Source organism: Podarcis tiliguerta (genome assembly GCF_965153285.1).
Source record: "Podarcis tiliguerta genome assembly, chromosome: Z".
Lineage (NCBI taxonomy): Eukaryota > Metazoa > Chordata > Lepidosauria > Squamata > Lacertidae > Podarcis > Podarcis tiliguerta.
The window spans coordinates 14589570-14710515 of record NC_139553.1 but is presented as its reverse complement, the minus strand read 5'-3'; the positions used below and the strand labels follow the sequence as shown (position 1 = coordinate 14710515).

The following is a 120946-nucleotide window of genomic DNA, read 5'->3' as shown; positions in this document are numbered from 1 at the left end:
CCACCAAAGAAGACGCCTGGTGTCACGAAAGGGGCACAACTGGAGTCCATCAGCCATCTGCTATGAGATGCACAGACCCTTCCCCCAAATATGTCTGGCTCTGAGACAGGATTATGGCCCCGTTGTTTGTTTCCATTATTATTTATCATTTCCTTTATAAAAGGCCTTTATGTTCTGTTTTCCTCCTTCCCCCAACATTTCAATGGCACCTTTTAATTTTTTTCTTCCAGCGCAAGTCGGCCAACATCACACAATAAGGAGGCTGGAACGTAAGTTCAGAGAGCTTTTAATAGTCTGTTCTACAATCTTCTGACCCATGAACACATCAGGCAAAATTTGGGAGGAATTAGATTTAAAGCTTGCCTTGAACAATCATCCATATAGGAAAGGACAGGATGGGGTGGGGGAGAGGTTTTTCTTCTGTCGCTGAACCATGGGAATTAGCAGGACACAAAAATCCAAAAAAAGAAAAGAGAAAAATCCTGTTTGGTTGATAATCAAGAATGTTACCACCCCTTTAATTTCTCTTGGGAAAACAAAACATCAAATTTACAGGAGGAGGTGGGGGTTTCTAGTCCAACTGGATGCTCTCAGGTCTAACTCTCAACATATGGATACTAGCAGTCTGCTGCTGCCTATTTTAGGTCAGGTCTGAGGAACCTGCAGCATTCCAGATGTTACACACCCAACTCCAACAACATCTGGAGGGTCACACGTCCCCCATTCCTGATCTAAGGAGCAGCATTCCCTAGTGCATGCAGAGAGGGGAAGAATGTCTCTGTTTAGAAGAGGCATTCCATGTGAGAGACAATGCCTCTTCTTAGATCAAAGTGGGACTCCTAACTCCTATCAGCCTCCTATCAGACTCCCAACTCCTATCAGCCTCAGCCAGCAGGGCAATGGTTGGGATGGAGAGCTACAGGTTCCCCACCCTCTTGTAAGAAGCAGGGCTGTTTGCAGCAACACTTAAATCTAGATCAGGAAGGTGCCTTATCTCTAGCCCTGAGATTGGTGACCTGAGTAGGTGGAGCCAAAAGACCCTGCTCCACTGATTAGCCAAAGGCAGGAGGAAGCACTCACAGTTCTGCTATATATACCAGGCCCAGGGGATCCTAAAAGTTTATGATACCCAAGTCAGTGGTGAGGAAACTGGCCCTCCAGATATTGTTTGACTCCAACTCCCATCAGCCCCACACCAGCAGCCTGACCAATCTGGAGGGCCCCAAGTTCCCCGCTCTTATTATAAGGAATCCATTGAGGGCTTTGTAGGCTTGTGTTTCCTGGCCCCGTTGAGCGTCTGCAACCTCCTGGGTGGAGGGGGTGGAGTAGCTTAAAGCAAAGGTTAGTGCAGGATTGATGTAAAACATGTAATTAAAATTTTGAAATAAGGAACAGTTAAGGATGGTAATTATATATATATAATGCATGGGAGATATATATATATATATATATATATATATATATATATATATCCCTTTTGTGGAGATATATATGCAGGGTGTGGGTGGGTGTAAAATGCAGGGGATATGCGCGCGCGCACACACACACACACACGGATATATATATATATATATATATATATGGATCCACAAAAGGGGATAGATAGATAGATAGATAGATAGATAGATATAGATAGATAGATAGATATAGATATAAAGATAGATAGATATTTCCCCCCTGCATCTTCTTGGATATATATATGGATCCACAAAAGGGAGGAGGGAAGTCCAATGGGATATGTGTACTGTTTTGTTTTTCTTTTTAATTGTTGTTTGCAAAATTTGAAAATAATTTTAAAAATAATTTTAAAAAAGTAAAGGAAAACAACATAAAACAAAGCCAAGCCAAGCACTCGCCTAATCATTTTCAAGAAGACACTTCAAGCCATTTGTAGTGGGAAGCCTAGGGTGGTGGGTCGGGGATTGACAATGTAGCTTTCGATGTACTCAAATACTGTCTGAGGGTCTTGGTCGCCATTGATGAAAATGGCATCTTCGAATACAGTCTCCAAGCCTTCGGCGATCCTCAAGTAAGCGTCCACTTTGAGTTTCACAGCCTCTTCCAAGTCCCTCGGATGTATCAGGAGGCGTTCACTGGCTTCCTTGGAGGCTGCCGGTTGGTACAGTGTGTGGTACCTGGAAATGGGGCAGAACAGTAAAAAGCTCAGAGACTAAGCTCTAGCCTACCTTTTTAAGAGTGTCCTGGTGACAGCAGGAATGGGGAACCTGTGGCCTTCCAGCCCCTGTAGCCACAGCAGCCAATGGTCCAGGGATGAAGGGAGTTGAAGTACAACAACATCTGGAAGGCCACGGAGCCCATCACACCTGTTTTAATAAACAGCATTCCCTACTGCATGTAATACATGGAAGGGTGCTTCTCTTTAGAAGAGCAGTCTCTCGTTTGAGAGAGGGGAGCGCCTCTTCTTCGATCAGCAACTGTGTAGCCCTCCATATATTGTGGGACTCCCACCAGCTCCAGCCAGCATGGCCAATGGTCCGGGGATGCTGGGAGTTGGAGTCCAGCAACATCTGGAGAGCCACAGGTCCCCCAATGCTGACATAACAATATATAGCCATAATTCAGAAAAAATTGACATCTTTCCGCAGGGCCTGTAAGACAGAGCTGTTCCACCAGGCCTTTGGTCAGGGCGCAGCCTGACCCCCTCCTCTGGCAATCTGCACAGGGTCCTGCTTGCTGGTTGCCATCAATTTGTTTCTGATTGATTTTATGGTGAAAAGTTTTTAGAATGTTGGATTGTTTTTACTGTTGTTAGCCGCCCTGAGCCCGGCTTTGGCTGGGGAGGGCGGGGTATAAATAAAATTTATTATTATTATTATTATTATTATTATTAAAATACTCTTTAAAAACACAGGAAAATTGTTGGCAAAAGTGCTCACAATTAAACCAACCAAAGCTGGGGAGGCTTGGCCTACAGTTTTCTGGCCCCTGAACAAAGATTTTTTTGTTTTTAAATGGCAAGTCTTGGATTCAAATTTACAGTCTAACCCCAAAGGTAAATTCCCTTTCTCTTGCTTGTCTGGATAGAGGACAGAGCAGTGTGTGTGAGTGTGTGATGAAACTAGCTTACTGTGTAAATGTGAAAACTGACACTGGTTGATCTGCCCACATTTGCCTCTGGCTCCTCCCATCACTGGCATGCAGCCCTTGCAAGGTTGTCTAGAAGGGAAGGCAGATTTTCAGCTTAAGAAGGGTGACCCACCCCTGGAGTAAATGCAAATGCAGACACGGTTACTGTCATTCCAATGGAAATTCATCTCGCCCTAGTGGCGAAGGCTGTGACTAGGTGCATATGCCTGCTCAGTCTGCTGTCCAGGTGAGGCTGTCTGTTGAGAAGGGTAACTCAGGGCTGTCTTTGAATTGCATTTGGACCAGACATCCCTTCAAAAAGCGAACTGTATTCTGCAAAACAAAAACAAAAAACACGCCGCCCCCCTAGATTTGGATAAATTTTCCAAAGCAGGGAAACTATCCCCAGCACACTTGCATTGGTGCTACTAACCTTTCTCCAGTGACTGGGTCAAGCATACGGTAACACAGGCGCTCCAGAATGGACTCAGGTGTGATGTGCAGGAAAAACACCCTATGAAGAGAATGGAGAGGGGGAAATGTTCAGTTCATGCCACTAGCAATAGCACACTGACTTTTGAGAACAGCTGAATTCTTCCTATATGGTAGGCCCACAACTTATTCCAGGGATCAAGCCTAATGCCAAAATCATGTATAGTCAAAACACATTGGGTTCTGTGGCAGGTGGGACTGCCAAAGTCATTTGCACCCGTTTCTGCCCCCTTTTTGATTTTTAATAGGGTTTTTGTTGTTGTTGTTTGCCATGCACACAAATTAAATGCACCCAAGTTGCGGGCTTGCTGTATCCTAAATAATAATGATCTTTGATTAACAATACAAGAAGCTGCCTCGGTCCAAGGCCAGGGTCTGTTCCCGTCACCTGCCTGTACTTGGTCCTCTAACCTGCAGAAGCCTTTTGGATGCTGCGGTCCCTCTCAATCAGCCTCCAAGTTAAGAGAGAGGATTTCTCTTCCATCAAAGGGACCCTTGTGGTGCTATCTGGCTGGAATGTTCCCAGCAGCACCAAAGTTCTGTGTCTAGGTGCCATTTTAATTTCCCACATTGCCCTCATTGGAGCATCATTAAAATGGTGGCCTTCAAGGCAAACTGGAGTGTTACAGCTTTGAAAAAGGTGAATTCCATGCTAAGGATCACTAGGAAAGGAACTGAAACTAAGAGTTAAACTGGGGAACTTGCTCCCATAGGAGGCAGTTATGGCCACCAACTTGGACGGCTTTAAAAGAGGATCAGGCAGGTTCATTGAGGAAAGGGCTATCAATGTCTACTAGCCACAATGGCTGGGTGCTACCTCCACTCTCAGAGGCAGTGATGTCTCTGAATGCCAGCTGCTGGAGATCACAAGTGCTTGCTTGTGCTTCCCATTCGGGCATCTGTTCAGCCCCTGTGAGAACAGGACGATGGACTAGATGGGATCATTGGCCTGATGCAAAAGGCCTGTTCTTATGTTGGGCTATTATCCTTCTTTAGGCATTACCAGTAAGCCCTCATGGAGCCTAGGAAGCTCAGTCCATTTGAACCTGGGGTTCAACAGAGGATGTTGCAGAGTTCCTTCCTGTGCTGGCTCCTTCCCTAGATTTTGTTTCTGAGCATGCCTTAAAGTCTAATCTACACAGAGGGATGAGCTGGAAGAAATCTGGCCTGTATCATTGCCAGTTGAGGGAGATACGGTACACATTTTTAAATGCACCCCAATATTAAAAATGTCCTGCCACACATAAATATTGTTTATTTATTTAAAATGAGCACAACGATTGAACAATGATTGAACTTTTGTCCTTGATCTCCTGGTTTTCTCTTTGCATGGTGTGTAAGCGAAAGAACTGAGAGGAGCATTTGAATCTGGAACTGCCCCACCCGCAGGCTGAAGAGGGGCAATCTGTTCCACCACTCATTCATCATGTACATCATTTTGACCCTTGGGAGAAAAGCACCAAGACTTACACTCCTGGGCTATCCCAACTGACTCTGTGTGCTCCTATTTTCAGATGCTCCCCTGAGCCCAAAGCCCCCGGTGTGTAGCAGGCCAGCACTTGAGGGAGATGACTATGTTAACCCTCTCTCACTTCTTTAGGGGAATTTTTTATGCTCATTCATTACTACAGCCACCACTTTCCAACCCTGAAGTATGAAGTGCATCCCAGGATTTCTCATGCCTCAAACTTCATAATGCAGGAAATATCTTTACCGAAAGGATATTGGAAGAGGTAACTTGGAAGAGGGGGAAATCTCCTGTTTATTATTTAGCTCTCTGTCTTTCTCCTGTTCCCTAATCCACTCCAAATTCTTTGTAGAAATGAACTTTTATTTTATTCTGGGCGGTGGGGAATAGGATATTTTGCCGGCTTTCCTCAGAATGCAATTTCTCCCTGCGGCTGGCTTCAAGGCTATACTGCTTAGTTTTTATATTTCATTTCAATTCATTTGGGGGGGGGGTGCATGCACATGCCTCTCAGACCGGTTAGTGTAAGCTTTAGACATTCACCAAAGGGAACATTTTATCCTTACTGGGGAGAATCAGATCAGATGAAAGCCGGAGGGTTCTATCACCGTGGCATGCACGTAGCAAGATTATTTGGCTCCTTTGTAGAACTTAAAGTTATGAAAATCATCTCGCTGGCTCTTCAAATGTTTACAGATAATGACTTCCACTTGCATTGAGTTAAAAAACACACACACAAAAAAACACACACACCTCAGCCCAGCATTAAAAATAAAAAAGCAGAAGATCTCAATGATTCCAAAGACAGGAGGAGAATATAACAGTTTTCAACAGTCTTTTATCCTTTACACTCCAAACATTTTGTTTCTGCTTTGTTTCTGTTGCCCAACAACCGTCTAGAATTGTGATTGTCACAACGGGTAACTAGTGATAAAGTGTATTGAGATGAATATTCTAGCAGAAGGCAGGGAAAGGCGCACGCGAGGGGGGGGGGCAACAATGTCTGCTTATACAGTCCTGATAATTGATACGGCTCCCCCTATTATTTTCCAAAATAAACAAAACAAAACAAAAAAAGAAGGAAAGGATTATAACCTGCCATATCAAGGAGCCTTGTCGCTACTCATAGTCACTAAGTTGAGAAAAAGAGAAATGTAGCAGGAAACTGAGAAGGAAAAGCCAAAGACCCACCCCTCGTAAGAAGCTGCCAGGAAGATGAACAGTGGAAGAGCCTTGTCGGAAATACACATTTTGTGTGTGGAGAAAGCGTGTCTTATTATTCAGTCTGGTGTCAGCAATAAAGACAAGCAGAGGGAAGGGGGGGGGGGATGTTGTAGGGAGTCAGGTGGGTAATTCCTGACTCAGACGTGTTCATTGCCTAAATCAGCCATAGGGGAATGTTTGGCCTTCCGGGTTTTGCTGAACAACAGCTTCCATCAGCCCCAGGAAGCATGGCCAATGGCCTGAGATCATGGGCGCTGTAGTCTAGTAACACCTGGAGGGTCAATGGGACAAGCAAGGGACAAGCCATCACCAAGCCCCTACTACACGCTTCCTCAAACTTGGCCCTCCAGATGCTTTGAGACTACAATTCCCATCATCCCTGACCACTGATCCTGCTAGCTAGGGATCATAGGAGTTGTAGGCCAAAAAGATCTGGAGGGCTGAGGTTGAGGAAGCCTGCCCTACCATATCCTGACATCACCCAGCAGTTGAAGAAGGGGGCTATTTAAATGTGTCTGTGGGAGAGGGGTTATTGGTTTGTTCATTTTGTTTTCGTTTTATTACAGTGGTGCCCTGCAAGACGAATGCCTCGCAAGACGGAAAACCCGCAAGACGAAAGGGTTTTCCGTTTTGGAGGTGCTTCGCAAGACGAATTTCCCTATGGGCTTGCTTCGCAAGACGAAAATTGACGAAAAATTTTGAGGGGGTTTTTCACTCCAAAACACCTTTTTCTTAAGCGCTAAGCTGCTAAAAGCATTTTAGCAGCAAAACCGCTAATCCCTTAAGCCTTAAAAAGCCGTTTTTAGCCCTTAAACTGCCAATAGCGCTAATCCGCTAATGGGCTTGGTTCGCAAGACGAAAAAACCGCAAGATGAAAAGACTCGCGGAACGGATTCTTTTCATCTTGCGAGGCACCACTGTATATGTTTCGGGTTTTCATTTTGTGTTTTTATGTTGCGAACTACCCTGTGATCTTTGGATGAAGCGCAGTATACAAATTTAATAAACAAACAAACAACCACATTCTGAAGAGGATTACAAGGCATCTTTCCATGCTGCCAGAACTGCACAGCCCATCCTATTTATTGGTCTCCAGTTTGGTTTCCTGAGCAGAAGATTCGGAGCTGGAGAACAGAGGACAGCTCCAACCCCACTATTAGGAAGAGCAGCAGGTGCTTGCGGGGGGGGGGGGGGAGCATACGGATGTAAGCAGGCAGCAATTTCCATCCAGTCCTCCGTTCTTCACAATCAGCACTGTTTCCATTCTGCTAGGGTTCAGCTTCCACTAAACCTACATTATTACTCCCACTGTCTGCTAAAAATTAATTACAAAGAGTTGGATCCAACTAAGTTTTGCTCTACCACTGAACTACAGCCCTTCCCCAATTGTTTTAGATTTTATAGATTACATTAGTATTTTTACTGTTTAAAATTTTTGAACCAGCCCCAGCGGGCATGGTTAATAAGTGTCCCTATAAATGCCCTCCCTCCAAAAAATGTATAGTGTTCTTTCTACGTGTGTAGAGCAGGTATCCGCATAGATATCAGGAGTGGATGCAATCCGGCTGGGATGCTTAATGTTGATTTGGGCCCTGGGGTGGACAATGGAAATCTGTTGGATGTGGACCAGATGGAACGGGAACATTCTTGTGGGCACAAGTTGGGACTCCTGGGTGCTAAACTATGGAACTCACTTCAACAGGAAGTGAGTTGGTGACGGCCACCAACTTGGATGGCTTTAGAAGAGGACTGGACAAATTCATGGAGGAAGATAATGGCTACGAGTCATTCTGGCTAAGCTGCTTCCAGTTGGAGGCAGTAATGCTTCTGAATACTAGGAGGGGAGAGAGCTGTTATTCTTGGGTCCTGGGAGAACAGGATGTTGGACTAGATGGGCCATTGGCCTCATCCAGCAAGGCTCTTCTCATGTTTTTAGTGGTGGTTGTTGCCCATTGGACCTTGTAGGGCAGAAGGCAGTGACCCTGCCAGTAGACAGAGACAAAGCCAATGACAGGTGAGGCTGGAAGTAATCAGAGGTGGGGCCAACTCATTCTAGTTCTGTCCCCATCCTCTTCCCTGATGAGTTCTACAAGTGCAGCACTGAAACCATGGAGGAAGAAGCTGGCTGGCAGAGCCAACCCCTAAAGAGAAAAAGCAGGCAGGTGGGGTAGAGGGGCACAGGCAGGCTGTGGTTGGTGGGGCAGTGCCCCTATATGCCCTAATGGAACGGCCTCCTCTGGTTAAAAGCTACTTTTAAACTTCTGCTTTTATTGTGAGACAGCAACTTTCAAAAATAGAAGGCCATTCATCTTGTTCTCAATTTGCTAAAATAGCCTATACATCTTCCCCTTGGTAAGCAGGGACCAGCTGCCTGCTTTCCATTCTGCATGCTCTGCACTCGGCGGGGGGTGGGGGCATGGGGGGCACTGGCTGATCCTTGCTTAAAATGGGAGCATAACTGATAATGCCACAACTTCTCCCAGCTGTGCCTAAACCTGAGAGGGAGAGAGAGAGATTACTGCTGTTAACTATTCAATTGCCAAATGATCCAGGCCTGCCTTGCCATGGCCCCAAAACAATATATATCCACAGAGAGGAAAGAGGCGGTGAAATCCAGTCTTCCTTCTTAGCCATGTAAGGCTGTCATCTAGGGCAGGTGCAGGGAATCTTTGGTGTTCCAGATGTTGCTAGACTACAATTCCCATCAGCCCTAGCCAGGAAGGCCTGGGATGATGACAACAGTTCAGGAATATCTGGAGGGCCAAGGGCTCCCTCCCCCTTGATCTACATTGACACTGCAGAGTGAATAGCTTAAGGGGTTCCCACAGACACACTTCCTGCTCTGCCTTGCCCCTTCTGCTTCTAATTAGGAAGGAAGGATTTGATGCAGTTCACGTTCAAATCCACACTTTGTGATACAATACATAAACTGTAACACAGCCCTCCTTCAAAATTCACACTTCTCCAAATTTTGCAATGCAGTCCTCTCTAGCCAAGTGATGTATACAAAAATGCAAGGAGAATCTGCTTCAGCTTTTAAACTAACCACAGTTCTCAGTGGGAACTTGGTAACTGTGGTTACAGCCAAACTACAGTTTAGTGTTACAAGGCTCTCCTCTTTGCTGAGTCTGATGACTGGCAAACTGAAGAAGGGGGAAAGAGCCTATTCAGGACATCACAGTCTGCCCAACTGATTCACAGCTTTTTGTACTTCAAAGCGGAAAAACTGACATGGCCTTCATGCAGGAGAAGTCTCTCTTTCATCTTACCAAATCCTGAACATATACAACTTTGTTCTGATAATATTATATAGGGGATCAATCAGCTTCAGGGCAAACATGTCCAGTCTAATCCTCCCCCCCACCCCGTTCCGGTCACTAAATCTGCTAGGAATCAGGAATATCTGGTTGTAGCCAATGAGCAAACCCACTGAAATTACCAGATCTAAGTTAACCATACCCACTAATTTGATAAGTATGCTCTGCATAAAGCACTGAATACAACCCATCATCCACTGAGGGGGTGTTATATAAGCATATGGGGGAGGGGAAGCACAGGCAATGCAAACATTTTAAAGGCTTTTCAAGATGTCCATAAAGTTTCTTTAGAGAAATTGCTCATAATGCCCCACTTTTTTTAAAAAGAAAGAGGCTAGGAACTGGTGGTATCAGCAAATGCTCCTGAAATGACATCACATCCCTTCATGCAAACACCCAAACACACACACACACCACCTCTCTCATTTTTATTCTCTGCCTCCTCCTTCCTCTCGTTTGTTATTCCATCATTGTCAGATTCCCCCCAGAGTTTGCTCCAATGGCACTTCACAGATCAGGAATAAAGATGGCAGCAGCAGGGAGCTCCTTCGGTGGACAACTGAGCTGGCCCCATTTCCCCTAATTGTGAGCTTAATCGCAGCTCGTCTCGGCAAGGAGGGAGCTTCTGTGGCTTGGAAGGGAGCAGAGAAGACAGAGCCTTTTGCTGTTGGAGCCACAGGCATAATATGGATCCCATACAATGCCGGGAAAGAACTTTTGTGATGCTGCAAATGATCCTGAACACATACAGGGAAGGGATGTACCTCATCTCAATATCTCCAGGTAGGGCTGGGAGACTCCTTGCCTAAAACCCTGGAGAGCTGCTTCCAGTAAGTGTAGACAGCACTGAGATAGAAGGACCAAAACTCTGGCTCACTATGGCAGCTTCTTATGTTCCCCTTGGGCTGCCCAACAGACTTTCTACCCTGCAGTTGGGGCTGCTACTGACTTGTCAGCTAGCTTGCTTGCTTCCCTACCTGCCTGGCTCTCGGATGGCAGCCCCAACAGACGCCTTCCAAGCCTACCATGCTGTCTGAAGAGGCCTGAGTGCTTAAGTTTGGTCAAGGACAAATATGATGACATCACACAAGGGCCAGTAGACAACCTCTCATTGCTACAGCCATAAGGTGAGGGAAAAGCAGGTCAAGACAACCGAACAGCATCAGAACACAGATGTTTGTTTTGGCTACATCACCTGTGCCAATTTTCTACATTAACATCAAAATAAGATGATAATTGGCACAGCTGAAATGCAAGCCGAGAAGTCCCAGGTTCAGGTGTCATCTCGGCCACAACCTCATCCACTGGCCTTGGTAAGCCACTGCTTTGGCCCATCACTTTCCTGGGCCATCAGCCACGCTTAGTGAGAGCTGATGTGAGTTGTAATTCAGCAGCATTCAGATAGCAACGCCCCCCCTCCCTGCTTTAAATACCTGAAAAATGCTATTTAAATTGCCAAGTATTAGTATAAAGAAATAGCGTGTTTTAACACTGTCTGTGTCCACAAAGCAAAGTTAATCCCTTTGGCCAAACGATAGTGGCAGAAACTTTTCCAGGGGCAAGATCTATGCCCTTGAATAGTCTTAATTTTTTGAAGAAGAAAAGGAAACACATTGCAAATGCAAAAGAGGGAGGGGGGGGGAGGAAAAGAGCCGATGATGTGTCACTTTACACACGTGTCAAGAGTAACCAATTTCCTAATAGGGAATAAATTTCCCCCATTTAAATACTGTCAAACAGAACCTCTCCAGCCTAATAGGGTTCGCTTCTGGGGAAAACGCAAAATAAATCGGATTAAATATTTATATTTCATAGTATTAATTAAGAGGCAGGAGGGAGGGAAAGAGTGGGGAGGAAAGCAGTCCATCAAGAGAACCCCAATATGTTCAGCGCGTCCCCAGGAAGCCAGAGAAAAGGAAATTTCACAATCAAGTGTGTAAGTGTTCCAAAAAAGGGTGCTGAATATTTTATGAATATTTGTCATAAGACAGAAATAATAACCACCGTGCAGAGCTATTAGAATTAATATTTATGCTGCCCACCATGAAATATTCATGGGGACAGAGAAACGGGGTGGGGGGGGGAGACGGGCGCCCGTTAAGACAAGAAATAATTTACATTGGGTTCGGTTTACCCGCCGGCTTGATGTTTAAAGACGGGTTGACAAGGCTCCGTATGAATCCGTCAGTCACTTCCAGCCAGTGGGTGGGGTGAAGAAGGGAGGGATGGCAGAAGCAAAAGTGGGGAGTGGTGCCAGGGGGAGAAAGGGTCCAGGCTGCTGACAGCTCACAGATTGAGTTTCTGACAGCCCTTTAAAAAAAAAGGGAAAAAAGACCCTAAACGGCCCCCCCTTCTTCCATTGCCGGAGGCGCTCGGTATTTTGCCACACCGTACATCCGGCGCTCTCCCCTTCCATCTGCTGAAATTAACGAATTAATGAGTGCGATCCATTTTACAGTGGGGCCCCAGGAATGTTTACTGGTGATTAAATTATAATGCAGGAGGAGCTGTATAATTCATGAACCAATTAAAGGAAGTGTTAGTTGATTTGATGGGAAGCGCAAATACAAAAAGCATTTAACTAATAGGGAACCGCGGGCCGCCCACCCGCCTCAGCTCTCTCGGATTACGCGGCTAATTGCTCTGCTTTATAGGGCTGTCACAGATAGCCATGCATATTTCATTGTTCTCAAAGACTTCAATTGTTTGCATGCGTGTCTCTACTGTAAGATGCAGAAGCCCGGCCAAATTTCGGTGTAGTTAAGGCACTCCCCTGCTTCAAAGGCCAAAGTGGAGGATGTGGGGGTGCACCAGGTAGAGAGGAGCGGGTGCCCGATGCTTGGGGAGGGGGGAGAGAGAAACTTAAGGCCACCGAATTGAATGTCACTCAGCAATTACGTGATTAAAAAAGTGTGGCGTACACACACAGCCATCTTTTCCGTTGTGGCCTTTTCTAGATGCTTGTTTGCAAGGCTCTCTCTCCAAATTTATTACTGTGTTTGCTAAATGCTCCCATTTCCTCCACCCCTTTTTAAAAAAAACAAACAAACAGAGATTGGGTGGTGATGGGCACGGGGAAAGGTATGAAAAACTGGGGATTCAAATCACTCCAGAAAGCACAGCCTTCTGTGGCTTACACTGATGGCCACCAACTTAGATGGGTTTGAAAGGTAAAGGTAAAGGTAAAGGTACCCCTGCCCATACGGGCCAGTCTTGACAGACTCTAGGGTTGTGCGCCCATCTCACTCAAAGAGGCCTGGGGCCAGCGCTGTCCGAAGACACTTCCGGGTCACGTGGCCAGCGTGACATCGCTGCTCTGGCGAGCCAGAGCCGCACACGGAAACGCCATTTACCTTCCCGCCAGTAAGCGGTCCCTATTTATCTACTTGCACCCGAGAGTGCTTTCGAACTGCTAGGTTGACAGGCGCTGGGACCGAACAACGGGAGCGCACCCCGCCGCGGGGATTCGAACCGCCGACCTTTCGATTGGCAAGCCCTAGGCACTGAGGCTTTAACCCACAGCGCCACCCGCGTCCCCGGGTTTGAAAGAGGATTAGCCAAATACATGGAGGAGGAGAGGGCTATCAGGGGCTATTAGTCACAATGGCTGTGCTCTGCCACTGCAGTTGGGGGCAGCATTTCTTCTGAATACCTATTGTTGCAAACAACAGAAGGGGAGACTGTTCTTGTGCTTGAATCCTGCTTGTGGGTTTCCCACAGGTATCTGGTTGGCCACTGTGAGAACAGGATACTGGACTAGATGGTCCACTGGCCTGAACCAGCAGTCTTTTCTTAGGTTCTTTGGGCTCCTGGCCAAAATGACCAGCCAGATTGGGTGGTGAGAACTAGCTGCCCATTGAGGCAGAGGCCTAATGCTCCACTTGTACTGGCCTTGAAACCTGGAAAGCGTTGGAAATTAGGTAAATAAATATTAAATACATTATCCCCTGGCATCTTAGATTGGGAGAAACAATACAATGTGATAATCATTTGATATTTTAAATTAACAGCATTCTTTGGGGGTTTAAGACTGAGACTAGGAAGAGGGTAAGGCTATTGATGGCTACTGCTCATTCTAGCTATACACTGCCTCTGGTCCTGCTTGGCTGCTATGAGAACAGGCTACTGGAGTAGGTGGCCTGATCCAGCAGGCCCTTCTTATCTTTTCATGTCTGATGCCTTGGGCCAATGCTTGAGCTAATAGCTCTGCAAAGTGGACATGCAGTGGACTGGCAAAGGAATTGCTATATTGGCTGGTTTAGGAGGCATGTTTCTCACTCGCCCCTCTTTGTACTGACAGGGCACTTGGCAAAACGAGTCTGCCATCTTGGCTCAAGCTGACCAGCCACAGCCCCTAGAAGCTTAAGAGAAAACGGGTTCTTAACGAGAATGAAAAGAATGTCGCTTTTCACACAAAATGTTGTGGTGTGAAAAACAGCCAAGAAGATTTGAGCTGAATGATAAAATGATGAGTGGAATTTTAGTACTGCTCTCCTGAGAGGCAATGACGAGATGCATCAGGAGTTTATGCTCTCGGAAGAAACCTATGCATTTCTTCTATAACTTCTGGATTTTGCTCTCCTCTAATAGAGCTGGCCCCAATGCCTGCTGGTTTGAATTTAAAGCAAAAACTACTTGATATTTCTGTGGGGGTAGGAATTTCTCTGGGGGCAGGGGCAATAGGTTGTGCAAAGAGTCCTTCTTTTGATGACACTGGAAAGTACCACCATTTTCTCCTGACATGATATTTAGTGATCCTCCAATTTCAGTGGGGGGGGGGGAGGTACAGTTGGAGGGTCTGACTTCCATCTGGGATGCAGACCTAGATGTTTAGTCTCTGCTCCTTGTTCTAGCCTTCTCACTCCTCTAGAAGGTACTGTTAGCATATCCACTGAGCAATCTGGTTTGGTGCTGCTGTTGCTAAATGCCAGATCAATCCATAATAAGACCATGCTCATCCATAACTTGATCATGGATGAACAGGCTGATTTAGTCTGCATTAGTGTGACTTAGATAAGTGAGCTGGGTTGTCTTGCTTTATGCAGCTGTGTCCACCTGGGTACTCAGTGACTTCAATATCCATGTGGAGGCTACCACTGGGTAAGCTCGGGACTTCAAGCACTCCATGACAACCAGGGGTCTCTCTCAAATGGTTCAGCACATCAGGCACGGCACACTCTTGATATAGTCTTTGCCCCTGTACAAAGGGGTATAGGATGTTAGTCAGCCAAAGGCCTGGTTGAAAAGGAATGTTTGCACCTGACACCTAAAGGTATATTATGAAGGCTCTATCTGATTCTCCCTGGGGAGAGCAATCCACAAATGGAAAACCACTGCAGAAAAGGCCCGTTCTCGTGTTGCCACTCTCTGGATTTCTCTTGGAGGAAGCACACCAAGAAGGGCTTCAGATGATGAACACAGGGCCCAAGTTGCTTCATGTGGGGAGAGGTGGTTCTTGTGGTCCTGAACCATTTAAGGCTTTATAGGTCAAAACCAGCACTTTGAATTGGGGATGGAAACTAATCAACCACTGCAGTCAGACCTATAAGTTACCAGAGCATAGGCAACACTAGTTAGGCTACTCCTGTCCAGATAGGGGGAAGCTGGGCCACCAGATGACATATTGAGGATGCAATGGAGGCAGCAAAGTATGCCTCTTTTACTGCCTTCATTGCCACTAGGTAGGCTCGATGATGAGCCCTCACCAGTGTTCACTTGCATTTGATCAGATCTTTCCTCCATTCGCATTCGAGCCATCTCCCAATTTGTTTCCTCACTCTAAGCTCTGGAGGATACCAGGGAGCTAAGCAGGCTCCACAAGGTGGGAGAGGGAGGTTAGGGGCGATTGTGTCAACAGTCTGATCCATTTGGATGATCCATTCAGATGTTCCAGAGGTCAGCCAGGGCTTTGACAGGAGTGTCAGTCATATCAGCCAGAAAATCTCCCAAAGCGATCTGGAAATCCATTGGATCCATCAGCCTCCAAGGACGGGCCATCCCTTCTGCAGAGAGGGAAAGGTGCTGAAAGCCTAAATGTCAACAGGAAGTGATCTGACCATGACAAGCTGAGAAAACAAGGTCCAGAGTGTGGCCTGCCACAGTGTTGGGCCACTGACATGTTGGGAAAGTCCCATGCTTATCTTGGCAGCCATGAAGTCCTGAGGCACCCTAGAGCCAGTCACTTCAGTATGGATGTTGACAATCACCCAGAACCAACAGTCTGGGAGGCCTCAACACCACCTCTGAGACCAGCTCTGTCAGCTCAGACAGGGAGACAGCTGAGCAGCAATGCAGGTGGTAAAGCAGCAGAATCCCTAATCTGTCCATGTTTCCCAGTACCAGGAACATACACTCTAGTTCCCTCTAACTGGACAGAGATCCTGGAAAGAGAGATGGAATCAGCAAGTCCCCCTTCCCACCCTTCAAATCTGCTCTGCTGCTGTACTGAGTGCCAGGTGGTGGGCACAGGTGGCTCCACCCTGCTCACCCACCCAGGCCTCAGTGATGCAGAACAGATTGGCCTCCTCATCCACAATCAGATCATGGATGAGGGAGGTCTTACTCCAAGCCCACCTGACATTCAACAACAGCCGCCACAGAGCCAAGTGCTGGCTGATAAGATAAACCCAATTCCCCAGATTGGAGGAGGGGGTAGAACATGGCAAAGTCACTGGCTGCCTGTGCTGTATGCCCCTTACCCAGCCTGCTCAAACCCCCGTCCCATATTATACCTCCCCCTACCCTGAAACACAGTGACTGGGACGGAGGAGCTGCTCTCCCCAGCTCCTCTCTTCCCATGCACTGTGCAATATAGAACAGCACAATGAAACAGGAGGCATCTCCCCCCATTCCACATTTGTAAGAAATCAATATTTTAGTGTGACAGAGCCTACACTTTGGAACTCCTGCCTTTTGTGTCTCTGCTGTACCTTTTTTAGCACCTGCTAAAAACATTTATGTTTAGACAAGTCTACCCAGGTTTGTTTGTTTTTTTACAAATCAAGTGGTATATACATTTCATTAAGTAAAATAAAATACATATCCCTACTCCCACCCCTCTTCGTATATCAAATGAACCATCCCATCCCATCAGGGTGCAGGATGCAACCTAATATGTGGCATGAATATGTCACTGGACATCAGTTAAAGCTTCCTGCTATCAATTGGATTCAACTTTGTGATGACATAACTGAGAGCATGTGAGAGCCCCTGACAGCGGCAATTTAAACAGCTGCAAGCGTGCGTGCATGTGTGCATTTATCCAAGGAGAGCCAAAAAAAAGATATATAACATTGCAAGAGAACAAATAAATAAATAAGACACTGTTCTAGAGATTGCACTCTTCGTAAATACTCAAAACTCTCTGCAAATGCTGAAAACCATGCACATGTATTATCTCTGTAGTTCTTCAAAGACCTTTCATATAAAATATCTCCTATTTGCTTGTAATATTTCCATTTCCCTCTGGACTGTGGACATACCAAGCATCTGCAGCATGTGACTTCCTCCAAAGAATCCTGGGATCTGTAGTCTGTTAAGAGTACTGGGAACTGTAGCTCTATGTGTGAGGTAAACTACAGTTCCCAGGATTCATTGGGAGACGTGGTGTTCTTTTAAATGTACTTTACATGTATGGCATGTATACAGCTAAAACATTTCTGAATGGCCGTGTTTTCAAATGAGCTCATTCGGCATTCAAATGACAAAACTGGACCAAGTTGTCTCTCTTTGCCCATTGAACAGGGGCATTATCAAGAGACCCTCCAAGAGGTTACTAGAGGTTTATTCCCCCCCCCCCCCTTTTGAGATGAATTTTTCATCTTGAAAGGTCAAACTTCCAGCTCCTTTGATTCCAGCTAGCTGCATTTCTCTGCTCTCAGCTTCATGGTTCCCAAGACACAATCAAGATGGGGAGGAAGCAAGGCATTTTGGCGACCAGGTCAGAAAATCCAAATGGCACTTAAATAATTTACAGAATTATCAGGGGGCACCACCAAACGGCTGGAACGAACATCACTGAAATGACCAGGGGCTTCTTTCAAAAGAATTGCAGTGCTCCTGAACAGGTCTCATTCACTTTGGTGGATGTGTGTGTGTGTGCAGAAGATGGTACCCACTGGGTTTTCCACTGGATGGTATCAAGGGGTGTAAGAAAGCATTGGTTTCTATTCTTCCTTGTATTCGTCACCTGCAGCCCTGTTTTCATTCTGATGCAGAAAGCCACATAAACTGTCTGTCTGCTCTGGTGAGATTACATAATTTATGCTATTAATTGTGTAAACTTCACTGCTATTACTTTATCTCACCCTATTCATTTAAATGCAAAAGAAACACAATGAAAATGGGGTGTGTAATTAACATTGATATCCCACCTTTCCCCCAAGGATCTCAAGGTGGAGTACACAGTTCTTCCCCTCCTTTTTTCCTCAAAATAACCCTGTGAGATTAGCCTAAGAGACTGTAACTGGCCCAAGATCACCTTGTGCACCTTGTGTGTTGAGCTGGGGATTTGAACACTGGTCTCCCAGGTTCTAGCCCAATGCTCTAACCACTGAACCACACTGGCTCTCATTGTAGCTAGCAGCCACTGATAGTGAATTTGTCTGATCCCCTTTTGAAGCCGCCTAAATTGGTGGCCATCGACACCTCTTGCAGGTGCAAATTTTGTCATTTAGTTGTGTGAAGAAGTGCTTATGGTGGAAGAGAGAAGGAGAAGGAGAAGGAGAGAGCAAGAGGGGGAGAAAACACTGATTTTCCCACTGGTCCATTAGCCTACTTTACTGTTCTGGTTTGGCAGCATCTGTTCTATTGCATCTCTCTAGCCGCTGTCTCTCACCGGACCCTCCCACACAGTCAACCTCACTGGCTGCTTGCCGAGGATGGACTGTGAGGAGTGTTATTTCCACCCAAACACATCCAATATGTCTCATTTCTGAACTGAAACCCTTTTGTCTTTTCATCACCATCTTTCAGGACGCTCCTCTAGTGCCAGAGGGTTGCACTAGATTGCTTGTGTATCGTGCAGGCTTGGACACTCAGGAGAAAAAGGGGCTCGTCATCCTGGTGCAGTCTCTAGTGAAGATGTGAAGATGTGAAGCTAGGAGGCTTTGATGGAACTTGAGGTTTGCCAACTGTCCTTGGTTTGGGGAAGAAAGCCAGAAAAACTGTCCAAGAAGAAGCTTTTTTGGTGCCAGGGACGTGTCTTGCAATCTTTATATGGCTGAGTGAAGACTGAAACCTGTTTGCTGGGTCAGCACTTGGGGGTGGGGCAGATCTCCATCCCAATTTGGGCAGGGATCTGGGTCATCATCATCAGCCCCTCATAGGGATAGGAGCCTTAGAATGGGAGTGAGGAACTTCTTTCAGTCCTAGGGCTGCATTCTGTTGTGGGGGACCTTTCGCAGGTTACGTGCCAGTGGTGGGTAAAAGTGAGTAGAGCAATTCATGTGAATTTTACCTTTTTACAGAAAGCTACATTCCAAGCATGAAAACATCCAAGCTTCTCCTTCTTCATCTTTCATCCAGGAAAGTGAGAGGTATTGCTCACATGCTGTGTGGCCTGGGGAGATTTGCAGGGACTCCTAGAGGGCTGTATTTAGTTCCCAGGCCTGAGGTTCCTTATGCCAAGAATATTTCAGCCCCTCTCTACCCCCCACCAGGACTGCATGCCCAGAAGCCTTTAATACAGTGCTGGGGGAGGAATGTCTGAGAATTGAGTCAGGAACAGAAATGGGAGTGAAAATTCCTACAATTTGCACATTCATACAAGGTCAGGAACTGAAATCAGGCAAGTGAGTACGAGTGGTATTGGCTATTTTTTTTAGTCTGCAAATGATAGGTAGACAATCATGCCGCTTACTGTATTGTTTTTGATGTTTCCTTTCCATTGAAATACATGGAAGTTCATTATGTAACTTGTTAAGTTACAACCACAGCGTGTATTGGGGACAAATAACATCAGTTAAAGTGGAGGCTAAAGTGCAGCAGAACAAAAACAGCACTGGTTGGTGCAAAGTCAAGATAGGATGGTAAATGCTGTCTCCTTACATCGCTATGTACATATGCATGATGGCCAATTCACGCTCCTCATAGTTGTACATGCCTAATTACACCTCTAGATAAAAAGGCCCTCAGTGGAGATGTATACACCATACATTTAAAGTAGACCCTCTCTACTCAAGAATCCCAGGAAGTGTAGTTTACTTCCCATGGAGCTACAATTCCCAACACTCTTAGCAAACTACAGTTCCCAGAAGTAGGGGGTGCTTTAAGTGTAAAGCGTGTTTGCAGCCTTTATTTTGCAAAACATCATCAACAATGATGATGATTCAAGTCTGGCCAGATTTTAATTTTCATGGGTCATTGAACTGCCCAGATCAAAAATCAAGAGCAAAAGTTATCTGAAAGCCAACATCCCTCCATTTTGATGGGTCCAAACACAGGCAGTACAGCGGCATTAGGAAAAAGCTCTGCAACTCATTGCCTTGGTTGTATATATATTAAAAAACAAACAACCTTTTTCTCAATCCTCCTATCACTACAGCAACATATATATAACCCATCAAGATTAGTACCCTGAGACTCCCACTCATCTGATTTCCTCTGATCTGCTTATTACTCAACAACTAAATGTTTCACAAAGCCATTTCCCAGAGAAATATTTATGGCTCCCCAATGTTTATTGAACCCTCCATCATGATCAAGGTTTTATGAGCACTCTGTACACAACTCTGAATTAAAAAACATAATTCTTGCTCCATCAAATCTCAGCTTGATGTGGCATTTCTCTCCCTTTATACGAGTCAGCTTCAGAACCCCTTACAGGAGAATTTGTTTGTAGACAAGGAATATTTCTCAGCCAGAGATGGTGGCTGTGAGGCGCTCTGGTTGCATAAACACAATGCGATACAGCGAGAGCCAAGCCTGGAATTGATTTTCTTGGAGGATAAGGCTATTGATGGCTACTGTGCTCTGCCTCCACAGCTGGAGGGAGGAATGCTTCTGAGAACCAGCTACCCAAAACTCCAGGAGGGGGAAAAGCTCTTCTGCTCAGGTCCTGCTTGAGGGTTTCCCACAGGCGTCTGGTTGGACACTGTGAGAATAGGATACTGTTTGACAGTCTGATCTAGAAGGGCTCTTCTTATCTTATGTTTTTTTCTGCTTCTGTTACAGAGGTTAATGCAGCCTTCATCAACATGGAGCCCTCCAGATGTTTTGACTAGAACTCTCATCAGCCCCAGCTAAATGGTTGGCTACGGCCCAACTATTATTATTATAGCCTTGTAACTGGAATATAAAAGTTGGGTTCTGGTAGTTGGTCACCCCTCCTCCTCTTTGCTATGTCCTCCAAGGGGCAACACTGAGACTAAGGAGAAGGAGGAAGCTGCTGGGCAGTGCCACCCCCTGGGCTGGTTGTAAGAAGGCAAGCAAGTGGGGTCCAACTGAGTGCAGACTGAGGTTAGTGGGGCAGTGCCCCCCACACTCCAATGTGCAAGCCTCCACTGCTGGAGCTGGACTGCAAAATAATGTTGGTGATGGTGTGTGTGTACTGTAGTGTGTGTATATCTTCCTATATACATAAAAGTGTAAGGCTGTTGTCATTATGTGGTTTGCATGGCCATGAACAACAGGCAGGCAGGTGAGGAAACAGCATGGGTGGCAGGTGGTCCAAGCAAGCTGTTTAACCAAAGAATGAAGAAGATTCAGAGAGAGACCTGGCAGACCCCTCTTTTAAGTGTTCCCCCATTAAACTGTCTGAAGTGCCTCCCCCACCCTTTGAAAGGGGTTGGGACAAATTGTGAGGGAGTAGGGGAAGTGTAAAGGGAGGGGGTTGGTAAGGTGTAAAGGGAGGAGGGGTTGGGAAGAGGTGGAGGGAGTGGGGAAAAGGTCGGAAGGTAAGCGGGGTTGGAAGTGAACAGAGGTGGCAGCCCCATGGGCAGGGGAGAGAAGTGGGGGAGAAGGAGAGAACGTGTGGGTAAAACGTTGCTCTTTCCTGGCTCATTCTTAGGGATTTCAGAGATCCCTGTATCCAAGTCCTATTGCTCTTGCAACATCTGTGATGACTATATTGCTTGTGGCACAGTGTCTCGTTCTCCCCCCTCCCCCCCTCTATCTGACCCCCACTATAGATCTCAACGGTTGTTTTACCTTGTCAATGTTTTGTCTATATTTGCTTTAACCCAGATGCCCCCGCTTTGCTGGCAGCTGTGGGACTTGGTCCCCTCTCTCCTATCAACAATAATTAGGCCTTGTAAGACTAATGGAAGAAATCGTGTCTAATTACCTTGCTGAAGACCCAATTATACTATTAACATTCACAGGCTAGAAGCTAATGATGAGGAGAGCCTTTCATTTGCATAGCATTAAGTTAATTGAGCTGGAAGCTATAGGGCAAAGAGTAGTGGGGGGGCAGGGAGTGATGCTGGCAAGGTAGAATTACAGAATGGATAAGGATGTCCAGACCGGGACAATTAATCTGACAGTTTTATTAATTAACGGCTATCTGACTACCTAGAAGGAATAGCATTTGGCAGCCTTTGTGTGTGTGGGCGGGGGGGACAGCTCACCTCCTTCTTCCTACCCAATGTTAAGAGCCTGCCCTACTGCTGATTATGTATTATGGTGCAATTTGTGGATAGTAACAAATTGAAAAAGGCTAGTCTGCAAACTTTGAAGCATACAGGGAACAGCCATGGAGGCAGAAGCTCCCAGGTTCACTCCTCAGCATCTCCTATTCAGAATCATGAGAACTGAAGTCTTATTTTATTTTCAGATTAAAGATTCAAAGATATAGCACATGTTCTGAATGCAGAAGGTCACAGCTTCAATCCCCAGCTGACCTGCTGTCAGCAAGTGTATTGAGTTTGACAGCGCAAGGGCCTAACTCTGCATAAGACAGCTTCCTATGTTCCTAATTTTACAACACTTGCATACAGCCAGAGATAGGATTCCCAGTTCACAACTCGAGTAGCTGCCTTATCCAGGCAAAGTCCCATCTGTTCTAAAAGAACTTCCCCGAGTTAAGGTTCCCACTTAGCCAACAGAATCTGGCTTTCTGCTTTTATTCCCAAAGTTCCTGGGAGCTGGCCAGGTTCAAAGGTAATTTACATTTTTGAGGTAGCTGCTTCAAAAGTTAATTGCCCCACAGCTCTCAAAAGGCAGATAGCAAACCTAGTAACAGACTTCCTTAAACTAAGTTTTAACCCTTCAAGAAGCAAGAACGACCTTTCCACATTTACTCAGAATAATAATATTCATCAGTTCCCCTCCCCGCCCTCCAGCACAAGCACAAACAGTGGAAATAAATAGTCAAATGTCAACAGCTTGGAAATAACAGGACAGCTTCATTTCCCTCTCATATATTTCTTTTTCCTCTCTCATTTACAATGTGCCGCTGTCCTACAACGTGCGAAAAAGACCCTGACCTTCCCAGTCTGAGTCTTAGACCCCCAAAGGATGCTGTTAATTTAAAATATGAAATTATTATCACATTATATTGTTGCTCTCAATCTAAGGTGCCAGGGAATAATATATTTAATATTTATTTACCCAATTTCCAACGCTTTCCAGGTTTCAGTTTCCACATCCTGCAAGGCCGGTACAAGTGTTGTACAAGTGGGGCATTAGGCCTCTGTCTCAATGGGCAGCTGGCCCTCACCACCCAATCTGGCTGATCATTTTGGCTGGCAGCCCAGAGGACATAAGAAGAGACTGCTAGATCAGGTCATTGGTCCTTCTAGTTTAGCATCCTGTTCTCACAGCAGCCAACCAGATGCCTTTGGGAAACGCACAAGCAGGATTGGAGCACAAGAGCACTCTCCCCTCCTGTGGATTCCAACAACAGGTACTCAGAAGCAATGCTGCCTCAAACTGCAGCAGCAGAGCAGAGCCATCATGGCTAATAGCCCTTGATAGCCCTCCTCTTCTCCTCCTCTTCCTCCTCCATGAACTTGTCTAATCCTATTTTAAAGCAATCTAGGTTGTTGGCCATCACTGCCTCCTGCAGGAGGGAGTTCCACAGTTTGCACTGCATGAATAAGTCCCTCCTTTTATCTGCCCTGAACATTCAACTTCAATGGATATCCACAAGTTCTAGTGTTACGACGGAAAGAAAAACTGTTATCCACCTACTTTCTCCAGGCCATGCTGGTTATAAAATTCTATTGTGTCACTTCTTACGTTTTATCTAAACTAAAAACTCATAAACACTGCAACTTTCACAGGGGGTCACTTGATCCTCTTGATCATTTTCATTGTCCTTTTCTGAACCGCAATATTGGATAATGCTCTGACCTTCAGAAGCAGCTTTCTTGGGCCTCAAGGGGTGTAATGGGAAGCCCCCTGCCCCCCCCATAAACACTCAGTGCCTGTCCAGGAGGAACACTACAAATAGTCCTTTGGATCTTAGCCTTTCACATTATCGCTAAAGATGAAAACAGAGTTGTAAATTGCAAGGCAACCACAGGGTCCACATCCCAGTCACTGAATTGTCCTGGGCTTGCTTGATGATTACTGTAGCAGTGGCAGCAGGAACACCTGTTGGAGAAGGAGAGGACTCTTCTACCTCCTGCCAGAACCTCCCTATGCTGCTACTGACTTGGTGGGCAGAAAACATCAGCTCTCAGGCATGATGAGCAAAAAGATCCAACTGAGAATAATCCTGGCAGCCAATTTTGGAGAGCGTCTAGTCCCCCACTGTCACTCCAGCAAGACCAGGGGAGATGATTTGATCCACTGTGCCCTCCCGCCCCCAAGAAAACCACCATTTCCCCCGAGAGTTTGAAAAACTGGGCATCTTTTGACTTCTGGGGAGAAGGAATGGCAGATGACTGTCTCTCTGTTAGCTCTCTGCCGACAGAAGATAATTATGTGGTGGTTGATGACAGTCAGACAGATGGTCTGACTATTATAAACCACTCTAGAGATAAGAGTGATCCAGGTAGATAGAACCTCAAATGCTTTGATCAAGGTCATTTTTTGGAGTCTGCACCTGGGAGCTTGGATGGGGCCTAGAACGAGCTGGCAAGCTGAGGAGTCGACATCATGCCCAAATGCCACGTAACAACCCTTTGTGGGTATGAAGACCCATATCCTCTCTTTCTTAAATAAAAGAAAAATTGTAAAGTGGAGAGATTTCTTTGATACTGGTGAAAAATTACAATCAGGAAACATTTCTTCTTTTTTTCGTTTCTTTTTTCTTCAGTAGTAGACAAGAGAGGGAGCCCTTTCTGTGGCTTCTCCCTTATTGTGGGATTCTCTCCCAAAAGAGGTCAGTCAGACTGGCTCCCTCTTTGCTTTCCTTCTGCTGGCCGGCAAAGACCTTCCTGTTGAGACCAGCCTTTGGAAACTAAGGTGCAGGTGATGCTGATCACTGGATTTAAATGATTGGCTCTAAATGTATTCACATGTATTTTAACTATTGTTATTAACTACGGTAGTTTCTTTTTATTACTTTGTATTTTATAAGGTTGTTTTTTAAATATTGGATGCTGCCTTGAATCCCGTCTCAAGAGAAAGGCAGGATATTACTATTACTACTACTGCTAATAATAATAATAATAATAATAAATGAATAATAATAATAATAATAATAATAATAATAATAATAATAATAATAATAGTGGAAGATTCCCTAATGAGGTGTGCATGTGTCCATTATTAGTAACTTTTCAGGAAGAATGTGAAAACATTCCCATTTAGCTAGGGATTGAGTGGCTGAAGAATACTGATCCTGGAAACCACGAGGTCATAGGATGGAAGAATGTTTTTAACTGAAATTGCTTTTACAATGTTTTTTAAAAAAAACTCTAACTGCTTTTAGATGCATTTGATTGCAACTGTTTTTAGAATGTTTAAATCTGTTTTATAATTTATTTCATTTTCGTATTTAAAAATTGTATCTCTATTAACTGCTCTACAATCCTTGAGGAGGAAGGTCAGGTTACAAACTCGGTAAATTATAAAATTAATGATTTCTCATCTTCTTTTCTTCATTGATCTTTGTGTGGTGCCATTTTGCAAAGCAAGCGTACAGCATGGGATAAGAGCCCAGTGTTTTAAATTTATTCAAGTGTTGATTAATCCAGCCATCAAAAATAATCTCTCTCTCTCTTTCTCTTTCTCTTTCACATACACACGAGCACTTTTGACTCTGGACTCCAAAAACTTCCCTCATTAACTTGTTGGGATCTTAATTAAGTCACGTACCTTCATCTCTCCACTTTTTTTTTTATTATTTCGATTGGCCACGGAAAGCAGCAGGTAAATGTTAAGAGGAGGAAAGAACAGAAGATTTGAAGTTAGGTGATCTTTAACCAAAATCTTTCTTCCAACTGAAACGGGAGCATCCGCAGAATACATATTCAGCTATAAGTATTCCTGCCCACGTCTGGCAAACTCACGGATAATGGCACCATGTGAAGGTCACTGGGGTTCTATTAGCTCAATTAATAGAGGAGTAAGATAGGGCTAATACCTAGCTCTTCAAACGGCTAAAGAATAGAGCTGGTAGTAATAGAGTTATTAACCTCTCTCAGCCATTGAATTTTGCTGCTGGTTCAAACTCCATCTCCTAGTTCAGGCCTCCATTAATAGGCTGTTTATTATCCCTAATCCAACCTGAAAATCAGATGCTGGAAGATGAAGGCCTAAATAATGACCAAAAGAAAAAATGCAGGGAGAATCATCTGAATTCCCACTCTTCCCTTACCACTTAAAATTTGTTCTTAAAATTTAAAACATTCATCCTATATCTGGTTTTGGGAAAGTGGAACATATTACCAACAAAGCAGAAATGCTGGGGGTTAGGGGAGTGATCCAATTAGAGAGACCCACCAGAGCCTTTTAATATTGGCTCAATCTGTGAAATATTAAGAGAGAAGTATAGACAAATTACATTTTATTGGAATTGGGCCTGGAGCCTTTTGCCAGCCCATTTGGGCACTTGCTGAGTGCCCCCAAGAGCTTGGAAGAGTCCCTCACTGGCTGCACTGCCATTCTCCACTGGCCCCTCTGATGCTTTTTAGTGGCAGTGCCGCTTTTCTATATGAGCCAAACTCATTTCCTATCCAAGCATAGGTGCCATCGGCCCCCTCAATATTTGTAGCAGGGGATGAAGCCCCCGCAATGTTGAGGGGATGGACAAGGCCTCCTTCCAACGATGTGCGCCTCATCCTGACAATGCGTGTGCCACGTGGCATGCCCTGTCGCCATCACCCCCTACCTACGAATGTGGCTCAGACTGCCTCGAACTGATGCCACCACCTGCCCACCTAGCCACCCAGCACCTTCCCTCTGCTGGTGCTCTGCCACCATCACAGCAACTAGACCAAGGTCTCCACTGCCACTTCGAAGCATCCACTGAAGCCAGATTCGGCTGCAGACGTACTTCCAAAAACCAGGTCACACTTTCAGAAGTATGTCTGCAGCTGCACATATTACTTGGCCAGAGTACTGCACTTTGGAAATTTTGAGAAGTGTGAATCCTGAAGGATAGCTCTGTATCAGTTCAAGTTTCATTTTGGGAAGTGAGAATTTGGTAAGACCGCCTTTAAATGCAAACTGAATCATATTCCTCCTCCAGTCCCATTCAGTGGAATAGTACTTCCTTATAGGGATGCTCCATTTTGTTGTTACGCTTGATAGACTGATCCTCTAGGTGTCTATATAATCGTTGTTATAAGCCCTTGGGACAGGTGGTCATCACCATGTATTGCAGTGAATTCCATAATTTAAAATTACATTGCTATGTGAAGAAGTACTTCCCTGATTGTCTGTCAGTACAGCCAACTCCTGTTTTGTGCATGTTCAAAAACGGGTGACAATATATGCGCGAGCTGTTTCAGACCAGAAGGAGGATGTGACAGGGGCATAACAGGGCATAACGGGGGCAAGGGAGGGCTTATGCATGGTCCACCGAGGTGCACGATGACCTGGAATGTAACCCCCGTGCAAAATGTGGGTTGCCTGCATGTCCTTTGTGAGCCTGCCGCTGTTCATCTTGCTTTGGGGGCCAACGCTGATTTAAACAAAATTTAATACCTTCTCTGTTGGCAGTGTGAAATACATTATTTCCTTCTTTGCTTTAAGGGCAGATCTCTGGGTGCTGTTCCTGAGGTTGCAAGAGATCTCTCTTTTTTATTATTACATATTAAGGAACTTTATAGTCCAATTTGCTCCTTGTAGTTTGGGGGGTGGGGGTGTTCCTCCCCACCCTCTCAAATAACTTGATTTTTCATTCTTCCCTGCCATCAATTACTGAGTTTCTTTCCTCTACTCTTCCATAAGACGGGAGAGCCAAGAGACTGATACTGCTCAAAGGTATATAATTCAGTATTATTTGCACCAGGTTTATGAGATGGAAGTCAGATAAAACATCGTAGTTGAACACTAAACCATTTATTACTTCTAAGAAACAGACTCACAAGTTTATGTCCCGACAATAATTCTGCCTTTTGATCAACCAGAGAGGTCTACTCGGAGTTCCCAGCACAGAGTAACGGACCTTTCCGCCAATAACTTTGTTTACTGATGTGACGGGGTTTTAATAATAAAACTTGATATATATGTAAATTTATTTTAATCTAATTTCATCAACCTGAGCCCACCTAAAAATGAGGAGGCAGAAGGGGAGATGCAATTGGTTCAGGCTGTGATTTATACCTTTCCACTTCCATTCCCAGATTGATTTCCAAGCACTAATTCTATCTGGGTTTCCCGCAGCCCCTCCCCCGCTGAAATCACACTCCATTGCAGACAATGTGTTTTATAACCTGTGCCAGAAGCAACTGATTTACAGCCCAGCTTCCACCAGACCGCTAGCTGTGCTTCCACCGATTGTTTCTCTCTCACCCAGTGCTTGTCAACAGCTTTGCGTGCGTATGTGGAAGGCATCAGTCTCAGAATCAAATCAGTTTCTCCGTCCCCTAATAAAACACATACACCCCTCCCATCATACTCAGTTAGGAATTTCCACACTCATGCAGGAGTGTAGTGGCAAATTCAGAAGTGCAGGAACCTTTTGTGGGAGTTGTAGCCACGCCCCCTTCTAAGATTATACAACCTTCTGAGATGATGCAATAATCTTATAACTGCACAACAGTAATTACAGATGCATTGCGACAACAAATGCAGGTTTCCATGTGCTGCTTTTCAGCCAGATCTGCTATTTTCTGCGAACGTACATAGCCAAATGATTTGGTGTGCTCAGATTATTTTCTTCTAGAGTGGCTTAAGATCTGTTTCCCTTGAAGTTCTAGTCTATGTAACAGAACTTGCACTCCATTCTCTGGAAACTTAAGCACTTTGTATTTTCAGAACTCTTAAATGCTTAGTTTTGGAGCTTACAGTGGCTAATGGTGTGGCTCTAGGATGCTAGAGGCAGGGATCATGCTCTGGAAATAGTAACAGGCCTTTGAAATCCCTGCCCCCACTGACCCCGCAGCATTACACCACTGCATTCACATCAATAATCCCTACCTGTGGCAAAAGGTGCCCCCTACACCTAGAGGCACATCCAGACTGCTCTAATTTAATGGTCTGGATGTCCCATTTCTGCACATGCAAGGCTTATTCTCCTGAGGCTTCACAGGTCTATACAGGAATGACAGCTTGGAGAATGGTCTGGGTGCCTTTTTCAGTCTACATTCCTTCATGGGCAAGCTCCCAGGAGCCACATGCCATTGGTTGGTGGGGCCACAGGTGAAAGCAGACAGATCAACAGTTGCCACTCATACATTCTGTACCATGGTTGAATTTCCAGCCAATCAAAATCCAGAGGCTTCATCCCACCAGCACCACCCCACATCTCCATCCTCCACACAGGTAAGCGAGAGCCATGGTCACAGTTCAGAGACACAGCAATGCTGGGGAGGAGTGTGGCCATGGCTTATGGAGGGTTGTCGTGGGCAGGATAGAAGTGCAGGGATAACAGAGGGTATTCACACAGGGATTTGGGGGCAGGGCAGGAGGGAAGATTCAGGCCAAGACGTAGTGATGGTCAACAACCAAGTTGTATTTAGAAGAGGACTGGACCATGGAGGAGACGGCTAATGATGGCTACACACTGCCTCCACCGTCAGAGACATTATGTCTCTGAATACCAGCTGCTGGAAACCACAGGACAGGTTGCATTTGTGCTCAGGTCCTGCTTACAGGTTTCCTACAGGCATCTGGTTGGCCACTGTAAGAAGCAAGATGGTGGACTGGATGGGTCACTGGCCTGAACCAGCAGACTCTTCTTATGTTCTTATGGGAGCACAAATACCCACCACTACCTCAGGGCAGGCTGTGAAGGAATGATCACTGCTCTGCCTCTGAGTTACTCACACACAGAAGGTCCCTGAATAAAAGTTTCTTTGTTACCTGTTTGGATTAATATTTGCACGCTGCATCAGCTTTGCCTGGTCCTCATCCCGAGGGAATCCATGGAGCACCCAGCCTCGGATGTGGCAGTCCAGCCTGCTCAAACGCTCTGACAGCATCTTTACAACAATGTTGTCTGCAACTGGATGGAAAGATTTGGGGAGAACATGCTGGACATTGACATCATGGAAATGAAAGCACAAGAGAGTTAATTAAGGGTCCTAGCTAAGCAACCTACGTTGATAAAAGTGAAGGTGAATTAGGTGGGATCGTTGGACATGGCTAATGTTATGCCGAGCCAGTAGTCAAGATAGAGGGGGTGGGGTGGAGAGATGGTCTGCGAGATCTTTTCATACTTGGGATGTTCACCAGACTGATGAAAGCAAAGAAAAGCCCAATGTTCTAACCAAAGCTCTTGCTTTGGAGTTACTAGAATTGCTGGAGCCTTACCTGGCTAGATATCAGAGGAAGTGATGAATTTATACACAGGCTAAGTGAGCTACAGTTTAGGGCCTTGGATTGTGCAAAGCCTATGCACACACATAAATGACTAAATATCAAGTTTTATATAGCTGGTTAAAAAATAAAGGGAATGGGAAAACAGACCCTAAAGCAGTCATTAGCATTTTGATATGACAAAAATATTCTTAGTGGTTATATACTTGTCATACTGTGTTTATAAACCTGTTCAGAAATACCTGTACCAAATTTTCATCAGGCCAGGTGTCCATAATGTGTCAAACCACACTAGTGCCAGGTGAGGGCTGGGTCAGTCCTCAACATATCTTAATCTGTCCCTGATCAGAGCCTAGAAACAGCTTGCTATTTCGGAATCATCATCATCATCAGTGGAGCAAACTACCAAGGGGTTCAATTGCATTATAACAAATTTGCATTAGTAATCCTTACAATAGCCTTCTGAGGTAGGCTAGCATTTATTTTTTATCCCCACACTGTACAAGGGGACAAGGAACTGAACCCAGAAGACTAGGCTTGCGTTGGTGACTGGAATGAGATCTGAACCCAGGACTTCCTGGGGTGAGAGTCAAACCCGGGGATACAACTCACACTCTTGGACACAATGCTTCACCAGCACTCAGGATCATGTGATAAAATGGCAGGTGGCTAGACCCTTTTTTAGTGATCGTCTCCTTACTTGTGGAAACAAGGTCTCCTTTTAGCATTAAGGTCCTGCTTGAAGGCTTCCCATCAGGCAACAGAATTCATTTTCTTATGTTAGTTTCACTAATATACGTATTTGTTCATGCACACATTTCCCAAATATATTCATTTTTGTGCACATTACTTGGTTAGAGAATTGTAAAAATTCAGAGAAGTGTACGTTTTGAAGAACTGTCGTGTTTTGGAAAGTGCAGATTCATAGGTGCAACTTTAAATGTGAACCAAATAAAATTTCTTCTTCTTCCCTCCCACTCTCCCCCTTGCCCTGCCGTCCACAAAATAAATAAATACTAGCCTACCTTAAAAGGCTGTTGTAAGGGTTGCTAAAGAAATGAGATAGTACCCCAAATAAAACAGAAACATAAAAACCCTAGAATCCACTTTCAGAGGGGAACAAATCTTTTGAGAATTTGGAGAACTGCACTACTTAGAACAGCTGCATTAAAGAAAACATCTTAGCAGGTTTTCAAACGGCCAGGATGAAGAAGAGATGAAATCTACATCACTTCTATTTCCCTGTGATTAAAACAAATGAGGAGGCAGTAATGTATGGTAGATCTTCTCACATGGGGCTTCCTTGAGGTTGTCGGGAAAATTGGCTAGTCTCTGTAATTGCCATTAGGGTAAGACTAAAAAGCTAGCCCTAGATCTCTCAGCCTCAAGTGTACCACTAGCTAGCAAAGTTGAGTTCACAATCCTTCTGATGAAGTCATCAATCTGCCTGCTTTAAGGGGATTATGATGCATGAGAATTTCAAACCATCAGTTCTCTTTCATCCTAAATGTGTGCGAGTCTTCAGCCTCTGTCTTGGAGCTAGAGGGGTTGTGTGTGTAAGGGAATCTCTACAGACAGAGGCTTTTGGTCTTTGGAGAAGTCCAAAGGTAGATTTCTAGTGGAAAGGGCCCAGTGGCTGGCAATGTTTGGTTAAAAAAATAAAAAAAAGAGTATTCATCAGGGGTGATCTTAAAGGAGTGTGTGCACAGGAGATGAGCCAAACTGAAGAATAGAATCCTGGCTTGTAGGAATCCCCAAAATGCTTGATTCTTACCATGCAAAGAAGCTGCCCAATCAGCTCACTTGTGGTGAAAGCAAGCCAATTGGGATTGGCTGCAGCTCCCAGGGAGCATGAAGCTAGCACCTGTAGTGCAGCCAATCCCAGCAGGCTTGCTCTCCCCACCAATCAGCTGATTGGCAGTGACTGTAAACCTTCCGACTAGATGCCATGTCTCCACCTGCCCCTCACCTGATGCCACATATGATGTCACGTGTGGGACAGGTGGGCCTGGGTTTTGGGGAAATGGCATTGGCCAAACTGGGACCTCTGCAAGTCCTAATGAAGCTTGCAGTCTGGAGATTCCCTACTCCTGGGTTATTGGACTAGGACCCAGAAGACCAGGGTTCAAATTCCCCACTCAGCTATGAAGTCACTTCCTCTAACCTACCCAACAGGGTTGTTGTGCAGATAAAATAGGGAGGGAACAGAAGCATATATGCCATACCTTGAGCTCCCTGAAGGAAAGGTGGAATATAAATAAATGTAGTAACAACGATAATTTCTGAAGAATACCACTTAAGCTCTTGCCAAATTCTCTTTACTCTATAAGCCAGCTACCTCGATCTATTATCCTATATGCTCCTTCTATTAATTAATTAATCAATTCCTTTCTCTTTTTCTTCCTCAGACAGAGCACTGAGTGGCTAATACTAAGGATGAAATAGGACGCTAAAAAAGAAAGTTAAAACAGAACCCACTGTAAAGAAGAAGAAGCATAAAATACTCGGATAAACAAATAGGGCTACCTGTCAAGTTGCAAATGCCCTGCAGAAATGGGAGGGACCTCAGCTGTGTTATCTGAACAAATATAAAGTGGCAACAAAATTGGCCAGGAAAAAACCAACCTCCCAGAGCAGCTTGTGTTGTCCTGGTGCCCTCCAGATGTTCAAGACTATGTAAGATCAGAAAGAAGAGCCGGGCTGCTGGATCAGGTCCCACAGGCCCACGTAGTCCAGCATTCATTTCTCACAGTGGCCAAGCAGGTGCCCATTATGGGAAGTCAAAAGGCAGAACCTGAGCACAACAGTGCTCTCCCTGCTTGGGATTGCCAGCATCTGGCATTGAGAGGCATACTGCCTCCAGCAATTGAGGGAGAACATACTAGTCATTGTAGCCAGTACCCACTGGCAGCTTAATCCTCCATTAATTTGTCTAATCCACTTAAAAAGTCATCCACGTTGGTGGTCATCACTACATCTTGAAAATGGATTTTTTTTTGGGGGGGGGGTATTAATCCCCACAATAACCCTGTGAGGTAGGTTAGACTGAGAGGTAGTAACTGGCCCAAGGTCAGCCAATGGGTTTCATGGCTGAGTGGAATATTTGAACCCTAGTCTCTTCTGGGTCCCTGTCTGTTGCTTTAACCATTACACCCCACTGGCTTTACCCTAATATATTTTCCTGCAAAAGAAGGAGAAAGCAAAGAAGCAACCTGACACTTCTTGACCTACACTCTAAACCCATAAATCCTTGATAATCCAAGAACCATACAACAATGTTCTTGGGATGCAAAACTTCTAAAATTCATATGCATTCACATGTGAAGCTTTCCTAACCCAATATCTTTGCCTCCTTTAGAAAAAAAAAGGAAAAGGTTTCTGACATATATTGACCTACACTCTAAACCTATAAATCCTTAATATCCAAGAGACACATAACTACATTCTTGGGGTGGAGGTCCAGGGAGCTCTCCATTCTAACCAGGTGAAAGTTAGAAGCTTCTTTGATAGTGCTGTCCACTTACCCTTTTCCCTCCTCTTAGATATTTTCTCCCTCCTTCCCCCATTAGGTCTAAAGCCTTCCAACATTAATTCAGATGCCTGAGGGTTGATCTCAGGGTTTGACAGTTAACATCTTGCCCTGAATACCAGCTACCGCCAACGGCTACTTTCCCTGGATCGGCCTGTCATCCCTAAATTCAGCAAAGTGTGAGAGCAGAATACCTTATTATTCCACAAAGGTCAAATTGGTTTAATATTATTTGAGTCCTCCAGGGAAATCCCCAGTTTTCCTGCTGACCATGAAGTTCGCAGGAGTTATTTCTTTTTGTTAACAAATGGTTTCAGGAAGGGATAGTCTATTGGTTACAGTATGTGGCCAGCCAAGAGCGACAAAACTAGACAAGACCTGGGTTCTGACCTTTGCTGGAGCAACACCTGTTACCCCTGGGAGCTATCTTAGGTCCTGAATAACCTGGTTCTGACCTGTTGCATAGAAATCTTTCTGCTACCAGGTAAGCATGATGGCTATGTTGTAAGTTCCTAAATACCAGTTGCTGGAAACCTCAGGAAGGGAGAGTGCTTTTGCACTTGGGTCCTGCTTGGGGGCTTCCCCTTGGGGCATTTGGTTGGTCACTGTGAGAACAGGATGCTGGACTAGATGGGCCATTGGCCTGATACAGAAAGCTATTCATAGGTTTTTAGATAACTACTGCTGTCTTCCAAGTCTAACACCCTCAGACTTTACCCAGCACCCTGGAAACACTTGGCCTAATCTAAAGTAGGCACAGCATGGGAGCAGACAACTGGATACCTCTCCATTGCTGCACCACATGAGATTCAGCTTTTGGAATAATGACACAAATGCTCACTAAGCAAAACTTATTAACAGCCTGAATATCACATTTGGCAGAAGCTATTAATGGCTAGTTGTCCACAAACTGGTGAGTGTGCAATTTCCCATTGGCTCTCATGACCCAGACTCTGGTGGCCATTCAGGAGTGTGCTCATTCTAAGGCTCTCTGCTAGAGGAACCATAAGCCCAACCCTCTTGGATCAGTCCAAGTATACCTGATTAGGACTGGGAGAGAGACCCCTGTCTGAAACCCAGGACAGCTACTGCCAGTCAGGATAGACAATATTGAGCATATGGATCCATAGCTTGACTCAGTGTAAGGCAGCTTCCAACGTTCCCAGTGAGCTTCCTAAGCTCAGGTCTCCATTTCAACCATTCAATCCATTTCAACACAATGGGCATCCTCAGAGAAAAGGCTTATAGTGTCTTCTTAGGGAGGCCAGCCTCATACTTGCAGAAGCCTTGAGGCAGACCACTGGTCTTCCTAATTTTATAATCCTAATGTGCAACAGAAGACTCAGTTACTCTTTCTGTCTATCTTTCTCTCCTTTCTCTCTTCCTCCATTGCCCTCCACTTAAAAATAAATAAATAAACATTATATATATAAACACACCAGTGGTGATGTTGCTTGTGCAATCCAGGGCTCATTTATGGGCCCTGACACACCAGTGGAATATCAAATGGCCAAACTCTGTTCTTGTTATGAGTCTTTGGGCTGGAACATTCCATGGAAAGAAGCCCAAAGATCTGGGAAGATTGGCTCAGGAGGGTATGTAGTGTCACGCCCCAACAGCTTCTTGCAGCAGAGCCAGAATCAGACAAGGCCTCCTCAGAGAAGGAAGATCCCTTTGCTGGTTCTTAGCACATAAGGGGCTCAAGAGGAGTCAGTAGAAACTGAAAACCCCTCTGAACTTACTATCCAGGAAGGTGCCCCACTCAGGGATGTGACAAATGCAGGGAATCCAACATGCTGATTGGTGTGTCCCCTTCCAGCTGTAGAAACTGTAACGTCACTGCCAGGAGCAAAAATGGTGGCACAGTGCCAATTTAATGGTAGCATGAGGCCATCCTTCTAGTCCTGCTTCAGAGGAAGCCAGAATGAAACCTACTCTTGAGTACAGCCGTTGTGATGCACCAGGAAAGAATGAGGCACCAGGGGCAGCTATAAAGCCTCCTAGTTGGTGCCTAGCCATTGCAACACATCAATTAGCTTAGCTGCCTATCGTTGGACAGTTGGGCCAATCTCCATTCTTGTGGTTAAGAGGAAAATCTAAGTCAGGAGAGGTCAACATGGCATAGACTACTACTCCCATATAGTCCCTGACCATTAGCCATGCTGGTTGGAGCCAACAGGAGTTGAGGTCCATGTGGGCACCACAATTTAAGCCACACAGCTGTGGTGGTGGGAACAGGGCAGTTATAGTCAGTTTGGGAGCTAGGGCTGAAAAATAGTTGAGTTGCATGGCACATCTGTTCCACAGATAGATGAACAGGGGTCCTCTTGGCTTTCCAGAATGTGTATGAGATTGCCATGGAAGTGTGTGTGTGTGTGTGTGTGTGTGTGTGTGAGTGAGAGAGAGAGAGAGAGATGGAAAATTTACTAGGCCTTGACTTCCAGGAGAGTTATTAGGCCTTTACTTCCAGGGGAGGAACATGGTGGACTAAACTTCTTCTGTCAGCAGACTGCAAAGGAGACAACTCCTAGGGGCCGGTGGGGCATTCCCATTCAAATGGTGTATGGACTGTGTCACGTGATCAATTATGTGGGAAGGAGCTTACCTGGGGCCCAACAATATTTTGTTCATGTTGGCACGCCTGGCAGGTTGCCAACGGAAATAATTACATGGTGATTGATGATACGCATGGCATAAATCTTGGCTATCAAATTCACTCTGCAGAAAAGTGTGAACAGGGAAATAACCTCTGACACTCTGAGAAAGCCATTTTCTAAACTGAGAGACTGAAAAGCTGTTAGCTCCTGGGAACCCAGATGGGGGTGAGCGACTTAAAGCGCAGGAATAAACGTTGTGCCCAAAAGCCATGTAACAGCCCTGAAGGGCATAGGGCTACAAAAGCCTCCATTTCTCTAATTATCTTTGAGAAGTTTATAATTTTCAACTGAGGACTCAGCTACATTCATAAAGTGCTTTATATGTGTTATAACACTGTGACACCACATGGTGCTGTGGAGTCCCATCTTTCGCCAACAAGATTTCCCTGCATGAAGTTTACAACAAGTTTAACTGAATCGCCTTTTTGATGTGTCTAGATCCTGCTTGAGAGAGGTTTCTCTGTCTACCAGTTGAAATTTACAACTGTTGTATGAGCTACTTTCTGGCTTTAAGAAAAGTTTATCATTAAAGGGCTGAAGCCAGAACAAAAAGCATGCTCCGTTTGAACCAAGTAAGGTTTAAACAATCAAGGGAGTTTTGAATGCTAATAATTTTTATTTTCTTTAAATCTGTTTTCTCAGTGAAAGTGTTACCTTGAAATCAAAACTAATGTTGCTACTTCTTATTTCCTTTGTGGGAACCTGGTTTGATAGCAGATAATGTTACAAAGATCTTAAGGTCATGACAGGGGGTTGAAGATAGGAGACTGTGAAGATCTTAAAGGGGAGACTGAATTGTTACTATCAAGAACATTCAGTATGGCAGATAAATTGCTGGACACTCCATTGGCTCTTGGTGTCCTTCAGCAATTGTCTGATGAGTAAATAAAAGTGATTAGAGGTGAGATTGATGAAATGGTGAATGAAAGCAGACCAGAGAAGGATGAAATGGAAAGTGGCATTAAAGAAGACACAGGGACTTCAGAGAAAAATATGGATGAAGGATTGTCAGAACAGGAGGGTGAAATGGATGCAACAGATGGTGAAATGGAGAAGTCCTCCATACAGGTATTTGAAACAGCCAAATGGTTGAGTTGAGATGTTGGAGGAGTGGAATGAAGCCATGGATGGATAGATGAAAAGACATCCTGAGCTGGGTGAGATAGAGTTGAGAGAGAGAAAGGACTCTGTTTACAACTTGGAGAGAATTCAGAGGAAAGAGCTATCCAACCTTTAGTGTTTTCCTTGGGAAAAGAATGGAAGAAGCATAAATGGAAAAGGAATTAAAAAAAAAAATCAGGATGGAACACCACAGCAAATACAACAGGAAATGGGAACGGAAGATATGGAACTAGGTGCAAATTAAGAAACGCATGATAAGTAAAAAACTATTGAATAGTTAATATACTGTATAATCACAGCAGAAAGAATCTTGTGTGGACTAAGACAGAAAGACTTATTATTGTTTAATATGTTGTTTAATATGTTAATATGTTGAAGTTACTGGAGATGTTGATATGTTTGATTAGAGAAAAATGATTGCTGACATTTATTATTATTAAAAATTAGAGAACCCCTTTTGAACTCTTTGTGGAAAAAAACAAAATGAATTAATCTATTTGGATTGGAAGATTGGGAAAATATTGTCTAACAGAAAGTAGATCAGTTGGGTGTCATTCTAGAGTGAATATTTTGAATAATTTATTTTTATGTAACTGATGGAAAATCAGAAGTCCTTTTTATTTTTGTTCTTCTCTTTTTTCCTCTTTTTAAGTTTTCCTTTGGTGTTTTCTTTTCTCTTTTTGTTTTTATTTAGATTAGCTTCTTTTATCCTACTGTATTATGAAAAAGCTTTAACTGGCCTAACTGCAGATTGGAATGGGCCCTTCTTCCTTTAGGCCAATTGATTAAAGTTGTGTCAAATTGAGACCATACTATTTCAAAAGACCAAGGGGACAACCACCTATGTGATGGATGAACAATCTAAAACTATGTTGATGCAAGAAGCAAACAACAGAAAGAACTTGGAGGCATATATCTAAAGATGGATGTGAGACACTTCAAAAGAAAGAAGAAAAGTATGTGTGAAACTAATGCCATTGCATCTCTTCCTTACAAGGGAAATTGTGAGCAATTTTTAAAAAGTTGAACCTTATTTTAAACCAGGCTATTGAGAAGCCTGCAATAGAATTGCTTTGGGGATGGAGGGCAGTTGTGATCCAGCGATCCATCATCGCCATTTCCATTCCAAGAGACCATCTGGTCAGGAAAGGTCTGTTTTTGCATTCAGGCAAGAGCAGCTCACAGACCCAAGTCTGGATCATCCTTGCGCCTGCAGTAATCTCTTGGTGAAGCATTCCTTTCCTCTTCCTCCTCAGCTTTTTCAGATTTTATCTTGCATGAATAAAGATGATAAACTTGAACCTCTTTTAGTCTGCAAGGTTTTTCTTCTTCCTCCCCCCCCCCCACTTCCTGCCCCCGTGTCCAGCTGCCTTTTATTCTCCACTTTCTGTCTCTTCACGTGTGGGTGTTTCTTTTTTCTTGTCTGAAGATTTTTCTAGATTCCCACTTTGAAGATGACATCTAAGGCTGCATCTGGTCTAAAGTCTGCATTATGAGAATTCATGTAAACTCCAGTTTCCATTAGAAATTGAGGTCCAGGCCCTTCAAAGTGTGGCTAACATAATAAGTACAGGAGGCATCTAAGACAATCATTATTTCCTTAACACCACCGCTGTTTTTACAGCTTTTGAGTCCTGCCGATGGAGGCTCTGGTTATGTAGCTTGCTAACGTTTGCCTATGATGTACTAATAAACAGAACAGTGGTGATCAGAGGCAAACCTCTTGGCGAAGTGAGTTTGTTTATTAAGCAGCGCCACCTGCGGGTGATACATGGTTGCTGCAATGTGGAGCTGTGCTCACCGAAGGAAGAAAGGTACATTTTTGGGTGCCAAGACTGAATTTTAAAGAATAGGATAGATGCCTCTACCCCAAGACAGGGCAGGGGTGTGTGTTAGAGTGTGTGTGTGTCGAGTAGACAACAGTTACAGCTGCTACATCAGAGCTATGGCTACCTAGCATTGCAGCACACAGTTAAACAAGGGCACTTGCTCTTTCAGGAAGCGGTAATGGCCATGATCTTTAAGAGAGGATTGGACAAATTCATGGAGAAGGTTATCGATGATGACTAGCCACAATGTCCATCCTCTGCCACCACAAGCAGAGGCACTAATGCTTCTGGAAACCAGTTTCTGGAAGCCACAAGAGGAGCGAGTGCTCTTGCGCTCAGCTCCTGTTTGCTGGTTTCTCCCTGGCTGGCCACTGTGAGGCAGGATGCTGGTAAACATACTTAAGAATGTTTTTAAATATCGGCTTCAGTGCTGAGCCGGCCTTAATCTGGGAAAGGTGGAACTCAGGTGGGCCACAGGCTCCCTGCCCCAACATTAACTGATAAAATACTGCAGTGGGTGGTAGTGTGTCCATTTGTTGCCCTTTTCAGGGTTAATGCTGAGACTGCCCTCGGCTAGCGGCCTTCATAGGTAATGTTCTGATGGGGGAAGAGAGGGGCAATGAGTATTTCCCACCATGTAAAGACACACTTGGATCTTCCCCACAAGGGGCCCTTCTGCCCTGAACACCCTTTCTTCACACAAACCCCACCCAATGAGAGCCAGCGTGGTATGGTGGTTACAGTGCTAAACTAGGACCTGAGAGACCAAGCTTCAAATCCCCGCCTTGGGTCAATCACTCATTCTCAGCCTAACCTAGGATAAAATGGGTAAGAGAACTATGTAAGCCACCTTAAGCTTCTTGGAGGAAAGATGGATAGAAATTAAATACAAAATAAAATAAAATAAAATAATTGTCACAACAAGAGCATTTGGTTCATAGTAACAACTCTTAGCATTCAGACCAGTTGTTCCCCTAAGTGGACAGTACCGCTTTGCTTGTGGGGCTGTGGGATTACATAGGTAAAGGTAAAGGGACCCCTGACCTTAGGTCCAGTCGTGGCCGACTCTGGGGTTGCGGCGCTCATCTCGCTTTATTGGCCGAGGGAGCCGGCGTACAGCTTCTGGGTCATGGGGCCAGCATGATTAAGTCGCTTCTGGTGAACCAGAGCAGTGCACAGAAACGCCGTTTACCTTCCCGCCGGAGCAGTACGTGCTTTCGAACTGCTAGGTGGACAGCAGCAGGGAACGAGCAATGGGAGCTCACCCCATCACGGGGATTCGAACCGCCGACCTTCTGATCGGCGAGTCCTAGGCTCTGTGGTTTAACCCACAGCGCCAACCACATCCCTGTGGGATTACACAGGGGGTACTAAAAGGCAAGAGAGTGTGCTGGAGGTGCAAATGACTATCAGACATTGAAAAGCTGGCATTACTGGATGAAGTTCATCAGTTTTGTTGAATTAATTAAACCAAACACTTTAAATTGAATTTTTAATAAATGTGCAATTAATTGTTACTGGTGTGAATTATATTGTGCTATTATTGTCCTTAGCGAGCTGTGCAAATAACTGTTTTTGAATAATGCTTTCTATAGGATAGGGTAAGGGAACACATGTTTTAGACAATGCTTTAGTGACCCTTGCAACAGCCTAGTTAAGGCAAGCTAGTACTGTATTGGGGAGAGAGAGAGAAAGAGAGAGAAGCAGATACAGAGACAGAAATAAAGACAGAGAGAAGGGAAGATCCACTGGCAGATGGTTTATTTGTTCCTCTAACCCTCAGTTTTTGTCACCGGGGTTGGGAGGACAGACATAGCCCCATGAAGAAAACTCTGTAGTAATTCCCTAGTGCAAAATTTCAGACTTGAGAATAGCAAATAGCAGGTGGGGGCAAGGAATTACTTCTATAGCACTGCTAAACAGCCAATGGAGCTAAAGGTGGAACATCCTATCCATTTCAGGTTCTGATCATCCCAACTTACATTAGCTCACCACTTTTCCAGTTCTGTTGCAAAAAAATTTTTTAGAAAGCCCTTACGAGACTTTGCCTGCCTTTTAAGGCACATTTCTGTTGTTGTTGTTGTCATTATCATTATCATAATCATCACCATTATTATCATTATTATCATTGTCATCGTCGTCACCATCATCTTACCTGCCCTCCCAGAGGAGCCCAGGGAACCACACACATTAATAATAACACCATCGAAAACATTTTAGTTAAAGGTAAAGGGACCCCTGACCATTAGGTCCAGTCGCGGATGACTGGGGTTGCGGCGCTCATCTCGCTTTATTGGCCAAGGGAGCCGGCATACAGCTTCTGGGCAGGATGACTAAGCTGCTTCTGGTGAACCAGAGCAGCGCACGGAAACGCCGTTTACCTTCCCGCCAGACCAGTACCTATTTATCTTATTGCGTTTTGAAATGCTTTCAAACTGCTAGATTGGCAGGAGCAGGGACCAAGCAATGGGAGCTCACCCCGTCACGGGGATTCGAACCACCAACCTTCTGATCGGCAAGTCCTAGGCTCTGTGGTTTAACCCACAGTGCCACCCACGTCCCCGAAAACATTCTAAAACCAACTAAAAACAACCACATTCACTCAACCACTGATTTCAGAGTTTCCAGGAAGCTTCCTCATAAAAAGCAGAGCATTCCACAAACAGGGAACCAACAGAGGAGACCCTGCCATGCGTCTAAGACCACTGGGCAGTGCCCCCCACAAGGCCTCACCAAGAGAAAGCGGAGTCTGAGATGATTGACATATATATGATTTTGCAATGATTTCCCCTAATATAATGCACTCTTGTATTTCCTTTTCATGAATTATATGCATTTTTCAGGTACACTTTCCCCTAATATATACATTTTGCTGCAGGAGAACTCCATCGCAAAATTACCCCCCGTCACCAGGAGACTCGAAGAGGGCCGGTCAACGGGTGGATAAATAGAACTTTAGGAGAAGAGGAAATTAATCTGATTTTTCGTTCCTGTTTGGACTTGTGTGTATAGAAAGAAAAATGAAAGAAAAATGTAGAGGGATTTTCCATCCTCCCCCACCCCCCAATAATAAAAAAGAGAAAGTAGCTCTCTGCAGGGCCCCTACAGCTTGTGAAAAATTAAAGTCGACGGATTCAAACTGTCCTATTTCCACATCAAACGAGGAGAGGCACTGTGCGCTTCCCAACTTATCTTCAAACGCCCAGCACCCTCGAAAGTTTCTTGAAAAAAAGAGAAAAAGAGCGAGAGGGAGAGAGAGAGACAGGAAAAGGAAAGAGTCTCCAGCTCCCCCAAGTGCTGTGCCCGTTACCGTAGCCGCTGTCTCTCTCTCTCCTAATTATACCCCTGTGAGTTTATTAATCAACTTGTAAATTATTTAGAGAGCCATGCGTGCGCGTCTTCAGCTAGTACAAACACACGTGTGAGAAGAGGCGCTTGGAAAAAAACCAGCGGAGGGTCCCCCAAAGGATGCTCCGGCAATGTTGCAGGCTGCTTGCAGGATGGCTGGCTGGCTGGTGTGTGTGTGTGTTTGAAAAAAAATAAGAAATAAAACCGAGCTTATCTCAGATAGAAAGATTTACCTAGCCTTTCAACTTGAGAAATTATTTGCAACTTACGGATAGCAAACGATCCGCTACCACCCCCCAACTCTCCTTCATAAGAAGAGAAAGAAGGCTCTATTGTCAATTTTTTAAGCTGCCACTTTAGAGATAAGAATGTTAATTTCACTGTCAAAAATAAATAAATATGAGGGTGGGGAAGAAAAGCTGTGATCTTGGGGCCACCATGACATCCAAACTTGCAAAAACGAAAAGAGAGAATAAAGCAAATCATTGGGGAGTGAGGGGGGGGGGCGGAAACATCCCAGTTTATTCATTTTTTCTACAAGAAAAGTTAATGTTGTTATAGTAAAGACTGGGTTTTTTTTGTTAGTAATAGCAGAAATTAGGAGATTCCCAAATCCCCCTTCTTCTACTCCTCCCTGTTCTCCCTCCGCCCAGCCAATGAAGCAAGAAGAGAAAGCCACTGGGATGGATTCAAATATTACTATTTTATAAATGGAGAGTAGCAGAGGTGGGGAAGACACCAACACAGAGGGCTGGTGTCTAGCTCAAAGGGGCTTGAGACAAAAAATGGGGGGAGACCTTATCTTTCTTTTCGCTGCTTTTGTTTTGTTTTGTCTATTAAATTTGTATACCACCCTTTCTCATCTCTCTTGTCAGACTAAAAGTTGTTCTGACCATAAGTGAATAGCACCAATCAAGAGCATGCCAAGGCCCCAGCCTGTCCACAAGCTCCAGTGATGGGGAACAACTGGAGAAAAAGCGGGTGAATAGACCCCAGATCGGTTCTGAATAGACATCAGGCTGGGAAACCTCACAATTAGTGAGGCAAACTCTGGCCCCTCCAGGCCTTCTCTGGCCTTTGGGAGCCTCCTTCACGCCCCCTTTTCCCCAGCCTACACCTCTCACTAGCCGCACTTTGCACCTTCCTTGGATGCATTTGTCTGACTGGGGTGTGTCCTTGGAACTCTGCTCTTGTCTCTTGCTTTCCTGGAAGGGGGACAGTGAGAGGTATGATAGTGTAGCAACTAGCCTCTCTTGCAAAGGTAAAATCTAACATTTGTTGCTCTACTTTTGCTTCTGGCTCTGCTCGCCACTTGCATATGACCCCTGAAAAGCTGGCTAAAGGGGAATGCAGCCTTCAGGCTGAGAAAGGTTTACCTACACCTGGGGGAGCAACCTGGAGGAGCCTGTGATCTTAACAATCAGAAAAAAAGGTGTGGGGAAAATTATTAAGAGTGGAAGAGGAGTGACAGAAGAAGGGGCACTGAAGTTAGGAGTACTACAGTCTTTGACTAATATGACTTTTTTAAAAAAAAGGTTCACCAAGTAGCCTAACTCTCTTTCATTTCCCCCAAGGTCTTCTGCAAAGCCACTAATGAATTCTTGTTAGTATTTACTCATGCAAATTCATGCTTTGTTATCTTGAGGAGGAGTGGATTAGCAAAATGATCAGACTTATTATTTGTCTTGCAGCATAAATATTGGCTAGGATGCATCCCTTCATTCTGCTAAGATATGCCCCACTTAAGCCATAAAGCCACACAGATGCAAAAAAATATCAAAAGAAACTTGGAGAAAAACAACTCTGATATACTTATTGGTCATGTGGACAGAAGATAAAGCTCCAATGGGTGTCCTTAGGATTTGTTATGACCACATTACAGTATATTTGCCTAGTAGAGAACCCTACTCTAACATTTAAACCATGGGAATGGCCAGGATCCAAAGGACTATTTAAAATATCATCTCTCCCCCCACACCTGGCCATTTACCCAACTAATCACTGTGCTCTGCAGGTGAGGGCCTCTGCAGATGTACCAACTTATCAGGAGGTCTGTTGGGCTTTTAGTGTTATGGCACCTACTCTTTGGAATGCCCTCCCTTTAAATATCAGGTCCCGTCTCTGTTGTCTTTTCAGCACCTCTTGAATACATCCCTCTTTCAACAAGCATTTCAAAGTTGAGATCTTTCCCAGTCTTCATCTGCATTGGAATTGTTTTTCAGATGTTTTGGTTGTTTTATTACTTGTGTATTTGCTGCCCTGGGCTCATAGATGAGAAGGAGGAGGAAGAGGATGATCTACCCAGTCATCCTCTGGATAAGCGATGCTGAGAATTAGCAGGGAAAGTCTATTGCTTTAAGCTCTTTCATGTGTGCGTCCCTTTAGGATGGGGCAAGGTAGGTTACTGTGTCAGTGGGACACCATACTGGGACACAGTAATGACCTCTGAGGAGCACAGTTTTATGGAGATTAGTTTTTGTTATATCTTATACATTTCTGATATTATTTTACTTTTATTTTAAATTCTGAAGAATTTTATCATTTTTGAAGTAACTGATACATTGGAATTTTTTTCACAAATTGAAAATATTTATGGAAAACACACAGTGGAAAAAGAGGATGTCAAGGAAAGTGAGAGTACCACCAAGTCTGTAAAAGAAGATGGTACTGTGCCTGACTTGAATTACAGTGACCCTGCTAACTGGTCTAACTATTGCAGTGATAATTTGTGACAGCTTATAATACAACATGGACCACAGCAGGTTGTATCACATGATTTCCCCAAAGAGTAAAAGAAAAAAGAAAAAAAGAAAAAATTCTCTCCTTTACACCACAAGAGAAGAATAGCAAATGGTGAAGAAGTATCAATTGAGGTTGATATATTCAGCCTCAAAATATGGTGTGTGTAAGTTGTTCGGCAAAAATATCGTGCACTACCTCTACAAGAAACAGGTTCAAAAGACTGGAATAATAATAATAATAATAATAATAATAATAATAATAATAATAATTTATTATTTGTATCCCACTCTGGGCGGCTTCCATAGAAACCAAAAATACTGTCTTCACATGAGAGGAATACTGACCATTTAGAAAACTATCAGACCTGGAAATAACTTGAATTGCACTTATCTAAAGGAAAGACATTGGTGATATTAACATGAAGAAAATTAGACAAGAAGAACATTATTGAGGGCAAATCTTGGAACACTTGATTGCTTTGGCCAGAGTTCTTGGCATACAAAACGTGGCATTCCATGGTACAACTAAAAAGTTGTATGCTGCTAGTTGCACAGAGGAAATATTTTGAAGTTTGTAGAATATCTAGCCCTTTTTGATCCCATCATGAATGAACATTTGCACAGAGTTAAAGATCAAGAAACAATGGTTCACTACCTAGGAAAAGATATCCAAAATGAGCTTATACAGCTTCTAGCAGGTACTATAAAGCGGGGGGGGGGGGGGAGCACATGAAAACGCAGCCCAATACTATTCAATTATTTTGGACTGCAAACCTGATGTTAGTCATATTGTACAAATGACAATGATTGTATGTTTTGTTGATGTAATCAAACCATCAGATAATGAGATATCTGAGCCTTAGGTTATAAAAAGAGAACATTTCTCAGGATTTGTTCCACTAAAGGAGACTACAGGTGCCTTTATGACAGAAACTCTTTTGGACAGCTTGAGCAAATGGGATTACCAAGTAAGAATCCGTATTGTCAATGTGCAGCAATGTGAAAGGCAAAGAAAATGGCACACAAAAGAGAGTCCTGGACATAAACCCATGTGCCTTTTTTGTGCCCTGCAATGCACACTCTTTAAACTTGGTTGTCAGTGATGCCACTGTTGTCTGAAAGCAATTCAGTTTCCTCAGTTTAGATCAACAGATCTATAATTATTTCTATGCATCGACTCAGCGTTGGCAAATTCTAACTAACCATGTATCAGACTTAGGTATAACTGTTAAGCTGCTGAGCGAAAGAAGATGGGAGAGCCAGATTGATGCTTTGAAACCACTGAGATATAATCTTAGAAGTATATATGATGCTTTAATAGAGATCTTTGATGACACAAGCCTAAAAGGTTTATCTGGAAATGCTTCCCGAATTGAAGCTAAGGCCCTTGCTGATGCAATTTGTAAGTTCAGGTTTGTGCTGTGAACTTACAGCAATATCTCAAAGACTTCCAAAGTCGATACCACCACAAGGAGTACTTCTCTTCGTACTACAACAAAAACACCTGGATAATGTGCCTAATGGTTCTGTTGCTCTAAGGATCCTTCTCACACTTCCAGTTTCTCAAAGCTCAAACTTATAAGAACTTACACTTAATGTTGCAAAAGAGATTAGTTGGCTTGGCAACTATATTAACTGGACTTGCCCAAGCATCAGCCCTTGACTAGAAGGAATTGGTGGCAAAATTTGCACACAAAGTGAGATTTTTATTTGCCTGAAATTGAAACTTTTAAGAGATTCATTTTGAGCTCCGTAATTCACAAGATTATTCAAAACGATTTGTATGCTAAAACACTTTCTTTTGTATTAGAGAAAGATAATCAAAGATTGTTGTACTACTTATTCCTGCAATTTTAAACAAATTTAGCAGTTTCAAGTTTTGTGCTTTCCCTTTTTTTCTACAATAATCTGTTTTTGAAAATCGAAGTTAGCAGTTTGGGGTGGTGGTGCATGTGTGCACGTAGCTAGCCTTGCCTGGGGTGCAAAATAGCCTGGCACTGGCACTGGGAAACAGGGAGGCTGGACAAGATAGCCCTTGCATCCTGATCTAGCAAGGACATAAGAGGAGCCTGGCTGCCGTATCATGCCAAAGGTGGACCCATCCAGCCAAATAGCTTGTTCTCACAGCAGCCAAACCAATGCCCCAATGAGAAGCCAGAAAGCAGGACCCGAGTGTGACAGCAACATTCTCCACTCGTGATTCCCAGCAATGGTTATTCATGGGCCATGCTGTCTCCAACAGTGAAGGGAGAATAGGAGAATAAAGGTAAAGGTAAAGGTACCCCTGCCCGTACGGGCCAGTCTTGACAGACTCTAGGGTTGTGCGCCCATCTCACTCAAAAAGGCCTGGGGCCAGCGCTGTCCGAAGACACTTCCGGGTCACGTGGCCAGCGTGACATCGCTGCTCTGGCAAGCCAGAGCCGCACACGGAAACGCCATTTACCTTCCCGCTAGTAAGCGGTCCCTATTTATCTACTTGCACCCGAGAGTGCTTTCGAACTGCTAGGTTGGCAGGCGCTGGGACCGAACAGCGGGAGTGCACCCCGCCGCGGGGATTCGAACCGCCGACCTTTCGATCGGCAAGCCCTAGGCGCTGAGGCTTTAACCCACAGTGCCACCCGTGTCCCTAATAGGAGAATACATGTGCTTTAAATGTATGGTGTGTATGCAGTCACACATGCAACAAATGCAAGCCTTTCTCCTTACCCTTGTGTGATTCAGCCAGCACTGATGGATAATACCAGAGTGAGGGGAAATGCCACTCTGTGTGCACAGCACACAGGCATCGCAGCCTCCTCCATGGCCCCCTACAGTAGGCAAAACTCTCCCTTGTGTATATCCTAGCTTTCATGTATTGATGATCATTTTATTAGATGTTGATGGTATTACTGTTACAGTGGTACCTCTAGTTACGAACTTAATTCATTCCGGAGGTCCGTTCTTAACCTGAAACTGTTCTTAACTAGAGATGTGCTTTTGCTAATGGGGCCTCTTGCTGCTGCCGCTGTGCCACCAGCACACGATTTCTGTTCTCATCCTGGGGCAAAGTTCTCAACTCAAGGTAACTCTTCCAGGTTAGCGGAGTTTGTAACCTGAAGCGTACCACTGTACTATTATTAATACCATCACCAGTGGGCATTTCAAGAAAAGGTTGCTAGGAGGAGTGTTCTTGTCACAGCTCCAGCCAGCTGGCAATGACACTTTTCAGCAAACTCTATTCCATTTGCTCTCCAGTTTTCTTGCCCCTCACCCGATTGATAATCAGCCAACATTCTATGTTTGCTGAGCATGCTCAGTTCTCATTGGCTGTTTCAAATTCCCTCTTGTCTCAGGGTCCCCACAAGCCCCCAAAATTGTTTATTTGTTTACTTCTGAAAACTTTGGGATTCCTCCAACCCTGCTTATTATTCACTCCCTCATGTGCAGACGGTACTTCTTTGGCTTACCTATGGATCCACTCTGAGAGAACAGAGTTCCCTATTATTTGATGACTGGTGATGGTACTCAATAAGCCACGTGTAGATGTCATGGATGGACAAATCAGTCCATTTCACTTTCTCTCAGATTCTCATTGTTCCAATCTTAAGTTTGGTGCTCCACATATCCATATCAGTTTGCAATATTTTTAAAAAAATATTTTTCCTCATGAAAACTCAACAGCATTTTAGTGCTAATCTCTCCTAATATACACATTTCAAGTATAATTTTGACTAATCTTACTGCATAATAAAATTGTAAGATGTTATCACTCTGTTTTCATTAGCTGCTTTCTGAGGTTCTAAAGGCAGGAGTGGGGTGGGGTGGCTCTGAGAAAACAGTGTGACAATTGAGCAGGGGAGAGAGAGGGCAGGTTAATATGGGAGTTTTAGTCCTCTGGTGGTGGGTGGGAGGCAAAGAGAAGGAATTGGGAAGGATAGATAGGGGAGCAAAGTGGACATCAGTGGGGAGAATGGTAGCAGGGCTGGCAAATGAAGCAAGCAGGGGCACAGCTCCTAGTATACATATATTTTTGAAAAGCATTTCCCCCAAATATAACTATTTTTTTGTACATCATTTTTACAAGTACTGTCATGGATGCTTTTCTCTAGCAAGAGCATTTTTGCACACACAAATTGACTACAGAACCACACAGTAGAATTTAGGGGTACAAGGGTTTCAGAGGACAGCTGGGTTTCAGTTAGCACATTATTTCAGAACGGGTAAACTAAGTAAATTTGCAAACAGAACCAAATTTATTTCCCTGCCTTACGAGATGCACCCTCAGCTCCAATCATGCCACAAAGATGCCCCCTCCAAACCCCAAGATTATGCATCTGTCGTCCGTTCCCCCCAACTTCCCCGCCTCCCCACAGATTTGTAAGCACTGCATGGGAAGTGCAGAAATGTGACCTTACCTGGCCAACCACTGTCAAAAAACGGCTTAATGAGTTCTCCAAGTTTTGTCTCGTCGGCTACAGCTTCCTTTAGCAATTGCCCGCAGCAAACTGAGAGGAACGAGGAACAAAAAAGACATAAGGTTAATTTTTAAAAAGGAAGTAAGAAAGCAAAAGTAGAGGGGAGGGGAAAGGTGGATTGTGGGGAGGGCAGAGAGAGAAAGAAATGGCAAAGAAGCTGCATATTGGAAAAAGGGCACTGAATAAAATAAAAGACATGGGGGCTTGAGGTGGTTTCTCCATCTCACCTCTCTCCCTCTCTCTCTCTCTCTCTCTCTCTCACACACACACACACACACACACATACCTCTTTCTGCCCTAGCCAAACAAAAGCTGGAAAAAATATAGGATAATAAAGAATACATTTGGCTGAGAACATTTTTATTTTTAAAGAAAAATATACTAATCAAAATATAGAATGGAAAACAGAAAGTCAAGGGAGAGTCTATGGGTTGCTGACTGGTTATAAACTTATAATTACTGGAGGAGGAAGTTACAGCTTCCAAATTTTTCTGCTGGAGGTGCTGAGGAGCTCCTGGCTTCCTCGTGTGGAAAGCTGACCCAAAGGGCTGTCTGCTGCCAGTGCCAGAACGCTGGTAGCTGGAAAGGATTCAAGAGGTCCTTCTAATTCAGCGCCCCAAGAGCAAACAAATAGGAAGAATGTAAGGAGTGCACAGTGGCTGGATTAGGCCTAAGGGCCATCAGGTCCAGTTCTCACAGTGCTTGATGGCTGCCCAATTATGGGGCAGGAGCACAACAGCAGCACTCTTCCCACTTGTGCTTCCCAACAGCTGTTATTCAGAGCAACTGGCATCCCAGCAGCTGGTACAGAACTTTGATAGTGCCTTTTACTCATCTGGATGGAGGACAGAGGAGTGTGGGGGAGTGTGTGAAACTAGCCTACTATACAGGTGGTGGCCACTTTAGGCACGTCCAATTCATGCGTGATCACTAACGGGAGGGTTCTGCTCAACTCAGAAAGTGCAGAATGGGAGCAGGTCAAGGTGGAGTGGACACAAGGCGGGGTGTGTGTGCTTATGCACACTCTGTTGGCGCCTGCAGGGGCCAGGAACGGAACCCCCGTGTTGCCACCTATACAACGGTAACATTTTATTCATTGTTCCACCCTCTTCTGCCTCTGGTCCCATTCACCACAGGCAGGTGCCCTCTGGGAGGTTGCCCAAAGCAATGCCTTGCCATGACCTTCGCGAGTGCCATCAGTGGGGGAGGAACGTGTCACACACCATGCCACTCACTCTCATGTTCCTTGGGGAGTGGGACTCATGCACTCTGGCCAGCCCCAAGGGGTGGCAGCAGCAGCCCAGCCCCATTGGGGTTTTGTTTATGCTGCAGCTCCCCATGCGGCTGAGCGTTTCTGGCAGATAAAACAATGTGCCGGTACTACGTAAATAATGCCAGGAAAAAAGCATTGCCCAGAAGGGAATGCAGCCATCAGGCTGCTAAACATTACTCACCTTTTCTCTAAGGATATAAACATGGAAACTTTAAATGTATATATATATATATATATATATATATATATATATATATATATATATAAACGTACATACGTCAGTGCTGTCTTGTTAAAGTTACAAAGGTTTCTATTGCCTAGTGGCCTTTTATCAGAGGATTTTTGCTTTTGATCTGGGGTGGTTTGGAGAAATATTACATCCTCAGCAATGGGCAGAGAAAGAGACAGCCTGAGACCATTGAGGATTTAAGACAGAGAAGGTAACAAACCATTGATGATGCCATATTTCCGAGCAAGTAACGATGCTTGCATGCTTTTCCCAGAGCCTGGCGGTCCACAAAGGAGAATCCGGGGTGAAAATGGGGCAAGTGTTCGAGGAGGAGCTTGGACATGGGTGAAGACTGACAAACAATAGAAGTGGTGGAACGTTAGGATATTCAAAGGGTATCCAAAGGTAAGCACAGAGGAATAGCTCTGGGTAGTACTGTCCCCCCCCCCCCCCTTCTGAAATCTGCTTGTTTTGCTTTGCCTAACAGTAGGACCCTGCAGCTTGCAGGTTAAGGAGACTTGCTGTTGGTTTCATGCCGGGGAGGGGGGGCTACCCAAATATTAGAACCAACCCTACTCACAGCGGAGGGAAACAGTCCATTTGCACATAATTTATTCCCAAATAAATATCAGCTAACCAGAGACAGCTCTAAGCTGTTCTTCCCAGCCCAGCATATCTGCAGCAGAAACATAACAGGCCAAGCAGCCTGCTTACAAATGATGCTTAATTTGCAGTAAATAACCAAGTTAATTAGGAGTAATGATCCCCCAGACAGTCTCCACATCTAATTATTCTTTTTAAAAAATCTGGCTGCTTGATGCATCAACTGGAAGAAAAAGATGGGGGGAGATGATCTGGAGAGGATTTTTTTTCCATTCCAATTTTCAATTTATTTCACTGCATTATTAATTAATAATAATTAATATTCAGCCTGCATACATATATTTACAATTCAAGGCATGAATTGTTTATGAACGATGATGTGAACTTTTAAATGTAATTAAGTAATTTAGAGGTAATTAATTTTGTAAATTCCGGATATAAACCTCCAACTTGTTTACCTCAAAGTGTGGCGCTTGTGATTAGAAGGAAAGGCCCTTTTTCCAAATGAAAATATTAGCTGGGTGATAAAAACAGGCCACTGAAAGACTGTTGGGAAAGGGGACAATTAAAAAGCAAAAGAGAAAGAAGAAGAAATGTGCTTTGTGGCTGTCAATTTCTCAATTTTCCCTACGGAGAGCTCAAATGAAAGGAATCATTTATATACAAAGTCATGATAGCAAACCAAAGAAATGAGGGTACATCACAAATATGTTTGTGTTGAGATGAGGGTTTGTTTCATGAATTGTTCCACTCCAAAACAGGGCTTTTAGGCTATTTCATCTTAGAAGATCTGGGGAGTGGAATTTTCAAAGTGGGAAGGATTGATGCTCACCCTCTGAAAAAGATGGACCTGAAACTGACCCTGTTGACAAAACCACATAATCTAACAGCTGGCCATCTCTTCCTACCCTGTGCAAAAACATCTGCGCATGGCTGGTCAGCGTTGATCAACTTCATGCAACTCCCAAAGGACTGAAGAATCCCAGGGTAGTCTTGATGGTATTTCAATATCCGCCTTGCGGTCTCCACTTCAGATATGCCATGCGGCACCTTCAGGCGCTGCCGTATGTAGTCCTCAGCTGGCCAATCAAAAGTTGTATGGTACACCTCTGGAAATGGGTTGGCAGAAAAGATTCACTTGAACAGAGACTGGGCTGCATCCGCGCCATACATTCAAAGCATAATTAAAAGCATATGACTTCTTTCTCCCTGTCTAATGAAGCATCCTGGAACTGTAATTAATCCCCTCATGGGTAACTTGGAACAGGCTCATAAATGTGGCTGCCCCTGTTCTGCGGAACAACATTGCTGTTGAGACACTGGTGGAGGAAGAGGAGTGCGGGGGTAGTGCATCGCCCCCGGCAGCGCGATCCCGCCAGGGTGCCATTGTGGCTGTCCCCCCATGCTGGGCGCCCCACCCCCAGGACGCGGCCATGCCCCTAGGATGGCACGTAACACCCCCAGGACACGTGCCAGCCCTGCCCCCACCTGCTTTCTGCCCCCCCCCCAGTGCCAGAGCATGAAGCTCCGCCACTGTGTTGAGATACAACAGGCACCCACAGTCTGCACTTTCCAGAAACAAATTAAGACATTTTTGTTCCATGAGCTTTCCTAGCTGAATGAAAAGGATCTTTTATCAGAAGTGTTCACTCCCTAGCGATTTAATCTTGTTTCAAATATATTTGCTGTTTTGGTGCTTTTAACTGTTAATTATCTTTTGTGTAAATTGGCTTGAAACAGTGGTTTAGGAGATGATTAATAAATCTGTGGTGATGGTGGTGATGATGATATCCTAATCTACTGTATCCCCTGAGCTAAAGATTCCATTGCCCCTGCCACCTTTATCCTGCCATTCTCAGCCCCCACTTCCCCATTTCTGTTAGCAAGAAAACAAAAACAATGCCACACCTCCTGTAGAAACATCCACTCTTTTCCCAAGATTCCTCTCAATCAGCACAATATCTGGAGCGAAAAGCACCACTAGGAAGGAAGAAAGGAAAAAGAATTGCAAATACAACTGATGTTAATTTGGCTTTCTGGAAGCCTGATTAAAACAACAACAACAACAACAACAACAACTAAAAGTATGCATTCCAGATGTGCAGAGAGGACTTTAAAACATATAGTTCTGTATATGTGTGTGTTCCTTTTTCTCCAGGTATCAGGGAAGTTCCTAGATCTGGTGCCAACCTGGTGCCCTCTAGATGTTTTGGACTATAGGTGCTATTAGTCCCAGTCACCATGAAGGCTGGCAGGTTGTGAAAAGCTATGCTGGACTTACAATCACACTAATTTGCATGAGGCAAATTCCTCCAGGGAATTATTTCACACAATCCTTATTGCAAGGTTGGGGAACCTCCCGCCTGCAGGTCAAACCTGGCCCAACAGGCTGTTTTTCTGAAACCACACCCATCTGACTCACACCTGATGCCATATGTGAATAGGAATATAAGGTGGGTGGAGATGCAGCTGCTGAAAACAGAATTGGAGCTGGTTTGCAGGGAGTTCAACCCAGTTTTGTGCACTATCTTCCCCCATCCCAGCAGGGCAATTTTGACATGTGAGTGGGACACCACACCTGTCAGTCACCTAGTGTCAATATGACATCAGATGATTGACTCGTAAGTAGTCAAAGTTGGCCAAAATTCCCCTGTCTTAATTTCAATGGCGCAGGGGCAGAGATTTCTGGGGATAAGGTGCTGTGATTTTCCTCCCCATTACAGTACTGTGCCAGGAGAAGAGGAACCTCTCCTTCCAGCTGTTCTGGTTCTCCATCAGAATCAGAACTCAATGTATCACCATGTTTGGAAGTTTTTGTATTTATGAAGTCAGTATAGAGTCTCAAAATTGGTCTACAGGTTTCATATTGGTAAGGCACAGCAGAGACCTATAATGCATGACTAGGCTGAAGTGAAGACGTTGAAGTAGAATTTGACAGCCCCTCCCATGTGCTCTCCTTTTGAAGGTATCTATCTCTCAAGCTCTGGGGCCCTCCCCACAGTTTAGACTTCTCCTGGGGCCCCAAATTCTCACCCCCAATCTACAAAGATCCTCCCCCTGGTCAGCCTCCTCTAGCTTTCCTCATCATCATCATAATCTGACCACTCTCTCTAAGATGCCTCCATAGGACTCATGATAATAGCTCTGGGCTGTGTTGGGGCACAAAATTGGGGTCATGAAAGTTGCCTGAGGCTTAGTAGACCTGGGCAGTGGTTTAGCCACCACTGCTCTAGGCAGTAATGGAATCCATGGAAATGCAGTGGCTCCTCCCACCCACACGAATCATTGGTTCTTCTGATTTGGGCAGTGAAAGTTTTTCCTGGCTCTGACTCCTGGCTTGATTCTCTAGCTGCGACTCCTGGATTGACTCCTGGCTCCAGAATGAGGCCTGTACTCATCAGCACTGATGTTGACCCCTTTATAGTATTGGGCATTAGGAAATGCCCAGCTTCACCAGTCATGGGTGCTCTTCTGCCCCATGATACTCACAGAACCTATTGCTATGTCTATACTACTTTCTCTACCTCATTTCTGTCAATGAGGCTTACAAGTTTAAAACACTAAAGAAATAAATTATGTATCCTGTAAGAAGCCCTGGGGCAAAGGGGTAGGGCAGTCTGTTGTGTTTGACCTGATGTTCTCTTGCCTCTTCCTCATTCTCTTTCTCAAATGGAAGAGAGAGATTAGAAAGTCAGAAAGAATTTGTAAAAACACAATGGAACTAAACATGTTCTTACCAACGTGCTTGGGAATGATGCCCATGTCCAGCAGCTCCCGGGCAAGTTCTCGACTTTGGGGAATAGCCTCCATAATCCAGCCCTGGTGAAATAAGACATATAACAGCTGATCATTGAAATGAAGCACATATTGGGTCGCGCTGCTGGGGAGTCATGGAAGGAAAGGTCTCTGGTTTGTGACTGCTGGATACGGATGCAGGAGATACTTGATTCAGTTCATACTTCATCTGCACCTCCTGAAATAATACACCAACCAAAACAGAAGCATCCTTCTCATAATTTTGCAGTGCATGTTTCCAGCAAACTGGTGTGTAAAAAATGCATTATATTCATGAAAATAACATACAGAGATGCATTCTCTTAGGAGAAATAGCTTTGCAGAAATGCAGTATATTGAGGAAAAATGCATACAAAAATGTGCATGTTTGGAGAAACTTGCATTAAAATGCTGCTGAATTTTCATGAGACCTTCTTTAAAAATTGCAGACCAATATACTTATTTTATTTATTGAATAAAACTTATGCACCTCGTAAAAGGTGGGGGGGAGACCTCGAAGTGGTTTACAGCCCAATGTGGAGAACCAAGGACTGCAAAACGAGAAACAGAGAGAAACAAAAATCAACATCCTCATCCATCCCTAGTTTCAAGCCTCTGAGCAACTTTTCCCAGTACAAGGCCTATTGAAGCAGAATGCTTGCTTTATAGGAACAGAGATAGAGATATAAAGATAGAGATAGATACCCTTGCAACTCTTAAACCATTTTTATCTGCACATGTCTTTATTGAAATATTTTTTAAAAATGGGAAGAGAAGGAGAAGTCTAGGTATTTTTGAAATATTCAGGAGGATGTGAACTCATACAGCCAACTTTTTAAAAGCTAAACCAAGCTAAAGAGGACAAAGGGGGAAAGATATGTGCATGTCCATCCCCCAAATTATACAGGAAAATGTGCTGTAATGGAAGCCTCCAAACCCCCAGAGCTAACGAAGCAGGCAAGCTAAAGAGATCTATATATGAAAAGGGCTGTTTGCTCCCTAAAGTCCTTGTTATAACCAGCTAAGTGCTGGACTGAAGATCTTTTTTATGATTATGTAAAACAAGACGAAACAGAAAACAAAAAAAAAAACAGGAAAAACCCCACAAATACTTATGAATCTGTACTGGTCTGACTGAGGCTGAAAGGAGATGTAGTCCAAAACATCTGGAGGGCACCTGGTTATCAAAAGCTGGTTTACGCAATACAGTGGTACCTCGGGTTAAGAACTTACCGGTAATTCGTTCTGGAGGTCCATTCTTAACCTGAAGCTGTTCTTAACCTGGGGTACCACTTTAGCTAATGGGGCCTCCCGCTGCTGCTGCGGCGCCACTGCACAATTTCTGTTCTCATCCTGAAGCAAAGTTCTTAACCCAAGGTACTATTTCTGGGTTAGCGGAGTCTGTAACCTGAAGCATCTGTAACCCGAGGTACCACTGTACCAGACTGGAAGCCAAACTGAACCTGAGCCAAATACTGAACCAAACCTCTCTCCCTGCACCTCCCTGAATCGGAAACCAACTGGAATCACTATTTGAAAGCCAACCAAATCAATCTTGAATTGCTAATTGAACATGGACAAAGACACAACTTGGGTGTGGAGAGGAGAGAATGGTTGGCATTTCAAAACAAATCGTAACAACTCACTAGAAGAATGATGTCTCTCAAAGAGAACCAAATCAGTCCTTGAGGTTTGCAGGCTTACTGAATGCTTGCTTACAGAACCTTTACAGTAGTACCTTTGGATACGAACAGGTTCCATTCCGGAGCCCTGTTCGCATCCTGAAGTAAATGTAACACGCAACTGTGTGTCTGCGCATGTGCGGGTCGTGTTTTGCTGCTTCCGCGCATGCGCGTGACATCATTTTGAGCATCTGCGCATGCACGAGCGGCAAAACCAAGAAGTAACGTGCTCCGTTACTTGCGGGTCGCTGCAGAGCGCAACCCGAAAATATTCATCCCGAAGCTACTTCAACCCGAGGTATGACTGTACTAGCTTGAGGGAGGACAATTCAAATTGTAGCTGAGCACAAATCTAAGCTGAACCAAATCCTTCAGTGGCTTGAGGCCTGACTATGTGGCACCAGTGTCAGCTGGAGCTGGGCAGCTGAGGGGCCCATGTGCTGGCAGAGCCCACTGGGGCTCCTCATAGTTGGTAGGGTGGTCAGTCATACATTTCCAAAAAAAGAGGATATGCATCACGAAAAGGCCAAAAGAGGGGTTCAATTGACATAACATTTTAATTTATATGTATCAATGCACTTTTAGAAATAATGTTTTAAATAGAATACATCAAGCTGCAGTGGAGGCAGACACCAGCTGACTTGTGTGCCTACTAGCCAAGTAAGCCCAACTGCTGATAAGCTCCTACGTGCCATTTTTATGGCTCCTTGACCAGACTTGGGGACTGGATAGCTCTCAAACAGAGGCCTTCTTCAAAGGATCAGCTCTTCACAGCAATAAATGGTCCTCTGTAAACTAGGACATGTGGCTACAATAGTGCTGGGTGCCACAAGTAGTGCCCCCATGCTTACAGGTGACAGCACCACCACTTACCTGGGTCACTAACACACATGCAGCCTTACCTGGTGGTGCTAATATGCTTCTTACTAGAATGAGCCTCGATTTTTAATTTCCTATAATTCAGGGGTCACCAACATGATGCCCACAGGCACCAGTATCTCCATCAACACCTCCTATGGTGTCTTGCAAAAGATCTCTTGGGGGAAAATCCAAACTGTGTTTGAATGGGTGTCTGCTGCTAAAATGCAATGCTACAGAAAAGGAGTAGTGATGAACATCTGTGGGACTGCTGGGGGGGGGCACCAGTGGTTATATACCAAGGACCCACTTATGCCTGACAAGCCAGCCCCATTCAACTCCCAGAAACACAGCTTGCTTCCATAGCAACACTGAGCAGTGGGGAGGATGGCATTTAAGACTGCTAAATCTGGCCAAAATTTTCCCTCTGCTTGGTGACTTGACCCTGCTGTTGCATTACTACCAGGAAATTTCCAGAGGAATATGGGAGAAAATTGTGTGTGGGTGCACATGTACCATGAAATATATATTTAATATTGCATTAAGCCGTTGATAATTACCAGTTCCTGCCTTAACTTGAATCTGTAATCAATAGGGGACCCCAAAAGCTGCAGAACTGTTCAAGGGAAACATATCCCATGAGGAAGAGACCAAAACATTCTAATTACTGGAAAACACAACTGTCTGCTGGCAACTCCCTAATTAGCCCAGTTTTGCTAACATGCTATGCCACGGATTTCTTCAGGAAATGGGAAAACAGTCTTGAGGCAAGGGTATCGTGGAAACCGTCCAGTGTCACCACTGCACCTCCCAGCATCGTGTCTGCAACCAAAACAGCACCTACATTAAGTCCTAGTATCTGAAACAGGTGGGGGAGAAGAATGGTCCATATCCTATATGGCTGACAGGCGGTGGTGACTGTTGCCCATTGGAATTGGCAGGGCAGAAGGCAGGGAGGTCAAAGAGCAGGTTTAGCCACAGCAAAAGACAGATGAAGCCAAAGCCAATGACAAGCAGAACCAACTAGATGAGGGAAAATAGTATCAAGCAATCTAAAATGGCTGCATAGATGAATCACAGTTCAGTGACAGAGCACATTCTCTGCAAGTAGGGATGGATGGATGTTTCCAGTCTGCATCCATTTCCTTGTGTGATAATTTGTAAAAGTTCTCTCCTGCTTCCACATTAATATGTGTTTTTAAAAAAATCTGTGTGAAGATTTCATGTTTAAATACATATATTTTACTGCACTTTCTCACAGAATACAAATTTATAAACCTACTTCATTGAAAAAAAAATTAATCAGGGAGTCAAACCATTAATTTTGTTTTATTTTTTGGTTCAGCCACAACTGAAGGTGTCCCAGTTTGGTTCTGGTTCAAGATAAAAAATGTTCAGCCTGTGCAATTAAATTGGTTCAGCTCCAGTTCACTAGAGATTATCTTTGTAGTGTTTGATTTCAACTGTACAAGCACAAGCACACAAGCATCTGTAGTAGATTAAGAAATAAATCAAAGTAATTTTAAGGAAGGAGGAAATGATTTAGTAAATAAACACTGAACAATTACTGTGATTAATTGACTTTAAGGTTTTCAATTGAGTTTTTCTTCCTCTTTCATAATACTAGAACTTGTGGATATTCAATGGAGTGGAATGGTGGAAGATTCAGGACAGACAATAGAAGGTACTTCTTCACACAGTGCATAATTAAACTTTTTAATTTATTATTAATTTAACTCCATAGTTGGAGGCAGTAATTGTTTCTGAATACCAGTTGCTGGAAACTACAGGAGAGGAGAGTGCTCTTGTGTTCAGGCATTGCTTGTAGGCTTCACATTAGGGCATCTGGTTAGCCACTATGAAAACAGGATTCTGGACTATGTGTCATTGGCCTGATCCAGCAGAATCATAGAATCATAGAGTTGGAAGGGACCTTGGGGGTCATCTAGTCCAACCCCGTGCCATGCAGGAATCTCTTCTTACATTCTAATCCACTCCCACAATAGGTAGTGATGGACAAAAACCTGGATGGCTTTAAAAGATGAGTAGACAAATTCATGGAGAAGGCTATCAATGCTATCAATGGATAACAAATTCATGGAGAAGGCTATCAATGACTATGTTCTACCTCCATTGTCAGAAGCAGTATGGGAATCACAAGTAGGAAGAGTGCTGATGTGCTCAGGTCCTGCTTGTGGGCTTCCCATAATGGGCATCCAGCTGGCTGCACTGAGGACAGGATGTTGGACTAGACTGGTCTGATCCAGCAGGGCTCTTACATTCTTATTTGTGATGGCATCAATGTAGGATTTTAGGGTGAATGTCCCCAGCCTCATACAACAGAACAGGACAGCTCCCAGATCCATCAGGGCTGGCTGACCACATATTGAAATCAGCAAAGTAATGCACCTTAGCACAGGAATGGGGAACCTGTCGCTCTCTAGTTATATTTGATCTCCAACTCCCTCCCATCAGTCCCAAGTCAGCATGGCTAATACTCACCAAAAGATCATTCAATTCAGAATTGGAGACCAAAGTTGGAGATTGCAAAAATTCTCCGTGGCTGAGGTCACTGATTTTTGCCCAATAAGTTCCATGCAAACATACACACATTTGCTACCCCACAAGTAGAAACACACCACCCCTGAGATCACATATGAAGCTGGTTCCCACATCCCAGTCTATAAAGTTTGTGATTTCACAGTTTAAGGCTCTAAGCAAAGCAACAACAAATGAAATGAAATAACTAAATAATAATAATCCAAGAAGGTAGCTCAACAAACAAGTTGCTTGTAATTAAGGCGCCATGCTAATACATTATAAATAAGCCCTCTCTAAAACAGTTAGATATATGGGTCATTCTCCACCTCAGCCCCCCCCCCCAAGGTTTCCCAGTTCCAAGGCCCCAGCCAATCCCTAATTAGAATACATTATCCGTCGGCTTGACACTTCAGTGAAATGTCTAGCCTGCCGCCGAGGTGCAGCTCCGCTCGGCACAGGGTTTATTGATATTCCGCTGCATTTCCTTCGCCATGCCCCCAGTGGCTCAGTTCTGTTTTATCACACATCAAAAGGGCCGTATGCTCAGGGCGCCCCCCCCCCTGCACATGGCTCAGAGCCGGAGGTCTGGAACAGCTGCAAGTAGGATGGTATCACAGAAGGGACAAGCTCCAAACAGATGTCAACGATAAAAAAAAGGGGGGGAGGATAAGAAGACAACAGTGGGGGGGGGGAGAGGGGGAAGGATTGTGGCTTGGGAGCCAAGGATGAAGGAACAGCACAGAGTCCATCGAGGCAAGTCAGGCTTTGTGCAAATGCTGGTCGTTCCTGCCCTCCTGACTGCCATTAAAGGCTAATTAGTACCTTCACAAGCTAAGGATTTGTTTCTTTGCGAAGCAATTGGGAGGGAGAGAATGCTTCCCCACGCAGGCAAATAATCCCCAGACGCTTGAATAAACGGAATAAAAGATCCTTCACACTTGGTCCCACATGTCTGTCTGCCTCTCCCATTTGATCTACTTTGAAACAGGGCACCATGCACGTACCCCAGTCATTTAAGAGCTCATCCATACAGTGGTTTAATGTGAATGGTAAGCTTCCTGTGCCTCCATTAATTTTTCCGTTGTACACATGGTGTTCTCCTCCAAGTCAGTGTCTTCCCCACACTTTCCCTACCCTCAATCTGGATTCCCCCCCCCCCCATCCCAATCCCTCTGCAAAAAAGGAGATAGCATGAGAAAACCATAAGAACAGCTCTGCTGGATCAGGCCAATGGTCCATCCAGTCCATCATCCCGTTCTCACAGTGGCCAACCAGATGCCCCAATAGAAAGTCCACAGGCAAGATATGCGCTAATATTGCAACAATGGTGTGTGGCAGAATGAACTTGCATGTTGTTGGGAGCAGGGAACCTGTGTGTGTGTGTGTGTGTGTGTGTGTGTGTGTGTGTGTGTGTATAGGGCAGACCCAAGACATTCTGGTGCTGGAGATGAAGGAAAAAATAGTGCCACTCGTTCATCCTACATGCAGAATCAAACCAAATTGTCAGCTGACCACTTCAACCTGGCAACAGATTGATCTCCACCACTACACTTCAGCTAAGCAGGGTAGCTTAGGGAAAGCAGCATGTTGGTGGGCTTCTACCACACACGCATACACCATGCTTTGTTTCTTTGGGGCAGCTACCTCACCTCCAAGTTACTGCATTTGTTCCATTTCACAATTTCAGGGTGACTGATTTCATCGTTTTGGAAAGTTTGGGATACAATTTCTTTTCTTTTTCTCAAATGAAGGAAAAGATAAGAATGGTAAAAAAACATGCTTTTTATATATGTAATTGTTTTATACTTTTTATTGTATGGTAAAATCAATTGGAGATGCTTCATGGGAAGAGATTTCTAACTGGAATGTAATTAAGGGTACTGGGAATTGTAGCTTTGTGAAGAGAATCTCCTAACAATTCTCAGCATCCTTTAACAAATTAAAGTTCCCAATATTTTTTTTCTGTTAAATTGATATAAGAGTTCTTTGAAATGCATAGTGTGAACATGACCTATTTATTTCCTCACAGCATAGTTTTGAGCAGGCCATAACTACGCTGGTGGACTCGGTAACGTTTTGTGTGAAGGTCTTCAAATGATTCCTCACCAGGGCTTCTTCAATTCCTATAAATTCCTATAAATTAACTCTGCTACCACACTAAACCAGCACAGCTGTGGCTTCAAGGAACAGCCAGTCAGTGGGGCTGCAAGGACCTTATGTGAACCTCGTAAGGCACAGCAGCCCCAGTTCCCATTCCCACACATAGCTTGCTCTAGAACATAATGCCTGCCATAAGTTTTCTTGGTTTGCTAAGACCACCACCACTCCCTGCGTGATCCCTCAGCACCCTAACTACATTTGGATTTGCAGAACAAGCCCTACGGGGTCCCGGAAGAGCCATTGATCAATAAAACTGTGTTCCTCCGAGGATACAAGCGACATCTATAAACCTGAGAGTGTCAAAACAACGGCACACAAAATCCGGCATTCCTACCATCGGCAGGATGAAAGCTGGGCAATTAATGCCAGCCGAATGACACCACCAGGAGAAATAAAACAAACAGCTGGTAGTACAGTGGGCTGGTGGCCCGCTCCTGGCAATCTATTAACATTTTTTTCCAGGATAATATACTGACTTGTGTTATGAACCACAGCAGCATAAATCTGGCTCAAGAAGCAAGCTGACAGCCTCTGCAAGATTCAAATATTTTGGGGTGGGGTGAGGTGAAGTTTTCTATTCCAGAAAGGCACAAGCTCCAGATGTAGCGTGTTTTCCCTTCAAGGTGGACATTTAAAAAGTGCTATCAAAAAAGTTTTGTACTTATAAGGCACTAATCACCAAGACGATTCCTGTGTGTTTATGCTACAGCTGTTGTCCAAGGACAGGGTGGTAGCATGAGCTGAGGTCACAAGCACCACACTAGATATTGAACAGGGCTGAGGCATGGCTGAGCAAGATACCCATGATTGTAGGAACATTTGAAGAGCCCTGCTAGATCAGGCCAAAGGTTATCGAATCCAGCATTCTGTTCTTACGCTGGTCAACCAAATGTCCATTATGGGATGCCTGCATTATGGGATGCCTGCCTGAATGCAACAGCAACTCTCCCCACTTCCCAGCAACTGTTATTCAGAGGCAGACTGCCTTTGGTAAAAGACAGCCTTATCCTCCATTAATTTGTCCTCCCTTAAAGCCATTCAAGCTGGTGGCCATCACTACAATAAATAGGACAAGTCCATTGTTTTTGTTCATAGTTCCTGAAGAAGAATTTTGCCCTGAATTGTGTTGAGCTGCAAGAAAGAGCTTTGCGTCAGTGAGCACTGCAGCCTATTGTCCTTTCAGTTTTGTACCCATGGATTAGAATGTAAAGTTGTAAACTATAGTCACAGGTTCCCAAGCAAACCATGGTTTAGAGGAGTCTATCTCCTTTTGTTTGCCATCTGATCGGCTCATCTATCTCTGAGTGTGGTGGCTTCTAGGAATCTGGATCAATTGTCAATTCAGACATTTGCCAACCCATTTTTTTTTAATTCTGCTCTGCCAGTGTATCACAAAGCAACCCTCCTTTTATTAATCTTAACATTATGTCAAACCATCATTAAGCTTCCTGAACCATGGTTTGGCATGATGTCTGAATGAAGCCTCAGAGGTCTAATTCCTGTGTGCATTAATACACATTTATGCAAATACAAGAAAAGCACACTAGATATTTGGCCCTGTGGGATAAATATCTATCTATTCATCATCAGTGAAGGGGTGGGGTGGAGAGAAGGATAAATAAACAGATAAATTACTGAAGCAGCTCAGCTTTAAAGAGCTCTAAGAGAAATCAGGCAGACCCAAATAATTCAAGCGCAAGTCATTTGCAATGCAAAAGTTTAATTCTACTTTGCAAATTCAAAATGAGCAGATAAATTATGGATTAAGGTGCACGGTATTTTGTACGGGCAAACTGACAACCACTTTCCAGTCATTTAGATTTCCCTTCAAATCTCTCACCTCCCTTTTCCTCGAACAATTCAAAAGGACTGATGCAATTTTCTTGTAGTTGATAGAAAGGGAGGGACAGAGAGAGTGTGTGTGTATAAAATGGCACCCTAAAAATGTAATGATTGGCCATTTGAAAACAGAAAGCAGATGATAAGAAAAAGGCTTTTAAAAGTTAATGAGCTAAAAAGAATTAGCTTTCTTATATCTTTGATGCAGCCTATTACAAAATGAAAACCTGTAAATGAAGTAAAAATAAAAGTCAGTGTGGTGTAGTGGTTAGAGTACCAGATAACGATCAGGAAGACTCAGGGCAAAATTCAACAAAATTCCTGAGCTAGCCCAAGGGTTAGGGGTCAGCCAACAGGATTTCCCCCTTTCTTCCCCCTCACCGTACACTTTGCTATGCCAAAATCTGCTCAGGAGGGTTGAGGGAACCCTCAGGACAGATTTAGGGGTGTGGGAGGGAGAGAATGCTCTGTTGTGCAAGGATAAGGTTGGTCACTGTGGCTGGTTACTATGAGAACAGGATGCTGGACTAGATGGGCCTTTCATCTGATCTAGCAGCCTCTTCTAATATTCTCCCCCCCCCCTTTTATTGTTTTTCAAAGTTTCAACACATACATGTTCTACATATTTTCTTCCATCCATTCCCTTTAGAACCCCCCACCCCCCCCACCCCTATGGCTTCCTATTTTCCCTTTTTTATGGGGCAGATTGTCAAAGAAATTGCCACCCATTATCATTCTATTCTTTATTCTAGTTAGGCTCTTCTAATATTCTTATCCTTCCAATATTTTTATTCATCCTTCAACTCTCTCTTTCCATCCATTTTCCATCCATTTACAAGAGGCAGTGGTGACCACCAATGTGTGTGGCTTTAAAAGAGGAAAGATTCATGGAAGATAAGGCTATCAATGTCTACTGGTCATGATGGCTAGGTTAATCTCCACAGTCAGTGGGAGTATGTCTGTGAATGCCAGTTGCTGGGAATCACAGGTAGAGACAGCTGCTGTTGTGCTCAAGTCCTGCTTGCAGGCTTCCCATTGAGGCATTTGTTGGCCACTATGAGAACAGGATGCTGGACTAGACGGGCCACTGCCCTCAGCCAGCAGCGCTGATGTTCCTGAAATACCAGGGAATTGCGACAGACACAAGGATACACCGACTGCCCATCCAGTCAGTAGCCTCTTCCTATTTCCTTTCATGAGGGCTGCTGGGACTCAAGGACAGTCTAAGAGGTCTCAGGTGAGTGGGGTAACGCTGAGGGAAAGAGGCACAGCCTCTTATTTTAATTGTTCCAAAATTGGTAGGTATGCTGGTAAATGGCTACTACCTTTTGCAAGGTGATGCCTTCATGTTTTAGATTCTCTTTGTAACAATCACCTCTTAGAGGGACAGAGAGAGGGAAAGTCATGGCAGGAACTAATTATAAACATCCTGATTGGTCTCCCCCCAAATTCTTATTTATTTTCCTTTTCTTGGCACAAATCCCATCTCCTTGATTAACATACCTTTAGTTAAATATGCATTATGGTATTTATAAACATCTTTATTAATTCATACCATGTTACATAAATATACCTTCAAAGATACTGGTGTTGATTTAAATAGGGCTCCTTGAGCAAAGGGAGACAGCAGCCCCTACCAGGAGGCAAAGCAAGGTGGCCATCTCCTGCGGCAGTGGATCTGAAGTGCCTCTAAAAGGTGTGTGTGTCCAGAGACACACAGATCTGACCAGTGAAGCTGGTACAGCTAGGAATGTTCTACCTCCATCGCTGGAGGCAGTATGCCCCTGAAGACCAGTTATTGGGAATCCAAAGCAGGAAGAGTGCTACCATGATACATCTTGTTGGCCCCTGTGAGAACAGGATGCTGGACTAGATGGGCCTTTGGTCTGATCCAGAAGGCTCTTCTTATGTTTTCCCTCCACTGTCAGAGGAAGTATGCCTCTGAATATCAGTTGCTGGGAATCACAAGAAGTGCCATGCCCGGCCTAGACCTGATGCCAGACATTGAGTCCTTGAAGAAAGGACCAGGCACCCCACAGATCAAGGACCAGATATGGAGGTACCAAATAGTCTTGCAAGTTTACATTTTTAATTGCACTGATATTTTTATTGTGATTTTTTTTGTAAATTGCTTCTGAATTTTCTTTTGTTTTTTACAATCAAGCAGTGCATACATTTTATGAAATAAATAAATCTGTTTGCTGAAGAGAAAGAGCAGGATATGAAATTAAAAATAAATAAACAAACAACACTTTAATGGATGCACAATTTGGGGGGGGGGGAGATCCATGAAATGGTTGGTTGGTTTGCTTGTTTGGTTCTTAATGTTGCCTGTTTGTAACAGGTTTGCCCACACAGGACTCTGCCAGTCGCCTGCGGCAGTCAACAGAACTACATGGCTGTTCCCCCTTTGGTCGTCTTGGTAGACAGACAATTAACATATGTGCACCTTCAGCTTCCCCATTTATGCTGTTAATCATACTCCAAATTCCCTGCAACGACCTTGGGGAATCAATCCCATCCACAGCACAAACTTCCACGTCACCTATCCCACCACACCCCATGAACAATCTCATCCAGCAAGAGCCACACTTACGCTGTGAATACAGTCCTCAATCTGCAAACGTTCCACAATCAGTTCAGCCCACAGAGCGTCAGGGATTTTCTAAAAATTTTAGGAAAGAAATACGGTGAGTTTAATATCCACAAAGCAGTTCAAAGAGAATTACTGCACTTTCTGTGTTTGAATACCCCCCTTAAAAAAAAAAGAAAACAGCTGGAGGGATCAAACCCTCTGCAAGAAAATGACACACAAAAGAAAAACAGAAAGCTTCCACCACTCCAGCCAGTGAAAGAAACAAATTGTCAGCTAAGCAGTGGAGTTGAAATGTACAGTTGGTGGGGTTAACTGGTTTTTTAAAAAACACTCTTGACTAATTAGGCAACATTTTTATATAAAATGCACACACATTATTTTAAATTTAAGTATTTTCAAAAACTGCAGGTGGCAAGCCCCATCATAAAAGAGGCAATCTCCCTTGCCTCTAGCGCAATATGGAACACCTACTCTAAAGTGGTACACAATTTTAAGCACTGCCTCGTGGAAGGGGTGTGGCTCAATGGCACAGCATCTGCTTTTTTGGGTGCAGAAGGTCCTGGGTTCAATTCCTGGCATCTCCAGGAAAAGACTCCCTGTCTGAAACACTGGAGAGTTTCTGTCAGTCAGTGTAGACAGTATTGAGCTAGATGGACCAATGGACTAAAGCAGCTTCCTATGTCCATTACAGCTTGGTTTGTTTTTAACTAGAGATGCTAGCAACTCCAGGTCCCAGGGACTGAACTTGAGATCTTCTGCATGCAAAGCACATTTCTATGGCCCTTCCCCAGGTATGGAGTGTGCATTTTCCAGGCCTGGATATCCCCCTGAAGTGAGTTTTTTGAACTGGAGCTGGAGATCTGAGCTGGAAGCTGAAGTCTGTTATATCAGAGTCCTGCTCAGAAGATCAGGCAAGAACAGAAGGCCATGCTCCTTGTACGCCTGCCAAACCAGGCAAATCGCCAATGACAGGCAGAGCCAACTAAGGCTACATTCCTACCATATATTTAAAGCACTATGATACTTTAAACAGTCGACGCTTCCCCCAAAGAATTCTGGGAGCTTCTTTGGGGTGCTGAGGATTGTGAGAAGACCCCTTAATCCTCTCCCAGAGCAACCAATAATTCCTAGAGTTCTCTGGGCAGAGGAATTGCTTGTCAAGCCACTGGGAAATGCAGCTTTAAGAGGGAAAACAAGGGTGACATCCAACATCTCTCTGCACCCTTAACAAACTCCAGCTCCCAGAATTCTTTGAGGGGAAGCTATGATTGTAGAAAGCAACACAAGATGGCTTTAAATGCATGGTGAGAATGTGGCCTAATTCCAGTTTTGCCCCCATCCTTTTTCCTGCTTAGTTCAATAAGGGGAACACAGAGGTTGAGAGGAGGAAGCTGACAGCTTAGGCCCCTACTCCATGACTGGTTTTAAGAAAACAAGTGCCACAATTAAAGGAGGCTATCAACAAATTATTGTTATTTTTTTATTCAACAGAAAATACATAATAAGAACAAAAACAAAGACAGCCCAGTAATATCCCCTTCCACAACATGTTTTAAAGGGGCATGTCAAAAGGCAGGGGTCAGCAAACTTTTTCAGCAGGGGGCCGGTCCACTGTCCCTCAGACCTTGAGGGGGGCAAGACTATATTTTTTTGGGGGGGTGAACGAATTCCTATGCCCCACAAATAACCTAGAGATGCGTTTTAAATAAAAGGACACATTCTACTCATGTAAAAACAAGCTGATTCCCGGACTGTCCAGGGGCTGGATTTAGAAGGCGATTGGGCCGGATCCAGCCCCTGGGCATTAGTTTGCCTATCCATGTCAAAAGGCCTTGTTATAGAGGAAAGTTTTCACCCAGCAGGCACCTAAAGGTGTATAATGAAGGCGTCAGCTGAGCCTCCCTGAGGAGAGCATTCCACTGCAGAAAAGGCCCATACTCATGTTGCCACCTTCCGGACCTTGTTGAAGAGACACACGAAGAAGGGCCTGAGAAGAATGTGTGCAGTGGAGAGCAACCAAGATGATTAACAGTCTGGAAACAAAGCCTTATGAGGAACGGTTGAGGAAGTTGGGTATGTTTAGCCTGGAAAGAGGAGACTGAGCGGAGATATGGTAGCTATTTCAAATACCTAAAAGGCTGTCATGTGGATTACGGGGCAAACTTGTTTTCTCCTGTTCTGGAGGGTAGGACCTGAACCAATGGCTTCAAGTTACAAGAAAGGAGATTTCAATGCAACATCAAGAAGAACTTTCTGATGGCAAGAGCTGTTCAACAGTGGAACAGTCTCCCTTGGAAAGTGGTGGACTCTGTTTCATTGGAGGTTGTTAAACAGAGGTTGGATGTCCACCTGTCATGGATGCTTTAGCTGAGATTCCTGCATTGCAGGGGGTTGAACTAGATGACCCTCAGAGTTCCTTCCAACTCTACAATTCTATTATTCTATTATTCTAACGGCAAATTGATGACAGGCAGGCAAGGGAGCAACAAAATGACCCACTTAGGTCTTTTCTCAAACATCTCCTGAGCTCCATCCCACTCAAAAGCAGGCGCATTCACGCACACACAGGTGAGGGGGAAAGAAGAGCAAAAGGAAATAAAACGTGTTCCTTGCAAGTCTGCGGGTCCCGCAGGGAGATGCGTCAAAGCCTCATGCAGCCTCTCGCGGCTGGAGCTGGGACTGGCAGCTTTGAGGCTGTCATTTTACAAAGGTGCCTCATGCTGCTCTCAGAAACAGCTAGACTCCCACTTCCCTCTTTGATGTGTCATTTCAAGAGAGGCTAGTGGGCTGCCAGGGGGTCCACCTGGCTAAGGCTTGAGAAGCCAATTTAAACTGGAGTCCTGTACAGGTTCCTTTAGCAGCCTTGCAATCTGAGCAATCTGCGGAGCTCCTCTGTTGACCAGAATTTGGGGGGGGGAATAGTCAAGGGGGCGTTTAGAGACAATGCAAAGGGGCTGCTGAGCAAAGCCGCTCTTTCAAATTGCAAAGGCCCAGATCCAGCTTTGGCTTCTAAGTGCTTTTTGTTCTGACTCAAGTTCTGCATACTACCACTGAGCTGCAACCGTCCATCAAAGTCAGGCGCACTGGAAGCGGCCTTATACCACACCAGACTCCTGGTAAAACTCTTCCAATATTGTCAGCACTGACTGGCAGCAGCTCAGTAGGCTTCATTCAAGAGACATTCCCAGCTGTACCTGGAGACAACAGGGATTAAACCTGGGACCTTCTGCCTGCAGTGCAGGTGCTCTGCCATTGAACTACAGCCCTTTCCTGCTATATATCACCTCAGTAACAAATGAAGTTGTCTTATAGAATGCCAGACCATTGTGGTCTACCTAACTCAGTACTGTCTACACTGACTGGCAGCCACACTTCAGGGTTTTGGACAGGGCTTTCCCCTAGAAATGCCAGGGATCAAACCTGAAAACTTCTACATGCAAAGAATGTGCTCTGCCTCAGAGCCACAGTACTTTGTCCTCAGCAACACAGGGTCTGATACAGGTGCTTGGCACAGACTCAATTTTCCTCCATTTTCCATTTATAGAGCCAGCCCCAGATTTTTGCCCTGCAAGATGGAAGGCCCCTCTTCAGTCAGCTCCCGCCGTCTCCCCTCCCATATGGTTAGCATCTTTGAGCCCTCTTGCCACTTAAACCTATTTGGCTCCTTCCTCTTCTAACAGTGGCAGGGTGATAAGCAGTGGCCAGGAGCTGGCCCGACAAAAATCACTCAATGAACTTTCAGCTTAAATATTTGCAGATTCTTCAATTATGGACAAAAGAAGAGTCCTCTCCTACCTGGAGCACCCATCATGATATAAGTTTATAAAATTATGCATGGCATAGAGAAAGTGCATAGAGAAGAAAATATCTCCCTCTCTCATAACACTAGAACTCGTGGACATCAAATGAAGCTGAAAGTTGGAAGATTCAGGACAGATAAAAGACAGTACTTCCTCATGCAGCACATAAACTATGGAACTCACTCCCAAAAAGAGACAGGGATGTAGGACCGGTCCACCCATGAGGTCAGAAGGGGCAACTGCTTCAGGCAGCACGATTCCTAGGGGCAGCAGATTCTGATGTCAATTTCCTGTCCTCCCCCCACCCATTGGTCCTGATGTTCATCTTCATTCACCCCACCTTCCCTGGCAAGGAGGGCCTCCCGCCCTATTTTGAGGTTTGCCTCAGGTGCCAAAATCTATTGGGCCAGCGCTGCAGTGATGGTCACCAAGTAAATGGCTTTAAAATCGGGCGAGAAAAATCCATGAAGGAGAGGACTATTGATGGCTACTAACCAAGATGGCTATACTCTGCCTCCACAGTTGGAGGCAGCAATGCTTCTGAACTGAAAACCACAGGAGGGGAGAGTGCTCTTGTGCTAGAATCCTAATTGCTGGTTTACTGCAGGAACACAATGCTGAACTAGATGAGCTCCACTTCCTGAGGACCTCTTTGCCTTCTGCTCCACCAGCCTCAATGGTCCCTATCCACCATGGTTACTCTCTGGCTCCTGAGGCTAACCTTGCATTTTTAAAAAAAGATAATACACTTGTTTTCTTTTTAACCAAAAACATCTTCCTATGCAAACACCCTGCCAACTCGAAAGAGCATGTAAAGCACTGCACTGATTTCACCACTTCCCTCTCTTTCTTCCCCTCCCCATACAGCCTGATTCCTTGCCAGATCTCCTTGACTTTCATGTCCCACCCCATAATAATCAAGGAAACCCTACAGGGCCCCCTTGAAAGTGCTGCTGATTAGCCTGAAGTATGCTAATAATGAGAGTAATTAAACCAAAGGGGATTTTTGTGCGTGAGGCTGTGTTCCTTTCTATTTTTCTCCCTCCAAATCAATGGTGGGGGTTTTTCTTGCACAACTGAATAAAAATAATCTTTGACAAAATGAACAAAGTTTAGGATTTATTTCCGCATTTGTTTTATGAATGCAGTTTTATTCCTAGGGTTTTATTCTGTTCACTGCCATGACATTCACACTACATAAATGTTTGCAAATGTATATCTATATTTTCAAAAGATGCTCATTTGCTATGTGTTTGGACACCTCTGAAGATATCATAACCAATTACGCATGGTGGTTCCTGAGATCAAAGAGTAGACTTTTGTCTATGTCTGAATACAACTGGATTCCATTTTGAATCAAGATGGCGGAATGAATCTTTCAAAACGGCACTGATTTTAACCTCAGATTCAAAACTGTACTGATTCTTTGCTATCTTAGAATCCCCAGGAAAAATGCTAGGTACACTGCTAGGGAATATATAAAACCAAGTTCACCTCTTTTAAATTAGAGAAAGGAAGGAAGGGGGAAAGACTGGGTCTGTAGCAAGGCTGCTGCTAGTGCAGCAAGGGAGCTGTCTAACTGAAGTGTGAGAAGTGGAGAAAAAGACTAGGAGAGACAGAAGAGGAAGAGTTGCACAAGCAACAGTCAGACTTTATTCCTGGTCCTGCTCTTCCTGGAGCATCTGTAGGACCCTAATCAGTGAACATGGGCTCACCATTCCTCCCCAAGGCCAGAGATCCCAGATGGATGCCATCATGCTGTGTACCTTTTAATCTGTGTACCTTCAATCTAAGGCCTGTAACTTTCAGTTCCAGGAATGATTGCAGAATGTAGAGTGTCAGAAGAGAGAGAGAGAGAAGAGAGAGAATATAAACAATTAGGGTCTGATCCCTGGACTCTACAACAGGAGACACCTCAGGCTCTCCAGGCTTCAGAATTCCCCTCAAGCGGCAACCCTCACTGGCCTTGCTTTACACCCTCCTTGAGTGTTCCTGCTTGGCTGGAATGTATCTTTAAACTCTGATAATGTGGCCTGCTTGTCTGGATGAAGAACGCAGAGGGGCATGCGTGAACGTGTGTGTAGAAACTAGCCTATTGTATGAAGGTGAAATTTACATCCCTTGCTCTGCCCACTTATGCCTCTGGCCCTGCCTATCATGTGGCCTTGCCCATGGCTGAAAAGGGTTTCCCATGCCCTATTCTACAGGCTCAAGGCTACTGATTTTGAACTGCGTCTTCCCAGGACCACCCTCCTTGGCACTGACTCTGCAGAAGACCAAACCAGGTGAGGCATCTTTCAGAGGAGAAGATCTTTGGAGTGCTTGTCAGGGTCTGCTCTGTTCACTTCATTTCCAAATATGCTAGGAATGACAATAGGGTCTTCCTCTAAGAAAAGGGGTGCAGGTGGCGCTGTGGGTTAAACCACAGAGCCTAGGACTTGCCGATCAGAAGGTCGGTGGTTTGAATCCCCACAACAGGGTGAGCTCCCGTTGTTCGGTCCCAGCTCCTGCTAACCTAGCAGTTCGAAAGCACATCAAAGTGCAAGTAGATAAATAGGCACTGCTCCGGCGGGAAGGCAAAGGGTGTTTCTGTGCGCTGCTCTGGTTTGCCAGAAGCGGCTTAGTCATGCTGGCCACATGACCCGGAAGCTGTACGCCGGCTCCCTCAGCCAATAAAGCGAGATGAGCGCCGCAATCCCAGAGTCGGTCACGACTGGACCTAATGGTCAGGGGCCCCTTTACCTTTGCCTAAGAAAAAAGTCCCCACCTGGTTGCAGGATGGTCCAAATAGGTGGGTGGGGCGATAAGTAGGATACTCTCCCTACCCTAACCTCCCCCATCCTTAAAAAAGAAAGTTGTGAATAGGGATGTAAGAAGGCACCAATTTTTGTCCCATCCTGCTTTCATCAGAACCAGTGCTGTTTCCGCTCTGTTTACACTAAAACTCGGGTTATTCATCTGTTTTGAGCCGAAACTAATGTTATTATGTACTGTAATTAATTTCAGTGGAAAGGAAATGTCAAAAATGGTGCACAAAATGGCACAGACTGGAAAAACCAACAATAGTAAATACTGCTCATATTTGCTTGTGTGATTTCTGTTTCTTTTTTTTTTTTTTTTTTTATATAATATTTTATTTTCCACATTCAATAAACAAAAAAAAAGAACAAATCGACAAACACATCAAAAGGAAAAAAGCAAAGGAAAAACAATACATACATTATACAAAAACATAAAGAAAAATAAAAACGGTAAGAATAAAAGAGTTAAAAACAAATATTGTATCATTATATTCTTCAGCATTAACTTAGGTCTGCGACTTCCCCATGCCTTCCCACTCTGTATTCTAGGTCTTATATTCTGGTAGTAAACTCTTTCCCTCTGGCGTATCTTTGGTTCAGATTAATATTATTATCTTATTTATCCTTACATTTCCCTATGTCATATTAAATATACTTTCTTTAACATTGTCATTTTTATAATAACATTCTTTTACATTCAATCTGATAACCTCAAACGTTCGTAATTTTATAATGCTTCTGTAAATAGTCTTTAAATTTCCTCCAGTCTTCCTTCACCATCTCTTCTCCCTGGTCTCTGATTCTGCCGGTCATTTCTGCAAGTTCCATATAGTCGATGAGCTTCATTTGCCATTCTTCCAGCGTGGGTAGATCTTGCGTCTTCCAATATTGCGCGATGAGTATTCTTGCTGCTGTTGTAGCGTACATAAAAAAAGTTCTATCCTTCACTTGAACCTGTTGGTTTACCATACCCAGGAGAAAGGCTTCTGGGGTCTTTCTAAATGTATATTTAAATATTTTTTTTTCAATTCATTATAAATCATTTCCCAGAAAACCTTAATCCTTGGGCACGTCCACCAAAGGTGAAAAAAGGTACCTTCTGCTTCTTTACATTTCCAGCATTTGTTATCAGGCATATGATACATTTTTGCAAGCTTGACTGGTGTCATGTACCACCTATATATCATTTTCATTATGTTCTCTCTTAAGGCATTACATGCCGTAAACTTTATTCCAGTGGTCCACAACCTTTCCCAGTCAGCAAACATTATGTTATGGCCAACGTCTTGAGCCCATTTAATCATAGCCGATTTCACTTCCTCATCCTGTGTGTTCCATTTCAGCAGCAAATTATACATTCTAGACAATATTTTTGTTTTAGGTTCTAATAGTTCTGTTTCCAATTTTGATTTTTCCACCTGGAAGCCAATTTTTCTGTCCATTTTAAATACCTCCATTATTTGATAATAATGAAGCCAATCTCGGACTTTACTTTTTAGTTTATCAAAACTCTGCAGTTTCAGTTTGTCACCATCCTGTTCTAAAATCTCCCAATACTTCGGCCAATTTGCCTCCATATTGAGTCTCTTTACTGCCTTAGCTTCCATTGAAGACAACCACCTTGGAGTTTTGTTTTCCAAAAGATCTTTATATCTAGTCCAAACATTGAACAGTGCTTTTCTGACAATGTGAATTTTGAACATTCTATGCACTTTAACTTTGTCATACCATAGATATGCATGCCCCATAGATATGCATGCCTATTTCTGACCTTGGTCAAGCATGCAAACTGTCATGATTTCTGCTTCCCATTTCCAAAAGAATTCTCCAACATCGCAGCTATGGACTGCATTACATTCAGACACACTGTGCTCATGAATTTCTATCCACCTGGAGGAGTTTTTAATACCTTGTTTTTAGTAACAACTATGGCATAGGGTAGATTGTGAATTCAGAAAAGTTCAATATTTATTCTCAGCTGAGGATGGCAAAGCTCCCTTTGCTATTTCATCCCTAGAATGGAGGGAGCCCACTGCCACAAATTCACAAGTCTGTTCTGAAATCACCACAGATACAAAACAAGGTGCGATAATTGGATCGCTCGTTTGTGTCTGCAGAAAAATAAAACAGCAAATGCCACAACTTATATTTCCCTTCCATGCAGAGATAGCATCGTTACCTCTGCCCACGCACCTGTTTCGTGTCTTGATACTCCTGTACTTTGTCTGTGAGGTTTGACCACGCACTGGTTAACAGAGTCTCCGGAGAAATCCGTGCAGTTCCCAGTTGTTTACAAAGCCACATTGCCTGGAGGGAAAAGCAGGTGTTTGGGGTGGGGGAGAGAGAAGGAATAAGAGAGAGCTATATCTTCCCAAAGGAAATGAAAGTGAATTTGAAGAAAATTTAAAAACAAATAACACCAGCATTTTCACAGTTTTTCCATCGGAGTGTGCAAAATTCGTAACGCTTAAGTGGAAAGTAGAAAAAGAAAGCACCATCTGTAACAGGAGAGGGGGGAACAGCAAATATGTTATCTGTCACTTTTAAAAGGAATATAGTGACCATTTTGAAATTCAGCACAATGGAGATCTGGAACGTTTTCATTTACGATGTCACTTTAAAACCTGTGCTCCTTCTGCCCCCTCCCTCTGGAAGAGCCCAATGCCTGGATTTTCTCAAAGACTGCTAGGGAATGAAAAAATAAGCAGCAAAACCTACACACACACAGGGAATCTTACTTAACCTGTTTCCTTCTGACGAAGGGTAATTAATCAATAAAGAAATTTATTGAAATTAAAATTAATCTGTAAAGAGTTTAAAGGATTCAGCCTTAGGCAGAGTAGGAGAAAGCAATGATTTAGTGCAAGGACAGGCCTGTGTTAATCATACTACTTTATGTTTATGAAGGGCTTGACTTTGCAATCCTATACCTAGACAGATGGGTAGAGGACCGCAGCTTCAAAGTTTTCCAACACTTTCCCATACATTGCACAACCCCGCTGTGAGGTAGAACAGAATAGCTGCAAAGATGTGGGCTGAAGAGAATCTGAAAGTATACAGTGGCTTCTTGTCTAAGGCTACTTTTGAGAATCTGGAAGAGAAGAAAGGTTTGAACTGGGAGTTTCCTGACTCATGCGGCCAACTGCCCTATCACAGGCACTCAAGGAACTTTGGAAAGACTGATTTATACCAATGATTACTAAAAATGTCAAGCCATAGGCCAAGATGTCTGCGTTTTCACGGAAACATCACAGGTGGTCTGAAGCACCATAATAATATAAGGCAAGCCTGTTGGAGCATGCCAGTGGCCCATCTAGTCCAGCATCCTGTTCTCACAGTGGCTGGCTAGTTGCCCCAATGGGAAGCCAGCAAGAAGGACCTGAGCACAGCAACTCTACCCACTTGTGATTCCCAGCAACTGCTGTTCAGAGGCAAGCTGCCTCCGATAGTGCAGGGTAGAACATAGCAATCATGGCTTATCCTCCATTTGTATAATTTAAAAACCATCCAAGTTGGTGGCCGTCACCCACATCTCATGGGAGTAAATTCCACAATTTACCTATATTGGAGCTTTTTGTCCAGGTCCAGCAAAATGCTAAGTACTAATATAGACTTTAATAAAGGCAATGAGTCCTACATCTGCTATCCATTAAGAACATTTCCATGCATGCACAAAATCCACTTACAATAGTCGTTTTCCCAGAAGCAGGAGGTCCAAGTATACAGATCTTTGGAACTGTAGATGAAATAAAAAACACATGAATGTCACAACATTGTAGCTGTTAAGGATCCTTGTAATTTCCTGAAGATAACTGTAATATCCATTGCCATTCCAGTTCCTTTTATTAGCATATGTTTAAATGTTGGAAATGCTGAGGTGCACTGTAGGCTTAGTCCCCTTCCTAGACTGTCCTTTTTATGTTGACCTATTGAACTTTATCCAGTGCTAGACTGATACCCAATTCCTCTTCCATCTTCTCCATGCCTCCCTGGTGAGAGGACACCTTTTTGATTCTCTCACCATCCAAGATGCAAGATCATGCATTCTCCACCTTAGATAGAACTAAGACCTTTCCAATCAATCATGCATTTTGTTCAATGAACATAGCTTTCCTCCCACCCAAACTCAAAGAGTCTCAGTGTGATTATATACGTAGAATCATAAAATTAGAAAGGACCCCAAGAGCATCTATTCCAAACCCTGTAATGGAAAAATCACAGCTAAATAATCCCTGACACATTGTCATCCAACTTCTGTTTAAAAACCTCCAGTGAACAAGAGTCCACAACCTTCCCAGGTAGTCCATTTCACTATTGAACAGCTCCTACCATCAGAATTTTTTCCCCTAATGTTTAGTTAGAATCTCTTTTCTTTTAATTTTGGTAATCAAGAGTAAAGTAGGCTCCTCCAGCAGGGATTAACTCAAGATGCCAACAATTTACCCCCTTAGCATGAAGACCTCAAGTTTGGACTAGTGGTCAGCTAGTAATTGTGGGGATGGAATGCTGCTATTTTACATAGGATAGGCAACATTGTGCCCCTCCACATGCTGCTAGACCTAGCTCCAATCAGCTGCAATCTACGTGACCAATGGCCGGGAACAATGAGAGTTATAGTCCAGTAGTATCTCAAGGTGGTAAACAACAGATCGTATTAAGAAAAGCAAGCTTTGCTCACTGTTCTGAGGAGACAGGCTACAATCTCAAGCAGAGTGGGGAGGACCTAATGGCCCAGGGTAAAAGACAGATTCAGCTGCTATTCGAAAACATATATGGAACCTCCCCACTACTTCAGGAGACCTGCAGCCTAAGGACTACCTGTTGAGTGCACTAGGGTTGCCTGTGTATCCCTGGGTGCTGGTTCTGACTTTTCTGGCTTTCAAAACCCTGAACACCTGGGACACCTTCTGAGAAATGCACCCGCTTAGAATTTAAGATCCAGATCAAGAGTCCTCAACATGCTCCAAATTCAGGGGGCAGAGATTGGATCAGTCATGTTGCCTGCATTATGGAGTGACTGCCGCCACTTCCAATGCTTTTAAACAGTGACTGATCATGGCTGTTTTGATTACAGTGGGCCCACCACTTCCGCAAGGTTCGGTTTTAGGAGTCCACGCACAGAGGCAGGAACCCTGGAACTGCCTCCCACCCCTGCAACATGGAGAGCAACTTACTAGGGTCTGGAAAGGTTGTGGGAGAGTCCTGAAAGCTTCCCAGGGCATTTGTGAAACCTTCCCAAAGCCCTGTGCCTCACTTACCTAGCTTTGGGAAGGTGCCGCAAGGACCCTGGAATGCTAGTGCCAGAGTCCTCCTGCAAAACCTAGTGGGTGAACAATGCAGGGAAAATTAATAAATGGAGAGCAGAGGTGGACCTGGCTCTCCATTTATTTATATATTCCCCACACCAGCCTGACATAAGGTTATGATCATATACGTAAAGCAAGCACAATTTGAGGGCTTGATGTATTGCTATTTGTCCTGCGCTCTTATGAGTTTTATGTGGTTTTGCTCTTACATGGTTTTTAATCGGGGCACTATTTGCTTAACAAGAGTGTGGGCTATGGATTTATTTATCTTTTAATTAAAGCCATGATTGATTTTTGTTAAAGTTACCTTGCTTGGTGTATTAAGGCATATCATTTCTTTTTTTAAAAAAGTCAAAAAATTAATGGCTGCAACTAGTTCCCAAGGTAGAAAAAAATAAAAAGGAATATGTAACAGTGTTGTAAGAGGAAGCGGGCCTTCCAAGGCCTCATCCTAGCCAGTCCCGGCTCGACCAACAAAGATATGGGGTTGAGCGGCAGCTGTGTGTGCGCTGGGGTGTGTGTGTGTGTGTGTGTGTGTGTGCAATGCACTCTCTGTGTCAAGAGAACAGACCGACCACACCCCTCCTAGATGTGTGTGACGTCTGAGCAGAACCATGGCAGGTATTTTGCTAGTTTAGAAAGAAAATGGTTTTCATTTCACTTTCCCCTCACGTCTCCTTGACCCAGAGACTAGCTACCTCCTGGGCAGAGCTGGGGAAGATGAGACACGAGGTGCGTTTCCCAGGTTCCTTCTGGAGCAAGATGGCAAAAACTCCCCCCCCCCTTCAGCCGCTAGAGAGAGAAAAAACAAGTTACTCCATGTGTGTTTTCACCCTCCTCAGTCCTTTTGTCTCGCTGCTCACTCGCTCTCCCCCTGGACAGCATTAATATCAGATTCCTCCCTGCTCTTTTCTTGTTCATTCCTCGAGTCCATGGTTGTCCGTGGCACAACCTTCTTTTGGTTTCAGAGCAAGATTAAAGGCAAGAGGAGCTGAAGAAGAAGAAAGGGATGGCGCGCCAGCCGCCTTCCCCCTCGGCACATATGTCCCCGCATCTTCTTCGTTACGCGGACGTGTGCGGGGTTTTAATGGGCCCTTCCATCTCGAGCACCGTTGCGGGCTTTTAATGATTAAAATATGGGAGAGAGGAGGCCCAGGTGCTGGGAAACGGCAATCAAGTTGAGGTGGATTACCAGAAAGGATGGTCTAGCGAAAGCAGGGGGAGGTGGACATAAAGGGGAAACAAAGGGTTGAGAGTGTAGGGGGCAGGAAGCCTTGGGGAAGTTCTTGGCTGAGATTAAGGCTGTGTACACACTAGGCCTTTAAAGCACATTTGAAACGCATTCTTTCCCCTCAAAGAATTCTGGGCACTTTAGTATGTTAAGATTTGCTGGGGATTGTAACTCTGCGAAGGGTAAGCTACAGTGCCAAGAAATCTTTGAGGGAAATAACGCACTTTAAATATCTAGTGCAGGCACAGGCAAACTCAGGCCTCCAGCTGTTTTGGGACTACAACTCCCATCATTCCTGACCACTGGTCCTGTTAGCTAGGAATGATGGGAGTTGTAGTCCCAAAACATTTGGAGGGCCGAGTTTGCCTATGCCTGATCTAGTGTGTACATGCCCATTTTCAGGAGGTGTGGTATGGGGTGTCAGCGGCCTCTGGATCAGAGCTGCTAGGAATTGCAAGTCAGGAGATTATCTCTGTGCTCAGACCCTGCTTGTGGGTTTCTCACTGGGGCATCTTGTCTGCCACTCTGAGAACAAGATGCAGAACTAGATGGGCCTTTGGTGTGATCCAGCAGGCTTGTCTAATGTTCTTATGGTATTTCAGCCCACCTAAACCGATTCTTTGAAAACACAGTTATCTTGGGGTACAACTCAACGGCTGAGTAACTATTGGTATAAGTCAGTCTTTTCAAAGTTCCCTGAGTGCAAGAGACAGGGCTTGGTTATGGAAAGACAAAGACCTTTTTCGTTTCCACACCCTTTTAAACTTTACTCTTTTAATATCTCCTTTGATGCTTTGTTTTAATGCAGCCTTCCCCAACCTGGTATATTCGACAAGTATACTGGCAAGGCAGCTATGGCAATGACACACCTCTCCAAAACAGTATGGGAAAATGTGATGCTAACGACCAATGCTGCATCACACTGCTTTATGGAAGTGACTCTTGGGCAACTTATACCCACCAGAAGCAAAGCCTCAATCCCTTCCATAAGTGCTGCGTCAGGAAGATTTTGGGCATCACATGGCAGGACAGTCTCAAACAAAGACGTGCTCTCCCAAGCCCACATTCTCAGCACATTCGCACTCCTGTCTCAGTGACATCTACGTTGGATTGGTCATGTCTACAGAATGGAAGATGGCAGGATCCCCAAGGACGTGCTCTACGGGGAGCTGGTTTCAGGCACCAGGCCTGTTAGCAGACCAGCTCTATGCTACAAAGATGTCTGTAAACATGACATGAAGGCTGGCAACATCACCCCCTCCATTTGGGAATCCCTTGCAGATGACCACAATGCCTGGAGACAGTAAGGTTGTGTATCCATAGCAGTGACTAAAGGAGGAATGACCACTGGGAGGAGCGCAGAAAGAAGAAATGCCATGGTACACCTGCAACAGCACAGCCAGATGCCATCATCTGCCCCAGCTGCAGCAAAACATGTCTCTTCCATTTTGGTCTCTACCACCACAGCAGGAGCTGTAACCCTCCAATGGTTTGACTTCACCCTCAATGGCACATTCTTCCATTGTCTCCTGAGACAAACAGATGCCAACCAAGCAACCAGCCAAAACTATCTATCAATATGACATGTTAAAGTTATGTGCCTGGGTAAGCTTGTTGGAACAAAAAAGGTTTTGGCACCACAGGAAACAATACAGTGAAGGTGTATTGATATTAGGTAATAACATAAATGGGCAGGAAGTTCCAAAGTGTAGGTGCTCTTACACTAAAGGACCAATTTATTGCAAGTGCAGAACAAGCATTATATGGCAGGTATAAAACAGACAGAAAATAACAACCTTAAATACTTTTTAAAAATCCTGCTTGCTTTGGAGATTTTGTTTGCAACTGAATCTTAATTAGATCCACAAGCAAATATATCCTTTGAACCTGTTGCCCTCTGTTCCTGAAATCTTTCAGCTTTGTTTAAAATCTGAAATTTGGACACCTGCCATTTTCACGATGCCCTTTGAGGTTGTGATCTGTTGCCCCTTTGCCCCCACCCACACACCCACTGCCATGTTATATACAAGCACTGTGATGGCTAGTCTCCCAGTGCATTTTCTTGGAAGCCTGCTCCCTTCTACCCCTCACATCTTTTCCAAAGGTACCTGTGGAGATAATTTCAGTCGAAGATTCCAGCCGGCCAAAATAAAAAATGACAAGCCTCGCTGGATCTTGCTATCCAAAAGGGAGCGATGCTCTCTGATCTTGGCAAGAGAGCCGAGGGAAAGAGAGAAGTGTATTCCCCACCCCACCGTCCACCCCAAAGCTTTGCAACCGCTTTCCAGTATGGAGTTGAGCAGTGGAAAATTTTAAATCATGCATGAACCCCCCAAATTACAAATTCATCTTTACAAAGTTCTTTGACTTGGGAGGTTTAAAGGAAGGGCTCTTACTGGCTCTTGTAAGAGCACCAAGAAAAGGCTATACATTATCAGGAAAAGAATGCTTTAAAAGGCTACATCAAGCTGTTTTTGTCACCTAATTTCTTTCAAAAAAAAAATAATGTGATTAAAACCTGTGTGGCTTTTTTCTCCTCCATCCCCCTTAAAAAAAAAAAAAATCTTAACACCTTGAAACTCCAGCCTGGTAAGTGAGGAATTATTTATAAACAGAGCCACTGAAATGTGCTGTGGTGCCAACACTAATCAACTTCTTCAACCCGCTTCAAAGCAATATATATATATATATATATATATATATATATATATATATAATATCACGAACCTTTCTATCTACAGATCCTTTTGAGGTTTAAGTAAGGAGCACAATTTAAAATTCACAAGAAAACCCTGAGGTACTGAAGCTTTAATACACAGCTTTTTGGACAAACGTTTGATAGGAGGGGGGAGAAAAAGGAAACGTACCATTATACACACCGTATCACGCTTTAATATTGCCCAGGGCTACTGTAAATGCTCACTTTGTACTAAATCTGCTTTTCCTTCTGCATAGGAGCTGGCAGAAGACGTGCCAATGCAGAAATGTGCCGATTTACTCATCTGCACACCGGTAAAAATCATCTGGGGCTCAGTCCCTAAACGTACCACATGGGTGGCAGGGTGTTTCTAGGGCAACTTTGTAATGGACTGTTTAACCCATCTGGTCTGCACACCGATCCCTTTATACAGTCAACAGTCCAACATTCAACAGAGAGTTATGCCAGCTGAATCCCACTGATTTTTGTGTACTTAACTCCTTCTTGGACTAGGGCTATGACATTACCACCATCCCTACCCCCCAAGCAGCTGCTAAAATGCCAAAGTTACCCATTTCCAAGATGGAAATTCTAACACAGAAGGCTGTCAAGGATTTGGCTTCCGAAATTTCTGTTATCTAACAAGGTGTGACTTTTTGAATGAGCAATCTATGTTCAATTATCCAACCACTACCTGATTCTGCTTCTCTGCACTTCATTCATTTTTCTGATATTAAGATTCAGCTTTGATGATGATGATGATGATAATCTTTATTTCTGTTCACTGCTAATTTACATTCAGATTAGTGCTACAGTTTCTGCTGTGTTTCCTGGGTCCAATTCAAACTCCTAGTATTAATCTTTAAAGTAGCCCTAGGGGTCAGTTTACCTGCAAGTGAGTTCCTATCCAAACTCTAGAATGTACCTTCTGAATGCCGCTGCCAAATGTAGTGAGGTGGATAACTACTAAAGGGGGACGGGGATTGAATGAAGGATGAAGCAGTGCGGGAGAAATTTGATTTGGATTAATTCTCACTTTCTGAAAAAACTCAGACATACAACCTTCCAAGTTTACATTTCTCCTAATTTTTACAGTGCAGTTCTCAAGCCAGGTGGCATGCCAAAAAATGTACATGCCCTGGTAAAGTGTGCACAAAAAGCATACATCTGTGGAAGTCATATATGCATTCTGTTAGGGAAAATTGCTTTGCAGTCATGTATATATGTTCAGTTTCTGTTAATTGATTCTCATGGAAACTTACAGATTCTGGCTTCACACAATTAACTCAAGGCAGTGTCAATTTACTCTTGGCAGAAAGCCAAGGTCTGCTTGACCTAGAAAACTACTTACTCTGATTGGTTAACGACCAGCACTCAACTCTGTTATCTGGGAATGCTAGCACAGTTTGGTGTGGTAGGTGTGTTAGGAGTAGGAGTGCTGTGTATGGTTGAGAGAGAAAGAAAGGATTTATTTTGCTTTGTTTTTATATGCAGAAACTCTGCTGGTTTCTTTTCCTTTTTAATAAATCCTGTAAATAGTTATTCTGAGTCTAGCTGACAAGTCATTTCCACCTCAACTAGCTTCTTCGCTGTGCAGGAAAACTCTGCTACGTTTGGGCTAAAGCCATTAGAGCTATGCCTGACACTTCAAAGTTCCATGAGGTTATGGGTATTGTGCTGCCAGCCTGAGTTGTGGTGGTGTCAGCATCAACGGTGTTGGTTCCAGTAGTTCCAGAAGTTGTGGTTCCTGTTGGTGCAGCAGATGGACACTGGCTGGTTCCTGTTGTGAGCTGGTGACGCAGTGGACACAAGGACAACAGCCGCAGCGTGTGAATGGTTGCTGTGGTTCCTGTTCTCTCTCTCGGTGGTCGTGAGTAGCTGGTTCCCGGTTCCAGGGACATCGCTCTCAAGATGGCCTCACAACCAGTTCAGATGGCTTTTGAGCGTCTGAATGACTCCAATTACTTGCTGTGGTCGGAACGCATGCAGGCAGTGCTGCAGAGGGATCGTCTCTGGCAGGTGGTGAGTAAGTTTCCTGCGAAGCCTGATGATGAAGACCTTGATAAAGATCAAAGAGCAAGGGCCACAATTGTCTTGGGGCTGGAAGATTCCCAGTTGCCGTATGTGAGGGGAATCAAGACAGCTAGAGGTGTGTGGCAAGCACTTAAAGAACTCCATGTGCGTGAGACAGCGGTTTCCAAGCTGTTCATTCGCAAGGCATTGTACAAGGCAATGTTACAGCCTGGGGTTACAATGCAGGAACACCTACACAGTTTACAGTTAAAGTTTACTGCGCTACAGGAAAGAGACTGTGCGTTAGACCAGCAGGAGAAGGTGGCTATTATTTTGAGTTCTCTTCCGGAAAGCTGGGATAATTTAGTTTTGTCTCTAGAAGGTTTACAGGAGCGTGATTTATCAGTCAGCTATGTCACTGGGCGTTTGATTGAAGAATGGCAGAAGAGGCAAGAAAGGTCGTTTGCTGCAGAGGCTTCTACAGGCGGGCGGTTTGGAAGGAGTTCTCATGCCATGCCAGAGGTGACGCAAAAGCAGCATACCGGTGAGGAGTCAGCGTTTGCTGTTAGGCGTTGTTTCCGATGTGGGTCTTTAGCGCATCTAAAACGACAATGTCCGGAGTTGGTCAAGTCTCAGTGGCCGGTGCAGGAGCAGAGACGAGATCAGCAGCAGCAGCAGCAGCGTAAAAAGAAATTCTTCAAACGAAAACAGTCGGCTCAGCTGGTGACTGCAGAGGTCAAGATTGCTGATGAGAAACAAGCTGTCTGGGTGGTCGATTCGGGAGCGTCTCGGCACATCGTAAATTCAGATGAATTGTTTGTTTCCAAGAACTCAGCACAGCGCAGCCAGGTGGCTCTAGCAGACGGAAGTACTTCCGAAGTGATTTCGGGGGGTGCAGTTTTTGTTCCTTGTCTTCGTGAATGCCTGCAAAATGTACTTTGTGTACCTTCATTAAGGAGCAATCTGATGTCTGTAGATTGTTTGCTAAAAGCTGGGTTTAAAGTGTATTTTGAAGGAGACAGTTGCATTATTAAGAAGGCTGGTGAGATTTTAGGCACTGCTAAGTCAGAGGGAGGCTTGTTTTGGCTTAAGGCAGGATCTCAAGTTGCAGCAGTAGTCAGTAAATCTCAGCCTGCAGTGAATAACAAAGCTATACATGACAACTGTGTGCACTTATTGCATAGGAAAATGGGGCATGCTGGCTGGAAAAGTATACTAAAAATGTCTGAATTGGCTGATGGGTGTGATTTAAAGAGTTGTAACAAGTACCTTGATTGTAATGTTTGTAAAAAGGTTAAAACCCACAGAGTCTCTTACCCCAGAAGTGACAGAGTTAGTGAGTCACCGCTACAACTGGTTCACATGGACGTAATTGGTCCATTTCCTGTAAGCAGGGGTGGATCGCGTTTTTCATTAACAATTGTGGATGACGCCACACGTTATTCTTGGGTTTTTCCCATGAAGAATAAGGGTGACGTGTTCACTAAGTTTAAAGGCTGGGTGGCATCTGTAGAAAGATTTCTGTCCACTAAACTCAAAAGGATTCAGACGGACAGAGGTGGCGAATTTATGTCAAATGCTTTTAGAGATTGGTTACAAAAGCGTGGCATTGGGCATAGAAAAACGAACGCTTTTTCCCTAGAGGAGAATGGCGTTGCAGAGCGAAAACATAGATCTTTACAAGATATGATGTTTGCCATGCTTGATGATGCTGATTTGCCCATGTCTTATTGGGGGGAGAGCATGCTCACCGCGTGTTATCTCCAAAATAGGCTCTTTCATCAAACAATAGGTACAACTCCGTACTTTAAATTGTTTCACAAAAAACCCAAAATTGACTATTTGCATGTGTTTGGATCAAAAGCCTGGGTATTAATTCCAAAACAAATGAGAAAGAAGGGAGATCCTAAGACCAAACAGTTAGTGTTTGTGGGTTACCAGGAGCTGGGAAAAGGTTTCCGCTTTGCTGAAGGGACAAATGGCATTGTGATCTCCAGGAATGCCAGTTTTTGTGAACATAGTGGCTGGGAGAGACTACATGCCAATACTGAGGTTTGGTTTGAACCTTCTCAGGAGCTTCATGATTCTGAAGGTAAACATAGAGAATCAGAGTCTGAGGGGGAGGAAAGTTCAGATAAGAGCTCTCAAGAAAGTGGAATTAGCCAGAGACCAGTTGCTAAGCAACAAAAGAGAGGTCGTAGTTCTGAGGAGGAAAGTGGGTCAGAAGAAAAATTTTCTCCCAGAAGATCTAAAAGACAAAACAAAGGAGTGCCTCCGGTGCGTTTTTCTCCGGATACTGCAAATGTGTTTAGTGTAATTGCAGAGCCCAAGAGTTTCCAGGAGGTGTTAAAGTTGCCAAAAGAGGAGGCAGAGCTCTGGAAACAGGCAATGGAGGAAGAGATGTCCTCTCTGAATGAGCACAAGGTCTTTACACCAGTAGCAGCGCCTGAGGGGGCAAAGATTGTAGGCTGCAGGTGGGTGTACAAACTTAAACCTCTGGTGACAGGAAAGTACAAATACAAAGCTCGTTTAGTGGCTCAAGGATACTCACAGAGGCCTGGAAAAGATTATGACGAGACTTTTTCCCCTACTGCTAAGGCAGAAAGTATAAGGCTGATTCTAACGCTTGGAGCAAAGAGAAAACTCCTGTTAAACCATTTTGATATCCAGACTGCATATTTACATGCATCAATATCAGAAGACCTGTATCTAGCCGAACCGCCTGGTTATGAGACAGGTTCCAATAGAGTGTTGAAATTAAACAAAGCTCTATATGGTCTCAAACAGGCTGCAAGATCTTGGAACAAATGTTTCCATGAGGCCTTAGTGTCATTTGGTTTCAAGCAAAGTACAGCTGACAATTGCGTTTATGTACGTGGTACAGGCAGTGATCAAGAGTTTTGTCTGATTTATGTAGATGATGTATTGTATGCTTGCAAAACTGATAAACAAACTAAAAGGTTTGCCAAGCAATTGTCCAGTAAGTTCAAAATGAAAGACTTAGGCCCGGTTAGGACATATCTAGGGTTGGAAGTGTGCTGGGCCCAAGATGGCAGCTGCCTAATTAGTCAGCAGAACAAAGTTAAACAACTACTGACTTCATACGGGATGCAGGATTGCAAAGGGGCAGTGGTGCCTATGGATCCAGGTTTCATAAAAACACTTCATATAGATGAGAGTCCTGAATTTGAACATCCTGATGTATATCATTCTGTAATTGGAAGTTTATTGTATCTAGCACAGTGGTCCAGACCTGATATTAGCTACGCAGTAGGCATATTAAGTAGATTGGTCTCAAAACCCACACTAAATGCCTGGAAAGGGGTAAAACAAGTTCTGAGATACCTCAAACAGACAATTGGCTATATGTTACAATTAAATTCTTCAGAGGATGAAATGTTGAACTGTTACTGTGATAGTGACTGGGGAAATTTGCCAGATAGAAAATCTGTCACAGGACTAGTCATAATGGTCGGTGGAGCTTTAATCAGCTGGCGATCACGCAAGCAAGATATTGTAAGTGTGTCATCAACGGAATCCGAGTACGCCGCATTGAGTGAATTGTGCAACGAGGTGATTTATTTCAAGCATTTGTTAGCAGATTTAAATGTAAATTGTGGAGAACCAGTACAAGTTTACATTGATAATCAGGCTTGTATAACCTTAAGTAAAACAGAGGGTTTCAAATCACGTTCCAAACATATCTCTGTAAAATACCAAAATGTACGTTGCTGTGTACAGGACAATATAATCACATGTACTTATGTATCAAGTGAAGAAAATGTAGCAGATGTATTAACTAAACCATTGGCAAAGATAAAGAACAAGCAAATGTGCAAGAGTTTAGGTTTGCTGGAAAAATAATCTCCTACATAGGTGTTATTTGATGTTAATTGTCCAGCAGAATCTGTGAGGGGGTGTTCAGTTTCTGTTAATTGATTCTCATGGAAACTTACAGATTCTGGCTTCACACAATTAACTCAAGGCAGTGTCAATTTACTCTTGGCAGAAAGCCAAGGTCTGCTTGACCTAGAAAACTACTTACTCTGATTGGTTAACGACCAGCACTCAACTCTGTTATCTGGGAATGCTAGCACAGTTTGGTGTGGTAGGTGTGTTAGGAGTAGGAGTGCTGTGTATGGTTGAGAGAGAAAGAAAGGATTTATTTTGCTTTGTTTTTATATGCAGAAACTCTGCTGGTTTCTTTTCCTTTTTAATAAATCCTGTAAATAGTTATTCTGAGTCTAGCTGACAAGTCATTTCCACCTCAACTAGCTTCTTCGCTGTGCAGGAAAACTCTGCTACGTTTGGGCTAAAGCCATTAGAGCTATGCCTGACACTTCAAAGTTCCATGAATATATTGGTGGACTTTGCATACAAAAATGTTAATATTAGAAGAAATTTGCACAAAACACTGATGAATTTCCACAAAGAGTTTTAAAACAGAACACCACAAACTGATGTGGAACTGTAACTAGTGAACCTAAAAACAGAAAACTGAAAAACTGAGAGAAGCCACAATTTACAGATTTGCCCAACCCTGCCTGAATGTAGAATACCATCCCTATAAGGGCTTCCTAACACTAACTGCACTCTTTCCGGCACAAGACCAAGACTCTTTTACTCTCCCAGGCTTTTAAAAAACTTTCAGTGTTTCTTAATTCTTTGAACCCACCCTAATTTCAGACTAATATATTTTATATTGTTTTAATTCCGTTATAGGTTGCTTACCTTTTAACCATTATATATTTTTAGCGTTCTGCGATTTTAAAAAAATAAATAAATTGTAAGCCACCTTGAGTCCTGGTTCTGTGGGGGGAAGGCAGAATACTAATAAATAATAATTAGTCATAATAACTCTTATTGGGCCTACAAGTAAAATCTGAGACTATGTGCTTCAACACTGCCCCCCGCCTTCCGCATACCCAAAAGGAATTCACCAACATAAAAACAAAACAAAAAAACCTCTGCCGCACCAAATTCAGGTACCTAGGGGTTCAAATAACTAGAAACCTCAACAAACTACAGTCATACCTCGGGTTGAATGTGCTTCAGGTTGAGCACTTTCGGGTTGCTGCGGAGCGCGTTACTTCCAGGTTTCGCAGCTCGCGCATGCACAAATGCTCAAAATGACGTCACGCACATGCGTGGAAGTAGCAAAACGCGACACGCGCAGACGCATCTTACGTTCTGTTCAGGATGCGAATGGGGCTCCGGAACGGATCCCGTTCGCATCCCGAGGTACCACTGTATACCTCCACAATTACAAGCCCCTGTTCAGGCTGCCTCACACTTTGGAACTCCCTGCTGCCTGACATAACTACTCTTTTTGGTGCCTGCTAAAATATTTTTGTTTAGAGAAGCCTACCCAGACATGTTTATGTATGTTTAACCTGTTTTTTAGTTTATAAGTGATTTTATTTATTATTCTGGCCTACACAGGAGAGGTGTAGCTCGCAGAGTGCAGGACTGAAGACTCACTCTGATTGGCTGCAGGTCCAGCTAGCCAGAAGGTGGGTGGAGACAGAACTTTGTGACTGGAAAAAGAATAGCAGTTGATAGTCTGGGTTCCTGGCGTTTCAACTGGATAGTATAGCCCATGGGTAGGCAAACTAAGGCCTGGGGGCCAGATCCAACCCAATTGCCTTCTAAATCCGGTCCGCGGACGGTCTGGGAATCAGCATGTTTTTACGTGAGTAGAAGGTGCCCTTTTATTTAAAATGCATCTCTGGGTAATTTGTGGGGCATAGGAATTCATTCATTTCCCCCCCCCCCCCCGCAAAAAAATATAGTCCGCCCCCCCACCCACAAGGTCTGAGGGACAGTGGACCGGCCCCTGCTGAAAAAGTTTGCTGACCCCTGGTATAGCCTCTGAACTGTGTGCAATTTGCCCTGAGAATAATATCTACAGCCAGAGAAGGAAGTCTCTGAGCTGGGTGTTAGATTAAAATTAAGTGGCTGGTGTCTTTTAAGAATATATAGACTAATGAGAACCAGGAAGCTCAATTTGAGAAAGAAGAAGTGGAGTTGTGAGGAAACACTCTACTTGGGTCTCAAGTTCAGTAAAAAGGGGACAGACCTTCTGATGAGAGGAGTAATCCCAAACCAGTTAGGAGGGGAGTGTGTGCTGATCCCCTGGGCTAGTATACCAAAAGAGGAGCCTCAGGGGTGAGATTTGTAAAAGGTTGGAGAAACTGACAGACAATGTCATATTTTCAGTACCCTAGTTTTATGACCTAAACTGAAACAGCCCTGCAATTAGTTTAAGGAACCAAAGCATAGCTGTCAACTTTTCCCTTTTCTTGCGAGGAATCCTATGCGGAATAAGGGAATTTCCCTTTAAAAAAGGGAAACATTGACAGCTATGAACCAAAGTGAAAATAATCTGTGCATTTACCATCTTGTTTAGAAGCCTGTGACATCCACTGTGATATCAATTGATCGTTCGATAATAGATAAGATACCGGTAACTGTTTCTTGAAATAATTCTGCCCCCTGATACATCTTCTCTTTTACCTATTTTGCTGTAAAATAAAATATTTTACCTTTTTAACTTCCCTAAGTCTCCAAGTGCCATTTTCTTTAAAAATCAAAAATACCCAGTAGGAAGAGGGGACACGTATCCTATGTTTTAACCTGTTTTTAGTTTATTGCTGATTTTATTTATTTAATGTTTAAATAGTTGTTTTTACTAATGGTTTTATTGTTTTGTTATTTGTAAGCTGCTTTGAGGGGTTTTTTTAACAGCAATGTATATATTTAAGAAATAAAAATAAATTTTGATTGGTTTGTATCCAACTAAATTCACTCAGAGAGGACCCACTGAAATTAACAGACCCAAGTTAGTTATACCCATTCATTTTAATGGGTCTACTTGGAGGAAGACACTGGATGCAACCCCATCGTCCTTGGGTTTTTCTGAGTGATTGTTCAGCTGCAACTGAAGCTGGACGACATTGAGGAGTTCGACGGCGCCCGCAAGGAACTTGAGAGTCTTAGGAAGCGCAAGGAGGTGGACGTGGTGGGAGCCAGGGATGGTGAAGGTACGCTGGGACTCTCAACACTGATCATAAGAGCCGGGAGCAGATGATACATGACCAGATTAACTACAAAACCCAGCCCAAACCAAACAACCGTTCATCTCAGTTTGGGAAGTTTGAGTTCTAGAGCCCAAAGGGTGGACAGTGGCAGTGCCTGGTACCTGTGAGCTTCGAAAGAAAGCAGGAATTTGTTTCAAGAGCCCGACAGGCTCTGTTTAGAAATAGCAGAAGAAACTAAGCTTCTCTCCTCTGGGTTTTAAATGGAATTCCTCTTTCAAGCAGAGCAAGTCTTGCTTTCCCTACTTTATGGTTTCTTTTGTGCAACCTTGCTAGGCTGCTGTGCTTAAAGAATATTTGTTTTTAACTTTGCATGCTTCATTGTATAAACATAGATGGACATTCTAAGCTACTGTACTTAATAAAAGATTTTTTATTTTTTTAAAAAAGTTTCTCAAGGCCTCTTGTCGTTTGGAGCTATCAATTACCAGCACCTTTGTGTATAACGTTGTCGCGCCCGCCCCTACCCCGACGCCACACTACTTAAAGGAGTACTTTAGAACCAATTATTAATTAAAAGCTTTTCTGCCTTCACACCTGGGAAAAATACAATCTCTTTTTCTTTTCCTTCCACATCTCTGTTTGAATTTTTCTCTGGGGCGAAAGCTGCCTTGGAAGGAGAGATCATGAAAATTCATAGCTTTCCTGATGACTTTAATAAGGTAATGCTTCTCCCTCTCTTCAGTCAGTACCTTCTTCTGTGATCAAGAAATTTGTTTAAAACACACACACATTTACACACAAAGAAACCAAGATTGCTAGAGATTCCTCCTCTGTTATTCTTTCTTTTTTTCTCAACAGCTCTTTTTAGCATTGTTCCTTCCATTATTTAATAAGAATACTCTGAACTTGAGCAGACAGCAGTGCTTCATTTAAACCAAAGACAATCTCTTTTACTAGAAACTCAAAATCAAGAGCTTTTTGCTTTGTTTTCAAATCCCACGCTGAAAAATAAAAGGAACAAACTGTAGCTTGGTCATTTAGGATGTTCAGCTCAAGAATTTAAAAAGACAGGGCCAGCTAAGTGGCTCCACTAACAAGAGCCCCTATAAGAACTTTTGCTAGCACAGTGGGGCTTTCCTCCATCCCTGAACACACCCCTACACCCCAAATTGGCTCAGGGGGGTTGGGAGACACTCCAGAACAGTGCACAGGGGAGGAGAGGGAAGATCATTCTATCAGACAAGCAGGATGTTGGAGCAATCTCCTTAGCACTATGTTGAATTTCTCCCCCAAAAAGCTGCCTTATACTGCATCACTCACTGGTCTACGTAGTGCAACATCATCTAAACTGACTAACAGTGGATCCCCAGGGTTTCAAACAAAAGACATTTGTGGAATGCTCTCCCCAGAGAGGCTTTCATTGCATGAGCAGGAAACCGTCCCCTCCCCTGCCCCTTCCAAAATCTTCTCTGATCACTCCCCTGACCATCCAGAGCAGATTGGAGGAGTGAAAGGGGTCACATTTCACCAGCAGCATTGGAAGCCCTGGTGGCACCTGGGGCAGGTGCATGCACACCCCACTACACCATGGGAGCGGGGCATGCCATGGGGTGGGCTGAGGGCCAGAGCGATTATGCCCTAAATCAAAATAGCCATCATTATCATCAGTTGAATCATGCCCTTGCTTCAGCAGCCAAAAGGTTTACATAAAAACTTTTCTATGGTGTACTTAAAAACAAAACAAAAAAAACCTCTCTTAAACAGATCAGAATGGGCGCAAGCTACATTCAGAAACCGCTCCTGGATGCAATTTTTTTTTCCTCCCCTCGCTCACCAACCCGAAATATTTAGCTTCAAATTCACCTTGATATGAATCCCAACCCTAAACCATAAAGAGCCCCAGACTTCTGTAGTGACAGAGATTTTATTGATGTGACACAACAGAACGTCTGGTGTGTGTGTGTGTGTTTTAAAAAAGCAACAACCCAGAGTAAACCGTTACAGAAACATCAAAGCAACATGACACCATTCTCGCCTTGACAGCTCATGTGGAATGAAAAATTAGAGTGCCGTTGTGCATAGCCAAATCTAATCCGCCTAAGGGTGAACAGTTTGTAAATCAAATAATTTTGATTGAGGGTACACGGCTCTTCATTGTGGCAGGAACGCAGGCTGTTCGATTCGTCAGCCTACCTTACACACAAACACACACTCATGTTAAGAAGCCCACTTGCAGCTTCCCCAACTGCGAAGCTGTTGAGCTGTGGAAGTCATTAGCTGTGGCAAGTAAGTAAGTAATTTAAAAATAAAAATAAATGGCAGGCAAAAGCTGCCAGAGCTGAGAAGCCAAATTTTCACTTGACAAAAGGAGTAATTAGCAAGCTTAATGACATCAGGAAGTTATCAGACGGAGGCACAGAGAGTATAAATAATGGATACACAAGAACTCCTGCCATTCCCAGGAAAGGCATCTTGATGGGTTTTTTTTAAAAAGGGATCTGTTAATACGCTTTTCTCTTTGGCTTTCCACAGGAAAAGAAACTTGAAGCATCTTACAAACCCTAGAAATTAGCACATGGTGGGCTACGGGTTGGAACATAAGGAGGCAGTGATTTCTGTCCTGTCCTGTACTTGCCACAATCAACACTGTTTACATTCTGCTACAGTTTGGCTCCTGCTAAATCCTGTTTGTCTCACTATATTATGTCTGAAACTAACACAATTATTTACATAATTAATTTCTATGCATTTCAATGGAAAGGAAACATAAAAATAATGCAGCAAATCACATTTTTGCAGACTCAAAAAAGAAAAAAAAGAAAAAAGACCATAGTGAATTCCGCTCATATTCACTGGCATGATTTCTGCAGCTAACATCAGACCAACATGTACACTGTGTACAAGGCTAGCCTTGTTTTCAAAGTTGCCATTTCAGGTTTCAGGACAGGGGAGCTATGAGATTACAATAGTGGGACACAATTTCCAGCAAGGATCAAATAACTTGTCTTAGAGATATATAGATAGATACATATATATTCAAGTTCAAAACTGATGGCTATTTTATGAGTATTTAATGTGGGGTCTCCTAATATCTAGGTCTGGGTTTCCAGAACTTAGGTCACAAATTGTTTTTGGACTACTACTCCCATCACCCCAAACTAGCAGGCTCAGTGGTTAGGGATGATCCGAACTATAATCCAAAAACAGCTGGAGACAGCTGGAAAACCCTGATCTAGGAAGGCTTTTCAATCAGGTTGAATGGGGTGCTGCCAGCCCCCACCTGCCTGCCTGCCTTACTCACAACCAATCCAGGGAGTGGTGGCCCTGGCTGTCAGCTTTCTCCTCTTCCTAGGTTTCAGCGTAGCCATTGTAGAACTCAGCAGGGAGGAGGATGGGGACAAAACTGTAATTAGTTACCCTCCCCCATTGGCTCTAACGCCACCTGCTGCCTTGGACTCCCAGCCTTCTGCCCTTTCAGTCAAAATAGGCATCAGCCACCACCGTACCTAGATGCCCCTGGAAAATAATTGTTAGGTCTGAAAGGCATAGCCCTCTTGGTATGCCATCCCTAATCAATTTCATCTCAATCGTGCAGATGATGGTTAGGTCCTACTTGTGTGCTTCCCACTGACACCTGGTTGACAGGATGTGGGACTAAATGAACCATTGGCTTGATCCAGCAGGCTCACATTATGTTGTGTTGTGTTGTGTTGTGTTGGTGTTATGTGTTAGAGTTATGTTACCTATGGTTTCCATGCAAAGTGGCAGGGGCGTAGGAAGGGGTTTGTGCAGGGGTGTGGTCCACCCTGGGTATCATCCTTGAGGGGGGTGACAAAATGGCACACCTCAGGGGGTGGCACTTATCGTGGGGCCTGGCCTGCAGCGCGCCCGAGCCAAGTGTCTCTCCTGGGAGTGACGCGGTGGCTCGGGGCCCCGTGCTGCCTGAAATGGCAGTGTGAGGCTTGCGTATGCCAGGTGGACTCCATGGGCAGCTTGCCACACTGCCCCTCTGGGCAGATCGCCCCGGAGCCCCCATGCACAGATTGTCATGGCACCTCCATGCGCAGATCGCCCTGCCCCCACCACTCCGGGTGTCAGGGCAGTTAGCTACGCCCCTGCAAAATGGTACTGTTGGGTACTGATTAGGGCTGGTCAGCCAAATCTCTACATGAAGCAACACCTTGAAACTAAGCCATCACTTTCCCTTTCATCACTGAAATATGGCCTTACCAGCAGATCCCATCACCCTGGGGCTGAGCCAAGCATAGAGGAAGTAGGGAACTAAAAGCTGAGATAGGCGCCCCTGTTATTTTGGTTTCCCACTTGTGCATCTATGCTTTGCTCAGTCATGGGGTGATGGGATCTGCTGGAAGGGCCATACTGGAGGAAGAGAAATTGGGGGGGGGGAGGGGAAGACTGCTTGCACTTTGGGAGGAGGCCAGAATATATAGTTGGTGGCTGATCAGCTGTCTTGATGTCCTGCGTCCTAGAGAAACTGATCAAACGTTCTGGTGGCTGCCATAAAGGGATGAAATGTGTAGGAAGAGGGTAGGCAATAAAACAAAAAAAATGGTGGGAAAGACAGGCTTGAGGTCAACAACTTGTAGGGCAGGAGCTGCCTCTCATAGGCTGGATTCAGCTCAGGAGCTGCTAGTTGCCCAATTCCCCAACTAAAATGATTTATTCCCTTTACTCACCATCATAGTTGTCTTGTTTTAATTGTTTTATCAGGAAGTCTAAAGGCTCTTCCGGTTTATGGATAAGCAAACCTTGAAGCATTTCCTTTAAAAACAAAATTAAAAGAAATATTATTACAGTGGTACCTCGGGTTAAGAACTTAATTCGTTCTGGAGATCTGTTCTTAACCTGAAACTGTTCTTAACCTGAAGCACCACTTTAGCTAATGGGGCCTCCTGCTGCCGCCATGCTGCCGGAGCACAATTTCTGTTCTCATCCTGAAGCAAAGTTCTTAACCCGAGGCATTGTTTCTGGGTTAGTGGAGTCTGTAACCTGAAGCGTCTGTAACCTGAAGTGTATGTAACCTGAAGTACCACTGTACTACTATTATTATTACTGTTACTGTCTGCATACACTCCATAAATTTGAAGTGCATGACTTTCCCTGCCCAGGAATTTTTGGAACTGAAGTTTGTTAAAGGTGCTGGGATTTGTAGCTCTGTGAGGGATAAATTGCAGTTTCCAGGATTCTTGGAGGGAGGTGTGTGCTTAAATGCTAATGGTGAGTATGCAGTCATTATTACTACTGGTATTTATTAGACACTAAACATTTCTTACACAAAAGTCTCCAAGTAACTTTCAGAGTTTAAACATAAAACGTATTATAAGATTAAAACATTCCTTTAAAAAGGAACACATATAAGTCACAAGAGAACCTACTCCTCCAAACAGCTGTGGTATATAGAAAATCCATCTCTCTCTCCAGGCTCTCTGTACAGTTGAGCGGAGATCTAGATTGTTTGTTCCTGGCAGTGGGTCATCAGGGCAGATTAGGTGCTGCTTTACCACCCACCTCACTATCCAGCAGTCTCCCTTCATGAACTGACAAAGGTGGTCTCAAAAGCAGTGTTGACAGGGCTTTTTTTCCAGCTGGAACTGAATGGTATACAACGTTATCATTATAAGAGAGCAAGGGGGGCATTCGTGGTTCGTTCCGGCACCTCTTTTTCTATGACTGATGACTCCCAATCTTTTGGCTCTAGAAGACTTCAACATTCTTGCCCAAGGCTATTAAATTGGGGGTGGAGGTTCAGGGCTTCAGGGCTGCTGTTCCAATATGTCATTGGCCCATCCACACTCTGGATCTGGTTTTCTTGACTGGGCATGAAAAGGGTGGATTGGATTTAGATAGTAAGTGCCTGCCCCTTATTCATTCTCATCACCAAGGCTATACCTGCAACTGTGGCTGATAGCCAGCAGAGGCCACTGTGGCCTTGCCAAATTAGCCACAACTCTGCAGGTCACCCTGCTGCTGCCTCTGCTCGGATTCAGTTGCCTGAAGAAGGAAGGAACAAAAGGGGGAACAGTAGGGTTGTCATATTTCAAACAGTGAAAATCCAGACGGAAAAGCTGTTGAGCTTTTTTTGGCAAATTTGTTGGCAAAGACGGCACTGCAAGCATATCATCTAATGTCATTATCCTTCGGTTTAAGGCTGCATTCTCTCCACATTCACCCACAGTCACTTTAACGTCCCTCTCTTGGAAGTTGCTTACAATTTCAAAACAAAATGAAGAGAGTAAGGCAGTTGGGTGCGGAGCTGCTTTTTTTTTTTTTTTTGCATTTTATTTTCTACTATTAAAACCACCAGGTTGCCAATAAAATCAGGATCATTGGTTATCATCCCCAGAGATCTAGCCTGTAAACTTTGAAAGGAAGAGAGAATAAATGGGGAACTTCTGGCCTTCCAGATGTTACTGGACTCTCTCCCACCATTCCTTACTATCAGCCATGCTGATTGGGGCTGATGGGAGTTGGAGTGCAATAATGTATGGAGGGTTGACAGTTTCTCTGCCCTGATCTAATAATAATAATAATTTATTATTTATACTCCGCCTATCTGGCTGAGTTTCCCCAGCCACTCGTGAGAGAATGACTCTTCTAAATGAAGGGCTTCTTCCATCTATTGTGTGCTACTTCTTCAATCAGGAATGGGGACCCGTAGCTTTCCAAATATTGTCAGACTACAACTCCTATCATCCCTGAGCATCAGCCATATTGAGTGGGATTGATGGGAACTGGAGCAAAATCTGGAGGGCTACAGGTTTCCCAGCACTGGATTATAACAGCCTTGATGCTCCAGTTCATTAGCCAAAGTTCATTATCCTTTCTCCTTATTGTGGCTGGGAGCCACAAGTTAACAATAGATCACATGCTTCTGCTTTATATATAGGCAGCAATCATTTTAGGCATGTCCAAATGATGAGTGATTACCAACATGTGAGTCCTTTTGGACCTGGAAGAGGAAAGAACAGTGGCAGGGTGGTGCTGTGGTCTAAACCACTGAGCCTCTTGGGCTTGCTGATCGGAAGGTTGGCGGTTCGAATCCCTGCGACGGGGTGAGCTCCCGTTGCTCTGTCCCAGCTCCTGCCAACCTAGCAGTTCGAAAGCATGCCAGTGCAAGTAAATAAATAGGTATCGCTGCGGCGGGAAGGTAAATGGTGTTTCTGTGCACTCTGGCACTCATCACGGTCCTCTGTGCACCAGTAGTGGTTTAGTCATGCTGGCCACATGACCCAGAAAACTGTCTGTGGACAAACGCCGGCTCCCTCGGCCTGAAAGCAAGATGAGCGTCGCAACCCCACAGTCGCCTTTGATTAGACTTAACTGTCCAGGAGTACTTTACCTTTTTATGTGCACTCCACTGGCGTGTGTTGGGGCTGGAAATGGAACCACTGTGCGAAATAGCCATTGCCTGTACAATTATTTATTATTATATATTGAATATTGTGATGAATTATATTTCTCTAACTTTTTTGTATTTTATGGATATTATAGGCAGATCCACACAATATATTTAAAACCTATTTCTCCCTTCCCAAAGAATCCTGGAAAGTGTAGTTTATTAAGGGTAGCTGGACCTGTAGCTCTGTGAAGAGAAAACTACACTTCCCAAGATCCTTTGGCAGCTTATAACAATCACATCACCACCTTCAGGCTCATAACACTTTTTCGATAAAATAAAAATGAAAGAGCAAATCACCAGCGCTCACTCTGACCTATAAATGCAGGGTGGACAAATACCCTATGCCAATCTAGCTACTGCATTTCCCCAGAGCAGGAATGGGGGAAATGAAATACAACTCCCATCATCCCTCACCATTACCAATGCCAGCTGGGGCTGATGGTAGCTGGAGTCCAACATAGGTAGAACGTCCCCCTTTTGCCCTAGAGCATGCTGGGAACTGTAGTCTAATAGGCTCCCTCTCCCTCGGTGGTTGCCGGGAATTATCGAACTCTCACATATCCCGTCCCGCTCGGACAGCTCCCTTGTAAGTTTTATATTCTGCGGGCCGTTTATTCCCTTCAAGTCGCCTGCGCCAAGCATCCCCTCACCTGCATAATTTGGTGGAGACGGTGTTTCTCCGCGTAGAGCCCCATCTGCGGAGGGATATGTATAGGTCTCTTAGTGGCGTCCATGGCTGCCCTAGCAACAGCTCGTCGCTAAAGGAAGAACGTCACTAGAGAGTGACGAAACCCATGGCCGCCAGATTTGGCATCACCCCCTCATGGATCTAGCCTTGCTAGTTCGTGCAAAGGCAGTGTATGTCATCAGATAGCGACGAAGCTATCATCTCCATCACACTCCCTGCACCTTTAAAGGGACGGTAACGGCTAACTGGTTACAGGATTGAGAGAAGATTCTAAATCGGGCCATTTACCTCATCGTGTGAAGAGGACTACACATGACAGCTACACACTAAGACGCATATATATATAGATAGATATAGATACACGTATGTGTGTGTAATACATAGCTGTCAACTTTTCCCTTTTCTTGCGAGGAATCCTATTCGGAATAAGGGAATTTCCCTTAAAAAAAAGGAAAACGTTGACAGCTATGGTATAATATGCATCGTTCTGCTAGGATAACTAAAGCATCACTAACAAAGAAAAAATGCACACACAAAAGAAACAGAATAGGGAAGGGCACATATCTGCATATGTTCATTCATTAGTATAAATGCAAATTTAGAAATAAATACTATATCATAGAATTGTAGAGTTGGAAGGGATCGTGAGGATCATTCTAGTCCAATCCACTGCAATGCAGGAATGTGCAGCTGCCCCATGCAGGGATTGAACCTGCAACCTTGGTGTTAACACTACTAGTCTAACCAACTGAGCTATCCAGTGGTGTTTATGGAAAAAGAATAAGAAAGACCATGTTGAGATGACTTTGTGCCTGCTGGGTGTGGTGTCTAAGTACTCCCTTTTGTTTGTGAGTAACTTCAAAGCCACTTTTGTTCTCACGGCTATGCATAAATGTTTTTATTAGATAGCCTCAGTGGCTAGAAGTGCTTTATACCAACTGCAGCTGGTTCAACAGCTACAGCCATTCCTGGACCACGAAAGCCTTGCCACAGTTGTTCATGCATTCGAGACTGGATTACTGTAATGTACTCTGTGGCGCTTCTCTCACACTTGCCCCAGAAGTTGCAGTTGGTACAGAATGCTGCAGCATGATTGCTGACAGGAGTGAGGCCTACGCTCAGAGAGCAGCACTTGTTGCTGACTTCCTACCAGGCCAAGGTGTTATTAATAGTATATAAAATCCTTACCTTGGTACCAATTTACTTATGAGATTGACTTACCCCACATGTGCCCACTCAACTGCTTTGACACTATTTCAGGTGCCACATAATACCTATTCCACGTTTGTAAGAACTCGATTGTTTAGAGTGGCAGCACCTACCCTTTGGGACCCCTTGCCTATAGATATCAAGTAGGCACCTTCACTGTACTCTTTTTGGCAGTTGCTAAAAACCTTCTTGTTTAGACAACTCTACCCAGATGCTTTAAAAGTTGAGGTAATTTTACTTTGTTTTAGTATTTTAACTTTCCTATGTTATGAAATATGGTTCTGATTTTTTCTTGATTTTACTGTTTTAACTTTTGTAAACTGCTTTGAGGTTTTTTACAATCAAGCAGTGTTAAAACTTTTTGAAATAAATAAAGTAAGAATAAATAATAATACCTTTATTTCTGGCTGGGCACCCAAGTTTCCCCCTCCCCCCATCCTGACTGATCCATGGTGGACAGAAGATTCAGCAGGTACTTCTGACCCCATTTTATACTCACAGCCATCCTTTGAGGCAGGTCAGGCTGAGAGATTTTGATCAAGGTCATATATGAGTTTTGTGATAGAGTGGGTCTCTGATCCTGGCAAGCCCCATCCGTACTATATATTTAAAGCAGTATCAAAGACGGAATTGATCTCCAGGGGGGACGAAGGGTAGCGCTTTGTCTTTAAAAAGCTCAATAAATTTTTAGGGGGGTTCCTTTAAAAAAGCTCAACAACCTTTGGGGTGTCCTGACTTTTTACTTTTTGAAATATGGCAACCCTAATTATACTACTTAAAACAGCCATGGCTTCTCCCTCTCCTGATTGTTCAACCATTATGGAAATTGAACAAATCTTTATTCTGCATTAATTATTAATTATTATACAATTTAGGAGAGGAACCCCACCTCCCAAAGCAGTCTAATGATTACAAAAATGTTCCATGGCCACAAAAAGATGGGGAACGTGGAGGGAGAAAAAAGAATGGAATATCCAGGAAGCAGGCATGGCTGGCTGGCTCCCAGCGCACGAACCCTTTCGCTATCACTTTTTGTAATTTTGTACTGTAATTTCACATTACCTTCCTGCAACAGACTAAAGAAAGCTCACATGGTGAGCGGGGCGGGGAAGAAGAGGTTCCCGGTCGCTTGTCCCCACAGGTAGACTACGTCTGAGCCTGGAGGCTCCACTGGGAGCGCGGCGCTTCGTCCAAATCCTATCTCCTCGCACTCCAAAATACCTCCAGAAAAAGCAGCCGACCCCCCCCCCTCCAAACTGTAGGTGGGTCGGGTGGGACTGGCACAGGGTAGGATGGGGTTGGGTGGCCCTGGACAGGGAGGCGTGCCGGCTGCGTCAGCAGAGCCTCCCGCAGCCACGTGCACACGCGTACACACACCCCGGTTGCCCGGGGTGACGCGGGTAACAATTGCTCCGGCCGCTTGCCTCCGGCAAGGAGCCAGCGAGTGCCAACAACAGCCAGCGCCCGCGGCCGAGGCGGCTTCGGGACATGCACAATCGGGGAAAGGAGCGGAGGGAGGAGGAAGCCTGAAGCTGCAGTCGGAGAGACAAGTTAATGACATTCCTGTCTCCGACCTACCTCACAGGGTTCTTGGGAAGGCTGCGGAGTTGACGCGCGCGCTTTGCGCTGAGAACATTCTAAAACGGCGTTTGAACGGGAAAGCGGCCGGAGGTCAGTGTCAGAGCGGCGTCGTGGCAGACAGAAGGTCTCAGGTTCAACCACCAGCATCTCCCCTGCCGGGCTGATGGGAGTTGCAGTCCAAAACATCTGGAGGGCACCAGGTTAGGGAAGCCTGATCTAAGGCACACAGACACACAGACCCATCTCTCTGGGAACAACTGCAAAGCCCAGAAGGGCACCCCCACTGGTGTAACTCAGTTTATTTAGTTGGTCTCCAGTTCTCAAACTTGTGTGCCAGAAGAGAACTGTAAATCAAAGCAGGTTAAACAACAAAAGGTTCCTGGGAATCCGAGGAATAACGAAAAGGCTGTCTGGTATGTTGCTGCATGGGCTGACATTCAGTCTGCGTCTGCTAGGGCTAGGTAACTCTGCTGGGTCCCTGAACCAGGTATATCTCTCTCATTCAATACCCCCTGGTGCAGGAACAAAGCAGATTTGCTTGGTCTAAGAGGTGGGTGTCTATTGTGTCTCTGTACAAGTCACTGCTCTGGGCTGGCCTCCTTCAAATCAGGGGCAGGAGATGTTCAAAACAGCAACTTATTATTTTTTCTTTTTCTTTTTTGTTTTAACTTTTATTGCCATTTCTCATAGCAGAAGGGTTGCAGACATAAGCGAATGCAAAATGCAGCAAAAATAATGGTAAAAATAATTAAGGATACTGAAGAACGGGAGGGGGAAACAACATAGTGTGCAATGCAGCAAGGAACAACTATTGCATGTAGAGAGAAGAAGAGGAGTCAATTTAGTTCTCAATAAATTTAGTTCTCTGCATGTTTACCTGTAAAACAGGGAGTTCAGTGGGCTGTGCCAGTCAAGTTTACATAAGAGAATAAACATCCCACATTGAATAGAAGTGATCTATTTTAGATGCACCATTAAAGACTCTGTTGGTGTGTCCGAATTTCTAACAGTACAATGTCCCATACCTTTCCTAGACACTCCTCTCAGGAAGGAGGTAAGTGAATGAGACTGGCTAATTCTTATACAAACCATTCTGGGCATCAGTGTTCAGTTTCTGACCTGCCTTCATTTGAAGGAGTTGATATGCAACCCTGGCCCTTGAGCCAAGGTTATATTCCCTACATCTCCCCATCCTGAAGAATAGGAAGTTTTTCTTGCCCTGTGTCACCAGATACCTACCTACCTGTCTACCTACCTACACACATGCACATGCCCTCTCCGCCTTCCACTTGGAGGGGGCCAGTGAAACCTGGAGACTCCAGATCAGAACCAAAGATCTGGCAAACCTAAACCACAGACCAATCTAGATAGGGAGCCACAGCACATCCTATAAATGCCCCCCCCCCAATCTCAGCTTATAAATTTGCATGATCCATGCTAGAAAAGCCACCACCACTTCTAGAATCCTGTCTCCCCCAATAGGTGCAAGCAAGCAAAGGTTAACATCAGCTGCGGGAGCCCCTCATTCCAACGTCCATCAAGCTAGCCTTTGCGTTTAATGACCAGGAGGAAATCTGAAGTCACTTGGGCCACTGTTTTATGCTAGCCAAGAGGAGGCTTCTGTCCCCTCGGTCTTTTCATGGCATCACAGTTGATGCATTGCCGTATTATGTTTACAATCGACTCACTAGGGTTTATGGCACCTGATTGTCCGTCAGTCTTTTCTGGACTGGAGGTCTGTTTCTGCTGTATCATTACAACCATATTGACTTACTGTTTGGGGATCAGGGGCTGCAGAGTTAGATTGTGATATATCTTTCCCACTCTCCCTTTAAACACACACACACACACACATCTTGCAACTGGGCTCTTCTATGGCAAGATAGCTTCGGGTGTCCGCAAATGGATAAGCACCAATAATCGAACCACCTGGGAAGTCATTAGTGTTAAGATCAAGCTTCTCCATCAAATGAGAAGATGGGTGGGATATGAAGCAAACACATATTAAGTATTTTAGAAGATTGCAATCTGCTGACTGTATATTCAGAAGTTACGGGAGGCAACCTGGCATGTGGGGGAAAGGGGGAAAAGCCTATTCCACACTCTTTATAATTTTGGTCACACTCTAGCATGACCAACAGACAAAACTCAGAATGGGGCTGTTTGTTATCATTATTTGTTGTTATACTTCCACCCTACTTTTCCTCCAAGAAGTTCAGCAGTGTACACAGTTACCCCCTTTTATCCTCATAATAACCCTGCAAGGTAGGCTAATAATTTTATTTTTTTTGAATGCCACCCATCTGCCTGGGGTGCCCCAGCCACTCTAGGTGGCTTCCAGAAAAATATAAAAACACAATAAATATTAAATACTTCCCTATACAGAGCTGCCTTCAGATGCCTTCTAAAAGTCATGTAGTTGTTTATGTCTTTGACATTTGATGGGAGGGCGTTCCACAGGGTGGGCACTACTACCAAGAAGGCCCTCTGGCTGGTTCCCTGTAACTTTGCTTCTCACAGTGAGGGAACAGCCAGAAGGCCCTCAGTGCTGGACTTCAGTGTCTTGGCTGAACGATGGGGGTGGAGACACTCCTTCAGGCATAATGGGCCAAGGCCGTTTAGAGCATGAAAGGTCAACACCAACACTTTAAATTGTGCTTGGAAATGTACTGACTCCATTTTGGAAACCTATTTTGTATTTTGTAACTAAGTATTATTACCTGCATACCACTTTGAAGTATTTGCTGCCCGCATTGAAATGTAAGTAAACCTTTTTGTTTTTACTAAAACATCAATCTTAACAATGTTAATCAATCTTAACAATGGGGACAGAGAGGAAAGAATGCTCAGCAAACCAAAAATAAACAGGGATAATAGGTGTAATTGTCAAATCCTTATCTTCCAGTAAGTTGCAAAAGCACATAAGTGTTTTTACTCTGCTAAAAAGGCTTCATAGCCTGTTTACTCTCATATTTCCTCCACACACATGGGACAAGGGGTTTAAATTTTTATTTACGGATTTAATCCTCAATCCATCCCCATCAGGGTTACTGTAGGGATTAAATGAGATGGGGAAGTATCATGCATGCTATCTTGAGTTCCTTTTGTGGGGAAGGGGGAATATAGGCTATAATAATTCAATGAACAAATAGATAATAAAAAGTACTAGGTCTAATTCCATTCAGATAGTGCAAAAGGACAATGCAGGCGTCAACATTTATGCAGGTAATTATGTAAGGAAATAGCGATCACAACTATAAGGCATGTACTGGCTTTATAAAAGCTTGTTTGTTTGTTTGTTTCATTTCTATACCACTTAATATTTTTAAGAAAAATCTCAAAGCGGTTTACAGAATATTAAAACATCAATAAAACAATCTGAGGAAAGTAAAAGTTAGAGTATACAGTCAAAGCAACATAATTAACAGAAAACTAAAATATCTTGAAGATTTCAAAATAAAACTACAAAGGAGGTCAACTACAGAATACATATTTAACACAAACAAAGTTAACAAAAAAAAGTCTTAAACATTTCAAAAGAAAGCATTGCTAAGGAAAGTCAAATATAAAATGCACATTTAAAACAGCATAATTAACAAGAGAATAAAATATTATAAGCATGACACGGCTGTTAGGCAGGCACAAAAAGATGGGGCAAAAGAATCCAATAGTTGTTGTCAGGCATAGTGATGTCCCTCTGGTCTCACAGGAGCCTCTTTAGTAGAGCTGGTGAGTCTGGGCCTCACTCGCTAAGCCAGATGGAAAGGGCCTTGCAGGGAGAGGCCCTTTACGACTCACAGCTGGGCGAAGAGATTGAACAAATGTCTCCTTGTTTCTTCTAAATCCTAGGAGCAGGGGAAAATGAATGAAATCAAGGAGAGCCTGCGGAACATCGAACAGACTTACAAGATCTTCCAGCAACAGCAGTTCACCTTCATTACTGCGCTGGAACACACCCGAGAGAATGCCCATGACAAAATCAAGCCTGTGTCAAGCATCGGACAGGTATGGAGAGATCTCAGAACTAGGGGATGAGGGAGAAATCCAGTTCAGGCCATAGCTCAGTGGTAAAGCATCTGCTTTGGTTACAGAAGGTCTCAGGTTCAATCCACCATGGCATCTCCAGGTAGGGCTGGGAGAGATTCCTCCCTGAAACCTTGGAGAGTCATTGCCAGTCAGTATAGACAGTGATGTACCAAGGGGCTGACTCTGTGTAAGGCAGCTTCCTAGGTTTCTCTGTGTTTACAGGTGACTCTACGTAATGCATACTTTCCAGTGCAATTTTGGAAAACCGAAATGCAGCCTCCTTTCGAAATCTATGCTTCTCTGAATTGTGTGATGCAGGTCCAAAAATGCGCCAAGAAATTATTAACATAACTAGGGTGAAGAGTGCGTAAATGTACATAATATAAATGAAAAGTGCATGCAAAATGCATCACATTAGAGGAAATTCATATATTTAGACAAAATTGCATATATATTAGTATAAATTTGCACTAAAATGCTTATGAATTTTCATGAGGACTTAAAAAAATATCACAAACTGATGGTGAGAATTGAAACAGATATACTGAAATGGACAGATTCACCCATCCTAGTTTTTTTTCTCTTCCCCCTGATTCCCCCCCCCCCCATTAATCTTTATTAAATTTTAAAACACATAAAAAGAAAAAATAAAAAATTACAGTTGTCAAAACAAAAAAACCAATAAATGAAGACTTCCGTAGTGTATACCATTTCTAAAACATATCCGTTATGGATGTTTGAGTGCAAAATAAATTACAAGGTTTTAACATAAAGATTCAAACATTGTTTGCTTTTTTAGTTAATCATGTAAGAAGGAAAGGAGAGCCTATGTCAACCAAACCTTACTATATATCTTTACTGGATTTTGGGGGGAGGGGGGAGGACTTATACAAACATAACATAAAGGCCCGAACCAATGTACCCAAATTGCAAAATAGGAGATTTAAACTAAACATTAGGAAGAACTTTCTGATGGTAAGGGTTGTGGAAAAGACTCACTTGGGAGCTGGTGGATTCTCCTTCCTTGGAGGTTTTTAAGCAGAGGTTGGATGGCCATCTGTCAGGGATGCTTTAGTTGAGATTTCTGCATTGCAGGGCGTTGGACTAGATGAAACAGGGCACCTTTCCAACTCTACAATTATGATTCTAGGAACAAACATAGTATGCTAACTAAAACAAAACATAGACTTGGTGTCTACTCACAAACTCTAGCATTACAATCATGGGTAGGCAAACAAAGGCCCAGGTGCCGGATCGGGCCCAATCGCCTTCTAAATCCGGCCCACGGATGGTCTGGGAATCAGCGTATTTTTACATGAGTAGAATGTGCCCTTTTATTTAAAATGCATCTCTGGGTTATTTGTGGGGCATAGAAATTCGTTCATTTATTATTATTTTTCAAAATATAGTCCGGCCTCCCAGAAGGTCTGAGGGACAGTGGACCGGCCCCCTGCTGAAAAAGTTTGCTGACCCCTGATTACAATGAAAGCAAGAGAGTTGGAAACAGTTTCACATCTTCACAGTGAAAATTATAAACCCTATGTGCTGTTTTCTTCTCAACAACCATAGTTTTCAAACCAGCAACCAACAGTAGTGTTTGGGAACCGTATCCAGCAACATAGATTTTGGGTTCACTTATCCTTGAGTGCAATTAATAACTCCTTTGGCCCATTGAAAGGAATGCAGTTAATCCATCATAACCATCTCTTTTTCATAGATGATTGAGGACATACTGTCCTTCGCTGCTCCTTGGTAAATCTGGAATCCATAATGTATTATAGCAACAGCCTTTTCCCATCTCTCTCTCTCTCTCTCTCTCTCTCTCTCTCTCTCTCTCTCTGACACACACACCACTTTCCCTCACCCCACAGTGTGCGTCCCCATGGTGTAACTATAACTTTGGAAACCGCCTATTAAAAATAATGGCTATGTGTCAAAAGTGGAATGATGAATGAAGACCCTGCCTCTCCCTCCTTGGGGGACACACAGATTCTTTCTGAGTTGTACTAACGTGGAAAAATGTGTCAGCTCTTAAGTGATCAGTCTTGGAATATTTCTCTTTTAAAAATAAATAAATAAAACAACCTCATTTTTCACACTTCCAGTTCGCAATAACATTTAGACCTGGGGAAGGGGAGTCACATAATAAGCATTCCACTTGAACAACATGCTTTTTTAAAAGCAGGCTGATCTCTTGCTAGTCATTTCAAAGTTATCCCTTTCCCAAGGGAAGCTTTTACCATGTTTACAGAGTAGTCTTTTTTTAAAAAAGAGGAAAGTGCTATGGAGCCCTTTATTCTCTTTGTGATAATCTGCTTATTTACAAATGTACAGTTAAGGCAGAAGTGCAGAAACAAGCAGACAGGAGTACCAAGCAACAGCATATTGTTCCCTCCACCCCAGCCAAATCCAAATATTTGTTTCTTTCTGGGTCGCCATGTATATTTGTCCCCTCCTACCTGCTCAAATTTATTTTTTCTTCGTCTTCTAACGCTCCATGTATACTCATACTCTAGATGTCCAGAACTTGGAAAGGTAATTTTTTGAAAAGCAAGTAGTTCTTGCTCAGGTGTGGCATGTCCAAACAGGAACTAATTTCTGTTCATCTTCATCCCTCTGAAAAACAAGCAAGCTCAGTTCAAGTTCATCCAAATGATCTTCGGCAGAAAGAAGAAAAAACGATATTCAGAATGTTGCAAATATATTAAATATACTTAAGACTAAGAAAAAAATTAAAACACACACATACAGTGGAATGTGAACGGCTTATTTCCTTCCAAAATTATTATGTTTTTAAGTTAAAGGCTGAATGAGTCTAAGAAGTTAAAAACACATGGTCCATCTAGCTCCCCACAGGCTGGCAGCAGCCCTCCAGGGTTTCAGGCAGTCAGCCTCTCCCAGCCCTACCTGGAGACGCCGGGGATTGAACCTTTGCTCTGCTGCTACAAGTCATTTGCAGCAGAGGCTGAATTAAACAGGGATATTAGAAGCTGCCTTTTCACTGAATCATATTTTTGGTCCATCTTGTTCAGTATTGCCTACAGTGATTGGCAGTGGCTCTCTAGGGTTCCCAGCCCTACCTGGAGATGCCAGAGATTGAACCCAGGACCTTCTGCATGCAAAGCAGGTGAGCCACAACCCTTCCCCACAGGACACCAGATTGCAGACAACTGGCCTAACGTGTAATACATATGTACTTAAGTCACAGGTAGCCAAAGTGGCGCCATCCAAATGTTATTGACTACATTCCTATCAGCCCCACGCACCCACCCCAGCCAGCGTGGTCAGTGATCAGGGAGCTAGCCCTGAACATGGATGATGGGAATTGTAGTCCAACATCATCTGGGGACCCAAGGTTGGGGAAAGTCTGCCTTAAAGTGCTGCTTCTCTCTGTCCTTTAACCTCCCCACATGTAAGTTGGGCCACACACACACACTCATAGGCCTACTAAGCCAGGCTGTCGTAATAAGGTTCCCCAAGATAAATAAGGTACTTCAGACAAGCACTTTGTAGTAGTAGTAAAGCACAGGTGTGAGGAATCAGCTAAAGATTCTTTAACAACCAGGAATGGTCAAAGGTTCAAGCATCTGCCTTCTACCTTTTGGGAAGGAACGGGTATCCTCAGAGACCCTCCAGCAAGTAACATGCACAGTTATTTTGATCTATTCCTTCCATTAGGGAATGTACGTGGCAACAGCTCTCCATCTTGGCGATGTGGCCGAGCTCAAAATCTGGTGGGGCCACTTAAAAAGGAAGGAGGAGGGGAGTTCACTCAGACCTGCCTGGGCAACCTTGGCCCTTTTCCGCTGAGTCTGTCATCCCGGGACTCAATTAAGCAGAGCCACTGTGAGTGGCTTCTGTTGCGCAGTGAGCTTGCCTGTCCACTAACGGCTGACCCGAGACTGCCAAGCAGCCAATTGAGGATACAGATTTGCAGCAGGTGACCGGCCTGAACCGGATTGAAGCCAGCAACCTCTGCACCCCATTATCTTTTCCCTGCAACAACCCCCCCACCCCCACCCCCACCCCACCCTGTTTGCATTCTCTTGCGTGAAAAAGGCAAAGTAACAAAAAAAAATAAGCACAAGAGGTGACAGTATTTGTCTCCAAACAATTGTCAGGACTAGGAAATAACTCCTTTTTGCAGGTTCAATGTCCTAGTTCCTGGTAGTTGTCCTGGATTTAGGTAGAACTGTATAACTATCATTTATTGTTTTTTTGAGGATCATTTTATCCAAGGCACCTAGATTATTTTGCTTATTTAAAAGCATTTATATACAGCTTAGGAACGTAGGAAGCTGACTGAATCAGACCTATTGGCCCATCTAGCTCAGTACTGTATACACTGACTGGCAGCAGCTCTCTGGGGTTTCAGGCAGGAATCTCTCCCAGACCTACCTAGAGAAGCTATTGAGGTTTGAACCAGTCCTTCCCCAAAGCTTAATTGTTCAAAAATCTCTAAGCAATGCATACCCTAATATAGATATATCATTCAAACACAAACTAAAACCAGAAAAACTGCAAGCTTCTTTGGAGAGACGAAGGATCTCTGGCTGCAGCCATCATGCATACAGTGGAAGAGAAGGCTGGGTTAAGCCCCATCCAAACAAGGAAGGAGATGAATCACACAAACTTTCGCTGTGTGTTCCAGGAACGTTTTCCAAAGCCCATTAGGACAGGCATATGGAACTCAGGCCTGGAGGCCAGATGTGCCCCCCAAGGCCACTCTATCTGCCCCTTGGACACCCCCCTCCCAGAACATGCTCCCCGATAGCCCTGCTTTGCATCCTCCTTGAATGCTTTCGCCTGGCCATAAAGGCATCCTTTTACTCTGAACCTAAGCCTCTTGCCTACCTAACCTCACACTCAATTAAGACTACACAGTACCTTTATTCTCAATAATGATGGAACTCACAGGTGGAGAATACCTTTGTTCTCTATATATCTTTATTATTTGTAAAGGGAATATTTGTATAAGTGAAAACTTTACTATCCCTTTGGAGTTGTGCTGTGTCTTTGTACTTTTGTCCTTGGAGGCTGTGATGATTTATGTTTCACACTTTTGACTTTGTTTTCTTAAATTTTATTAACTTTGCACTTGTTTTTTCCGTTAACAACTTTTTTTAAAAAAAGAGCTGCTGATTCTGAAATTCATATAGACTTCCACCATGCTAGCTCCGGCCCTGCCCTTGCCAGTTGGTATAACTCGCCCTCCTTCCCCCTTGTGTGTCCGGCAGGTGCAGACCTACACGGACCATTACTGCAACAACTCCACTGACAAACGTATCCTGCTCCTGTTCCTCAGCATCTGCAGCGACTTGAACAAACTTTGCCAACGGCTGGAATCCCTACACCCTGGTAACAGTGTCACCAATGCCCTCTTGGACAAGTGCAAAACGTTGGTGAGCCACAGCAATGACCTCAGTGGGATCAGAGCCAAGTAGGTATTTATTTGTAGAGCATGGGCTGGCTGGGGCTGGTGGGGACTGTCACCCAAAACATCTGGAGGGAGCCAAGTTGGCTAATGCCATCATAGCAACATAGGAAGCTGCCATATGTCTTGTACTTCATCTGAAAACAAAGCAACATTCCAGTCCCCATTATTCTGAACAGCAGCATAAAAAGCTGCTATAAACCAAGTCAGACCCACTGATCCATCTAGCTCAGTATTGTATACACTGGCAGGCAGTGGCACCCCACGATTTTGGGCAGGAAACATTCCCAGCCCTAGCTAGAGATGGCAAAGACTGAACCTATGGCCTTCTGTATGAAAAGCTGGTGCTCCACTACTGAGCTGTAAGTGCTCCTGATGAACACATGAAGTTGCTTTATACAGAGCCAGACCTTTGGTCCATCTAGCTCAGTATTGTCTACACTGATGCACAGAGGTTCCTCAGGTTTCAGATAAGAGTATATCCCAGCCCTTCCTGGAGATGTCAGGAATTGTACTTGGGATCGTCTGCATGCAAAGCAAGATGTTCTGTCACCGAGTTGTGGCATTTCCCCTGAAAGCCAGGATTCCAGTCCTGATGGTTCTGAATTAAAGGATGATTTAAATAGGCATGTAGGGAGCTGCTTTCTGCTGAATCTCCATCTAGCTCAGAATTGTCTACACCAGAGCTTTCCAAACTTTTCAGGTTGGTAACAAACCTTTTAGACAAGCATCATTTCACAACACAGTAATTCAGTTTTACTAGCAAACCAGAGGTTAAACCCCTTTCCAGCCCCAATAGGAGGGCGAGGAGTGTTCACATGACACACCTACACACTGCAGCCGACACACAGTTTGGAAAGCTCAGGTCTACACTGACTAGCAGCACCTCTCCAGGGTTTCAGAAGGGATGCCTCCCCAGCCCTAGCTGGAAATGTCGGTGGGGATTGAACCCAGGACTTCCTGCATGCAGAACAGATGCTTTACCATTGAACTACAGCCCTTCCCCCATAATTAAATAAGATTCCAGTGCTCCTGGTTCTGAATAAAAGGATCATGTAAATAAGAAGTTGTCTGCCGAACCAGATCATTGTTCCATATAGCTCAGTCTGCACTGAAGCTCTTCAGCTTTTCAGGCAGAGATCTCTCCTGCCTCTACCTGGAGACACCAGGAATTAAACCTGTGAACTTCTGCCCATAACTGCACTACAGCCCTTCCCCATTATATAAGAACATAGGAAGCTGCCTTACATTGAGTCAGACCATTGGGGTTCATCTAGCTCAGTACTGTCTACAACAGCATCTTTTAACCTTGGGTCCCAGATGATGTTTGAATAAAACTCCCATCATCCCTGACCATTGGTCATGCTAGCTATGAATGATGAGAGATATAGTCCAACAACAACTGGGAACCCAAGGTTGAGAAAGGCTGGTCTATACTGACTGGCAGTGGCTGTGTAGTGTTCCATATAGGCAGCTCTCCCAGAACTACCTGAAGAGCTTCACAGATCTAACTTTTTGAGACACATGGAGGAAGAGGCGTATCACACAGAAGGGGCCTGGCTTTTCCCTACTCCGACCTGTTGTCAATCCAAGGAGGAAGGCCTACAAATAGTTGAGGGGGGGGGATTGTTCTGTAACCGCCACAGTAGAGTAGTGGAAAATTTAAAAGTGCAGGATCCCCTTTTGGGATTATGAAATTATCTTGTAAAATTATATAATAATGATGATGATGATGATGATGCAGGATGCATTCCAACAGTTGGTGCAGATTTCCATGTTTTCTGTGCATGAACACAGCCAAATGATTTTGAGTGCTTCAGTATCTTATTTTGGAGTGACTTAAGTTGTGTTTTTATTGACATTCCATTGTACATAACAGAACTAGCACATCCTTCTCTTAAAACTGAGGAACCTTTCCCCAGTGCTCCTAAATGCTCAGCTTTTAGGACAACTCCTTGGTGTCCTTCCAGTGCATCTTATCCAGAGGGACCCCAGGAGACCATCCTCAGCAGCTGACTCACCTCCTTTCACTCTGATTGGCCTCCAATCAGCAGCACAAAGAGGCTTTTTATGAGTGCCAGAAAAGTTCCCCTTTTATGCTGATTGGATAGTTCTAGAATGCTGAAGACAAGGACTGCTGCAGAAATAGTAATAGGTTTCAGGGCCACTCATGACCAGGGCTGATGAGGGTGGCAGGGAAGCCAGTACAAGAGGGTCAGAAGGTGACCCAGGGCCTGCCTATATTGCATATATTTTTGTCTTGGTTGTCTCATTATTTATCCATTGTTTCTGACATCCATTGAAAAACCGCTTGCAAACTTGTGCTTGTGAACCAAGCATTCCCATTTATTTCTGACTCTGTATTAACATTAGCTTCTGTGCTTTGACAGTAGGACAACAAAGCCTCATCTTATTATGCACAGTCACCTCTGTATGTTCTCATAAGTGAATTCTGTGTGAATACAACAAAGTTGTCGCGTGATGCACATTGTGTTGCCTTACATGTACAAGTTTAACATTTAAAGTATTTGGTTAATTCAGCTGAGATCACGTGGGTGCTTCTATTACTGATATTAGCTGTTGGGACCTTAATGTTCTCAGCTGGCACATGAATATTATACAGTAGTACCTTGGGTTGAGTACTTAATTCATTCCGGAGGTCTGTTCGTAACCTGAAACTGTTCTTAACCTGAAGCACCACTTTAGCTAATGGGGCCTCCTGCTGCTGCTGCGCTGCCGGAGCACGATTTCTGTTCTCATCCTGAAGCAAAGTTCATAACCCGAGGTACTATTTCTGGGTTAGCAGAGTCTGTAACCTGAAGCGTATGTAACCTGAAGCGTATGTAACCCAAGGTACCACTGTATTTATTATTAGCACAAACATGAGATCACACATTTATTTTTATATCCCTTGTAAAGATTTTTAGCCACTCTGCCCTTGCTGGAGGCTGTGCAAAAAATAAAAATAAATAAATAAAAATTAAAAACCACCAGGGCCCAAATCTGCTCTCAGTGGCTCTGCCCAAGACCCCAAACCACTGAACTGCCATTGACTGTACCAATGCCTTTTGGCCTTCTCCTCCCCGCCACCCCCAAATGTCCAACAGGTACCCTCACGATGTTGTGAACCACCTCAGCTGCGATGAAGCCCGGAACCATTACGGCGGTGTGGTGAGCCTCATCCCCATCGTCCTCGACAGCATGAAGGAGTGGGTGGCTCACACTGAGAAGCTCCCGCGGAACATGTTACACAGTGTGAGTGCCCGGAAGGCCGCCGTCTACAACCAGGCAGAGCTGCCCATTCGCCGTGTGGGCGACCGCGACCACTTAGGCCGGCCCGCTTTCATCTCCGAGGGCACTCAGACCTACATTAGCTTGACAGAAAAGGCCAGGGAGAGGGAGGACAGGAGGGTTAAGCTAAAGCAACTGGGTGGCCTAGGCAGGGCCATCCGGAAGTTTCTCGACGGGCCCTGGAGACCGCCTGGCAAACACGCATTTTAAAAAAAGAGAGAGAGAGTAAAGACCAAAAAAAGAAAAAGAAAGCAGCCTGCTCGCTTAGCATCCGGCGATTAAAACAGTCTCCCTATATTTGCTTCAGTTATGCCCTTTCCTGAGGGGGAAAAGAAAGAGATACATCTGCTTTGGTAGCGACAAGCATGATCTATCTTATCCCTTTCTTGGAGCAGGTCACCCTCAGATGAAGATACTTTAGCCTACTCAACAGTGTTCGAGTAACCCCAGTTTTAGAGCAGACCAGGCCTACAGAATTAATGGCCTACTGTGGTGAAATTAGGCCGCCACCAAATACTGGTGTGGTGTCCGCCAGGCACTTAATGATACCTCAAGTTGTGGGGAGGCAGGGGAAGGTTTAGTGGGCCACCATATCAGATCACAGGGTTTTGATTCACCTTGACAGCTGCCCCTCTTCTGCACTTCTTATAGGCTTGAGTGTTACATGTCCGCCCCGTGTGAACCTCTGGCCAAATCATGACTCTAACATGGGTTACTTATTTAGCTGGGGAAAGAGGTGGTAAAACAACCAGAGAAAGGAGGATCCATCTACACATTTTTGAGAGGGTCTTAAAAAGAAACAAAAAACTTGAACACCCACTTAGAGCTCACCTGGCACCAGTTAAACCAGGATACACTGAGTTTCTGGAAGCACTGAATTTGGTTGAGTAAAGCTTTTTGACACATAGAAGGAAAAGCACAGGGCAGGAGAGGAGTATTTTTGTACTTAAGTAAGATTCCAGGTCACCTCAGGAGACTTGGACCACTTTTCAAGGCAGAATTGCACTTTAAAAAAAAATTTTAAGCACCTCTGGAAAAATGAAACATAAGAAACATAAAAAAGGAAAAAAACACATTTCCAGCATGCCAGGCTCTCTCTCCCTCTTGCAAACTCACACCAACTTCTGCCAGGGGTGGGGTAGGGAATATCCATTGTTTTCAAGAAATGGAGCATTTTAACATTAGATCTTGTCAGTACAACTCGACTCCTTTTGTCTGATTGTTTTTTTTCCCCTCCTCGCAGGATCCTTAGCTCCTGTTTTTTTGCCTCTTGCCGGAAGATGCTTCTGAATAAAGCTGTTTCCCCTGCAAGTGCAGCTCGTTGCTAGAATTATAGAGGTGTTTTCGTGATCAAATTACTAAAGGAAAATTATGCTGAGCCCGGGGATGGGGGTGGTAGAGAAGGGACAGGCAAACTTGAACCCCAGGCCCAGGACTACCCTCACCCCAATTTTAAACCCATAAATCTACAACATGGTACCCCCACTTCTAATTACTATGACTTTTTTCTTCATCTCTTCATCTTCATCTCCACATTGGAAATTTAGGCCCGAATCCAGTTCCTAGATTCTTCCCAGACACCCTCCCTCTACTTCTTTTTGACTGTCCCATTTGGAGATTCCAGACAGGCGAAGGAATTTCATCACACAGTGCATCATTAAACTATGGAACTCCTTCCCACAAGAGGCAGTGATGGCCACCAATTCTGATGGCTTAAAAAAAAAAAAGATGAGATCATGGAGAACAAGGCTATCATGACTATTAGATATGTACACCACTGTGTATCAGTTGCTGGAGGTGACAAGTGGCGAGAATGCTCTTGTGCTCAGTTCTTGCTTGCTGGCTTCCCACTGGAGCATCAGGTTGGCCACTGTGTAAACAAGATGCTGGACTAGATGAGTCGCTGGCCTGATGCAGCAGCCAGGCTCTTCTAACATTTTCTGTTATTCTAACATATTCTGTTGTTATTTTCAGAATACTGCATGACTTTAAACTTCCTAGCCTGGGATAGTCTGAGCAGAAAGGTGGGTTTAAAAGCTGCAATAATAGTGGGAGAATGGTAGAAACGAATCCCAGTTCTCTGCAGGGGAGACTGGTCCATTAGGGTGAATGGGGCACTGCCCCACCAACATCAATCTTCCCTCAGCCACTCCCCACGTAAGCTGTCTTCTTTGTTTGCAACCAGTTCAGGGGGTGGCACTTCCTGCCAGCTTTCTCCTCCTCGGTCTGTGTGTTGCTCTTGTAAAACTCAGCTAAGGGAAGATGGGGAGAGGTAGGATTAGTTGGCTCTGCTTGTCATTGGCTCTGGCGCCACCTACTGTTGGGCTCCCTGCCTCCTGCCCTACCAGTCCCAATGAGCACCAGTCACCACTGGTCCTCTGATGTCAGATGAGTTCTAATTTTCTTTAAAGAATAGAAAAAAAGAAGAGTAAGATAAGATAGCTATCACTTTCCACCAACACCTTTGTAGTAAGGTAGCAAGTTAAAATGCACTGTGGGGTTTGAGTTTCTACTCTGCATTCAGGAAGTAAAATAAATGAATAATTGAGCCCTTTCAACCTACATCCCCAACTCTTTCGGCATAAAATGTTTATTATTTATGGTGGTGTTTATAGACCTACCAAAGCATTCTTGCTTAGCACTAGAAAGCGCTGGAAGGTAATTTATTTTTCTCTTTTTCTATCTTGCTGGCTTCCTTTCTCTGATATAATACATATTTAATCATTTTGATCCAGGTAGGGAAGCATCCCCCCTTGAATATTAAATCAGCAGTGAACCATAAAAGTTATTTTTCCAAGTGCCAAATTTCTTCTGTATTTATTAAGGCAAACCCAGCCTCCATCCCAGCCAATGATTTATGCAAGAAATCCAACATATTCCTATCAAGTCATTCACACACCCCAACATATAGAATAGTACCCTTTTATTGCTACAATAGCACACCGAATGTTGTGCATTAACCATTTATAGACTATTGCATTGGCATCCATCTGTCTCAAAAGAATGGATTATGCCTCCAGGGATAACGTCAAACCACTGCGTAAGCAGCACCGAAGTGACCTCCCCAGGACACAGTATGTAAGGTGGTCCTGGGCTGCCCAGATGACAGGAACCGCCCCCCTCGGCCTCACTGGTGTGGTCCAAAGGAAAACAGAGCAATACGTTTTGCATCAGCTTGGCTGCAGGAGTTGCCAGGCCATCCAACCGTCTTCTCCAGATATGTGTAGCCTTTTCTGCTTCTGAAGACATCATGCAAGGCAGCAAAGGTTTAGGACCAGTTTTCCTTCTCCTAGATGGGCTACCTTCCCATGTTGACAAGCCTCACCTGCCCCTCACTTTCCTCTACAACACATGCAGAAACCCCCCTCTTGATCATTGGACCCACTATTTATCTCGTCCGCTCAATATGCTGGAGCCTGTCTTCTCATGCAGGGAAGTCCTTAACCTACTGAGGGTTTGAGACCCATCAGCTACTCTTACCTAGTTTAGCCAGGCAGTCAAAGCCATTTCCCAGGGTGTGTCTGCTGTCACATGCTGACAGCTTCAAGGAGCAACAGATGAGAGCTGAGTACAGGATGGGAACCAAGGTGGACAAATTACTGCAGAAGAAGCACAATGTGTCCCCCTCCCAGAGGTCCTACCCTTCCTATAACACCCCTTATTGCCTGTATTTATTTTAAATCCCCCATTAAGGTAAGGCTAATCTTGACAAGAGACTGTTTCTAGCCAGCATACATGAGTGAAAAATGGGAAATTTGCACTTTGCTACATGTAAATGGGATGCGGGTGGCGCTGTGGGTTAAAGCCTCAGTGCCTAGGACTTGCCGATCGAAAGGTCGGCGGTTCGAATCCCCGCGGCGGGGTGCGCTCCCGTTGCTCGGTCCCAGCACCTGCCAACCTAGCAGTTCGAAAGCACCCCCGGGTGCAAGTAGATAAATAGGGACCGCTTAATAGCGGGAAGGTAAACGGCGTTCCGTGTGCTGCGCTGGCTCGCCAGATGCAGCTTGTCACGCTGGCCGGAAGTGTCTGCGGACAACGCTGGCTCCCGGCCTATAGAGTGAGATGAGCGCACAACCCTAGAATCTGGCAAGACTGGCCCGTACGGGCAGGGGTACCTTTACCTTTACCTTACATGTAAATAGTTATGCAGGCGCGCGCGCGCGCACACACACACACACACACACACAGGTTCTTGAGTTAAAAACCCGTAATTACTGAGAGGTAGGGTGAAGGAGGATTAACCTGGATTCTGGAAACCACAGGAGAGGAAGAGTGCTCTTGTGCTTGAATCTTGTCTGGCTGCCCATTGTGAGAACAGGATTCGGGGGTTGGATGGGCCATTGGCCTGACCCAGCAGAGCTTTCTGTGTTTTTCACTAGAAGCCACCTGCAGAATCTCTTAACAGCAACCCCCTTCCCAGGTACGAATTCCTTAGCGGTTTACAAAATCCAGATTTTATACACAAACCCATACCCAAAAGAACTGCTGGCCGGCTGCCTTTTGCCCTGACTGCCCAACACACAACTTACATCTCTGGGTTGGTGTTTATTGGATTCATACTTGACTATTAATAGATGATACCTACTAGACAGGTACATAAAAGTTGGGATTCGTTTGAGACGTTGCTTCACAGAGTTCCAAGGCAGGCACAGCTTCATTCAAAATGGAAGCAACTAAAGCTACAGAAGCCACAGAGCATCTAGAAGGACCCCTGGACAGAGGAATCATCTTGCTAGGCAGGCCACTTGAGATGCCTTGAGGGCTTTTG

At 44.2% G+C, this 120946-nt stretch overlaps 2 protein-coding genes and 1 long non-coding RNA gene across 10 annotated transcripts; 1 reads left to right on the top strand and 2 right to left on the bottom strand.

Annotated features, from left to right (window-relative positions):
- Positions 1–270: 270 nt before the first annotated feature.
- AK8 (adenylate kinase 8) lies at positions 271–103191 on the bottom strand. Of its 3 annotated transcripts, none has more exons than XR_014507234.1 (14): positions 100600–100759; positions 97227–97311; positions 77928–77977; positions 76435–76548; positions 67641–67709; positions 55928–56009; positions 54099–54170; positions 53099–53299; positions 51808–51939; positions 50026–50115; positions 29950–30091; positions 3521–3601; positions 1197–2135; positions 271–1155 (listed from the first exon to the last, which is right to left on the bottom strand). XR_014507234.1 is itself a non-coding variant. In XM_083423814.1 (14 exons), the coding sequence occupies exons 1-13, from the start codon at positions 100681–100683 to the stop codon at positions 1880–1882; spliced, it is 1458 nt and encodes a 485-aa protein (XP_083279940.1). In that variant the 5' UTR covers positions 100684–100760; the 3' UTR covers positions 271–426; positions 1857–1879. The 3 variants fall into 3 exon arrangements, 2 of the variants coding, with proteins under 2 accessions (XP_083279940.1, XP_083279941.1); XM_083423814.1 differs by having other exon boundaries at positions 271–426; positions 1857–2135; positions 100600–100760; XM_083423815.1 differs by lacking the exon at positions 100600–100759 and adding an exon at positions 102909–103191 and having other exon boundaries at positions 271–2135.
- A 26-nt stretch (positions 103192–103217) lies between these two features.
- SPACA9 (sperm acrosome associated 9) lies at positions 103218–117489 on the top strand. Of its 6 annotated transcripts, none has more exons than XM_083424080.1 (5): positions 103218–103840; positions 107277–107432; positions 112691–112893; positions 115995–116142; positions 117422–117489. In XM_083424080.1, exons 2-5 carry the CDS (start codon positions 107289–107291, stop codon positions 117428–117430), a joined length of 504 nt encoding a protein of 167 aa, XP_083280206.1. In that variant the 5' UTR covers positions 103218–103840; positions 107277–107288; the 3' UTR covers positions 117431–117489. The 6 variants fall into 6 exon arrangements, with proteins under 6 accessions (XP_083280206.1, XP_083280203.1, XP_083280205.1 ...); XM_083424079.1 differs by having other exon boundaries at positions 103259–103517; XM_083424078.1 differs by having other exon boundaries at positions 103276–103627.
- On the bottom strand, positions 106224–109382 carry LOC310669736. Its single transcript, XR_014507339.1, has 2 exons — positions 108453–109382; positions 106224–107272 (listed from the first exon to the last, which is right to left on the bottom strand). It is a non-coding gene; the product is annotated as an uncharacterized lncRNA (long non-coding RNA).
- Positions 117490–120946: the final 3457 nt, after the last annotated feature.

Coding starts and splice junctions, on each gene's coding strand:
- AK8 (XM_083423814.1), bottom strand. CDS start 100,683: ATGGACGCCACTAAGAGACCTATACATATCCCTCCGCAGATGGGGCTC. Junction 97,312..100,599: donor GTCTCCACCAAATTATGCAG/GTGAGGGGATGC, acceptor TTGTTTTTAAAG/GAAATGCTTCAAGGTTTGCT. Junction 3,602..29,949: donor GCAAATATTAATCCAAACAG/GTAACAAAGAAA, acceptor TTCTCTTCATAG/GGTGTTTTTCCTGCACATCA.
- SPACA9 (XM_083424077.1), top strand. CDS start 107,289: ATGAATGAAATCAAGGAGAGCCTGCGGAACATCGAACAGACTTACAAG. Junction 107,433..112,690: donor CTGTGTCAAGCATCGGACAG/GTATGGAGAGAT, acceptor TGTGTCCGGCAG/GTGCAGACCTACACGGACCA. Junction 112,894..115,994: donor CTCAGTGGGATCAGAGCCAA/GTAGGTATTTAT, acceptor AATGTCCAACAG/GTACCCTCACGATGTTGTGA.